This window comes from Pongo abelii, chromosome 3 (assembly GCF_028885655.2).
Source record: "Pongo abelii isolate AG06213 chromosome 3, NHGRI_mPonAbe1-v2.0_pri, whole genome shotgun sequence".
NCBI classification, from domain to species: domain Eukaryota; kingdom Metazoa; phylum Chordata; class Mammalia; order Primates; family Hominidae; genus Pongo; species Pongo abelii.
Window position 1 is genome coordinate 148,034,794 of NC_071988.2, and position 144,179 is coordinate 148,178,972.

A 144,179-nucleotide genomic window follows, 5' to 3' on the forward strand; every position below is an offset into this window, starting at 1 on the left:
GTATTTGTCTTTAAAGTAATTTAATAAATGGTTTTCTTTTTATTTAAATATACAGTTGTATTTTTTTAGCTAAGGAGAGAAAACTAAGTAAACAAATAAAATGCAAAAAAAGTTTTTATTATGTTCTGAATATACTAATTTTTACAAATATAATTCTCTAAGTGTAAACCAAAATTTTAAACCTACATATAGTTCTCTGATTCAATACTAAAACAAATATTTGAGACTAAACCTAAAAAACCTCTTTAAAAAGGGAGAAAGACGCAACTCTTTTACAATCCAGAACACTCCCAAAGACAGGTGGAAAGAAAGAAAAGCCGAGTGGATCACCTGAGGTCAGGAGTTCGAGACCAGCCTGGTCAACATGGAGAAACCCTGTCTCTACTAAAGATACACAAATTAGCCGGGCATGGTGGTGCACACCTGTAATCCCAGCTACTGGGGAGGCTGAGGCAGGAGAATCATTTGAACCCGGGAGGTGGAGGTTGCAGTGAGCCGAGATCATGCCATTGCACTCCAGCCTGGGCAACGGGAGTGAAACTTCATCTCAAATACATAAATAAATAAATAAATAAAAGCTTAAATGCTTATGTGCGAATGGAGTGCAAACCACATTTCTGCCCAGTAACATTCTTGGGGCTCAGAGCCTTTTCTGCCTATACATGTATACCCAGTAACCTGTGTGTTACTGATAGATGGAAAATAAAAAACAGTGACTAAAACAAATAAGAAATCAAAAGTTATCCATGGGGTAAGAAAGGATTACTAACAAACGGGTACCGAGAAAAGTCAAGAGTCACACAAATATAAACTTACAACAACAACAAAAAACTAATTTTTATAAACGTTCTTCACCTGAGCTGAAGGAATTGAAACAACCTTTGCAAAATTCTGACAGTAACAGAAATCTGACATAGTTGACTCCATCTTGCTTCTGACCTCCAAATTGTTCTTGATCCTTCCTGGATGTAGGCCAAGTTAACACTGGGAGCAATTTAGTTCATAGTATAATTTGAAAGCGAGGATGATAATAGTCCTTCCCTAAAACTAATCTTTTTGCTCAGGGACCAAAAACCACTTTGTAAGACTAATGAAAGGCCACAAGAATAGGATGATGGGAGGAATGTGAACTTGACTAAAATGTCTGTGTAGTTTCTATAATTCCGTACTGCTCAGGAGTCTTGTGGCTAGAAGTCATAAGATTTGTGACTGTTTCAATTGCTCCTATAGATAGCATCACTATTGTAAAACCTAAGATTGGCTTTTGAGATATTTTTCAGCCTGATCCCACCTAGACCGGTGACTCATGACTCAGCTTCTCCTGTGGCCCCACCCAGCAGCAGATTCATTGCACAAGCACTGTTTTCCACACCTCTATGATTTTATCCCCAACCAATCAACAGCACCCATTCCCTAGCTCCCTGCCCACCAAATTGACCATAAAAACCTTAACCTCCAAGCCTTTGGGAAGATTGATTTGAGAGAGAACTCCAGTTCTCTATCATGGGCCAGCCTCAAGTCAATTAAACTCTTTCTCTACTGCAATGCTGTGGTCTTAGTGGATTGATTTTGTCTTTGCAGAGGGCAGCAAGAACCTGTCAGGTGATTACAGAATTTACTTAATGAAATGGAGCTGGACTCAAGAGAGGGAAGTTTTAAATCAAGGGTTTAGAGATCTAAAAGATCTTCTGGTTTAAAGAATCCTGAATTTGTTTTAAATCTGATTTATGCCTTTTAATCTTCTCAAAAAGAGTCTATAAGCCTAGTCATCATTTCCTTTGTATCTTTTTTTAGGTGCCAATAAGATAGCTGTTTAAGATGAGAGCTCTCTAAAATAGCTTTTTAATATAGTAAATTTATTTACCAACTCATGCCAATAAGCCTTTTAAAATAAAAAGTCCTAGATGTAACTTTCTAGGTTTAGAATACCTTGGACATAAGTGGCATTTTAAAAATGAACACAGAAGATGCAACCCTCTCATCTCCCCACAAATTTACTCCCAGAGTTTGGCTAAGATAGCAGAACATCTTTGTTGCCATGGTCAGTTAAGGATATTATTTGTATGAATTCTATCTTTGCCCCCCCACCCCCCACAAACATATGGATGGATACATGAACATGTGGACACATGGGATGCCTTTGTTATCTGTGGAAGTTATCCAAGTTATTGGCGGCAAATCCATATAGTCTGCAGCAACTCAATTATTGCCTCCTCAGTAGAAAGAATTCAACTGAGAGGCATAAAGCAGAAGAGACCAAGGCAAGTTTTAGAGCAGGAGTAGATGTTTATTAAAAAGCTTTAGAGATTCAACATGGAGAAACCCTGTCTCTACTAAAAACACAATAATTAGCTGGGCATTGTGGTGGGTGCCTATAATCCCAGCTACCTGGGAGGCTGAGGCAGGAGAATCACTTGAACCTGGGAGGCGGAGGTTGCATTGAGCCGAGTTTGCGCTGTGCCACTGCACTTTAGCCTGGGCAACAGAGCAAGAATCCATCAAAAAAAAAAAAAAAAAAAAAAAGCTTTAGAGCAGGAATGAACAGAAAGTAAAGTACACTTGAAAAGAGGCCAAGCAGGCAGCTTGGAGGTCAAGTGCCCCGTTTGAACATGAACTTCAGGTTTTATACGTTTGCCTACTTCTGGCATCTTGAGTCCCATTTCCCTTAATTCTTCCCTTAGGGTGGGCTGCCTGCATCTCAGTGGTCTGTTAGTACCTGGGAGGTGAGCGTGTGCAGTGTGTTTACTGGAGCTGTACACATGCTCACCTGAGGCATTCTTCCCTTTGCTGTGGAATGCTTTTGTAAGGTCATATACCAGTTAAACTCTGCCATTTTGCCTCTTAGTGTGCATGTGTGAGCCCACTTGCCCAACTCCTGAGATCTTATTGGGAAACTGCCAATCATCAGTTTCAGGTGTTTCTCTAGAATGGGAAACTGCCTTTCCCTGGTGCTGGTGGTGACCAATTATTATTTTAGAGTGGCATTGTGACAACTGCCTGACCATCACCCAGTGGTCGCCTGACATTCCCGATGGGGTTGGAGGAGCCCTCTCCTGCTCCGCTCATGCCTGACTAGCTATGACTTTACACATTCAGTCACAGACCCATGAACCTGTGACACCAGGCAGGCACTTCTGGGACTGGACTTTCCCAGCACTAACAACGCAGATAAAAGATAGAGATGATACCTTTGAAACAAAGAGAGTGCTACTTAATAATCTTACATGTCTCAGGTTCCCAATCTTTTCAGACTTATTACTAGATGTGACCTTTAAGATTTGCACTGGAACTACACTACCAACTTTCTGGGTCTGCAGCTTGCACATGGCAGAATGTGGGACTTCCCAGCCTCCATAATTCTGGGAGCCAATCTCTCTTAATAAATCTATTCCTATTTTTGTAGTTAATTTTTTATTTACCAAAATTTTTTAATTACCAAATTTTTTATTTTTTAATTATCAAAATTTTTGTATGTTTATCATGTACAACATGATGTTTTGGAACATGTATATACTGTGGAATGGCTGTGTGAAGCTAATTAACATATGTACTTATCACATAATTATCATTTTTTTGTGCTTAAGACACTTGAAATCTACTCTCTTAGTGATACAGACAGGAGGCAGGGAAATACTAGGTAGGAAAGGGTGAAGTCCCTGGCAAGTGTTCCATCCTCAAGCCTGAACCTGCAGCCCTAAATGAGAACTTCATATCCCTGTTTTCTCACCTGAATGTTGCCTTTTGGCCTGCCACACCCCCTATCCTGTGCCCATAAGAACCCCAGACCCTAGACTAAAAACACACACAGAAAAGAGAAGCATCTAAACATTGAGAGGAGAAGAAGCAGCTGGACATCAGAGACTACCATCAAGGAGGAGTTTGGCTGGAGACAGTTGGAAAAGACCGCCTTCCCACTCCATCTTCTTTCCAGCTCCCCATCCCACTGAGAGCCACTTCCATTACTCAGAAAATCCCCACATTCACCAACCTTCAAGTCCGTGTGACCTCTTTCCTCTTGGGCACCGGACAAGGACCCAGGTGCAGGCACAGGAGGCTGTCACACTGACTCTCCACTGAGTGGTTTAACACTTAAGCCATCTGCAGACAGCAAAGCTAAAAGAGCACGCTGTAACACACCCCCTCTGGGGCCCCAGAGGTCATGGGCAACCCCTAGATGCTGCCATGGGCCGGTACAGGGTTTGCTCCTGCCAGCACCCAAAGACACCTCTCCCAGCCCCTGCACCTGCTCACCCGTGTGTTCCCCCTCTTGCAAGGGGTTTGACTGCTGCAGGCTAAGTGAGCTACCCTTTCACAAGTTCCATGAAGGGGTCAAGGAAATTATCCCATGTCAACTGGGGACTCACCCAGGATTCATCAGATGGGTGAGTAACATGCAGATCTGTCTCTCCTTGTCCTCAGACTTTCCTCTGAGCTATGCCACTTGCAGGGAACAGGATGCAACCATGCCATTTCTCTTTCTTTGAGTGAAAGGAATGTTGGCTCTGTTTCCCTTCATGGAGGTTTAGCCATCGTGTGGGACCAGGACAAAGTCCTGGGGCAGCTGAAGGCACCTGGCTGAGGCCACTCCTCGGTGTTACCGGAAGGCCCCTGGACTGGCCCCCAGTCTCTGACCACAGGTGCCAGCCAAGACCTCCAGGCTTTTCTATGGCATCTTTTATTTTTCACAATTTGAAATGGCTCCTATCTTTTCTTTTATAATGTGAAGGGTTTTGCCACAGACTGCAGCAATGATATTAGGCAGAATGTAACTTTGGCCCAGCCATCAGAGGTGCAATTCAGAACAATGTGATTTCTGTTTACTCTTAAAAGTGCGACCCGGAACCCTACCCCAATGGCCGCAGGCGCATTTGTGAAATGGGCAGGCATGCAGTGGCTCCCCTTCTTACTACCTCCCCACCTAGCTTGGGTGCTTGGATGTGTCTGCAGTATGCAGGAGCCACACCCAATGGCTACAAGGGGTGGGAGAAAACCACTGCCCAGGGCTGCTGGGGGCCCAGGGCTGCCGCTGGGGCCCCGCTCAGCAGACAGGCTGGAATCTTCCACCCATCATTCCCTCCTGCCACATGCTGGTGCCCACAGAGCCTTTTCTTCTATGGCTGAGGGGTCCTTATCGGTCTGAGCTGGGAGAGGAATACATTAATTGAAGGAGCCCATTTGCATAGAATGGAAAGTTCTCTCCCCATCTCTTTTTTGTACTTTAAGCTGTTTCTTTTTTCTTTTCTAAGTGAGAGGATTCTTTTCCCCAGGACTCTGCTTATGATAGGGAAAACAACGGAGGAGTGGCCCCTGCTGGCAATATCTGCAAATTTGGCAGGACCCCTTTGGGACTTAAGGTAAATACTTCCATGCACTGCCATGAAATACCTTTTTTGCCCCAAACTCAATTCCAAGTTTCAGGTTGAAGCCTTAGAATGGAAAACCAGATCTGAGGGATTCAAAGCCAGACAACAGACACAGAGTAAATGGACAGGAGCAATTCCTGCTGATTAAACCCCCACTTCATGAAAGGAGGCCATGCTCCATGGCACAGATGAGGCCCAGAGAACTCAAGTGTTGTTGACAGTAGAAGGGATAGAGGCATAGATTAGTGTGGATAATTCCTGTCCTCTAGATCTTCCTTGCTTTATGAGTGCAAGCCGCATTGGCATCCATGGACGGCACATGCCAAGGTCCCTGGGATTCAGGGACAAAAAGATGGTGGAGAAAGGGAAGATGCCCACTTTCCCTATCCCTCACAGCCCAGGTTATTGCGGAAAGAAGGAAGGGAAATGAGGGATGCCTATTTCCCTTTCAGGATGGCAACCAGCTATCTTCATCACTCCCAGTTTATACTCCTCTGGACTGTATCCTGAATCACTGGGACTGCTTTGACCTTCAGACTCTAAAGGAAAACTGTCTCATAGCCCTCTGCACAAAGGTTTGGCCAAATTATAATTTACAGGAAGGAGTGGCTTGGCCTCAGAAAGGAACCATTTATTTCAGTACCATCCTGCAGTGGGACTTTTTCTGCAAACATGAGGAAAAATGGTCTGAGGCCCCATATGTGCAGGCTTGCTATACCTGGCAGGACAATCCAGACCTTTGCTGACAGTGTAGGATTGATTCAGCCCTCAGTTTACTATCTCAGGAAAGGCTGCCAGGGGCAATCCTAGGGAACTAAAGAAATGAAACCCAGAGGCACCCCCAGCAGTGCAGCCAGCTCCCTCCAGCCCTCTTGCTCAGGGTCTGCCCCGTCCTCCCTATTCAGCTTCTCTCTCTTGCTTGCCTCCTCCTAGAATTCCTCACCCTAGACAAGCTCCAGTCTCACTCTTGCCCCTTCAACAGATGCCTGGTGAATTTGGCCCCAGTAAGGTCCAGGTCCCCTTCTTTCCATAAGACTTAAAGCAAATTAAGGGGGATCTTGGCAAGTTTTTAGATGACCCTGACAGATTTATAGAGGCTTTTCAGAATTTAAACCAAGTATTTGAACTCTCCTAGAAAGACATTATGTTACTTTCGAATTAGACCTTGACAAACACTGAGAAACAGCCACCTCTGCAAGCAGCAGAGAGATTTGGGGATGAGCTTTTTATTACATATGGTGTCAGGGAAGGGGCCAAACTGTACCCAACTGGAGGAAATGCAGTACCAGTGGATGACCTTAAATGGGATCCCAATGATGAGATGGGGGAATGAAAGAGGAGACACTTTCAGATGTGCATAATAGAGGGCTTAAGTAGGACTAGAACTAAATCTCTCAATTATACGAAGCTACTCATCATAGACCAGGGATTTAATGAAAATCTCACTGCCTTCTTGGAGAGGCTAAGAGGGGCCTTGGTAAAGCACACCTCTCTATCTCTTGATTTCATTGAGGGACAACAAATCCTAAATTACTGCCTAAATTACTCAGGCAGCCCCTGATATCAGGAGGAAGCTGCAGAAATGGAACAGGCCCTGGGGCCAGATAGTATTTTAGAGGACCTCTTTAAAGTGGCCACCTTGGTCTTTTTCAATAGAAATAGAGAGGCACAAGAAAGAGGCAGGATCTTTAATGGCTACCATGCAAGCTCACAAACCTCAGAATAACCAAGGTGCACATTTTAACAGATACAGATGTAGCAAGAGCAGTAATCTTTCTTCTAAAGTTTAACCACTCCCATACAAGGTTTAATTTCTTTCACCAGGGTGAAAGAGCTCAGGGTACAATTTGTTAGTATATTTCACTTATTTCTGTAATCTTTGGCACTAGATTCTTTTGTTGTATAATACACATTTGACCCATGCATACTTAACCTTGTAAACTTGTTTTTTCCTTTTTCACCTAGAGGCCATCAAACTCCAAACAGGCAACTGGGAGCCTCAGATGATGGCTACCTTTTGCTAGGGACACATAGTTAGACCTCTGGGAGGAATCTGACTTCCACTTTCCCAAAACAATGCCCCTTGGGCAAGAAGTAGCTAAGATTGGTTGTCATCCATATTCTAATGGCAGTTGTATGTGCTTCTTTAAAGTGGATAAGTAATATGGACAGGATGCAGGGAAATACTAGGTAGAAAAGGGCGGGGCCCCAGCAAGGGTTCCACCCTCAAGCCTGGATCCCTGGCTCTAAATGAGAACTTCACATCCCCATTTTCCTGCCCAAATGTTGCCTTTTGGCCCACCATGCCCCTATCCTGTGCCCATAAGGACCCTGGAACCCAGACTCAACATACACACACAGAAGAGAGAAGGTTCTGAACGTTAAGAGGAGAAGAAGCAGTTAAACATTGGCGACTACAGTAGCAGAGGAGTTTGGCGGGGAAGACTGCCTTCCCACTCCATCCCCTTTCCAGCTCCCCATCCCGCTGAGAGCCTCTTCCACCACTCAGTAAAATCTCCACATTAATCATCCTTCGAGTCTGTGTGACCTCATTCCTCTTGGGTACTGGTTAAGGACCCAGGTGCTGGTGCAACACACTGTGGCACTGACTGAGCTGTTTGACACTTAAGCTGCCCATGGATGGCAAAGCTAAAAGAACATGCTGTAACACATGCCCTCTGGGGCTCCAGAGGTCACAGGCAACCCCTAGCTGCTGCCACGGGCAGGTACAGGATTGGCTCCGTACTTGCCCTGGCCCCTGCAACCACTCACCTGCATGCTCCCCCTCCTGCAAGAGGTTTGAGCTCTGTGAGCTGAGTAAGCAAGCTACCCCTTCATAAGTCCTGCAAAGTTCCCTCAAGGGAACTATCCTGTCTCATTAATGATTTTCAGAAATACAATATATTGTTATAAACTATAGTCAACATGTTGTACAAGAGATCTAATACAATTAAGAAACAGAACAAAAACGTTAAGTGCTGTGTTTCAGGTTTTACTGTCAGAAAATGGCAGAGCAAAGCATCCAAGATCAAGATGAAGGCTTCCTTGATATATTGTTTGTATGAAATTCTTTATTTAGTGTTTTATAATTGCAATTTAAAGATTTTTTTTCTCTTTTAAATAAAAAAAAAAGATCACTCTAAAGCCAATTATAATTTACAGAGCAACTTCAAAGTCAACTCGGTTTGTTAACACGATATATTATCAAAATGGACACAGGAAGGGGACATCACCCACCCGGGCCTGTTGTAGGGTGGGGGAAGCGGGGAGGGAAAGTATTAGGGGATATACCTAATGTAAATGACAAGTTAATGGCTGCAGCACACCAACACGGCACATGTACACATATGTAACAAACCTGCATGTTGTGCACATGTACCCTAGAACTTAAAGTATAATTTAAAAAAGACTCTTTAAATGCTGTATGTACCAGCATTTCCATTTTATTTGTAACATGACATCCTTTGTATATGACACTTGACATTTTACATGCAAATACACATAATTTTTCAGAGGTATAGATATCCTTGCATCTGAAGAAAGTGTATCGCCCCAAAGCCAGTTTGTTTATAAACTTTCTATTTTTTTTTAACGGGAGAAAAAAAGCCAACTCTGCCTCTATCAGAAATTAAAACTATGTTTGCACAGAAAATCTAGAGTAAACGTATTTTTAAATAAACTAGTCATCATATTTTATATAGAATTGTATTATATGCTTTGTAGTTAGCATTTCTCCTTTTTGCAGTAGTAATTTTTCAGATATATTTTTTGAAAATTTACAAAATCTCTATTAACCTTTCATGAAAAGGTTAATTGAAAGAAGAATCTCTGCTCATAATAATATTCACTTGAGTCAAGAAGTTTGAAGAAGAAAATGACATAATGAATAATGTGCTTTGAAGCAGAATACTTCATAAAGTCTATGATGTATTTGATCCCAATTGGATTAATTGGGACTTAGCAGTGATTTGCCTGAGTTCAAACATAGCTCAAAATTCTAAGGAGTCTGCTGCTTGACTAATCTAATATTTTAAAAAATCATTTTCTGTCAGTTCTCAGGAATGGAAAGGAGAAGGGGAGGAGAAAACATAAAAGGATGATTCCAGTTTATACTGGTGAGACTTGAGCTGTGTTTAGGAATATAAATTTAGACACGCAGAATATCTTGGATTTAGAATCATGGTTTGCACATAGTGTGAAGGCCAATGAGTTGACATATAAAATGTATTTAAAATGTTTTTGAGAATTTGATTATTTGTTATATAACTTAACATTATTACAACAACAGAGTATCAATATATGACTATGTGAAATTGTTTTACCTGTACTTACCTACGTTGAAAAGACGGATGGATAGATAGATCAAACAACCAGTTTTTAAATGGTCTGAGTAATGTAAATTAGATGGCACAATGAAAATGTAAAAAAATAGAAACAAGAAACCAATGGAAAGAAAGCAACCCCAAAATATTACTTGGTATATATACCAAGCAATCTGTTTGAAGGTATTCAATTTTTTAATCATTCAAAACACATAATCAAGTAGAATAAAGAGCTACTAGAGATTTTTCAATTTTCTGTGTTGATCAGTTGAATTATTGCCATACTGAAGTTTTTAAAATAAAATATTATAATAACAATTCTTGTTTACTCTGTACTATGTATCAGACTTTAAATACCATTCAGTTATTTTACTCTCAAAATAAATCTAAAAAATATATAATTTTATTATCCAATTTTAAAGATGAGTGAACTGCAATTCACAGAAGGTATATGCAGTTTTCTTAAGGATGCACAGCTATTAAAATTTGGGACCAACATATAAATCTTGCAATCTGACTACATTTCCATTCTTTTATCTACTGCTGCATACAACTGTCTTGATTGTCAATAGTTTTGGTTCATCTGATATTTTATTTCATTAATGCTAAATGTTCAAACATGACCTGTTAGTGAGAAACTACAAAGAGTTAATTTGAGATACTATCATCTACCTGAGTGATCTTTAGCATATATGGAGTCAGAATGATAATGCCGGTATTGTGTAAAATGTATTTCAAATATTACCACAAATATACAATTTTTAAAAATCAGGCGGCATAAAGAATAGTTTATCTGATTTTTCTTTGCTAGATTTTCATACAAAAAACAGGGACCCTAAATAAAAATACATAAGAACATGTATTTCAGTTGCGCTAGGGACGTTAAAAAATATATGCATACAGCATTAGATATTTCCTGGAGAGACCTGGAGTGCTCTGACAACTCAGAGAAAAAAATAAAATCATTATTGTGATCCTCCTGTCTCAGCCTCCTGGATAGCTGGGCCTGCAGGCGTGTGCCACCATGCCCCGCTACTTTTTGTATTTTTTGTAGAGATGGGGTTTCACCTTGTTGCCCAGGCTGGTCTCAAACCCCTGGGCTAATGCGATCTGCCTGCCTGCCTCGGCCTCCCAAAGTGCTGGGACTACAGGAATGGACCACTGCGCCTGGCTACAAAAATAATTGATTCTTAAAAAAAGAGTTCAGGGATTTGAAAGACAGGAAGGAATAATATATTTGCCAACAATTTCTTATCTAGGATGTGTCCCAGAATCCCCAAGTGCAGTGCCGTATTTTCCTCTGACAGAATTTTACAAATATTTTCTGTATCTTTAGTTCTTTATTGCAGATGTTCCAGAATGGTGAGAGCAATATTGAAGAAAGAGAACCAGTAAGAGAGAATTTATGAAATAACACTTTTGTGTGCAAACTTGGAACAACCAGATGAGTGAAAAGGGTTCTTCAAACAAGGGATCAAGGCATAGCCTGAGATAAAACCAGGTTGTGTCAGCAGTTGTGAAAGTTGCAAAGCAAATGTTAGTGGCAATGCTGAAAACAAATGCCACTTTTCCTTCAAAACAAACAAAACAAGGGAAGGAAAAAAGGAAATATTCAAAACTGAGTTACACATTAATTGTGAACATATAACATTGTTTTTTAGTTTCAGACCATGCTCCTATATATTTATGACTTGAGGTTTCATTTACCTTCACAGTGGGGAAGAATTAAGAAACCTGCCTCTTTAGGCATTACTTTTCCTGGCAGGGAGATGGCGGGGTAGGTCTAGGACAAGATATTTCCAAAAGAGAGCATCTAAATGTAGGACAGGCATGACAAATCATGGTAATTCAGATATTTTATGAAGTGATGCTGGGAACTAATAAATTTATAGACACAAAATAATAGAATTATATATGAAGAGTTTCTCAGAAGTTATTACACAGACTTGTCACCTCCTCTTTACCACCATTCCTACACATACATAGTTCTCCAATAAAGTAAATGAAGCAAATAGAATTTGGGAAAATTGTCTAAGATCACACAAATGATCAGCTGCTCATCTGCACTGGAATTCATTCTCCTGGTGGCCGTAGCAGTTCCCTAAAATACTTCAGAACTCCAAAAAGAACTGTAGGAGTTCTATCCATTTGGGAATTTATTTTCAGGCCTTGAAATCGACCCAAGTCTGAATGGTTTTCAAAGAAATTGCCAATCAGCAGATTCCCCAGCAGCCTGAAAGGCACCTGGGAAAATCAGGATTGTCACAAAGCCATGTAAGTATTTTGGAAATATATTTTAATGAGGTGCTTTTCTTTGGGAAAAAGTTTGATTCTAATTAAAGAAGAAGCCAAGATAATTCTTGCAGTTTCTTAAATATGATTTTGGGAGGTTCTTTTAGTTATGAAACATATAAAAATTTGACTCTGGACAAGCTTTAGGCAGAGTTTGTATTATTAATATGTACCCAAGCAAGTATTATATAGAAAATTTATGCTTTAATTTGTAAAGAGAGTGTTCTTAAATGGAAAGTTTCAATTTTCATGGACGCTTCTGGATTCTAAATTTATCAGATTACTGGACTTCGGAGTTTAAAAAAATGGAGACCACTGCATTGTTATACTAGCTTATAAATTATAGCTGAAGAGGTCATTTTAGAATGTCTCTTCCATCAAAGTGGAAGCATAAGCTGTGCAAATGTGCAAAAATATTTATTGGAATCTCTTGCCCTGCTTCTAAATTTACCAAAGAAATGTTTTGTATAAAGTTATATTGTCCTAGAGCTAATGGTGATTTTAAGATAATGAGTTCAAAAGTTTCAAGCTCATATCTAACTTTAGCTCTTACAGTTAGCAAAGTGTTTTTCTCTAGAAAAAGTGGCCCTGCTTTCATATTGTTGTTAACATTAGTAATTATTGAAATGTATCATATTCTAGCAAATATCAAGGAAATGCAGATTTTTAGTTACTTCCCCTTTATATCATGAAATACATTTTCAATTTTTTACTATTAAAAATAGGATTACAGAATTAAGAAATAACTCAGGAGAGTATCTAATTATCATGCAGATAATTTTCCTAGATTAATATGAATCCCATGCCAGTTCTGTGATCCTTAACTCTATAAAGTATCTTCATCAATTTTAACACTTCTTGTGGTGCCACTACTAATCTATACAGAATAAATGGGCATATATATGTATATATACATATATATAAAGACTTTGCAAAACAATAGTCAGAATCTGTCAATAATTCATTACAAAATTGTAGCACAGGTGATGCTGATTGGATATTTATTGAGCATTAAGCAGCAGAAACTGTGCTAGCCACTGGAAATATAACAGTTTCTATGACTTGGCTCCTCTCCTCAAGGAATTTAAAGCCTAGTAGGGAAGACAGGCTTGTACACAAATAATTATAATATTTCAATAAGTTATTTATTATAATCCTAGAAGGTCACAACAGAATGTTTATAAATTATAATAAAGGAGATTAGGGAAAGTCTCTTGGGATAGATGATATATTAAGCAAAAAATTAGTAGGATTTTCCAGAAAGACAAATACAGAAAAGCAGAACAGCAAATAATTGCATGTTAAAAAATAAGCAGGTGAGAAAAAGCCAGACACAGTAAAGTAGGTCATTTCTTCTGACTTGTTAATTCATTGTGTATGGGGATAGAGGTTGGCAGCAGATTAAATTAATTCAATGTGTATGGGTGTGGTGGGAGTAAGATCATACAAATAAATGTACTTCATGCTGTGAGCGGGAAGACATTTAAAATATCACAGTCAAAAAATCAGATTTCCCTTTGTAGAAAGATCAACCCTGGGATAAGAAGATCATTTCTGATGTTTGGTGTAAGTCTGGGAAAGAGAATTAATGTAGAGGTCACCAAGATGGAAAGGATGAGAAGATTTGAGCTTGGCTTGTCAAACTTGGCTTCACAAGTTTGATGAGTTCCACATGGTAAGGTACATACATGGAATTACTTTATTTTTTTTCTCATAACTGTCACCAAACTTTTGTTAAACACCCTATCTTTCTGAGTAGCAAGGATACTTAGGCTTACCAGTCAGTAACATCTCAGTCTAATTTAATAACTTTTCACTAGATTCTTGCTTAAAACCAAGTTTAGGACAATTCAAAACATCCTCTCAAAGAGCTCATGTAGAAATTCCTACAAATACAATAAGCTGTTACCTGCAGGAAAATCTGGGGGTGGGAAAAATTTCATATAAGATCTTGGTAACTGTAGAGTTGGCTTTCTTGGTTAGAGTACACAACTATTCTTTCTGATGACCCATTAGATGGCAACTGCTTACATACTGATGGCTTTAGAAAAGAGGATTTTCAGATAATACAAGTATATGCATTTAGAACCATAAATTACAAATTATTAATAATAAAGGGATAAAATAATTTTTAAAGACAAGGCAGATTTATTTAAAGATTGCAAAATTAACTAGAAATAAAAATATTGTCACTGAATATATTGGTTAAGGTTTAATTGGGAAAGAAGAGCCACTATGACCAATGATAACTAGAAATGTATTTTTGGAAGTATACATTATGTAAATAAGGAAGATACTAGGGAATTAAAAATCTGGAAGTTGATGCTGTATAATGAGAGATGGAATTACTAACCAAATGTCCTGAATAACTAGCATACTTGGAAAAGTCAGAGTTTGCAGGCAAACCCAACGGTCCAAGCACATGCGGGCACCAGATTGATGATGCAGATTGGGAGAAGATGGAGCAGTTTATAGCAAACTGCTGCTTTTGTGTACCACTGCTTCTGCATCTGGTGGTGGGTCTTGGGCCAGTGTTAGTCAGCAAGGACAGCATTCAGAAAGAAAAACGAGCAGAAGACAAGCTGGGAGCCACTGAGGGCTTACATATGCCTGAGACTTACCCGTCCATGCAACCTTCTGAGTAACGGTCACCACTTTATTTTCACCTTTCAATTTTTATGCAAGATTCTCATTTGGCCAATCTAGCGGTGGTGACGTGGCCTCTTATAATCATCTATTTACCATTTTTAACCTCCAAATACAGAGATTACCAAAGTTGTTATTCTATTTACCTTTATGCTATTCTCTGCTTTATGAAAATATGCTAACACTTAGCTAAAAAAGAAATACATAAAATCCCACTTATCAATCTTACGTTAAGTCCATTCTCATATTTGTCACACTCCCCCTTAGATATTCTGTAGCCTAAATATTAACATATAAGGTTATCTTCTCTTAACATATTATGTACATGGTGGAGGAATAAGAAATTTTTAAAAGAAAAATAATTGGTAATACATACCTGCATACACATATTCACATCAAAGCAAAGAAGAAATAGAATTATGAAAGTCTTCGTTCCTACTGCTCACACAGTCATAGCTGCTGTTTAAAATATTCTTCCCTTTGTCCTCACAAGCAGCTTATCTGCTTATGGTTTGTTACTTGGTACGTTGATCCAATCCTTTATTCATGAAGCATCTCTGGCAGTAAAAGTCTTATCTTTATCAAGTTATGTTTTATTTTTCTATTGAAATTTATCACATGATACACGTGTGCTAGATCTCCCAGAAGGCTCTTGCATTCCAGACATACTCTTCTCTATCACCAGAAATTAAAGTGCATGTATTAACAACCCAATTTTCCCTTGATAGAATCAACTCTTCCAACCAGTCAATTTCTTTTTTATCTATTGGTCCAGTAGCATGATAAACTCAAAGTGGCCAGGAAGCAGTTTCAACATCCTATTTCATAGACCAGCACTTTGTTCCATGGTAAATGTAGTCTTCCCTTGAAAACTAAAACCTGCAAACTAGCAGAAGCCTAAGGTACAGACATACCAAGCAAAAATTTTGTTAGAGAATATTTCAGGGTAATTGTAAGAGATGTACTCTGTTTGTCATGCCATGACCCTTGAGCCCATGATTAGTGACTTTATCAAAAGAGCACCATTTATTGATTGCTTATTCAGTGCAATATACAGAAGGCCGTTAGATTGGACTATCAGGGCAGCTACTCTAGGTGATAAGGAATTTAAACCAGTGAATTACAGGAGCATGAGCCCATTTCTAAATTCGACTTGCTCTAAAATGAATTCCCTGATCAGAATTAATGCTCTGTGGATTATCCTGATAAATAAGGCATTCAATAAATACATAATTGGCAATTTTGGCAGAAACATTGTGAGAAAGACATATTCATATCTATAGTGTCTATTTCAGTGAGAACAAAGAACTGTTTTTTTCTTTTTTTCTGGAAGTGTTCCAACATAAGCAACCTACCGTATCATGAGATTACTATTGGCCTCTCTTCTTGGCAAATGGGTACTCAGCAATGTGCTCATGTTTAACTTTTAGTCTTATCGTTATTGCCACTTTGTTCATTAGCCTATTAAGCAAGAACAAGGGCAGCTGAAGCAACAGGCAGACTGACATGCAAGTAATAAGTCATTTTGTCTACCCAATTAGTAAGATTCTCTCCAGCCAAGTTGGCTCTTTCGAGAGCATTTTGCTTATGGAACAATAATACCTCTACACTCTTTGCTCATTTAAAGAGAATCATTCATAGTCATCTTTCTCAGATCACCATTCACCAGTTTACCAAATATGTTCTTTTTATGCCTCTATCATCCACGCAAATAATTATCTACTACCATTAAATAATTGAAGATCTGTGTCTCCAGCCACCTCTCATTCCAGTAAAACAGACAACAGATGCACTGCACTATTCAAAGCTCTGCCATTTTGAGGCTTTTCTTTCATCACTTCTTTCAGGGCCACCCTTCAGGCAGTCATGCTGGATTTATCCACTTTTGAGTGGTGCTAGGATAACAATGCAGAACCATTACTAAACTGAGCCTAGTGTTTTTTTCTTTCTTAGACATATAGTCATAGGGAAGATGCTATGAAGCTATACATGGAAAGAAAGGGAGGCAATGTGGCAGTGAGAAGTGACAGCGTGCTGGCAGCCCTCACTCACTCTCGGTGCCTCCTCAGCCTCAGCGCCCACTCTGGCCACGCTTGAGGTGCTCTTCAGCCCACCACTGCACTGTGAGAGCCCCTCTCTGGGCTGGCTGAGGCCGGAGCTGGCTCCCTCGGCTTGTGGGGAGGTGTGGAGGGAGGGGCGCAGGCGGGAACCAGGGACACTTCCAGGCCAGCGTGAATTCCAGGTGGGCCCGCACTCGGAGTGGCCAGCCGGTGCCACCAGCCCTGGGCAGTGAGGGGCTGAGCACCCAGGCCAGCAGCTTCAGAGGGTGTGCCGGGTCCCCTGGCACTGCTGGCCCGCCTGCGCCACGCTTGAATTCTCAGCCGCCTCCTCCCAGGGCAGGGCTGGGGACCTGCAGCCCACCATGTGCGAACACCCCATCCCCCCCAACCCGCCTGCCCCTGTGGGCTCCCGCATGGCCCAAGCCTCTCCAACAGGTGCCACCCTGGTGCTGGATCCACTTGGGGAAGCCAGCTGGGATCCTGAGTTGGGTGGAGACTTGGAGAACTTTTATGTCTAGCTGGAGGATTGTAAATGCACCAATCAGTGCTCTGTGTCTAGCTCTGGGTTTGTGGATGCACCAATCAGCACTCTGTATCTAGCTAATCTGGTGGGGACTTGGAGAACTTTTATGTCTAGCTAGAGGATTGTAAATGCACCAATCAGCACTCTGTGTCTAGCTTGGGGTTTGTGGATGCACCAATCAGCACTCTGTATCTAGCTAATCTGGTGAGGACTTGGAGAACTTTTATGTCTAGCTAGAGGATTGTAAATGCACCAATCAGCACTCTGTGTCTAGCTTGGGGTTTGTGGATGCACCAATCAGCACTCTGTATCTAGCTAATCTGGTGAGGACTTGGAGAACTTTTATGTCTAGCTAGAGGATTGTAAATGCACCAGTCAGCACTCTGTGTCTAGCTCAAGGTTTGTAAACACGCCAATCAGCATCCTGTCAAAACAGACAAATCAGCTCTCTGTAAAACGGACCAATCAGCAGGATGCGGGTGGGGTCAGATAAGGGAATAAAAGCAGGCTGCCCTGAGCCAGCAGTGGCAACCCACTTGGGTCCCCTTCCACACTGTGGAAGCTTTGTTCTTTCGCTCTTTGTAATAAATCTTGCTACTCCTCACTCTTTGGGTCCGCACTGCCTTTATGAGCTATAACACTCACCGTGAAGGTCTGCAGCTTCACTCCTGAAGCCAGTGAGACCACAAACCCACCAGAAGAAAGAAACTCTGAACACGTCCAAACATCAGAAGGAACAAACTCCAGACACACCATCTTTAAGAACTGTAACACTCACCGCGAACACGCGGCTTCATTCTTGAAGTCAGTGAGACCAAGAACCCACCAATTCCAGACACAGCAGGATGAGGATAGATGGAAGGAAACATTTCTTCATAGCAATGCAAGAATGGACTAACACAATCTTCAAACAGATTTGAGAAGATTTTTCAATCAATTAATCAAAAGCAGAATACTATTTTAAAGAGGTTTCACCCTAGATAATGTTAGAGTAGTTTGTTTAAGACTAGCCATTTGCCAATAATCATTATAAACTCTGGTGGAGAGGTATAGAGGAGAAGATAAACAAACAAACTGAAGTCTCAAAAAAATCACCAAAAGCAAACAGGAACTAATGGGGCATACAACAATTTTTCAAGAGGTTGTGTAACACATGAGATCAACATCTAAGCAGAATTTTCCCTCAGTGAATTTCCCACTTTACAGCAGACACTAGGGATAAGGCTCAAGCAGCAAATGTTAGCATTAAAAGGCTACAAAGTCAGGAGTCAGAGTTCTGAACTACTTAGAGCAGTGTTTTCCAACCTTTTGGGCACCAGGGACTGGTTTCATGGAGGACAATTTTTCCACAGATAAAGTAGGGGTGAGCATTAGATTCTCATAAGAAGCATGCAACCTACATCTTTTGCATGCACAGTTCACAAGAGGATTCACACTCCTATGAGAATCTTTTGCCACACTAATTTGATAGAAGGCGGAGCTCAGGCATAATGCTCACTTGACTGCTGCTCACCTCCTGCTGTGTGGCCTGGTTCCTAACAGTCCATGGACTGGTACTAGTCTGTGGCCTGGGAATTGGGGACCTCTGACTTAAAGGCTATAGAGCAGAGTGTCCAATATTTTGGCTTCTCTAGGCCAAACGAAGAGAAGAATTGTTTTGGGCCACACATAAAAAACACTAACACTAACGATAGCTGAAGAGCTTAAAAAAAACTCAAGAAAAAATCTCATAATGTTTTAAGAAAGTTTATGAATTTGTGTTGGGCAGCATTCGAAACTGTACTGGGCCGCATGTGGCCTGTGAGCCATGGGTTGGACAAACCTGCCATAGAGAATCACAGAGAGGAGAACTTAAAAATCCCCTTGTAATTTTCCTTGAATCCTTGGTTGGTTCCTAAAATGTTTATGCACAAGAGAAGATTTCAAGGAACTCTATAGAAAGCAAGGAACTCTATAGATTGCAAAGACAAATCAACTGAGCAGAGAATTTTACAACCACCAGGTGCTACGTAGACAGTTTGGAGTCTTGCTGAGTTAGAACATATCACATTTTCCACTGAAACTCAAGAAGGAGTGAGCCTTAGAAATAAGAAACATGATTTATGACTAAATGATATGCTCTAGAATTAAGGGAAGAGCTAAAATCACCTACCCCCTCAAAACAGTTGAAAATGAAGCAAGCACAAAATAATGGTGATCAGTAACTTCCTTCCCTGCAAGGGCAAAACTAAACACTATTTGGACAAAGATAAGCAAATTCTAGAGTCTCGATAATGTATCAATGTATGACATAAAGGCTATATCAAATATATATGTATATAAAATAAAACAGTATACAATGGCAAGTAGGGAAAAAGTGCAATCCACAAACAACAGCAAAACCAGACAATATAAGGAGACCCTTAGACCACATAGCAGATCAGAAGTTTAAAATAACAGTAAATATTTTTTAAAAATTATAAAAAAGGTTTATTATAATGGGTAGCTAATCAGTAATCTTAGAACAAGCATAAGCCATTACCTTACCTGTATCCCAGCCTTTCAATAATGGAGACACTAGAATTTAAAAATATAATAATAAAATGATCATGTGGGCTCAAAAACAGACTGACACTACAAAAGAAAAATGATCAGTAAATCTGCAGAAATGTTACAAAAATTCAAACTGAAGCACAAGAGGAAATATATAAGAAAAAATAGAGAAAGCCTCAATAACTAATAAGGCAGTAAAGAATATGCTAATATATGTACAATTTCAAGAAGAAAAAGAAAAAATTCTAAATTTTTATAAAAAGAAACAGAACATTAAATTAACTGTACAAAATTATGTATTTGTATACTTCTTATATTTTCTAAATAGTTGTATTATTGAGATTTGGGGCCAGATAGTTGTTTGTTGTTGGAGGGCTGTCCTGTGCATTGTGGATGTTTAGCTGAATCTCTAGCGTCTACCCACTGTAAGCCCTACCACCCCCCAATATGGCAAATTAAAATGACTCCAAACCTTGTCAAATGCTTCATGGGAGTGGGTGGGGGATAAAATAATTTTCAGTTGAGAACACACAATATTAGCTTTCGATATTAATTTTCCATTGCCAGTGTAAGAGGTCTCCACAATTTTAATGACTTAAAACACTACACACTTATCACATTAGAGTTTTTCTAGTTCATAAATCCAGGTACAGTGTGGCTTAAGTAAGTCCTATGTCTAGAGACTCACAAGGCTCAACTCAAGGTATCAGCACACTTTTCTGGAGGAAATTGATAAGCCAGTTTCCAAGCATTTTCAGTTTGTTGGCCAAATTCAGTTCCATACTGTTGTGAGACTGAGGTTCCCATTTCCTTGCTTGCTATAAGCTGGGAAATATTCTCCACTTCTGGAGGTCACCAGCATTTTCTGTTTTGTAGCCTGTTTCATCTTCAATGCCAGGAATAGCAAGCAAAATTGTTCTCATGTTTCAAGTCCCTCTGCCTTGCCTTCTGTCACATCACTCAGCCTTCACTTGGAATAAATCATGCAGATGTTTACCACTATATTCATAGTTCCAAACTTAAAAATTCTAAAAAAAAGATCAAAATAGAATATTTTGTTCTTCATTTAGGAGAATAAAGCTTCAAAATCAGTTTAATCTAATTTTTTCTTTATAGTTCATTTGACCTTGTTTCCACTGTAAAAATAAAAATGCCTCTCACTAAATGTACGAATGTACATGCAATCTGAAGGTGCTGTATGGAAATTCTATGACTTATCTTACTACCTGATATTTAAAATGACAGTTTAAATCTGCTGCAATAACTTGGCTACCTACTATAGCAAAATAGAAAAGTAAAAGCAGAACTGATAAGTTGTTCTCTCTCAGTTGAGAAATTCTATGATTCTACAGTGAAATTACAAAGTTCTGAGGAAAACAGAGAGCAGTAAAAATTGAAGTTTTGGCTTATATTTTTGATAAAGGTAGAATAATGTTTTTCCCCATTGATTATATGAGAACGCATTTTAGTTTAGGCAATGGTTAACAGGCTCAAGCTAAAATAATAATTTACTTTTTCATGTTTAGTACTCAGTAGCTCTTTGGGGATAAGTGAATATTTTATTACTGTAGAATGCTTTAGCGATTGAATTGACAGCTGGAGAAACAATGATTGCTAATTACAGGAGATAAAGGCATGAATAACATAGAAGTAGCATGTGAAAACATAACATTATTCTTATAGAATATATTTTGTATATTTAGTGTCCCAGATAGAATATAAGAAAAATTCCAAGCTTCCATCATATGGGATTGTTTTTCTGTGTGTTTAGATTTTCTGTGAAAGAAAGTAGTAGTATATACATTACTTCATTACAATTAGCTCATAGTCTTCAGTTCCTCAAGGGAAGCTATCAATATTATGCCATAATCAGTGTTCCAGAATTTTGATGTGTGGAAGTTAATAAAGAGAGAAGAATCAAATAGACACAATAAAAAATGATAAAGGTGATATCACCACTGATCCCACAGAAGTACAAACTACCATCAGAGAATACTAGAAACACCTCTATACAAATAAACTAGAAAATGTAGAAGAAATGAATAAATTCCTGGACACATACACCCTCCCAAGACTAAACCAGGAAGAGGTCGAATCTCTGAATAGACCAATAACAAGTTTTGAAATTGAGGCAGTAATTAATAGTCTACCAACCAAAAAAAGCCCAGGACCAGGCGGATTCACAGCTGAATTCTACCAGAAGTACAAAGAGGAGCTGGTGCCATTCCTTCTGAAACTACTGCAAACCATAGAAAAAGAGGGACTCCTCCTTAACTCATTTGATGAGGCCAGCATCATCCTGATACCAAAATCTGGCAGAGACACAACAAAAAAAGAAAGTTTCAAGCCAATAAACCTGATGAACATGAATGCAAAAATCCTCATTAAATATTGGCAAACTGAATACAGCAGCACATCAAAAAGCTTATCCACCAAAATCAAGTCGGCATCATATCTGGGATGCAACACTGGCTCAACATTTGCAAATCAATAAACATAATTCATCACATAAACAGAACCAATGATAAAAACCACCTGATTATCTCAATAGATGCAGAAAAGGCCTTCGATAAAATTCAACATCCCTTTATGCTAAAAACACTCAATAAAGTAAGTATAGATGGAACATATCTCAAAATAATAAGAGCTATCTATGACAAACCCATAGCCAATATCATATTGAATGGGAAAAAGTTGGAAGCATTTCGTTTGAAAATGGGCACAAGACAGGATGCCCTCTCTCACCACTCCTAATCAACATAGTATTGGAAGTTCTGGCCGGGACAATCAGGCAAGAGAAATAAATAAAGGATATTCGAATAGGAAAAGAGGAAGTCAAATTGTCTCTGTTTGCAGATGATATGATTGTATATTTAGAAAACCCCATCATCTCAGCCCAAAATCTCCTTAAGGTGATAAGCAACTTCAGCAAAGTCTCAGGATACAAAATCAATGTGCAAAAATCACAAGCATTTTTATACACCAATAATAGACAAGCAGAGAGCCAAATTATGAGTGAACTCCCATTGACAACTGCTACAAAGAGAATAAAATACCTAGGAATACAACTTACCAGGGACTTGAAGGACCTCTTCAAGGAGAAATACCAACCACCGCTCAAGGAAATAAGAGAGGACACAAACAAATGGAAAAACATTCCATCCTCATGGATAGGAAGAATAAATATTGTGAAAATGGCAATACTGTTTAAAGTAATTTATAGATTTAATGCTATTTCCTTTAAGCTACCATTGAATTTCTTCACCAAATTAGAAAAATCTACTTTAAATTTTATATGGAACCAAAAAAGAGCCCGTGTAGCCAAGACAATCCTAAGCAAGAAGAACAAAGCTGGAGGCATCATGCTACCTGATTTCAAACTATACTACAAGGTTACAGTAACCAAAGCAGCATGGTACTGGTACCAAAATAGATATATAGATTAATGAAACAGAACAGAGACCTCACAACATATCTACAACCATCTGATCTTCAACAAACCTGACAAAAACAAGCAACGGGGGAAAGGATTCCCTATTTAATAAATTGTGCTGGGAAAACTGGCTAACCATATGCAGAAAACAGAAACTGGAACCCTTCCTTACACCTTATACAAAAATTAACTAAGATGGATTAAGGACTTAAATGTAAAACCCAAAACCATAAAAACCCTAGAAGAAAAGCTAGGTAATGTCATTCAGGACATACGCATGGATAAAGACTTCATGACTAAAACACCAAAAGCTATAGCAACAAAAGTCAAAATTGACAAATAGGAAGGGTTATAAATCATTCTACTATAAAGACACATGTACATGTATGTTTATTATACCACTATTTACAATAGCGAAGACTTGGAACCAACCCAAATGCTCATCAGTGATAGACTGGATAAAGAAAATTGGCACATATACACCATGGAATATTATGCAGCTATAAAAAAATGAGTTCATGTCCTTTGCAGGGACACGGATGAAGCTAGAAACCGTTATTCTCAGCTAACTAACAAAGGAACAGAAAACCAAACACCACATGTTCTCACTCATAAGTGGGAGTTGAACAATGAGAACACATGGACACAGGGAGGGGAACATCACACACCGGGGCCTGTTGGTGGGTCGGGGGGAAAAGGAGGGAGAGCATTAGGACAAACACCTAATGCATGTGGGGCTTAAAACCTAGATGACAGGTTGATAGGTGCAGCAAATCACCATGGCACATATACAGCTATGTAACAAACCTGCAGGTTCTGCACATGTATCCCAGAACTTAAAGTAAAATAATTATTTTTTTAAAAAAATCTTACTAGCTAGAGAGTTTAACTTTCAGAGAAAAAAATATCAAAATTTTATGATAACCCCACATATGTTTCATATAAATGAAAGCAACAAAGTACCTTTTATTAGTATTCTAATTTTTTCTACTTTGCTGTATTTTCATAAAGATTCAATTTTAAGTGCTATCCATGTTATAATATTACATAGCTTTCAAAACAATCTACACCCTGAAGATGGTTTGCCATAACTTCCACAAGTGTATAAAGCATGTTTGAGGGAAAACCAAAAATTACCTATACCATAAAATAGCATTTTAAGAATAAAAAGAAACGAACAAAGCCTCCAAGAAATATGAGACTATGTGAAAAGACCAAATCTACGTCTGATTGGTGTACTTGAAAGTGAGGGGAGAATGGAACCAAGTTGGAAAACACTCTGCAAGATATTATCCAGGAGAACTTCCCCAACCTAGCAAGGCAGGCCAACATTCAAATTCAGAAAATACAGAGAAAGACACAAAGATACTCCTCAAGAAGAGCAACTCCAAGACACATAATTGTCAGATTCACCAAAGTTGAAATGAAGGAAAAAATGTTAAGGGCAGCCAGAGAGAAAGGTCGGGTTACCCACAAAGGGAAGCCCATCAGACTAACAGCTGATCTCTCGGCAGAAACTCTACAAGCCAGAAGAGAGTGGGGGGGCCAATATTCAACATTCTTAAAGAAAAGAATTTTCAACCCAGAATTTCATATCCAGCCAAACTAAGCTTCATAAGTGAAGGAGAAATAAAATCCTTTACAGAGAAGAAAATGCTGAGAGATTTTGTCACCACCAGGCCTGTCCTACAAGAGCTCCTGAAGGAAGCACTAAACATGGAAAGGAAAAACCGGTGCCAGCCACTGCAAAAACATGCCAAATTGTGAAGACCATCGATGCTAGGAAGAAACTGCATCAACTAACGAGCAAAATAACCAGCTAACATCATAATGTCAGGATCAAATTCACACATAACAATATTAACTTTAAGTGTAAATGGGCTAAATGCTCCAATTAAAAGACACAGACTGGCAAATTGGATACAGAGTCAAGAGCCATCAGTGTGCTGTATTCAGGAAACTCATCCCATGTGCAGAGACACACATAGGCTCAAAATAAAGGGATGGAGGAAGATCTACGAAGCAAATGGAAAACAAAAAAAGGCAGGGGTTGCAATCCTAGTCTCTGATAAAACAGACTTTAAACCAACAGAGATCAAAAGAGACAAGAAGGCCATTACCCAATGGGAAAGGGATCAATTAAACAAGAAGAGCTAACTATCCTAAATATATATGCACCCAATACAGGACCACCCAGATTCATAAAGCAAGTCCTTAGAGACCTACAAAGAGACTTAGACTCCAACACAATAATAATGGGAGACTTTAACACCCCACTGTCAACATCAGACTGATCCACGAGACAGAAAGTTAACAAGGATATCTAGGAATTGAATTCAGCTCTGCACCAAGCAGACATAACAGACATCCACAGAACTCTCCACCCCAAATCAACAGAATATACACTCTTCTCAGCACCACACCACACCTATTCCAAAATTGAGCACATACTTGGAAGTAAAGCACTCCTCAGCAAATGTAAAAGATCAGAAATCATAACAAACTGTCTCTCAGACCACAGTGCAGTCAAACTAGAACTCAGGATTAAGAAACTCACTCAAAACTGCTCAACTACGTGGAAACTGAACAACCTGCTCCTGAATGACTACTGGGTAAATAACGAAATGAAGGCAGAAATAAAGATGTTCTTTGAAACCAACGAGAACAAAGACACAACATACCAGAATCTCTGGGACACATTCAAAGCAGTGTGTACAGGGAAATTTATAGCACTAAATGCCCACAAGAGAAAGCAGGAAAGATCTAAAATTGACACCCTAACATCACAATTAAAAGAACTAGAGAAGCAAGAGCAAACACATTCGAAAGCTAGCAGAAGGCAAGAAATAAGATCAGAGAAGAACTGAGGGAGATAGAGACACAAAAATCCCTTTAAAAAATCAATGAATCCACGAGCTGGCTTTTGGAAAAGATCAACAAAATTGATAGACCGCTAGCAAGACTAATAAAGAAGAAAAGAGAGAAGAATCAAATAGATGCAATAAAAAATGATAAAGGGGATATCACCACCGATCCCACAGAAATACAAACTACCATCGGAGAATACTATAAACATCTCTATGCAAATAAACTAGAAAATTTAGAAGCAATGGATAAATTCCTCGACACATACACCCTCCCAAGACTAAAACAGGAAGAAGCTGAATGCCTGAATAGACCAATAACAGGCCCTGAAATTGAGGCAATAATTAATAACTCACCAACCAAAAATGTCCAGGACCAGATGGATTCACAACCAAAATCTACCAGAGGTAAAAAGAGGAGCTGGTACCTTTCCTTCTGAAACTATTCCAATAAATAGAAAAAGAAGGAATCCTCCCTAACTCATTTTGTGAGGCCAGCATCATCCTGATACCAAAGCCTGGCAGAGACACAGCAAAAAAAGAGAATATTAGACCAATATCCCTGATGAACATCGATGCAAAAATCCTCAATAAAATACAGGCAAACCAAATCCAGCAGCACATCAGAAAGCTTATCCACCATGATCAAGTGGGCTTCATCCCTGGGATGCAAGGCTGGTTCAACATATGCAAATCAATAAATGTAATCCAGCATATAAACAGAACCAAAGACAAAAACCACATGATTATCTCAATAGATGCAGAAAAGGCCTTTGACAAAATTCAAGAGCCCATCATATTTAAAACTCTCAATAAATTAGGTATTGATGGGACGTATCTCAAAATAATAAGAGCTACTTATGACAAACCCACAGCCAATATCATACTGAATGGGCAAAAACTTGAAGCATTCCCTTTGAAAACTGGCACAAGAGAGGGATGCCCTTTCTCACCACTCCTATTCAACATAGTGTTGGAAGTTCTGGCCAGGGAAATCAGGCAGGAGAAGGAAATAAAGGGTATTCAATTAGGAAAAGAGGAAGTCAAATTGTCCCTGTTTGCAGATGACATGACTGTATATCTAGAAAACCCCATTGTCTCAGCCCAAAATCTCCTTAAGCTGATAAGCAACTTCAGCAAAGTCTCAGGATACAAAATCAATGTGCAAAATTCACAAGCATTCTTATACACCAATAACAGACAAACAGAGAGCCAAATCATGAGTGAACTCCCATTCACAATTGCTTCAAAGAGAATAAAATACCTAGGAATCCAACTTACAAGGGATGTGAAGGACCTCTTCAAGAACTACAAAACACTCCTCAACGAAATAAAAGAGGACACAAACAAATGGAAGAAAATTCCATGCTCATGGATAGGAAGAATCAATATTGTGAAAATGGCCATACTGCCCAAGGTAATTTACAGATTCAATGCCATCCCCATCAAGCTACCAATGACTTTCTTCACAGAATTGGAAAAAACTACTTTAAAGTTCATATGGAACCAAAAAAGAGCCTGCATTGCCAAGTCAATCCTAAGCCAAAAGAACAAAGCTGGAGGCATCACGCTACCTGACTTCAAACTATGCTACAAGGCTACAGTAACCAAAACAGCATGGTACTGGTACCAAAACAGAGATATAGACCAATGGAACAGAACAGAGCCCTCAGAAATTATACCACACATCTACAACTATCTGATCTTTGACAAACCTGACAAAAACAAGAAATTGGGAAAGGATTCCCTATTTAACAAATGGTGCTGGGAAAACTGGCTAGCCATATGTAGAAAGCTGAAACTGGATCCCTTCCTTACACCTTATACAAAAATTAATTCAAGATGAATTAAAGACTTACATGTTAGATCTAAAACCATAAAAACCCTAGAAGAAAACCTAGGCAATACCATTCAGGACATATGCATGGGCAAGGACTTCATGTCTAAAATACCAAAAGCAATGGCAACGAAAGCCAAAATTGACAAATGGAATCTCATTAAACTAAAGAGCTTCTGCACAGCAAAAGAAACTACCATCAGAGTGAACAGGCAACCTACAAAATGGGAGAAAATTGTTGCAATCCACTCATCTGACAAAGGGCTAATATCCAGAATCTACAAAGAACTCAAACAAATTTACAAGAAAAAAAAAAACCATCAAAAAGTGGGTGAAGGATATGAACAGACACTTCTCAAAAGAAGACATTTATGCAGCCAAAAGACACATGAAAAAATGCTCACCATCACTGGCTATCAGAGAAATGCAAATCAAAACCACAATGATATATCATCTCACACCAGTTAGAATGGCGATCATTAAAAAGTCAGGGAACAAGGGGTGCTGGAGAGGATGTGGAGAAATAGGAACACTTTTATACTGTTGGTGGGACCATAGTAGTTCAACCATTGTGGAAGACAGTGTGGCGATTCCTCAGGGATTTAGAACTAGAAATACCATTTGACCCAGCCATCCCATTACTGGGTACATACCCAAAGGAATACAAATCATGCTGCTATAAAGACACATGCACATGTATGTTTATTGCGGCACTACTCACAATAGCAAAGACTTGGAACCAACCCAAATGTCCAACAATGATAGACTGGATTAAGAAAATGTGGCACATATACACCATGGAATACTATGCAGCCATAAAAAATGATGAGTTCATGTCCTTCGTAGGGACATGGATTAAGCTGGAAACCATCAGTCTCAGCAAAATATTGCAAGGACAAAAAGCCAAACACCACATGTTCTCACTCATAGGTGGGAATTGAACAATGAGAACACATGGACACAGGAAGGGGAACATCACACACTGGGGCCTGTTGTGGGGTGGGAGGAGGGGGGAGGGATAGCATTAGGAGATATACCTAAGGTAAATGACGAGTTAATGGGTGCAGCACACCAACATGGCACATGTATACATATGTAACAAACCTGCACGTTGTGCACATGTACCCTAGAACCTAAAGTATAATAATAATAAATAAATATATATATATATAAACTGTTACCACTTCCTTACCTCCCTTCCAGCTATCGTATTATTTGGTATGCTCATCAAAGACAGATTTTAATGTATATTTTAAGTTTCTTAAAATGTTTGTATCAAGAACTCTAAGAATAAGGTTGTTTTCTGCTGGAAAGTGGTAGAAAAATCAGAAATTAGTTAAACAATGCAACGATTTTCAGAGAGTTGTTCAATGTTAATATATAAATTATTTTGTCCCTGTTTCTGAAAGCAGGAAAACACCTGAGAACATATTAAAGAACTAGCCCAAATGGGTTCATTTTGAACAAATGGTGAGAGAAGGAGAGAGTGAATGAAAGCAGTGAGCCAAGCTCTTTGTGTGATTCCTACTTCCAGTGAGGACCAGAAAGGAGAATCAAAAAGAAAGAGAACAAGCCCAATGCAAGAAATCATGCACTGGAATTGTTTCTTTCAGATTTAAGTGTTAGTTGACTATAGCTTGTGTGTACTACATGGACTTTGTTGGCCTTCTGTTTTCCTTAATCAAGAAAACCCTAAGTTTTGGGCTCTGTTTATACAACAGATATCTTTTGGCTATTAATAAAAATGTAAAATACTTGGTAAAATAAAATAAAATAGGATTTTATACAAATTAATAATGGGAAGGGATATTAATCACAGTCTGAATACTGAGAACATTCTACTATTTGCTCACTTTGACTAACTGTAGTTGTCGAATTTTAGCAACTCTAAGAAATGTTTCCTTGTAGCTCTACAACCTAATTTGAAACCTAACATACTAATACCATGACATTCTGATAAGATTCCTTTCAGAATTGTCATTTATAACACTAAGATTGACAAGATAAATTCAAACAAAGAACTAAATGAATTAGTGAAATAGCTTAAAAAGATACATGGAAATTTCATTAATAAGTAAAGCTAAATATCACCCTTATTTATCAACGATTTGCAAAGTAAAAAATTTTGAAAAAAACAGGTTTTCATTAGCAATAGCAAATATTAATCTTCGATTTAATACTAAATTTAATGAGAACTGGGTTAAAACCAATGAGAAAGTTACAATTTCTAATGGAAAATTTTAAAATAGAAACGAATCAATGGTAAATATACTATGTTCTTAGATGAAAATACTAAGTGCTATAGAAAGATCTGTTCTCACCAAGTTAATTTATAGATTTAACATATTTCAAATTAAAAATTCAACCACATTTTAAAAGGAATTACCTAAAATTATTATAAAATGTATAAGGATACATAAGCAGTCAAGAACATTGGTTTTTTTTTTATTATACTTTAAATTTTAGGGTACATGTGCACAAAGTGCAGGTTTGTTACATATGTATACATGTGCCATGTTGGTGTGCTGCACCCATTAACTCGTCATTTAACATTAGGTATATCTCCTAATGCTATCCCTCCCCCCTCCCCCCACCCCACAACAGGCCCCAGTGTGTGATGTTCCCCTTCCTGTGTCCATGTGTTCTCATTGTTCAATTCCCACCTATGAGTGAGAACAAGCGGTGTTTGGTTTTTTGTCCTTGCGATAGTTTGCTGAGAATGATGGTTTCCCATTCAGTTTTATTCTTAAAAAAATACATTGTTGGGTTGCAGGAAAGATGTAAGAATTATGAAGTCAGGAAGATCTACCTCATATAATAATGTGTCTTAAACATCTTAAACAAAACATACCATGTAAACACAGAAATACAGATCAATGGATAAAAGTTGTGAATTCATGAACTAACCCCTTTTTTGATAAATTTTACCAAGTCATAAGTAAATTTTTAAGAGAAAAACAAAGCTGTAAAAGAAAGAGGGAAGTTTATTAAATCCTACTAGAAAATCTTGAGTTATATTAAGGGAAAATATACATTGTATTGTAAAGACTTGTAAGGAAGAAATAAACTTAAAACAAGTTTAAAACTCAAATGACAGGCCAATGAAAATAAGTTATATTTCTTACCTTGCTTAAGAAACAAAATTTCTCTTGTTTTATGTAGTCAAGAAAAAAATAACAATTGATTGGAGACTATCCAATATATATTTTTGAACTTCTGTACAATAAAAAATATATCAATCAACTAGACCAGTCTTTGAAGGATATAGATGTATATATTCATATATGAGATATACATTCATGTTATATAATAGTGAAACCTGCAATTACTTTTGTTAATATTAAATTTTATATTATATATATTATATACATATGTATAACATTGTATATGATACTAATTCATTCAGAAAAAAGAAAGTTACACTAAACATCTTACAGTAAGGATTGTCAAGAACAAGTAAACTACAAAATCTTAATAAAAAGCTTTTGAAAGAATATTCTTGTTTTAATTAAATATTACACTTTTTAATGTCTAAAACCTTTTTGAGAGAAAAATAACTACGGCAAAGTCCTCCATGAAACATACTATGACATAATAATGAACAGATGGCTTGATAAAGCTAGCCAAAGCTGAGTGTAAGTTAAATCCTCTGTGTGGGTGAGGTCTTATGTAATGATTAGATGATTTATGAGAAATTAATATTGGAAGGCAAGTGAAAAAATATCTCTAAATCAGGGAATATAGTATGTGAAAACCATGTAGGTGTATGACAGTGAGTGCAAGATGTGGAAATATTTTTACTCTTTACTTTGCAAAGTATAATCACTGTAAAATTGTGAAGTGTGTATAATATTTAGTGCCACACAGTATATCTTTAATGGTACAAATGGGAACACACTGTATAAAAATCTCTCTGTAAAGGTACCCATCAAGGACTTTTAATTCTACATCTTTGTAATGTAGATGAAATAACATAACTGTGGGAATTTTGACTTTGGAATTCCTGACTCTTGCATTGTTAATTTCTCAACCTTAATGTTCTAATATCAGATCCGAATGACTACACATGGTGGATATTTCTATCAGCTCAAGATGTTTCTAGAATGTAGCATTTACACTTAAAAAAATCATTTGAGAGGGAAGAAAAAAGCAAAAACAATCAGAGTCTGTTCTGTTGATTAGCAGCAGATCTCTTTATTAGTTGGAAGAGAATGTGAAAATGAATAAATACCCACAGTAGTGACAGAAGGTGGAAAAGTGACAGAAAAATAATGATTATTTATACATGTAAAATGTGTGAAATAAACCTCAGATTTTGGAGGAAAATGTCTAAAGGATAAAAAATAAAGAACTATATTTATAAGTGTTTACTGACTTAAAGTAAAGCAAAAACTACCTTTAAAGATAATGTACATACACACAAAAATAGTTGCCAGAATAAGATATCCAGGGAAACTTTTGAAATATTACTGTGTTACCTCATGAAGGATATAGCATAAGCAACAACACAGCGAAGGTGTTTCCTTGCATATTCTCCAATACTGCCTGTTTTCTGCTTCATTGCTTAGGTTAGGAAAAGCGGTAGAAAAGATTGGGTAATTATATTTTTTTCATTTTTATAAGAGAACATCATGATTGGAGATTGTGGTGTCTAATTAGAAACATTGCATTTTTAACAACTGATGCTCATAAATCTTTACGTTAACAGCAATCAGGAGCTTGAAAGGAATCTTAAAACAGATGTACTTGAACATGACTCCATGTTTAGAGTTTGATGAACCAGAGGGGCTTCCTGATTCTCTCATGGACAGTTTCTTATCTATTACACATCATTCCTCTATCCCTACAGTGTTATACATTAAAGACATACATGTAATTTCTGTCTTGCAGTCATCACTCAAGTAATTGGGAAGGTTAAATAGGAATCTCAAAGCTTGGAAAATGTGTTAGGTTTCAGTATTCCAGTGTTGTTGGTTTACTAGAAAAATATTCATTCTTAAAATTTATTTATAATTAAATTATTGATAAAATTTATTCAAATTTTAATGAAAGACAAAAGTAGGGGGGGGTGTGTGTGTGTGTGTTGTGCATTCCAGAGAATAAAAATCGGTTTTAAATGCTGAAAAACTTTTGACAGAAAGTTCTAGTAAGGGATTTTAGAATCCAATTTGTTCAAATAGTACAGATAAATGTTAGTATTATCATCAAATCTGCTGTAGTAACCAAATGAGAAGTGCTTTGTTTCAAATAATATTATTTTCATAATTATCACCATATAAACATTTATCAATGCTTGCAGAATAGACATACAGATTGACATCCTTTGTTGCTATAGATACAGATTACCCAAATAAAAAGACTATTGAATGCATAACACATTTTGGTGATTGAATATCAATTTATTCTGTGTATGAAAAATAATGAAGTAAGCAATGAATTAGGCCACAAATGTATCTCTCCCCTATTCTTCTTGGATGCCCCTTCTCCCTTCATATATGATGACTCTTATTTGCCTAGTGATTTGCTCTTTCTCTCAGATGCTAAGTCTTCCCTCTTTGCTTCAGTGGTATTATAGCCAATGCTTTGGCCTTTGCACTGTTCACTTCTCCTTCTATTATACTCAAATAATCAAATGTAAATCAAATACCCTACTCTTTATTGCATGACTGAGATAGATTTGGAAATGTTTTTAAAAAGACATAAGAATTGTTCCCAGATATTTAAATCCAGTAGAAGAGAAAATATATGTATGCAAATAATTTTAATAAATTATAGAATGTGATCAAAAGACATTGCTGGACACTGGAGGATAAAGAGGTATGAACAAAGCAGAGATGAGAAAAAATATGCTAAAAGCAGAAAAAAAAGTAAAAAATATGGGGAGATAAAAATTCTAGGTATACGTGGAAAATAACAATTATAATTGGCTAGAATGGTGGTTGAGGGGAAATGATCGAAGTTCATCTTTCATAGTACTTTGTAGTACTTTGGTTATAAATCATAAAAGTCTCTGGGTGAAGAATGCAAGCTTCATTCTTTGGCAAATGTAGGCAAAGGTTTTTGAGAAAGGAATGGACATGATTAAATTTATGATTTAGGTAAAACTGTTCTGGAAAACAGTGGGAATCAACTTCACAAGTAAACACAAAATAATATTTTTAAAGTTTTAATTTTGGTAACAGTTAAAATGAATGTATAAAGTTACTAGTGATGAAAAGGAATTCATGAAATAAAATTGAGGGAAACTCAAAAGGCAAACAAAGATAGACATGGAAGACTTTAATGTGCTTCAAAATGTACCATTAAATCCCTTTTTAATTTAGGCTAAAATTTGTGAGGGCAGGAGTTTCAAAAATTTTGTTATCATCACTGAATCCTCATTGTCTAGAAGAGCACCTGGCACACAGTAGTTCATCAATACCAATTGTGTAATGAATCTAACTTATCTGATATTAATCAAAATCTTAGGCTAAAAAATCTAATTATCTTCCATACTCAGATTTATATTAATTATGAACTTATTTTCTAGTTCCCTGTGAATTAATTCAAATAAATAAGTCACTGTCAAAAACTGTTGTCACTCCCATCTCTCACCATATATAAAAATCAATTCAAAATGGATTAAACACTTAAATCTAAGACCTCAAACAATGAAACTACTATAAGAAAACATTGGAGAAACCCTCCAGAACATTAATCTGGGCAAAAATACCTTGAGCAATACCCCTCAAGCATGGGCAACCAAAGCTAAAATGGACAAATGAGATCACATCAAGTTAAGAAGCTTATGCACAGCAAAGAAAACAGTCAACGAAGTGAAGAGACGACCTACACTATAGAAGAAAATATTTGCAAACTATCTATCTGACAGAAGATTCATAACTAGAATATACAAGATGATCAAAAACTCAACAGGGAAAAATCTAATAGTCTGATTTAAAAATGAGCAAAATAACTAAATAGACATTTCTGAAAACATACACAAATGGCAAACAGGTATATGAAAAGGTGATCAATATCATTGATCAAATCAATGCTATCAAAATGCAAATCAAAACTATAATAAAATATCATTTCACTGCAGTTAAAATGGCTTTTATCCAAAAGGCAGGCAAGAACAAATACTGGTGAGGATGTGGAGAAAAGATAAGTCTCATACACTGTTGGCGGGGACATAAATTAGTATAACCGCTATGAAGAACAGGTTGGAAGTTCCTCAAGAAACTTAAAATAGAGCTCACATATGATTCAGAACTCTTTCTGCCAGGTATATACCTGAAAGAAAGGAAATCAGTATACCGAAGGGATATCTGCACTCCCATGTTTATTGTAACACCATTGACAATAGCCAAGATTTGGAAGCAACCTAAGTGTCCATCAACAGATGAATAAAGAAAGAAAATGGAGTATTTACTATTCAGTCATAAAAGAACAAGATCTTGCTATTTGCAACAACATGGATGGAACTGGAGGTCATTATGTTAAGTGAAATAAGCCAGGCATAGAAAGACAAATATTGCCTACTTATTTATTTGTGGGTGCTAAAAATTAAAACAGTTGAACTCATAGAGGTAGAGAGTAGAATGATAGTTACTAGAGGCTGGGAAGCATAGTGGGAGAAAGGAAAAGGGGATGTTTAATAGGTACAAAAATATAGTTAGACAGAAAAAATAAGACCTAGTATTTGATGGCACAGTAAGTAGAGTCACTACAATCAATAATAATTTATTGTACATGTTAAAATAACTAAAAGAGCATAATTGGATTTTTTGTAACACAAAGAAAGAATCAAGACTTCAATTGATGGATGCCTCATTTACCTTGATGTAATTATTATTCATTGTATGCAATATTAAACATTTGATGTACCCCATAAATATATACACCTACTATGTACCCACAAAAATTAAAATAAAACAAAATTTTTAAAAAACAATAAAATCAATACCAAAAGGCAAAAATAAACTCTATTTTTGCGTATGAGTACAGGGCACTATTTTAGGTACTGTAGCATGAAGACACATAAGGTTTCAACCTATTTATTAGTTGTGGTTGTTTAGCCTGCCAGAAATTTACATTTTATTTCATGAGGCAAGTAAAGCATCTGTATTTAAAGCAGTTTATAAAGTCAAAAGCTTAAGGATAAACTTTATCACTAAATATGGACAGCAACACATCATGAGTCCCATGAGGCAGACAGTTTAAATTAGGTGTATTTGCATCATACAGACACAACTAGATGTCTTTCTCTATTTTCCAGGATATATTTTCTTAATAGTGATCATGAATCAATCAACTCTCCTCCCAAAAGTAAACCTAGATCTTATAAAACTGTTTTCTTCTATTTAAATTGTCTTTTATTAAAGGCCTAACTTATGAGTGTTTTTTTAAAAAAATTAAGAGACACAAAATGTCAAAAGAGTCATAAGAAGTTAGAAACTTAATGTCTTTTTTTCTTTTTAGTTGGCACATAATAATTATACATAATTATGGAGTGCAGATTGGTATTTTGATATGTGTATACAATGTGTAGATCCAATCAGGTTTATTGGCATATCCATTACCTCAAATATATATTATTTATGTTAGGAATACTCAAAATCCTCTCTTCTAGCTTTTTGAAAAGATACAATAAATTATTATTAACTATATTCAACAAACAGAAGACTAGAACTTATTCCTCTTATATAGTTGTAATTTTGTACCTGTTAACCAACTCTTCCCCTCCCTTTTCCCTTCCCAGACTGTAATTATCACAATTCTACTCATTGCTTCTATGAGTTCAACTTTTTTTTAGCTCCCATGTATGACTGAGAACATGCGGCATTTGTCTTTCTGGGCCTGGCTTATTTTACTTAATATCCTCTAGGCTTTTTCATGTTGCTGCAAATGACAGACTTACATTTTTTTTTTATGGCTGAATACTATCCCAGTGTGTATACATACCACATTATCTTTATCCATTAATCTGTTTTCTTTATCTTTTACTCTTCGGCAAGTCAACATAAAAAAATCATAGCATATCTTACAATGTGGTAGTCTTGACATCAAATAATGATAGAAATAATTGTCTATTCAAGGTTTCTTTTATGGAGTTTGAATTGTTTCAGTCCATCACAATACAATAGAATAATTCACAGAACCTTAGAGTGATACACCATCCGGCCGGGCGCGGTGGCTCACACTTGTAATCCCAGCACTTTGAGAGGTCAGTGCGGGTGAATCACGAGGTCAGAAGTTCGGGACCAGCCTGGCCAACATGGTGAAATCCCGTCTCTCTCTACCAAAAATACAAAAATTAGCTGGGCGTGGTGGCAGGCGCCTGAATCCCAGCTACTTGGGAGGCTGAGGCAGGAGAATCGCTTGAATCCGGGAGGCAGACTTTGCAGTGAGCTGAGATCGCACCACTGCACTTCAGCCCAGGTGACAGTGCGAGACTCTGTCTCAAAAAGAAAGACAAAAATAGATTGATACACCATCCAAAGCTATCAAAGATATTCTATGATATCAGGGCTTGTTCCTCTCCATCTCCATCCTTCCAACCAAGCACCCATTCTTCATGTGTCAGGTATAGTGCCTTCATGAGTCACTCTGGTGATATACAGTGTTAAATAAAGCAGAATCCCTGTGTTCAAAAAGGTTTAGAGTTCATGGAAAAGTTTCTCCAGAGACTTTTCTGTGTAACATTCAATCCTAGAGAATATACAGATGGTCAAAATCAACATGATTTCAGAATTTCTCACAACCAGTCCTTTTAAAACAAAAGTGCAGTCTCTGAGATCAGGGCATTCTAAATAGAAGTCCTGGTTCCACACTACTGAAATAGTAGTCCAAATGGTTCTACTAACTTCTGAAACTATAGTGGTTGAAGCAGTATTTTCATAGGAAAATACATTAAAATTAAGCAAATTTGTAAAAAAAAAATCAATCAAAGCAGAATGATCTGAAAATTTTTAGCATAATTCCATAACTCAAATAGCATTTTAGCCCATCATATAAAATTAAGTATGAAATTATATAGTATAGAAGGTAACTAGAGTACCAGTAGATTCAAAACTTCTAGCTTAGATCTAAGCTGTTTTAAACTGACAAATAAAAAATTCAAAAATTGTGTATCTTATCAAATTACCAAATAGTTGTCATAGCAGTCGCTAAAATATTGTATACATTATCAGGAGATAAATATATAGAGTGGGCTTTCAGAGAGTGTGTCACAAGCAACACAAGAGACAATACAGTGTAATTCTAGCCTGTATTTTCCATAATTACACTGTGGAGAATTTTGCTCTACTGACGGTCTGCTTTGCAATGTTTCTGAACTTTCTCAAAAGAAGCTCAGCAAAACTCTCCATACTGTGCACACGCAGTAAAGCAATTCTTTGCATTTTTATTTGTTGTCGTTTCCAGGATACAAATTGACAAGTTTCTTACTTGAGAAGATACCTAGTATATCTCTGGGTAACTATCTTCAGATGTGTGTGAAGATCTGTATCTTGGAAAAGAATTCCAAGTGCTATGGAAATAGAAAAGGTCCAGAAATACAAACAGGCAAAGCTTATAATAGGCTTTGAAATGCAATGAAAGACAGAATTTGCATTGACTGTAACCACTCTCTAGTCATTTTAAACACATCCTCACAGTCTAATCTACAAAGGGCGACCTGCAAATTTTTGGCTATTACATCATTCTATAATTATGTTTTATGTCTTGGTTCACTAAAAGATGCCTGAATTTACATTTTATTTAGTTGGAAAATCTCCTGGACCTTATATATTATTTGCTAATATCTGGCAAAGTTCTAGAATATTTCTCTTTTTCTACTGCTACCCTGTACCCCTTATTTTGTGGTCTCAAGGGTAATTTCTGGTGTTTCACCATGAACAACACTAGCTACTGGCAATCTGGTTCTCTTTATTTCTTTAAATTTCTCCGATACTTCAGCACTTTGTTTGCTATCCACAGGCTGGCTGATCTCACATGTTAACTGATATGTTAATTTCCCTGCTCAGGAAAAGGAATTAAATTCAGGAAGTTAAGACTGACAAGGAAATGAAGCAAAGCATTCCTGATGGTACATACTCCTCTGCCTAGGAGAATCTATAAGCATGTCTCAAATTGTGGTTTTGCAAATAAAAAAATGTACTGGTACGTAAGAATGTAGGTTGTGGGTCACCACTATGCTTGTATAGCTACTGCTTTATGATGAAGTCATCCATTGAAATGCTCGAAATAACACTGGAAGAAATATAAGTAAATGACCACACAAATTCCAAGCTTTCGTAAAGTTTACTGTTACCTTTTAGATATGAGATCCATAATGACACCATTATTTTTCTAATCTCTATTTGCAATCACTGTAACTATTCGTTAAGTTTCACCTAGAATCCAAACTAAAAAGTGTTCTTCAATGATCAGACTGAAAATTGAGCTAATACAGTACAGTTTTAATTTAGTAATGTCTTTGACAAGAGCATAGTGATAATATTAATGATCCAGAAGGCAGTTCACAAAGTACTAAGGCATAAAATATGAATGTGATAAAATCTTAGAAATTGTTGTAAACTGATGTTGAAACTTTGAAGAAACACATTACACTAAGAGTGGCAAGGGCATTAAAGCTCAGATGCATGTAAATTATGGAATGTGGAAAAAAATGAGATAAAATTTGCAAAGGCTTCATCAGTATTCTTACTTGAATATGATTTATAATGGAAAATATTTGACTTAATTAGGAAAGTCTCAACAGCTAAAGAACAAAAACAAAAATAAATTAATAGGAAGGATAAATAAATAGAGAAATACTGACATGCATAGGGCATCTTGTGAATGACAGAAACAGTGACAGGTAATTATTAACTTTATGAAACATGTACACTGGTGTTTCAGCATAGTGCAATATGTTATATAAAAACTAGAAGTGTGCCAAACCTCAACATAAATTCCATATATCACAGTCATTTTGTAATTTAACCCACACACCACCACAAAGTGGCTTTACTTCCTGTCTCTTCAGATGAGTAAATTGGCAGTGTATATGAAAGCACTGGTAATAAATCACAGTAAAATCTGACTTTCTTTTTTTTTAAAAGTTTAATCTGATTTTTTAAATTATAATATTAATATATGGTATGGTCAAAACATAAATTTGAATACAAATATAAAATCAAAGGATAACATGAACCTGAAAATAAAAATAAATTTTAACTCTTAGTTCCATAAATAACTACATTTAACATATCAATATATGTACTTCTAGTATGTATATCTGTCTTCCTAACACACATGGTAGTACTGAATATTTACAATTTGTAGCATGTTCTCTCAATATATCAGAGGCATTATCTATTTTCATTACATACTATTTAAATCTTGAGTGCAATGTTTTACAATACTCTATCTCAAAGCTATCCTTTACTGCCTTTTTTGTTGGTATTTAAACTGTTTGTAATAATTGTCATTATAAACTTTTCTAAATTAGTATATTTATGTATACATATTTTGTCTCTATCATTTTTTATTGTCTTAGGTCTGACTTCTAAGAATTTGAATTCTAGGATAGATTATATGATTTTTAGGACTCTAAGCAATATAACTTTTGTAAATATTTTATTTGAAATTATTTTAGCTATACAGAAAACTTTCAAAGACAGTACACAGAATTTTCATATACCCTCACCTAACTTCCCCTGAAGTTACATTTTACATAATCACTGTATATTTGTCAAAACTAAGAAATTAACATGGGTGTAACGTCATTAATTAACCTACAGATTTAGTTTGGATTCACAGCTTTTTCACTAATGTCCTTTCTCTATGTAAGAATTCAGCCCAGGAGATGACATTGTGTTTAGCCATCATGTCTCCTCAGCCTCCACCAGCCTGGGTGGTTTTCTTGTTTTTCTGTTTTTCATGACCCTGACACTTTTGAAGAAGACCAATAAAGGAATGTTAACATAATTCTAGAGATATTATGAGCTTTAATAATAAAATTTTGAAACAATCCATCAGTTTAAAAAGAATGAATATTAAGGGGCACGATATAGTTTAGATGTTTGTTCCCTCCAAATTTCTTGTTGAAATGTGTTCCTAGTGCTGGAGGTGGGGCCAGGTGGGAGTTATCTGGGTCATCGGGGGGTGGATCCCTTATGAATGGCTAGAGGCCCTCTCCTTTGGAATTAGTTCACAAGAGGTCTGGAACCTCCCACTTCTCTCTCTTGCTCCCTCTTTCACCATGTGACATGCTTGCTTCCAATTCACTTTCTATCATGAGTAAAAGCCTCCTGAGGTCTCGCCAGAAGAAGAAGCCAGCACTATGGTTCTTGTATAGTCTGCAAAGCATGGGCCAAAATAAACTGCTTTTCTTTATAAATTATCCAGTTTCAGGCATTTCTTTATAACAATGCAAAATGAACTAATAAAGGGCACTTGATTTTATAAAACATACAATATTTGTTGTTTTACATATATTTACATACAATACAATATATATTGTATAAAACATACAATAAATTAAATACTTTTGTGTAAGTATAAGAGTCAATATGCTTATCAGCAAAGATTACAAAGGTAGGAAATAATTACAACCACAAGTCAAAAACATGTTATAACTGATATATAATTAAAAGAAGCATCAAAAAACTATAGAGAAGAGTTTCCTAAACAAATGCTGCTTAGGAAAATGGATATTTTAACAAAATGGGGTATTTAAAGTTTGGCGGAGTTTTAAAATTATGGCAAAAAGATAGAAGAAATAGTCTCTATTCTCATTCCAGAATTCTGGTTAATTTATTTTTATATTGTATAAATTATATATTTATATTTTATATATTTTCATGTTATATATATTAATATATTTCATATAAATATATAATAATATATAAATATATAATATATTATGATATATTTATATAATATATAATATATAAATATATAATATATTATATATTTATATCTATATTTCTATATAAATATATTTCTATATTATATATTTACATATATTTATATATTCATATATATTTTTATATTTATATATATTTATATATTATACATTATATATTATAAATATATATTATATATTCTATATTATATATAATATATAATATTCTATATTATATATTATATATTCTATTATATATTATATATATTATATATTCTATTATATATTATATATATTATATATTCTATTATATATTATATATATTATATATTATATTATATATTATATATTATATTATATATTATATATTATATTATATATTATATATTATATATTATATTATATATTATATATTATATATTATATTATATATTATATATTATATATTATATTATATATTATATATTATATATTATATTATATATTATAGATAATATATATTCTATTATATATTATATATTAGAAATATATATTAATTACATATTATATATTATAAATATATAATATATACTATATATTATATATTTGTATATATTTCTATATATGATTTATATATATTATATAATATAATATATATTTCATAAAATTATATATTATATTATATATAATATAATATATATTACATAAATTATATATTATATATAATATAATATATAATATGAAATTATATATTATATATAATATCATATATAATATAAAATTATATATTATATATAATATCATATATAATATAAAATTATATTTTACATATAATATAATATATATTATATAAAATTATATTCTATATAATATAATATATATTATATAGAATTATATTCTATATAATAGAATATATATTATATAGAATTATATTCTATATAATATAATATATATTATATAGAATTATATTCTATATAATATAATATATATTATATAAAATTATATTCTATATAATATAATATATATTATATAAAATTATATTCTATATAATATAATATATATTATATAAAATTATATTCTATATAATATAATTATATATTATATAATATTATATTATATATAATATTATTATATATGATATAAAATTATATTATATAATATTATATATAATATAAAACTATATTATATATAATGTAAGATATGTAATATAAAATTATATTGTATATAATATTATATATAATATAAAATTATATTATATATAATGTAATATATCTTATATAAAATTATATTATATATAATGTAATATATCTTATATAAAATTATATTATATATAATGTAATATATATTATATAAAATTATATTATAAATAATGTAATCTATATTATATAAAATTATCTTATATACAATGCAATATATATTGTATAAAATTATCTTATATACAATGCAATATATATTGTATAAAATTATCTTATATACAATGCGATATATATTGTATAAAATTATATTAGATACAATATGATATATGTTATATAAAATTATGTTATATACAATATGATATATGTTATATAAAATTATGTTATATACAATATGATCTATGTTATATAAAATTATATTATATACAATATGATCTATGTTATATAAAATTATATTATATACAATATGATATATGTTATATAAAATTATATTATATAATATGATATATGTTATATAAAATTATATTATATATAATATGATATGTTATATAAAATTATATTATATATTATATATTCTATAATGTATATTTTATAAAATTATATATTATATATTATATAATGTATATTATATAAAATTATATTATACATTATATATAATATAATTGTATATTATATAAAATTATATTATACATTATATATAATATAATTGTACATTATATAAAATTATATTATATATTATATATAATATAAGTGTACATTATATAAAATTATATTATATATTATATATAATATAACGTATATTATATAAAATTATATTATACATTATATATAATATAACATATATTATATAAAATTATATTATACATTATATATTATATAACATATATTATATAAAATTATATTATACATTATATAGAATATAACATATGTTAGATAAAATTATATTATATATTATATAGAATATAACATATATTATATAAAAATATATTATATATTATATATTATATAAAAATATATTACATATATTATATATAATATATTATATAAAATTATATTATATATTATATATAATATAAGATATATTATATAAAATCATATTATATATTATATATAACATATTATATAAAATCATATTATATATTATATATAATATAATATATATTATATAAAATCATATTATATATTATATTATAATATAACACATATTATACAAAATTATATTATACATTATACATAATATAATATATATTATATAAAATTATATTATATATTATATAAAATTATATCATATATCATATATAATATATAAATTATATTATATATATCATATATAATATATAAATTATATTATATATCATATAGAATATATAAATTATATTATATATCATATAGAATATATAAATTATATTATATATCATATAGAATATATAAATTATATTATATATCATATATAATATATAAATTATATTATATATATCATATATAACATATAAATTATATTATATATATCATATATAATATATAAATTATATTATATATATCATATATAATATATAAATTATATTATATATATCATATATAATATATAAATTATATTATATATATCATATATTTTTATATATTTTATATTTTAAAGTGTTTCCTTCCAATGTATATTTAAGTAAATTTTTAACAACATTATTCTTATTTTTAACAGACTCTAAGATAATTTGCCATTTTATTTTTTGCTTATGTCGCTTTTCTTTTCCAAATCATTGATTGACCATCAACTTTTAGAGGTTAGATAGTTTAAAAATTTGTTAGTTTCATATTTCTGGGATAACTTTTTCTTGAGAGAGATTTGCAGAAAGCTAGATAAAGGATATAACCCATTTAGTTTAGAGTTACTTTTAAATCTCAGGAACTATATCCAGTCATTTTTAGCTTTAATATGAGGGCTTATTGAATAATTTTCATTTAAGACTCTACAACAGGCACTTTCACTATTGATCTATGTTATCTTCTCATTTTCTCAATTTCACTCATTTCTCTCTGTCTCTGTCTTTGTCTCCCTCTTTCTCTAATTTCCTCTTCATTCACATTTATTAATTGATGCTAATATGGGGAAAATGGTAAAAATATTACATGATATATATTTCTTAAGTTATCAAATTTAAAAATTGGAAGAAATCTTAAATATTGTTTAATCAACCTCTTCGTTTTACAGATTAACAGACTAGGGTTCAAATAAGATAAATAACTTCAGAAACTTCCATTTCCACCTGTTAACTGTTGGAACAATGTTTTCTCATGTTATATTCTTGTAGCAGGACTTAGGTTCTGTGGATATCTTCACAATTATTTGTGGGCGTTCATTCTTCTGGTCTCAATTTTATGAAAACAAGTTAATCAAATTTAAATAATTACATAAAGGAAATGTTCATATTAAGTTTTAATGACTGATTGTGTGAGGACACTATCCCAAAATATGACACAACCCTCAGTGAGAAAACTTTATGTCAACTGTCTTTGCTTTAGGCCATAAATCACTTGTAGAATTTCCAGATAATATACATGAGAATAAATAAGTAGCAAAAATGTCTTAAGAATAAAAAAAAAAGTCAAAATAGAGGAACTAAAAAAGATAGTTTCAATAAAGAATTTTGAATGTATGCAACTGTTTAAGATGTTCTTTGAAATACAGCAAAATGTTGTAATCATTGCATTTTGAAGAAATGAGAAGAAATTACCAAAAGAAGAACCAGGTCATACATAGAAGTGACACTTGGCTGGGCACGGTGGCTTGCGCTTCTAATCCCAGCACTTTGGGAGGCTGAGGAGGGCGGATAACGAGGTCAGGAGATCAAGACCATCCTATCCTGGCCAACATGGTGAAACCCCGTCTCTACTAAAAATACAAAAACTAGCTGGGCTTGGTGGTGTGTACTTGTAGTCTCAGCTACTCAGGAGGCTGAGGCAGGAGAATCACTTGAACCTGAGAGGTGGTGGTTGCAGTGAGCCGAGATCACGCCACTGCACACCAGCCAGGCCACAGAGCGAGACTCTGTCAAAAAAAAAAAAAAAAAAAAAAGAAGTGACACTCGGACACGCACAGGTTTCAAGATAAGGCTGATATTTCCATAGATGTGAACCTCCCCTCCTCACAGCGAATCATTCATCAGATGTCTGTATATTGCAATGATATATAGATCATTAAGAATCTGTAATATACGAGAGAATATATGGGAGAATAAAGATTTGAGTTCTATTATTGAATAAATTAACCATGAGGTAAGAAGTAAGAGTTATCTCAATGTGTCTAAAGATTGAACTGGAAATTAACTGCTGCATTTATTAATCCTCTGACCAGAACTGTAAGTAAAGTGTGGATAGAAATAAAGAAAAAATTTCTGGTGATGAGAATTTCATTTCTACTCAATAAATAGTAATAATCAAATACTTTAATATATTATTCTGAGCCAGTTATAAAAGACTAGTTTGGGGATTCACATGTCTTACTTACAAGTGACTACGTCAGTTAGCGTGAAGTTAATTTGAATCTAGGTAGTCACGCCCTAATTTCTGGACCATAAATGAAACTCAGACAAAGATAAAGAATACAATGAAAGCTGCATATTAGTGTTATATCCTCTAATATGTGAGAATTCTGCTGAGTATGAAGACTTGATAGCATTTATAAAATTGTCTTAGTTGTTTCTGCTGAAGAGAAGCCGAGGATCCATGTTTAAAAGTCAAGCAGATGATATCCCACTTCTAGGATCCTCCTGTCTAATTATTTTACTAATATCCTATGGCCCTAGTTGTTTGAATAAAAAGGTAGATTCAGCTCAGCCAAGATTTTACTGTATTAAGGATCACAGGCCTGGCTCTTTGCAAGTTTGCTTTAGTAGAGCTTGCTCTCTGTAACATCAGCTTCTTCCTTGTGATGAAAGCGCCAGTGAGCCAGATCACTTGTGAAGGTCAGAAGCTTGCATAACCTCCAGCCATGGAAATCTTGCCTCTATGAACTACTGATTAATAAACTGTTATCTAGTGTAAACAATTAAAAATTGGAAAAAATATAATTAACAATTTTCATATATTTGACAACAGGCAAAGTAGGACTTGGCACAGAAGGGATGGGAAAATAACACAAATCCTATGATCCTCAAAATTTTTATCTGAAGGCACTTTCTGGACAGCAGCAAAAGGAGAGGAGACCCAGTGAAGGAATAGTGGTCTGACTGAGTTAAGGAGACAGAGCTTGGAACATATTATTTGGAGATACGCTGTGAAAATTTGTAAATGCATATTGTAAATACCTGAACAACAATACAAAATGAAGATATAAGTAATAAGAGGAAATAAGTGGAATACTAATAAACAAAATTAGTTCAAAAGAATGCAAATTAATCTAAAAAAGAACACAGGAGAAAATAAAAACCAGTGGATGATCATAAAACACAATATCGATAATTATGCTCAATGTTGAAAATTTAAACACTCCAAATGAAAGGCAGAGACTGAATAAAAAAGGAAGACTCACATAACTATAGGAAATTGACAAGAAACACACTTTAAAGAAAGACGGCTTAAAATCAAGGATAGAAAAAGATGAACATAATTTTCTATTAATGATAGTGAAACTGGAAGGACTATATTAATATCAATGAGGTTAATATCAAATTTAATGAAATGTATTTCATGTGCTTATCAAGAAAACATAGCAATCAAAAATGTATATGCACTTAATCTCAAAGCTTCAAAATATGTAAAGAAAAACTGAAAGAAGTAAAAGAGAAAAATAGACAACTTCACAACTATAGTAATAACTTCCAACAATCCTCTCTTAGTTAATAGACAAGTAGAATATTGGTGGAGCTACAGAAGAATTAGGACAGCAATCAAATTTATGTAACAAAATTACAGAGTGCATTTTTTTTCCAAAGTCATGCAGCATTCACTGAGTTTGGCCATAATTTGGGCTATAATTTGGGCTATAAAACCATTCTTAATAAATTTTAACAGGATTGAAATTTTATATGGCATTTCTCTGACCAAAGTGGAATTAAATTAGAAAATACTAACAGAAGTATGCCTAGAAAAATTCCCAAATTTTTGGAAAATAAATAGTCACAAACAGATCCATGGGTCAAAGAAGAAATTACAGAGAAGTTAGAAAATAATTTGAACTAAATGCAAGTTAAACACATACTGCCAAAATTTTTGGAAAGCAACCAAGCCAAGCTTAGACAAAATTTAAAATGTTCAAATGTTTGTTTTAGAAAAAAAACATTGTGACCTAAGATTCCTTCTTAAAAAACTAGAAATATAAAAAACAAATTAAACTTTAAATAAACAGAACTGATTTTAAAAACTTACATTAAACAAATGGAAAATAGACAATACAGAAATAAGTCTATAGATTGTTCTTTGAAAAGATAAATATGATTGATAAATTTCTTCCTATATATAGATCAACTGAAAAAGAGGAGAAACAGATTCATAATATCAATTAGGTAAGAGTACATATGTACATTTATTATTTGTCAACTAAAATAATATAAAAGGGTACATAGCACATGAAAGATTAAAAATTGTTTGAATAAATGGCTTGAAAATAAATCAGTCTTAGTCTAATGTTATTTCTTATTTTCAAAATCAAAAGGTGCTTTCTTCTAGAAAAGCAATTGTCTTCAATGCTGTTTGAATATTTTACTTGAAAAATTTGAAAATATGTCACTCTTTTCTTTGATAGTTATAGGTACTTACAGTACCTGGATCCTTGTGGAAAAAAAAAATTCTATTACAATAGTTCCCCCTTATCTGCAGGGGAATTCAAGGCTCTTATTCTATGCCTGAAACTGCAGATACTACTGAACCCTATACAGACTATGATTCTTCCTATACATACATACCTATGATAAAGTTTAATATATAAATCAGGTTCATTGAGATAATAACAACAATAACTAATAATAAAATAAAACAGTTATAACAATATGCCAGCATCACTACTCTTATGTTTTGGGGCCATTATTAAGTACAATAAGGGTTACTTGTCCATAAGTGCTGGATACTGCAGTAAGTTTGATAACTGAGGTAACAACTCAGTACTAATTGGTAGGTACTACAAATAGCGTGGTTTCACGAGACAAAGGGATGATCCACCGCCAGGCAGGATGGAGCAGGATGGTGGGGGATTTCATCATGCTATTCAGATTGGCAGTAATTTCAAATCTATGAATTGGGTATTTCTAGAATTTTACACATAATATTTTTGAAACACAGGGTAACTGAAACCACAGAACGTGAATTCTTGGATAAGAGGGAGGGGAAATACCATATAGTATTTTTAATAGTACTGTCATTGAAATGAAAGACCACTGGATTTTTTCAACTCTTCATTGATGCTAAATATATTGTCGTAGGACTAGAGCCTTTCTCAGAATAATTTAAATATTGCTTAACTCAAGACATAGAATACTTTGTTGGATAGATAGTAAACATCTTCTTTTTCCTAGAGGAAAGAGAATTAAATAACATTGGCAAAATCCTATGAGGTACCATCCATCAGGAAATGTGTATCAGTACCTATTATCCTATCTCTTGTCCAAACTGGAACTACTTCTAGATGATTTTCTTTGATATTTGGCTGCTGGGAAGTGTCGTTTCAAAATCACTGAAACGATGCAATTATAAGTTGAGACAAATTGCTAATACACTTTCAAAATGTGTGTGTACACATTCTTTGCGTTAAATCAAATTCATGTCCTTCATATACATATATGTAAAAAATATACTCAAAATTCAAAACTGTTTCCATTTTACATAAATTCTGACATTCTGAAAATGCAAATTAATTCTAATATTTTGAAACAATAGTAAATGAATGTGAAAATATTAATTTTTCACAGATTAATAAAGTACAATCTATAAACACATTTGTATTCACAATAATACATGTTTACTAAAGCATTTTTTAGAATTTTATATGTTATTTGGAAATAACATGAACTTAGTAGTTTTGCCAAGTTAGCCTTGTAGAAGAAACTGATATTCAGTTAAAGGAAACTGATATTCAAGTGGAACTCAAAAAATACAGATTATGAAATCATTATTTCACTTAACAAGGAATGTTGGTCTTATAAGAAAAATCTTTACTTAATTCCATTAAATCTGAAGTTCAATTGAACTTACAAGTTTCATGTTCAAAGGCTAACATCTGTTCATTAAGTAATAGAAAAATGCTCAGAGGAGGTGTTCCGTAGCCATGCTTTATTACTAGTCACCATGTTGTTTCAGGCAAAGGTACATACTGGCCATTATTTTTATATCTTACTTATTTCAGTTGGAATTAACAAAAATCTTGTGTCCTTTACGCTCAGTGGTAGACTTGTACTTACTTGCTGAAGAATAAACACTACAGCCCAGACCAAGTACCAGAAAGCAATATTCTAGATACAATCAAATAGAAAAAGGCAAAAAGAAAAAAGCTTTGGTTCTAAAAACCATAACAAAAATAATATTAAATTTTTGTAAATATGAGAAATAGCAGAGGATTATTTCTTAAGGATCATCATGTGAAGCAAGCCATTTATTTTTGTAAGGCATTTATTTTTAACTTAGTGATCACTGATGCCCCTAGCATGCATTGCTATGCACAATTCATTTCAGATATGTATAAATTGTCATAGTTTGTAGTTTAACTTTAAAGGTAAACTAATTTGAAGTTAATTGTAGTTTAACTTCAAAGGTAAACTAATTTGAAGCTTCCTGACCAGTACTGATGGCCAGTACTGATTTCTTTCCAAGTGAGGTTTGCCTTCTTTTTTATGATAGTAGGCTGATTTAAAAATATTTCTCAGAAATAAATCATTTTCTTATTCTTATGCCAGAGAAATTAAAAGCATGCTAGAAGATATAATTCAATATGCGCTTATGAATCATTCATAATTTGATAAGCCTGTTTGAGGCTGTAGATGGAATCTAACTGGGAAAAGGGGGAGAAAAGTATCTGCAAAGCAATGTTCACTCTTAATTTAGGTTGGGACTTGCCTGAGCATTATGTTTCCAATATTGCTTCTGTTATTTCATATGTATCAAATATCTAGAAATGTTTGTATCAGATCCAGATACTTAGAAGAACAAAATTTTGATTGATTTTTTTCCTAGATTGTAATAATTATCAGATTATGAATGGATATAACAAAGTTACTTATTGATGTTCTTCCTTTGATATCTATGATGTATCTCTAGGAAGCATTCATTATTATACCATAATAATAGCTCACATTTATATAACTATGTATGAATATTTTACTACAAATTTTTAATATAAGAATGCATTTAATCCTCACAATTACATTTCAGGAATGCATAGACCAGAAGCTGATAAAGAGGAAGAATACAAAGCTTGTCCAAGTTCATACAGGAAGTAATTATTATGGCCATTATTTGGAAGAAGGTCAACTGCTTGAAAGTCTACATTCTTACCTTAATAAGATATCTTGTGGTTAGAAGAAGTAGTCTGATACAGTGTAGTGATTTAAAAGCATGTCAGAAAATTCTATGACATCCTCATATTGAAAGATTGTATCAACGTTTTCCGGTTCAAATTGACCATGCTCATGAAGATTTTAACCAATAGTGTAGAGTGAAAGTGATACTGTATGACTTTCTATGCTAGGTCATAAGAGACAATGCATCTTATACCTAATTGGGATATGTAGATTTGGAGCTTTGATCTACCAAATAAGAAGTCTGAATACCTTGAGTTCCTTCATACAGCAAGGAAGCAAAGCCATCTGGAGAGGTTACACATAGAGATTCTAATTGAGAATAAGATATCTGTGCCTATGTACCAGGCATGTGAATTAATGAACCTTTGGATTATTCCAGCACCCACCTTTCAACTCATCACCAGCATTCAAGTCTCTCATTCTGCCACTGGCCCCTCCAAATCTCATGTCCTCACATTTCAAAACCAATTATGCCTTCCTAACAGTCCCCCAAACTCTTAACTCATTTCAGCATTAACCCGAAAGTCCACAGCCCAAAGTCTCATCTGGCACAAGGAAAGTCCCTTCCACCTATGAGCCTGAAAAATCAAAATCAAGCTAGTTATTTCTTAGATACAATAGGGGCACAGGCATTGGGTAAACAAAGCTGTTCCAGATAACAGAAATTGGCCAAAACAAAGGGGTTACAGGGCCCATGCATGTCTGAAATCTAGCAGGGCAGTCAAATTTTAAAGCTCCAAAATGATCTGCTTTGACCCCAGGTCTCACATCCAGGTCACGCTGATGCAAGAGGTGGGTGCCCATGGTCTTGAGCAACTCCACCTCTGTGGCTTTGCAAGGTACAGCCTCCCTCCTGGCTGCTTTCATGGGCCAGCACTGAGTGTCTGTGGCTTTTCCAGGCGCATGGTGCAAGCTGTCAGTAGATCTACCATTCTGAGGTCTGGAGGATGGTGGCTGTCTTCTCACAGCTCCACTAGGCAGTACCCCAGTAGGGACTCTCTGTGGGCTCCGACCTCACATTTCCCTTCCTCACTGCCCTAGAAGAGGATCTTCTTGAGGGCCTCACCCCTGCAGCAAACTTTTGCTTGGGCATCTGAGCATTTCCATACATCTTCTGAAATCTAGGCAGAGGTTCTCAAACCTCAACTCCTGACTTCTGTGCACCCACAGGCTCAACACCACATGAAAGCTTCCAAGGCTTGGGGCTTCCACCCTCTGAAGCCACAGCCTGAACTCTATATTGGCCTCTTTCAGCCATGGCTGGAGTGGCTGGGATGCAGGGCACAAAGTCCCTAGGCTGCACACAGCATGGAGACCCTGGGCCCGGCCCACAGAACCACTTTTCCTCCTGGGCTTCTGAGCCTGTGATGGGAGGGCCTGCCATGAAGTTCTCTGCCATGGCCTGGAGACATTTTCCCCATTGTCTTGAAGATTAACATAAGGCTCCTTGCTACTTATACAAATTTCTGCAGTCGGCTTGAATTTCTCCTAAAACAGAAAAAATGGGTTTCTCTTTTCTACTGCATTGTCAGGCTGAAAATTTTCTGAACTTTTATGCTCTGTTTCCCTTGTAAAATAGAATGCTTTTAACAGCACCCAAGTCACCTTTTGAATCCTTTGCTGCTTAGAAATTTCTTCCAACAGATACCCTAAACTATCTCTCAAGTTCAAAGTTCCACAAATCTCTGGGGCAGGGGCAAAATGCCACCAATCTCTTTGCTAAAACAGCAAGAGTCACCTTTGCTCCAGTTCCCAGCCAGTTCCTCATCTCTGTTTGCGACCACCTCAGCCTGGACCTTATTGTTCATATCACTATCAACATTTTTGTCAAAGCCATTCAACAAGTCTCTAGGAGGTTCCAAACCTTCCCACATTTTTCTATCTTCTTCTGAGCCCTATCAAACTGTTCCCACCTCTGCCTGTTACCCAGTTCCAAAGTCACTTCCACATTTTCAGGTATCTTTTCAGCAACACCCCACTCCTGGTACCCATTTACTGTATTAGTCTGTTTTCATGCTGCTTATAAAGGCATATTTGAGACTGAGAAGAAAAGGAAGTTTAACTGGACTTACAGTTCCACATGGCTCGAGTGGCCTCAGAATCACAGTGGGAAGCAAAAGGTACTTCTTACATGGTGATGGCAAGAGAAAAATGAGGAAAAAGCAAAAGCGGAAACTCCTGAGAAACCCATCAGTTCTTGTGAAACTTAATTCACTATCATGAGAATAGCATGGGAAAGACCGACCCCCTTAATTCAATTACCTCCTCCTTGGTCCCTCCCACAACACGTGGGAATTCTGGGAGGTACAATTAAAGTTGAGATTTGGGTGGGGACACAGCCAAACCATATCACCTGCATCACCACAAACATAAATAATATGCTGCACTACAACATTAAGACTGCTATGACATCACTGGGCAGTTTTTCAGCTCCCTGATAATCTTATGGGACCACTGTTGTATAAATAGTCTGCTGTGGACCACAACGTCACTATATGGTGCATGACCATACACAAAAGCCTCTGAGATCTTAAGGAAATGAATGAGAAAAGTCTCCAGCAATAGAATTTCTAAGAACCTTAAAGGGCATTGTCCCACAGCAACTAAAAGAAAGCCTAGCATAAAAAAGGGCTACTTTCAGGAGACTTATGAGTGTGGCTTTTGTCTAGTGAAGTAGATTGTAAATTGATATATGAGAAATCCACAAGGCTTTTAAAGGAATTATAACATCTTGGACTAATATGATAAAAGTCAAGGGCAAACGTTGTACTCCTTCAATGCTACAATTAGGAAACAAGCTGAGAAAAGCACTCAGCTGCAAATGTGGACCATTTTTTAACGGAAAAGGAAGGATAACTCAGAGGGTGAAACTGAGATCTCAGAAGCTGAAACCAAAAGCCATATAAAAAGCAACTCTCAGAGTACGTAAAGCTGAGTCCTACTCAAGAAACTGGCAACATGTTCCCAGCTGCAATTAAGAATTGCTACAGCACAGTGACTATCATATACCTCCCATTTTCTTGCCTTTTTAATGGAATAGTCTATAGTCATGATCCTATGCTTGTCCTACCAATATATGTATAGGGATTGGGAGGCAAGTAACTTGTCCACATCGTTCATAGGTCTTCAGATGCAGACAAACCAAACCACTCCTGAAGATATGAGAATCAGAAGGAGCTCATCCATGCCTGGACCTGGTCTAGGTGAAAAGTTTCTAGAATTTGACACCTACACTGTTACTATAAAATAGAGAATTTCGAAAAGTCTTAGAGATGAGTATATCATAAAAAGTTGTAGGAACACAAATGGTTTATAGCCAAAGGTCAGAAGTGGAGATTTACAAATTATGTCCACAAATGTTTGACACTTCTGCAATTGAGAGGCAGGTTTTATTTCTCGTGTCCTTGAATTTAGGCATGCGTGTAACTGCTTCAATTAACAGAGTTCAGTGAAATTGGCACAGTGTGATATGCAAGGCTAGGTCATAACAAGAATGAAACTTTGGCTCAAATTTGCCTGTGGAGCCCTGAGCCATTATGTATGATGAGTCTGACTGCCCTGTGGTCACCATGCTTGCAAAAAGCCATGTTAGTGGCTGAGTGCGGTAGCTCATGCCTATAATCTCAGCACTTTGGAAGGCAGAGGCAGGTGGATCACCTGTGGTCAGGAGTTTGAGACCAAACTGGCCAACATGGTGAAACACCGTCTCCACTAAAAGTTCAAAAAAATTAGCTGGGCATGGTGGTGCATGCCTGTAATCCCAGCTACTAGGGAGGCTGAGGAAGGAGAATCTCTTAAACCCGGGAGATGCAGTGAGCCAAGGTTGCGCCATTGCACTCCAGCCTGGGTGACAGAGTCTCAAAAAAAAAAAAAAAAAAGCCATGTCAAATAGGTTACTAGAATCTTCTTTTTCTTCTGTAATTACACAGCTACATGATAGTCATTAATATTTAACAGTTTTGTTTATTAATAGGTTTTTTTTGACATGAGTCTCACTCTGTTGCCCAGGTTATAGTGCAGTGGCATGATCTTGGCTCACTGCAACCTCCACTTCCCAGGTTCAAGCAATTCTGTTTCAGACTCCCGAGTAGCTGGAACTACAGGTGCCCACCACCACACCCTGCTAATTTTTGTATTTTAGTAGAGACAGGGTTTCACCATATTGGCCAGGCTGGTCTCGAACTCCTGACCTCAAATGATCCACCCATCTCAGCCTCCCAAAGTGTTGGGATTACAGGTGTGAGCCACCATGCCCGTCTATTAATAGATTTAAGCAGTCAATAGAAAAGGCTTAACTGAAAAGAAGATATTAGTCTAGAGAGAGGAAAAATATCTAAGGGGAACTGTCATTATTTAATTCCGAAACTTTTCTCTAATACTCTGGAATTAAATCTCTCCCAAATGAGCAAAATTCTGGGCCTCTACATTCAGGTTTGACTCTATTGAATATGACATTAGGAGAAGTTGTCTTCCTAAATTTCCTCATGTGCTCCCAAGTTACGTACATACTCCCCCTTCACCCTTCAATAAATGCTTCCATAGTCTTTTAGTCCGTTTTCATGCTGCTGATAAAGACATACATGAGACTGGGTAATTCATTTTTTAAAAAGACGTTTAATGAACTCACAGTTCCATCTGGCTGGGGAGCTGGGGAGGCCTCACAATCATGGTGGAAGGTGAAATACATGTCTTACATGGCGGCAGACAAGAGAGAAATAGGACCAAATGAAAGAGGTTTCCCCTTATAAAACCACCAGATTTCATGATACTTATTCACTACCATGAGAACAGTATGGGGGAGACTGTCCCTATGACTCGATTATCTCCTACTGAGTCCTTCCCACAACACGTGGGGATTATGGGAGCTACAATTCAAGATGAGATTTGGGTGAGGACACAGCCAAACTGTATCACATAGCATTTTGTTTTAAGTTCTAGACAACTCCCAGAGATCACAGCTTCAACCAACAATGAACGAACATATTTAATGGGTAAAATGAAACATTCAAAAAAGCAAAAATAATTTTTTAATTTTTAAAAAGTTAGTTATTTTACACAAGATAATTGAAAATCATATACAAAACTGGGAAATACAACTTATCAGCAATCTCTCTCTCTTTCTCTCTCTCTCTATATGTACGTATACATATATATACACACACACAACTATATATATGTGTGTGTGTTTGTGAGTGTGTATATATACAGTTGACCCATAAACAACATAAATTTGAACTGTGTGGGTTCACTTACATGTGAATTTTCTTTCACCTCTGCCATCCCTGAGACAGCAAGACCAACCCCTCCTCCTCTTCCTCTTCCTCCTCAGCCTACTCAATGTGAAGAGGACCTTTATGACAATCCACTTCCTCTTAATGAATGGTAAATATATTTCTCTTACTTTTGATTTTTGTAATAACATTTTTCCTCTAGCTTACTTCATTATAAGCATATAGAATATCATCTATAGAGAAAATATGTTTAACTAATCCTTAGGTTATTGGTAAGGCTTCCATTCAATAGTAGGCTATGAGTAGTTAAATTTGAGGGGAGTCAAAAATTATATGTAGGATTTCTACTGTTGGGGGGCAATGCCCTAACCTAATGTTGTTCAAAGGTAAATTGTATATATGTGTATATATCCCCAAAACATAAAATAGTTGCTGACTTAGTATTTTTATAACTTAATAAACAATTATCACCACCTAAGGAACTGGTGTGTTCTGAACATGAAGAATAAAGCATTCCAACAAAATTATTTTAAGCCTTCTTGAAACTATTTTAAACTGATAAATGGTAAAATTCAGTTTAATAATTAACCGACATAATTTTAAACTAATCCAGTATCAGTTTCTTCTCAGAACATTTTTGAGGCTATTATTAAAAAACATTTATTAATTCTGAGTTACAAAAGTCAAGCATAAATACATAACCACTATGTAAAATTAGTTTTGCATTTATTAGCTTCTAATATAAAACAGTGCTGAAAATAAGTGAATAATAACTGAACGTGCTATTAACAAAATAGCCAACAGTTGATGTGGTATCAAATAAATGCTATAAATTGATTAAGGTGGTGAGATTATTATGATATGTAAAGTGATGTTTTTCTGTTTTTTTCACTAGCTAGGAGGATTTCTTGGACACCTACTACATGTCAAAACTCTTCACTGGTCTCTGTCTTGAGAAGATTGTAGTCAAGTAACTTTAAAAACACTGCAAAGAAATTTTAAAAAGCATTTTAAAAGCATGGAGAGTGGGGGTTTTCCATTTAAATTTTAAAATTTAAATTTTCCAATTTAAAAGCATTATATTTTGTGTAGATCTTTGGGTCTGTTTAGTTTGGTGAAAATACAAATCACAATGTGTCCTACTGGAAACCATCTGTAGACCTGTGCTAAATATTATCCATCAGCTATGTAGAAGGTGGATTGCATTCTTCAACTGTTAATTCACAACTCAATTTGAGAAACACTATTGAAAAGGTTCAGAGGAAGCTGACCTCACACCCTTGAACTGAGGAAACAAGGCCTGCATTCAGCAAAGTGGAGACTCGTGTACATCAAATTACAGAGTTTTGGTTGAAGTTAGAAGAATTGTTATGTGTAATATGCTAACTTGGCATATGGAGAAATATCATTTCAAAGTCATTTAGTGAATGCTTCAGATATTTGCAAATATTTGCATTTTCATTTGACATTTTTAACACTCTGTAAAAACACAACATAGTTGAACTCGACTTGCTTAGTGCACATTTCAAGTCATGAAAAAAGATTGAAAACTACTAGTTTTATATTAAGATGATGAAAATGAACCTACAATGATTAAATGCTTAAATAAGTTTGGAACGAGTTTAACAAAAGCTTTCCAAACATTTGTGAAACTTTTTATAATCTTCCTTACATGTGGGATTGGTAGTAAAATCTGATACGAGGGTTAGCTTTTCAAATACATTTCAAAAATAATAAGACCTGTCGGTATTCCATTTGAATCATTAACTGTATACGGTCCCTTCCCATATGTACCAATGGCTTCCTCGCACACTTGTGGTTACAACATTACCTCCTACTGCTAAATGCATTCCCACCCCAATATACCTGCCTGCCTATTGTATAGTTTGAGTTTCCTAGAAAATAAATTTAAAAGAATAAATGTAGTTTAAGGACTTTTTTTTTTTGCCTTTTATTAGTATTCTATTTTTGTTCACACATGATTATTTTCCCCCCAGATACTGGAAGAGAAAGAATACTAAATTCAGAGTTAGAAAACTGTAGATATGATTATAGATAATTTTGTGACATGGGAAGATTCAAATAAAAGTCTCAGGCTTTCAATATGTTTGTCAACAGAGAGACGGACTGAAACTCAGGGAGGGATAGACTGAAACTCAGGGAGGGTTTCATCTTGGTGGCAACTTTAATCAATTTGGTAGTGGATGTCTGAGAGCTGTTCTGAGATAGATTCTGAAAACAAGCCCATTCAGACTAAGAATCCCAACTCCCAATGTGGATGAATGCCATGAACATGGATGGGCTCATGATACTTGTGACAATGTTGCCATGTAGTTACCATATCTGCCCAAGATAATGTGCTAGGTTGTTTCCAGCTCTAACAGCCTATGATTCACTTATTCCACTCCCCAAAATTATTTCTATCACCAGAGGAAATAAGTCAATTCTTATTTTCACAGCTGGGGAAATTACTGTCAAAGTAAAATTTGAAAGTTATATAAGTACCCTTTGTACCCTTTCTTAACTTTACTTTTACTGATAACGCTTATACTCAAATAGAAGAGTGGACTAGTCATTAAAAAAATAAAACAACAGAGGACTAAAAGGCTTTACCAATACATGTGCTCAGATATTATTTCCAATTTCCATAATACAATTTCAGTTTCTTACACAACAATTAAAACATGACGGTGCTCACCAAAACTACTTTCATCTTGCTATAGTGTACTGCTTTGCCTAGGTAAGAAAAGCATGGTAGGGTTGCAGAAAATAGCTCAATGTGAAAACCATTGAATCTTTTCCTAAAGTCTTAATCTTGACTCATTGTGAATATTTATTAAAGGATAATTATTTGGCAGACTTCTAATAATACGGAATCCTCAGATCTAACTTTGAAGTGTTGATATAAGAAGCAAAAATTTATTCCATGACAATAACACTAATACTGCCATTAATCCTGATTCTAATGTAATAGTAACGCTAGTAATAGATAATATTTACCATTTACTTTATGCCACTGTGCTAATGGGTATACAAGTATGAATCCATTAAATCCTCACAATAGCCTCCCTTATGTATTATCATAATTTGAGATAAATATGCAGTCCATAATTTGTCTAAGATTATTTACATGGTTGAGTCCATGATTCAAACACAAGCATTCTAGTCCTACGGTGTCTTTAATTGGAAATTGTCACAGCAGAATAAAGTTCTTCAATTTATAGCTAACAAGATATTTATTAGATTGCCATTGGAATAAAAAAACTTCAAGAGCTTGTAGGTCTTGGTTTATTTTGTCACTCAACAAATATTTCTTGAGTGCTTACATGTACCAGGTAAATGCAATGATGAGAAGATACAAGTTTCTTCATTTCACAGTATCTGGAGTCTAGCCTACTTCTGGACATAGAGGTCAAACCAACACCTGTGCTATGCAGGTAAGGAACATTATAATAACTATAACATAGAAGAGGCTACTGAAGTAACCTGATATATAATAAATTACACACAGTCTTACCTGAACCTACAAAAATTCCAGTTTAAAGACTTTGTACATTAATAGAAAGAAGAATGCACAGAAACTCTCAAGAGCTTCCTCTGCAGGACTAGCCAACATTTTTTCATTGCTAGATATGTCAGACTTAGAAAGGAGCAACTGGAATTCCATTTAACAAAATAGACATAAAAGGCAAAAAAATAGAGATGGCAGACTCACAGTCTGGTTTGTCCGCTAGTCAGTAATGTGCTGCCCTCATTCAATGCCTGAATTGAGCAATGTTCCCATTGTAAGCTAAGGTTCTTTCAGAGCTGTTGAGGTCTTAATCTTTCACTCCATTAAATCCTATTGTAAATAATAACAATAAAGCTACCTCATTGCAATACATGGTGTATTCGGCTCTCCTGAATCATCCCTGGGTAGGGAGTTTCCTGTATACACCTAATTCAATCATGAATAGCAATTACTGCAGATAATAAAATGGGGTTTCTGTTGCTGCAGCTTAAATAACATGGTTGGGGTGTATTAAGCAGATATTTGTATATTAAGGGTTTTGCAGTCTTGGTTGTAATATTGTGATATTACTAACACTTTGCAAATATTTACTTTAGCAATGTCACTCATTTTGAAGTAGAAATACCTATGTAATTTCTCAAACAATGTAAATCATCATAGTTTTCATTTATGAATGCGTTTTCACCGTGTAGCCCCTAAAAATGGTGGTAATACAAATGTGCTTCAGTGCCTCTGTATATATCTTTCTCTTAGATATAAAATTTAAGTTAGAAAAAAGTATATTGCAAGCATTAGAAACAGATGTTTTTATGCATACTGATTAGACCATTAATTGGTTTTCTTTTCAGTTCTTCCATAATTACTCATGACATGTCATTCACTAGCACAGTGCTACCCTGCCACTTTCAGTGACCCAAAACTAACCTTTTCCAAAGAAGTGCAGAAAACTCTACTTTTTCCTTTGGGAAAGTTGGAGGTCAACTGAGAGGTTGCTTTGGTAGAAAAGGGTTAAAATTCCACTAGCTAAAATCTCCGGAGGGATTACATAACTCAAAACAAAGGAAGTTAAATACTCAGCTTACCAAAGTATGCAGAATGACAGAAAAAGCATCTGTCTAGAGAGAACTTCATCCTCATGACTATAATCTACCTCTTTTTTGCTGGCTGGTGCACTGAATGCCTTCTTGTAGCCTTTAACCCACCGGGGCTAAGAGTGGCCTTGCTAAGAGCCCAGACTGCACAAAGGTACCTTGAAAGTTGGCTGAGACAGAGTGTAAATCTCCACGTTAGCCCACCAAGATGACACCATACCTTCTTCCAAGTCTCGGAATCCCAAGCCAACATAGGAGATGAGTAGGAATATAAATAAAACTCCTTCATGCTTAAACTCTTTCCTTTATAGTTCTTATTCCCACATATGGATTAAATTTTTACTTTTGCAGAAGGGCATTCTTTTCTAGAAACATGCTCATGTAACAAAGTTCAAGTCCCATTTATCTTTCATTTGAGCTTCAGGGTCTCTACTGAATGTCCACTGCTCTCTATTAATGTGACTTTAGCAACTAGTTTGTCCACTTGAGTAAATTTGGGTTCCAGGAACACCAGGGGGCTCTTTGTCCTTGTGTTTACCTTCAAGGTCAAAGCCATGGAAAGCCTGTCACACAGCTTTTTTCTGAACATGTTGGCTCATTTATTTCAAGGGTTCCATATTCCCTGGGAAGTTGTTCTTTCCAAAGTCAATTTTAAGGTTAAGCAAATATTAGTGCATCTAGCAGTGTGTCCCAGTGCTTCCTTCTTTGATTTCATTTACATGCAAAATTCTAAGACAGTGTCATGAGTTCTTTAGAGAAAAGTTTCTCTGCACTTCTAACAGGTCAATTTTTCTTTTAGACATATTTTTCCATGTGCCACAGTGAATGGATATTAAAGATGCCTTTAGAAACCTATAATTGATGAAAACAGAATCCCAGGTTTGTGATATCTCTCATAATAACATAAAGATGGAAAGCTCTGTATCTCTCATTTTCTATTAAACACATACACACAGAAATGGTTATGAAGTGTTCATAAAAATAGAAGACTATGGAAAACTTTCTGCCCAGCATTAGCTCCATTGGAATATCTATGAAACTTCATTCTATAAACTTGGTTTGTCTGGCCTCTTATCTGCATTTTGGGCTTTTCAGTTGACAATAAAGGCAAATTAACTTGCATACAAAAAGGGATTTTCTTTACTAAAACGTGGTTAATACTTTATTTTAAAATGTGTCATAGATCACTGCATTTTGAAATTAAGGTCTCCAAAGAAAACCAGTTGAGATGTTAATGTCTTTGTCCATTTAATTGTCTGAAATGATAATATCTAGAATAGTATTTAGTAATTCTAAAACATAAAGAATGCTGCTTGCAACAGTAAATATTTTACTTCTTCAGGTCAACAACTTTCACACTAGAAGAACATATATACATATATATGTGCATAGAATATATAGATATATATATCCATATGCCTGTACCTATATATTATTGAAGCACATGTTTCAATTTAATTGATAGTTTAATAAACATGTTTATTCCATTTGATGAATTTATGGTGAATATCACCTTACTAAATATTTTTCCTTATGTAATTTTACACATATAAGATTGCATTCAAAATTGAAATGCTTTCAATATTGAAAGTGAGATGACCAAAGTTGAAATCTTCGTACTGCTATTTATCAGTTTTTCCCTCGGCATTCCTGAGCCTCATTTACCAGCATCACATTTTGAAATGTTGTCACTGTTTACCTCCAATACATTAAAAAGGTGCCTACTGTACATGGTTGCTCAAAGCCCCAAATAAGATACCACTTGGAAAAAGAATTAGTAAACTATAACGTTTACAATAACCTCAAGAAAATTAATTAATATACAACATTTGGCAAGCATATTTCATATTTAATTATACTATTGGTGGGAATGTAAATTAGTACAGCCGCTCTGGGAAACAGTATGCAGGTTCTTCAAAAAACTAAAAATACAACTACATATTACCTAGCAAGCCTACTGCTGGGTATATATCCAAAAGAAAGAAAATCAACATATTGAAGAGAGATGGGCACTCTGATATTTATTGCAGCACCATTCACAACAGCCAAGATATGGAATCAATGTAGGTGTCCATCAGGAGACAAAAGGATTAAAAACGTGATATATTTACTCATACAATGAAATGAAATCCTGTCATTTGCAGCAACACAGATAGAACTGAAGGACATTATGTTAAAGGAAATAAGGCAGGCACAGAAAGATAAATATTGCATGTTCTCATTCATATATGGAAGCTATTTATAAGGAAGCAGTGAATAGAATGGTGGTTACCCAAGGCTGGAAAGGGAAGTGGGGAGACGGAGATGCAGAAGGGTTGGTTAATAGGAACATATACACAGTTAGAGGAGAAGAAATAAATTGTAGTGTTCAATAGCACAATAGAGTGACTATAGTTAAAAATAATTCATTGTATATTCCAAAATGGCTAGAAGGTAAGATTTGAAATGTACCCAACATAAAGAAATGCTAAATGTTTGAGGTTATAGATTTTTCAGTTACACAGATTTGATCATTACATATTGTATCCTTGCATCAAAATATTACATGTACCCCACAGATATGTGCAACTATCATGTATAAATAAAAATAACAAAAATAAAATAATATAAATAAATTATGTGCACTTGTGATGTGTGTAATATTTGTGTCCCCCTCCAACAGATACATCTGTTGAAATCTTAACTCTCAATGTGATGGTATTAGGTGGTGGGATCTTTGTGAGGTGAAAAGGTAATATAAATGGGGCCCTCATTAATGAGATTTGTGCCCTTATAGAAGGGGCCCCAGAGAGCTCTCTCACTCTCTTTTTTTATTTTTATTTTTTTGAAACAGAGTCTCACTGTATTGCCCAGGCTGGAGTGCAGTGGTATAATCTTGGCTCACTGCAACCTCCGCCTCCCGGGTTCATTCTTCTGCCTCAGCCTTCCAAGTAGCTAGAATTGCAGGCATGCACCACCATGAACGGCTAATTTTTGTGTTTTTGTAGAGACGGGGTTTCTCCATGTTAGCCAGGCTGGTCTCGAAGCCTGACCTCGAATGAACCACCCTCCTCAGCCTCCCAAAGTGCTGGGATTACAGGCATGAGCCATGGCGCTCAGCCTTACCTTCTTTTTTGTCATGTGAGAGCACAGCAAGAAAATGGCCATCCATGAACCAGGTGGCAGGTCCTCTTCTGGTGCCTTGATCTTGGAGTTCCCATCATCCAGAATTATGAGAAACAAGTCTTTGTTGTTTAAACCTCCTAGTCTATGGTATCCTGTTGTAGCAAAGTGAACGAAGACACTGACATTTTTTGCATTACTTGTTGAACCTCTCTACTTTGATAGCAGTTCCTGAAGCATTGAAACATTTGTAAAACAACATTTCTCTGAGTACTTTTATAGCCAAAATGTTAGCTAACCATATTTTTATACAAAGGAACAAAATGCAGTTATTAATACCAGTAAACAAATTGGATGTGTTTTGAGGATCTTGAAGGAAAATTAACTAAAAATGATAGAAGGCTTATTGATCCATTGACCCAAGTACATTCTTTTCAGGGAACCCACTGGAAGAGACTGCTTCCAGGTCCTATAGGCTTGTCCACTGAATAAGTATTATGTATCTTAGATAAACCTACTTTTCTTACTATTGGCCTTTTAGTTCCACACAGCAGTAGGAAGCCATGGGCAATCTAGAAGGTAGAATGGCATATGAAATTCATCTATTAGTAAAGGAGTTTGGAGTACAGAATCAAGCTAGACATTGGTTATGGTATATGAACTAATATAAATAAAATTCCTCTGTTACTGGAAGCAGTAAACCACGGGTCAGCTTTCCTTTTACTTTCTCTAGTATTCCTCAGGCCAGTTCATTTTTTTTACCATTTCCTTCTGCAGTAAGCATTGCTATATTATGCCTAAGCATAAAAATGAGAATCAAACTAATTAATTTGCTTAACTTTCTTCAAGTTTTCTCCCAAGTCAATGACTCAACTTAGTTCTCTGCACAATGGCTAGCCAGTCAAGTCTCATTTTGTTTTTACCTTTTTCTGTTGCATTAACAAATGGTAAGGTTTTTACATGAGTATAGTATTATTTTGAAATTTTATGTGACCATATGTGAGGAAATTCAAATTTATGATTCCCTCATCAGTAAGCACAAGCTGACTATATTCTAACAATCCATATATACCATAACAGCTTCTGTAAAAAGAGACTTCAGAGACTCACATTTTTATACTTCAGAAAATTCCAGAACCAACTCTTGTGCTAAAATGGTAGCTATTATTTTTATTTGTTTTAATCATCATCATCAACAAAATATTGTTCACTCTCCAAAATATTTGGAATGTGACCCATTGCAGACTTACGGTCAAGTTTAAGGGCCATAATGACGAAAGGAACTACTTATTGGTATTAGATCATTTCATCTGGGTTGGTGATTAGTGTGCTAACCCGGATCTGTCATTGCCTGAACAAATCTCAAAAACAGAGAACCAACATGAGGGCTTTGCTTATGAAGAATCACTACGCTCTTGTGTTCCGGTCATGGATTTATAGCCTCACAAACTGTCTACCCTCTACTGACTTTTGATGAGATACACAGAATAAATGTTTTTTTCAGATTCCTTCCTTCTTCCTCAAATCCATTAATTATTTTTGGAGTTTGTATCCTGCATGGAAGTCCATTTCAGTACTTCTTATTTTTGATACTGATTGCTGCACATGATGCCAACTTGACCTGCTGTATCCCATATATTCCAGATTCGCAGTTGTGAATGGCTGGTTTTCAGATTAGGTCTTACAAAGTTCCTAACCTTGGTATCTCTGTCACTCTGTACGTGACCTTATCATGCAGAGTAAACACATAAATATGAGGTTTTCATGAGTTTATAAAGCCTTTTCTGAGAGGTCTTAGTTCAACCCTCCCCCTTTCTTCTCTTGTGCTCATACACTTCTCCCTTCAGCACTCTGCCCTATCAAAACACTTCACGAAAATATCTGGTTAGCCCATCACTCTGTGATTTATAAAGCTTGGTGTATTGTCATTCCCAGGTGCATTTGAACTTTAACCCCAGACAAGGAGGCTTAAATCAAAAAAATGGCTCTGTAATTAACTTTAATAATTTATGGTCTCTGTGAGCAAGTGAAAGATGGACTTGGGAAGTTAGGAAGTGGGTTTCTATTTACCCCTGAAACCATATATTAATTGATATGCCATCTCTGTGATAAGGACCATTTAGAGATTAAATCATTTACACATTCTTCTATCTGTTATGGAAATATAGAAATCTTTGCCTGAGAATTCATAACAGGTGATGAAAGGAATACAAAAGTTTTATATAATGGTCAAGTCAGAGTGAATCAAAGAGCCAGTTCCCAAATTTGAATATATTCTTGAAACCTCAGAGTCTTAAAGCTCACATGCTCCACTTCACAAAATCCTAGGTGACTATGTTTCTTATTCTACAATTTCCCCCACTAATAATAGAAAGACATGGAACTAAAGGTGACTATCTTAATACCCATTCCCAGGGAGGCTCCCTGCTGGATCTGTTTTCTGCATGGATGACTAAGTAGAATAACACATAAGGGGAGCTCTTTAAACTGGTTGTTGTGGAGAGTTAGAGAGTCTGGATATAATTTCTTAGTCTTTGAATGTGTCTATCTCGGATATCTGAATAAAGAGGTTATGGATACTTCACTATAATTTGTTTATAAATCTATGACTGACGTTGCTTCCGTAGATTTGACTCTCTAGAGTTGTATGAAGCAATAGTGTTGCCTGTGGCAAAAAGCGATGAAACAGAACATTACAAATTAGGAGGAGCCCTTGGATAGCTGTCATTAGTCCATTCTTGCCTAAAAGCCTCCATTCCAGAGGCAGAAATGTGGTCCAATTTCCATAGAAGGAAACTGAGTTGTCTAATTAGGAAAAGACCAGAATTCTCAGTTTAGCGAAGTTGTCAAGTGGAGGGACTTTCAAATAAATAGCATCTTGGCCCCAAATAAACTATGTTAAAATCAGTCATCACCATTTACTGCTTCTGTGACCATGAAGTAGTTATGTAACAGTCTAAAGACTCAGTTTTGTCCGCTATACAATGGGGATAATAATGATATCACCTACCTTAAAAGATGGTTGTGAAAATAAAATGAGGCAATACTTGAAAATTTCCTGACACATTTTAAATGTTCAACATTATTCTGTTTCTGTTGTTGCCATTTTATAATCCTTATCTCCAAGGATAATATATTGGCAAAGCATCACTTATCAACAACAGCCTTGAAGGAGAGAGTTGAAGAGAGTAATTTTTTTTTTACATCACAAGGGTAAATATAAAGCTGTGTCATTAGTTCAAGTTTAAGCTAAGACTGCTCCAAATTTCCACACATTGAATGTTGAAACCATACTTGACTTTGGCATCAGGCAATGTCATTTAATATGTTCATATGGCTTTGCATGCCGTTAAGCATGCACTGTGTATTATTTTATGATGTTTGAGTTGGACTGATACTTTTTGGGTGCACGTATTTGTGTTTTTTCAGATTCTTGTGAAAACCTGGAGAAACCTGTTTCCAATTTCATGACTGTTTATCACTAATCTAAAATGACTACAGCATTACCTACAGACCTACAGACAGGAAGCTCTAAGAATTGGATCCATCATGTATTTGCACAGAAGCTCTGTTAAACCAGTTTTATGCTTACGTAGATGAAAGTGACAGTCTGATGGGAAAGAGGACAAAGTATTGTACTTAGCTACAGAATGAAAAAATAATAATTTATGTAATTCAACAAAAGGTAAAGGAACAATGATATTGGTGCTTTCAGTAATTGCTTGATCACTGGAAACTTACTGTCTCTTGAAGTTTCTAATATTCTCTATAGAATCACCCTCACCTGGAGTTTTCATTCACGAACAAATTTAAGAGAAAGAAAGCCAAATCATGGTTTTCCACTTGGGATGGTATCCTTAATCAGGCATAAAGTGCACTTTTCCTGGAAAATCTTCAAACAAGTTTGGAAATATTGCAGCTGTGAAGTAATTAAGGTACTTGGAGCCTGTAAAGCAATTTGTGTGACTATAATCACAAATGTCATCCTGTTAGGGTACACTTAATGCTCAAAAACAGCTTGTGCTATCCCTTAAAGATTCCTCCTTCTAAACAAATGATCTGTGGTAGTAATGCAAACTTTCTTACTTCAATGATATTTTCATACGCTTGGTCTTTCACAAAGATATTTTATACAAATCTATAAAAATGATGTTATATTTAAAGCAACTCATTTAAGAAAATGATTATATTTACTGTATGTTTAAAGATGTTCTTCATATAGTTTTACAAAGCATTTTTGCCTTTAAATTCTTAAGGTCTACAATATGATATTTTTAACAACTTAGCGTTTTAGACATAAAAAAGGCTTTTGTGCAAAGATGTTCATAGTATCATTATGTTAACTTGCTAATATAGAGAAAGTCAAATAAAACTTTAGAAAATAGTTGAAAAATTTACAGAGGATACACTCATTGGAATACTATGTAACTGAAAAAAATGTTTATAAATATTAGATAGGAAAAATAATTATAATGGCAATGAGAAATACAGTCACAAATTTTACTCTACATGATAATAAAATTTAGCATTAAAAATTTAGAAATGAGGCAATTAAATGCTATTTTTTGTGGTGGAACTGTAAGTCATACAAAATAATTCTCCTATATAAATTGTTTCAATAGCACTCTATTTCTCTTAAAAAAATTCCATATTACTAACCATTCTTCCCTTAGTCTCTAAACTCCAGTCATACTGGCCTTTCAAAAGTTTCTTCTTGCTTGATGATTTCCATTTCAACTCTTTCTTCTGCTTGGTATGCTTTCTCCACTCCAACCGACCTTGACTTCCTTGAGTATTTAACTTGTGATAACTTTAAAATATTAGTTAATATTTCATTCTCCTGGAAGCCTCTAATTCAACATGGGAAGTAAGGTTGCCCTGGTATGTATTTGCATGTCCCCTTGAAATTCACTTTCTTATCTCTTCTGGCAATTGCAATTAATTATTTGGGTGATTATTTAATGTCTCTCTCCCACGTGGAATATATCTATATCTATATCTATATCTGTATCTATATCTATATCTATATCTATCTTCTATGAGATCAGAGACCATATCTATTATTACCACTTAGCAGAGTATATGACACACAGTAGATACTCAAAAATTATTTTTTGTCTGTTTGAATAAAAGTTGTGGTTCTCTTATGTACATTAACTTATATCAGACAAACTCTCCTGCAGAAAAGTTGTAAACATTAGACAAGCTTGGACAAAATATATGCATACATATGTACACACACACACACACACAAACACACATCTCTGAAGGCAAATGAGAAGCAAGCAGAAACTGGTGAGTAGTGAACAAGTTGGCAGAAAAGAACCACACTTGTCTACTTTCCTTGGTTTATAATTTTTTTTTTTCCTGAGGGAAGTTTCAGTCCCCACTGTGAAGGCCAAATCTTTCATAGAAATCCGATCTCTTACCAGCTTGAGGAATCAGAGGAAAAAATTTCTGGGCTCCCACAGCAGCAGGAGAGTAAAGAGGAAAATCCTAGGAGAGAGCAACAGAGGCTGAGCCTAAGTTTCTGGCTGTTCTCTGAACCACGCAATTATAGGGCAGACTTGAAACAGTACAGCTAAGGTTAAAGAAGGGAACGTAAGTTTAGCTGCTGCACACTGCAGAGGCGTACAACTTGGAGTTCAAGTTCAGCTAAGTTAATTGCCTGCTAACACAAAAAATCAACACTATTTTGGCCTGGGATTTAAATTCACACAAAAATGTCTCTGAAGAGGCAGTATTTCTGTTCATAAGTGAGAGATTTGTAGGAATTAGGAGGAAAATAGAATAAAAATATTTTTGTCAGAGAGAAGCAAAGCATGTGTGAATGTCCAATATTGGAAAAGGTGGCACATTTTGAGACACAATGAAGACCAATGTGGCTGATGCATAAAAGTAACAGGGAGAGAGAGCGGTATGAGAAGGCTCTGGTATGAGGCAGAAGGAGAGTAATTTGAAGTCTTATATGTTAGGTTACTTATTCTTCCTTTGTTCTAAGCACTCTCAGAAGACTTCAAAGGGTTTTAAACAGTGTAATGATATAGTCAGATTTTGTTTTTAAAGGTCATTCTGGTTATACAATACAAAAGCAGCTGAGGGCAGAAGTGGATAGAGAAAAAAACAATCTCTTGATATTTTCCAGCTATAATATGTGATGTGGGAGTTGGTTAGGCAGAGGAGAATGTAAAGATTGACACCCAGGTTTCTGTTACAAGCCCTGGTAGTTCTACTTACCAAGATACATAAGATTAGAGTTGAAGAAAATGTGGAGAAAAGATTAAGAATTGAATATGTATCATGTTGATGATGTCACTTGAATATAACTGGTCTGGAGTTCAGAAAGGAATTATAGTTTAACAATATAAATTTGGAAGTCTTCAACCTAGAAATGGCATTTGAAGCTATAAAAGTGGAAGAGAGTGTAATGAGAAAGGGCACAATGAGACATAAAGTGGACTGTGAACAATCCCTTAGGAATTTCACTATTTAAAGTTTAGGTAGAGAAGAGCCAATAAGGAAACTGAGAATTAGGAGCTTACAGGGAAAAGAGAATAGAGCCAGCAGGATGTGGTGTCATAAAACCCAGGAAAAGACCCGCTTTCATGAAAGAGGAAGGAATGAGGGCAGAGTAAGTGGTGAACTAACCCTTCTGGAGATGGTGATTATAAAATCTTGAAACAATTTTTTTTGCAAATTTGAAGGCACAGACAGTAATGCAAGGGTTCAACCCATTAAGGGTGGGAACTGAACCTGTTGAAGCTGGGTGAGAGGTTCCAGGTTGTCTATTATACTTTCTGTATATCTGAAATATTTAGTAATATTCGTGTATATTTATATATTATTTTTAAAGATAAAATTATCTCAAACACGTTTTAAAGCTGATCAAATCAAGCCCTAGAGTACTGAGTTCAAGATAGGGGATGAAGAATGAATAACAGAGATTCTCTGAATCCAATGCTAACTAACTAAATTTTACCATGCAATGATTACATAATACTTATTAAACCACTATATTTCTAGTTATATTAAGATTTCAAACTATAGACGCAACATATCAGCTCAGTATCCAAACAGAGACCATAAAATAGAGTTAAGATAATAATAGCAAGACCATAGGCCAGTTTGCTGAAGTGTACAATGCAAATGATCAAGATTTCAAAGATTTTCCATATTCCTTTAAATAAATGTTTATTGAAGATCATCAAAGTTCTTAAAAGCACAGACTCCAAACTTAGACTCTAATAGTTCCATCCTTTAGTGTCACTTGGACAAATTTATTTAATCTCTTTAAGACTGAATTTACTTGTCTCTAAAATGGTGATAATACTACTGCTTATCCTATCTAAATTCCTGACCACAGTGCTTCATACATATTTCAACAATGATGAAGATAGTCAATAATCGTAGTTCCGAAATAAAATTCAGAAACTAAGAAGAATACATTTCAAAAAATGTACAGATACACACATGTACACACATATTCACAGAAAGATTGGGAGTAGCAATGTAGTAATAAATAACACTGAAATAAAGAACAGTTAAAGAACCCATTATTTCCCTGATGAGTTTTTAAAAGTATATAATCTTGTCTTGCAGATAAAAGTATTTTATGAATTAGGTGACATTTAATTTGAACAGTATGTTCATAAAAATTAGAAATTTGACCTCTGAAGACAATTTCACTGGCTTTATTTCTCAGCTCTACCTTTTACTCCTCATGAAACCTTGTTATATTTACGAAACTCTTCATGCCTCAGCTCGCTTATCTGCAAAATGGGGATAATAAAGTCCCTATGTTGTGAGAATTAAACAAATATATATGAATGTGGCACAGGCTAGTAAAATCTTCACCAGTCCCATTGTTTCTTCTCAGTCTTGGAAGATTGCATCTCCTTGTTTCCCTTTCAGTGAGCTTGAGGCAACACCACTGTGTTCCTGCTGGAGGAGTATGGTTTGAAGCGATGTATGCCCCTTCCATGTCTGCCCACATAATATTTGGCAGGGTCTTTGTTCTCTCAATTTGCTTGTCGGCCATTTGAAGTAGAATTGGAAAGAATCAGCGTCCTTGATTAACACGTGGAAGGCTGCCTCTTGGAAATCCAATTAAATGAGACATGGATCAGAAATAGACCTTCATTGTCTTAAGCCACTGGTTTTTGGAGAGTGCTTTATACAGCACTAGCTATGTTTTTCCTGAGTACTACCACAGCACTTAGAGCAGTGGCTGGCTAGCTAGCTAGTATTCAGTAATTGCTAGCATTTAAAAATATTGCCAGACCACCATGAGGCCCAATTTCAGAAAATATATTGAGTATGGAAAAAGACTCCAAATATCACAAATAAGATTTCTTAATTATAAAAACAAAACTTGAACTTAAAACCTAGCATGGAAAATATTACATTCTGTGTTAACATCTAATATCAGTAGCAGATTATATTTATTGAAACAGGGTTCCCACGAAATTTAGAGAGGTAAGCTAACAAGCTAGCATTGTTAGATAAATGGTGTTATTGCCTCTAGCTATTTGATCTCTGCTGAGTACCATATTACCTACTGTGTGGATTGTCCTTAATTCAGTGGCACTCTAGATACTGTTCCCAATTCATTAACTAATTTTCTTTTTCTCCAGATAGATAGAATATGGTTTTCATATTTTTACAAGTGCTGTAAATTGTATTGACTACATGTATAAGTTAGAAAAATATGAAAATATATCAAAAGCACAGAAAAATGTGCTTCTTTGTGTAACATTTAAACAATATATACCTTGGTGGAACATCAGATATTTAAAAATAAAAATAATTACTCCATTTGGTATCATGCAATATCTTTCAAAGCACCATATAAATTTTAAATAAACAGCTGAGCTGAAATTTTCAACCAGCACAGGAATACACAAATACTTATATTTTTTCCATATGGGAAGAAATTATCTACATTACAGTCATTTTATTGTTCATTGCAGAGGGTTATGTGAAGCAGATTGAATTGAACTTTTTTATTTCCTTTAGAAAACCAAACCTGGAATTTTTTTTTTTTCTGCAATAAATTGCATATAGATTTAGCACATTCACTGAACCCTATTACAGGCATTTTTTTAACTAGAGCCAACAACTGCGAACTTCTGTTAATCGCTCACTGACTACAGGGTGTGTGTTAACAGGAGACATACAGAAGCCATAAAGGAAATCACCCCCAGCTGTCTATGACCTTAATATTCAGATATCCATGTTTCCATATCCTTTCCCAAAGCGGGGGTGCATGAAAAAGCTTCTAGTTCTCATGTGTTTTTATTCTTATTCATGGAAGCACCTAAAGTAGTAACAGAATCTTATAGTGATGTTCAGGTAATCACCAGCTTCCTCATTAAAAGGGATCCCTCCTAGTGTTATAAGCATTTCCATTCCCTTTCAGGACTTTTTCTTCTTAGTTGAACATGTTAGAAGTACTCTAAGCACACAGGAAAAACTATTCTGGGTAATTCTACTTCAAAATCTGAGTAAGGCTTTTTTTTTTTTTTAAATGAAATCCCTTTACCTCAATATGATTTTTTCCAATTCTAAAACAAAAGTTAACAACAATGATAGAACAAAAAACGAAACTCAAGATCAGAACCGAATCTCCTTTATCTTTTTATCAAATATGTACTTTGTGCACTGTATAAAACTTGAGTTATTAAGGGAGGAGACCACCCCTCATATTGTCTTATGCCCAATTTCTGCCCCCAAAGAAAGAAGAAGTAAAAACTAAAAGGCAGAAATGAAATCCACAGGCAGACAGCCCGGCGCCATGCCCTGGGCCTGGTTAAAGATCGACCCCTGACCTAACTGGTTATCTATGGATTCCAGACATTGTATGGAAAAGCACTGTGAAAATCCCTGTCCTGTTCTGTTCCATTCTGATTACCAGCAAATGCAGCCCCCAGTCACGTACCCCCTGCTTGCTCAATCGATCACAACCCTCTCACGTGGACCCCCTTAGAGTTGTAAGCCCTTAAAAGGGACAGGAATTGCTCACTCGGAGAGCTCAGTTTTTGGAGACGTGAGTCTTGCCAAAGCTCCCGGCCGAATAAAGCCCTTCCTTCTTTAACTCGGTGTCTGAGGGGTTTTGTCTGCGGCTTGTACTGCTACAGTATTAGTTGTTTAACTTCCTCTCTTATTGAGATTGAATGGCTTTTATATTTGGGCACAGTGGCAGGTTCAAAATACACAAATATGAAGACAGAGTCTGGCCCTTCATGGAGCTCACAACTGAATTAGTAAGAAAACCAGTGAGGAAATACATGATTAACAGTATTTTGATTAATCATCAGTGATAAATAATATTGTTTGATGAGAATTATAATGAATATACAGACACATAGATGTATTTTACCTTCTGGGAAGAGGAAATAGGAGGTCAGACAATACTATGAATCTTGAGACCTTGAGATTAAAGTTGGAGAACAGAAAGGCATTATAGCTAGAGGTAAAAAAGCATGTACAAATGTACGGTAATGCAAACAGGATGACCCTCAGAATCCTGAATTCAGGATGGTTGGGTTAGAGTAAACAATGGGTATAGCACATACAAAAGGAGATACACAGGGGGTTTTATATGACCTATATGTATTCAAATTTATATAAAAGATATTCTCCCAAATGATTCACATCCATTTCAGTTTTATATGAAACAAAACAAAAAAACAAAATAAACAAACAAAAGCACGCCAAAACCAGCAGGAATGAAACAGAAAAGCAACTGTATTTGATGAAATAATTCAGAGAGGAAACATTGGAGCAAATATCTGAAAAATGGCACCCATTTCTGAGAATAAGTGAGAGAGGCAGCCAATATCTTTAATTTTTTTCTATTCCTCTATTTCTCTGGGATTATGATACCATAGAGAGAGAATTTGTGTAAGTTGCTTTCAATTTCTAATCAATGGGTTGCAGTTAGGGTTTGTTTTCATAAGTAACTTCCACTACTTAGAGTGCAATTGTGGAGCTATACCTCCTTGAATTTACAAAACAGCTGAACCATTCCTATCCTCATCCAAGTCCTCCTTTGGACCCCAAAATCCAAAGAAGTCCAAAGTTCAAAGAAATATGACCAGTATCTTTTCCCACATGGTCAGTTTGTTAACTTTAGTCTTTGTAAAATAAAGCAGCCTCAGGATAAAATGGTATTCTCAAATTAGCTTTACTATTTCTAGATGAATATATTACTTTGAGTTTATTTTGTAATGAAAAAGAATACAGATTTAATTATGGTCATAGTCAAATGTGTTCTCTGAGAAAGATACGGCAGTGTCCTTGCACATATTTGCTTATAAAGTTGCCCAAGCTGACTTCATTTACAGTCACTCAGCAGCTTCCTTCTAACAGTCAAGTCAAAAATCATGAGGCTCAGTTGCTGTGGCAGTCTGCAGAACAAGTATGGTAGCAGTACGACTGTAGAAACCACAAAGTATGCTGATAAAACAAGTTATTTGCTCAGTAATCTTTCAGCAGATAAATCTAGAACAGAAGATGTGATACTCTACAAATATTATTTCTTTTCTCCCATTGTATAAGGTCTCAATCTTTAGAAAATTTTTAAAAGGTTTTACTAAAGATGTCTCGTGAAATAGGTATTGTTATATCCATTTTGAGAGAGGGCAAAGCATGCATCCCAAATACATTTAGAGAACTGTAAGTTTGGAAAGGATATGAGATACATCGGGCTCAACTCTTTTCTATGCACAAAAAAAACTAGCTGTGAGAGATAAAGTGGCTTTCTCAAAGTCACGTAGTGAATAAGCAGAGATGATCAGAGAATGCAGGTTCTTCTTCCATGCTCTTTCCTATAGCTTGCAGCTGCATTGTGCTACTAAATATTCAGAAGAAAATTAAAATAATTTTAGAAAACTTATACCTTGGCCAATTTGAATGGCCTCCCACAGAGATAAAGCAACCCCCTAGGTCATACACAGTATCCTCTTAGGCATATACTTGCCCGCATATATGCAGTTCTCACAGTAGAGTGCACTGCACAGATGAAGAAATAATTATACCTGTATATGATTTATCCATGAATAGAAGAGTATTATCTCTAAAATTTTTAAACAAAGACTTTCATTTCTTTTCTACCACAAAAGCATTCTAAAATTTAGATTCCGGTATCAGAGCATGGGACTGAAAAGAATATTTCAGAGTGCACATAGCCAAGTCATCTCACTTTATATATGAAAAAAAAGGCTGAGGTCATAAAAATAGAAGTGACTTGCATATGATCACACTCAGCCAAATTATGCCTGACAAATAATCTTTACAATGTATTCATGTAATATAGGTCTCTTGGATCCTAGTCCAGAGATTTATTCCTCCATGGAGTTTTAAATTGTGTTTTCCCTTGCAGAGAATACATAAATATAAAATAAATAAAATTATTCAAGTGGAATTTAATCAAACCTAAATCAATTTTCTAGGTGAAGAAAATTAGTTCCAAACATTTGACCCTTGAAGCTCATTAGACCATGGCTTCTCTGCATGTTACATTTTCTAGACTCAGCATATTTTTATGACAATCAACAGCACTTCTAGAGTTTCCAACATATATGACATTTTAAGAATGCAAAATAAACACACATACACACAAAGCAATTTCAAGAATGGAATTCAATTTTCTTCTAGTTGATAAATAAATTAATCTTTCTGAAATGAAAGTTCTGTAAGAGACAATATTGTAATATCTTAATATGAATTAATATTAATAATATTAATAATTAATAATATAAATAATATTTCTATTTTTATTTCTGTCATATACACAGTGTCTAGAACAGTGTCTGGCACAAAGTAGTATTCTTAAAAATGATTATTGAATAAAGAATAGAATTACTGGAACAAAATTGCTGTTATTACACAGGAAGATCACATAAAAAAAATCATAGAGTAGGGAGGTTTGATTTATATTAGTTTTCTCAAAATGCATTGAGAAAAACATAAGATCTACTTATAATATTAATTACTTAACACAATCCTTAAAAAAGTATATGGCAAACATGCTCCACATTTGATAAACTGTTCTGGACACTCACAATGAATTTGCCTATCTGGGAACCCATATTGATAATAATGATGAGGAAAAAAACTTGTTGAAATTATTTTAACTAATAATTTTCCTAAACTCATTTTACCACAGAATGCTCTTCTTCCCTAAACCTGGTATGAGACACCAATTGTGCTGCGGAAATTGTGATTGATGGAGTACATGGAAATGCCACAGAAAGAAAATGTAATACATTGGAAATTATACAACTGTCAAAAACTATGAACAATTTAATTTTGTAAAAAATATTTTTCAACCCTCTTTAACTTTTCTCAAATTCTTAAAATATGTATAGAGAAGTTTTAACCATAGTTAATCAAATGCCTGAAAGATAAAGTTCTTAATTCACATGAAATGTAAAATAAACTTCCTCAACTTGAAAATTCAGAAAAAGAGTCAATGAAATAGCTGAAGGTGTACGTTTGTTAATATTTGATTTGATTTGAACATTAAGTTATTATTTGAATGATGGCAAACAAACCACTTTTAAACAGAAGTTATTAAATAAAATTTGAAGTGGCATATGGCAAAATTCTATACTTCAGGGAGAATTTCAGGTGTGGATCTCATTTAAATTTTAACTATTTTAACTGAATTTGTTATACAGATTTAGATCCAAGTAAAAGACCTAATTTCTTAATGAGACAATTTTCTCTTTAATATAACTGTTCTAAATTTCACTATTATTATAAAGACATAACTGTAAAGAATCAAAGTTTCAAAGACATCCAGTTCACTAAATATTGACAAAGAAAAACTATGCATTAACTAGAGTTATATATAAAAAAAAGAACCCAGTAAATTGCAAGTCTCTCAGTTCTTCTACGGTAAAAGCAGAAGAAGGATTTGAGGAACAGCATCTTAAACATGGCAATGGTAATGCAGTATCTTCTTTACAAACAAGTTTTTAAAAATTACACTTTCCCCTAACACAGATTATTCCTAAACAGGATTGTTTATCAGTACTTATTCTGAGCAATACAGAAAGAAAGACACAAAGATGAAAAAGACAGCATTTGACATAATTATCTAGTTGACAAGTTAAAAAAAAAAAAGGAAAAAATACACTATAAAATGAAATGTAATGGAATAGTTTAAAAGAATAGCAGGTGTACACAGAGGTAGGAGTTACTAATTTGGACTAGGAAGACAGGGAAGCTGCATAGGCACTGATACTTGAAATGAGTGTTGAAGGAAGAAGCTCCAAGCTCCCAAGTGGAGAAATAATAGAAAGGAATTCAATGTAAAGATAATATAATTCCAGGAAAGATTGAAATATAAAATACAAGACAAATAGAGAAAACAGAAAATGATGTGTGTTGCTGGATTCAGGATTACAAAAGTCGAGTACCAGAGGACAAAGCTGCAAACATAGGTTCAAGTCAGATAAGACAGAATCTTACATGCCAAGCTAAGGGGATATATATTGAGAAGCTAAGGATGCACTTTATTTATAACCAGTTAATTTGTCCTTCTCTAATTACTTAAGTATATTAGAGACATGGGGAATTCAGTTAGGTTGATGTTCCTTTCCTAAAATTTCTTACATTCTTCTTTCCCTCCTGGCACCACTCAAAGTCTATTATCAGTAGGATGGGAGAGGTGCTATATCCTTGCTGTGCTTCTTAGGCATCAGAAAGTCAGAATACCACTCTGAATAGTGTACTGAACTTTTACCTCCCATAAAACATTAGAAAATCAGAATCCTTTTTTTGAAGAAACATAACAATTAAGTAATCAAAATTTAGTACTTTGGTATTAATAATATTAATAGTTAATAGATTGAGAAAAAAGATAATGCCTTCCTTCTAGAAAAGCAAAATGTTATAAAGCTAAAAATAGCTTTAGATTTAGAATTTAGAATTCAATTATTGAGTTTCAGAAGTGGAAAAGTTATGATATTTTATCAATATTATTTAAAGACCTTGGAAAAGCTGCAAATGTCTTTAATTCCTCTTGAAATTTCCTCTTTAGCTGCAATAATATAGAGCCCTGAATTTTCCCATTTTAACTATTGCCAGGTCTCCAATCAATTCTTCTGTGCTACTTTAAATTTTACCAAATCTTTTGGGGCTAGATCTGGCTAGAGTCTTGTAAAATGTCTTTATGTGCATTGCATTACTCTTTCATAGCTTTATATTAAGTTAATTTCCTTTAAGTCTGGGCAAGGAGACTGAATTCTTTGAATCATGGGGACAACTGTATAAATCTGGCATTGTATTAACAACAGTGCTGAGCTAGTTCCAATTCTGTAAGTAGCAACATCTCTTCAGCTCAATGGCACAGGGCCTAGGTCTTCAGCCCCAGAATCTTTTCCAGTATATTAATAACTCAGATATTCATAAATCTACTTATTTTAATAAACAGATTGAATTAGAGGTAAAAACCCTGACAGCCTTTCAATAAAAGATCTCACAAAGTACCCTAATTGTGGCATGTAATTATTGGTAATAAGATGTAGATTCTATTTCATAGGGTATCTGACCATATATACATCAGGAAACTAAAAAGTTTGTTCATTCTTTACAAAGACAGTGTACAGTTACTTGATGGCCTTTGCTTAACTTGAATTAAATTGAATATTATATTTAACATTTTAAAGAGAAAATGAAAAATTCAAAGCAAATAAAACTAGTTTTTCTACTATTGCAATTAGGTATTTACTGCAATGGATAACTCATGTCTCATGAACTATTCTAAAAGTAAAACTGTACAACTCTTTTGTTGTTTCCCTGAATATTAAAATTTTTCCAGTGTTGGAAAGATAATTGGGTTAATGTTTTTGAGAAAACTTTGAATATTATAATATAACTATTCAGTTACTCAATTTTGATGACTAATTATACTATTCTGCTATAGTAGTAGCTATGCTTCAGGAAATTGTAGCTATTTCCCAGTGAGTGATGAAGTGAGATTTTAACAGCAATGAACTCTGTGTGGACGTCACACAGAGATTTATAATGCTTGTAGATTCTTAAGTTTGCTTTTCTGCATCTCTGTTTTTGTTTTACAAAGTTCTTTTACCTCCTGTCACTGAAGGTTGATAATATCTACCACAGTCTCCATGGTGCAGGACAGTTCTCTCGGTGGCCTTGGACTGAACCAGTTCTTTCCATTTGTTTTGCTTGTAGTTCTAAAGAATAAGTGTAGAATATGCTGAGAACATGACATCCAGCGATACAGAGGGGCTGGTCAGGAAAGCCCAGGTTCTGTTCCTGTACCCCCCCTAGAAACAGGATGTCCTTCAGTGCTTTAGCCAAGAGAGTAGTGTGTCCTTTGTGTATAAAACTATGGCAGGCTGCGTTTCAGGTTACCTGAGCTGCAGTGCAAATGGAGCATTCACAGATTAGACTGTGGACAAAATACATGAAGAAAGGTGGAACTGTCACATTTATATTCAAAGAATAATATAATAAAATGACTCTGTGCTCTCTCTCCAAGCCTGCTAATAAAGACTATAAGAAAAGTTACAACCAAAAGTACCAACTCTTCTCTCACCTCCAGCATGTATGAAAGGAACAGAGGGCTTTACACTAATCTTCAGAGAGCCACATTTACGCATACCATGGACCTGATTATTGAGCAATTGATCACAACTTTATTGGATCCTTCTTTTAATTTCTAGCACAGCAGAAACTGCATAGACTTCTGTCAGGTTTTTCCGGTGAGCAAGTTTATAGAAAAATATTGTGTTTCATGACCTGAAATAAGTATATTGGCACATTTATTAAGTACATAATTCCTTATGCCTTTAGAGAGAGTCTAGATTGAAACAAAAGGCCTTCAGATGAACAATGGAAAACATATATCTTGTAGGTGAATGCCAATGAATAAAATAAAAATTTCTACTAATTTCCCAAAGCAGGCATAAACAATGATTACGTCCTGTCTTTCAAAAGACCTATATTGAAATAGCAACATTACAAATGGATTTACTATTGTTTTTTGCTGCTGGTGCTTAAATTTGCAGAAGAACAAAATAGTGTTTTATGAAAATTGAACTTAAAGAAACCCCTCAGCATTTAGTGCTATAAATTTCCCTCTACACACTACTTTAAATGTGTCCCAGAGATTCTGGTACGTTGCATCTTTGTTCTCACTGGTTTCAAAGAATATTTTTATTTCTTCCTTAATTTCATTATTTCCCCAGTAGTCATTCAGGAGCAGGTTGTTCAGTTTTCATGTAGTTGTATGGTTTTGAGTTTCTTAATCCTGAGTTCTAATTTGATGGCACTGTGGTCTGAGAGACAGTTTGTTGTGATTTCTGTTCTTTTACATTTGCTGAGGAGTGTTTTACTTCAAATTATGTGGTCAATTTTAGAATAAGTGCAATGTGGTGCTGAGAAGAATGTATATTCTGTTGATTTGGGGTGGAGAGTTCTGTAGATGTCCCCACAAGAGAAAGCAAGAAAGATCTAAAATTGACACCCTAACATCACAATTAAAAGAACTGGAGAAGCAAGAACAAACAAATTCAAAAGCTAGCAGAAGGCAAGAAATAACTAAGATCAGAGCAGAACTGAAGGAGAAAGAGACACAAAAACCTTTCAAAAAAATCCGTGAATCCAGGAGCCGCTATTTTGAAAAGATCGACAAAATTGATAGACCACTAGCAAGACTAACAAAGAAGAAAAGAGAGAAGAATCAAATAGATGCAATAAAAAATGATAAAGGTGATATCACCACTGATTCCCACAGAAATACAAACTACCATCTGAGAATACTATAAACACCTCTACTCAAATAAACTAGAAAATCTAGAGGAAATGGATAAATTCCTAGACACATACAACCTCCCAATACTAAACCAGGAAGAAATTGAATCTCTGAATAGACCAATAACAGGTTCTGAAATTGAGGCAATAATTAATAGCCTACCAACCAAAAAAAGTCCAGGACAAGACGGATTCATAGCCGAATTCTACCAGAGGTACAAAGAGGAGCTGGTACCATTCCTTCTGAAACTACTCCAATCAATAGAAAAAGAGGGAATCCTCCATAACTAACTTTATGAGGCCAGCATCGTCCTGATACCAAAGCCTGGCAGAGACACAACAAAAAAAGAGAATTTTAGACCAATATCCCTGATGAACATCGATGCAAAAATCCTCAATAAAATACTGGCAAACTGAATCCAGCAGCAAATCAAAAAGCTTACCCACCACGATAAAGTTGGCTTCATCCCTGGGATGCAAGGCTGCTTCAACATTCGCAAATTAATAAACATAATCCAACACTTAAACAGAATCAACAACAAAAACCACATGATTATCTCAATAGATACAGAAAAGGCCTTTGACAAAATTCAACAGCGCTTCATGCTAAAAACTCTCAATAAACTAGGTATTGATGGAACATATATCAAAATAATAAGAGCTATTTATGACAAACTCACAGCCAATATCATACTGAATGGGCAAAAACTGGAAGCATTCCCTTTGAAAACCGGCACAAGACAAGGATGCCCTCTCTCACCACTCCTATTCAACATAGTGTTGGAAGTTCTAGCCAGGGCAATCAAGCAAGAGAAAGAAATAAAGGGTATTCAATTAGCAAAAGAGGAAGTCAAATTGTCCCTGTTTGCAGATGACATGATTGTATATTTAGAAAACCCCATCGTCTCAGCCCAAAATCTCCTTAAGCTGATAAGCAACTTCAGCAAAGTCTCAGGATACAAAATCAATGTGCAAAAATCATAAGCATTCCTATACACCAATAACAGACAGAGAGCCAAATCATGAGGAAACTCCCATTCACAATTGCTACAAAGAGAATAAAATACCTAGGAATCCAACTTACAAGGGATGTGAAGGACCTCTTCAAGGAGAACTACAAAACTGCTCAACGAAATAAAAGAGGATACAAACAAATGGAAGACCATTCCATGCTCATGGATAGAAAGAATCAATATTGTGAATATGGCCATACTGCCCAAGGTAATTTATAGATTCAATGCCATCCCCTTCAAGCTACCAATGACGTTCTTCACAGAATTGGAAAAAAATACTCTAAATTTCACATGGAACCAAAAAGGAGCCCACATAGCCAAGACAATCCTAAGCCAAAAGAAGAAAGCTGGAGGCATCATGCTACCTGACTTCAAACTATACTACAAGGCTACAGTAACCAAAACAGCATAGTACTGGCACCAAAACAGAGATATAGACCAATGGAACAGAACAGAGGCCTCAGAAATAACACCATACATCTGCAACCATCTGATCTTTGACAAACCTGACAAAAACAAGAAATGGGAAAAGGATTCCCTATTTAATAAATAGTGCTGGGAAAACTGGCTAGCCATATGTAGAAAGCTGAAGCTGGATCCCTTCCTTACTCCTTATACAAAAATTAATTCAAGATGGATTAAAGACTGAAATTTAAGACCCTAGAAGAAAATAAAAACCCTAGAAGAAAACCTAGGTAATACCATTCAAAACAGGCATGGGCAAAGACTTCATGACTAAAACACCAAAAGCAATGGCAACAAAACCCAAAATAGACAAATGGGATCTAATTAAACTAAAGAGCTTCTGCACAGCAAAAGAAACTATCATCAGCGTGAACAGGCAGCCTACAGGATGGGATAAAATTTTTGCAATCTACCCATCTGACAAACAGCTAATATCCAGAATCTACAAAGAACTTAAACAAATTTACAGGAAAAAAACAAACAATCCCATCAAAAAGTAGGCAAAGGATGTGAACAGACACTTCTCAAAAGAAGACAATTATGCAGCCAACAGAAACATGGAAAAATGGCTCATCATCACTGGTCTTCAGAGAAATGCATGTCAAAACCACAATGAGATACCATCTCATGCCAGTTAGAATTAAAATCATTAAAAAGTCAGGAAACAACAGATGCTGGAGAGGATGTGGTGGAATAGGAACACTTTTACACTGTTGGTGTGAGTGTAAATTAGTTCAACCATTGTGGAAGACAGTGTGGCGATTCCTCAAGGATCTAGAACTAGAAATGCCATTTGACCCAGCGATCCCATTACTGGGTATATACCCAAATGATTATAAATTATGCTACTATAAAGACACATGCAGACATATATTTATTGTGGCACTATTCACAATAGCAAAGACATGGAACCAACCCAAATGTCCATCAGTGACAGACTGGATTAAGAAAATGTGACACATTACACCATGGAATACTATGGTGGCAGCCATAAAAAAGGATGAATTCTTGTCCTTTGCAGAGACATGGATGAGTCTGGAGACCATCATTCTCAGCAAACTGTCACAAGGACAGAAAACCAAACACCACATGTTCTCAGTCATAGGTGGGAACTGAACAATGAGAACACATGGACACAGGGTGGGGAACATCACACACCAGGACCTGTCACGGAGTGGAGGGCTAGGGGAGGGATAGCATTAGGAGAAATATCTAATGTAAATGACGAGTTGATGGGCGCAGCAAGCTAACATGGCACATGTATACCTATGTCACAAAGCTGCACATTGTGCTCATGTATCCTAGAACTTAAAGTATAATTAAAGAAAAGAAAAGAAAAGAAACACCTCAGCATTATGCATTTAACATGAATATCATGGAAAACAGAACAAGTAGGAGAGGGAAGAAGATAAGAAAAAATAAAGAATTATTGCTGCCCAGATGGTTTATTCCAACCACAGATAGGCTTAAAGAAATATAGGACAGGAATTTTAATTCTTATCAGACTCAAAATACAATAGAGAAAGGTTTTTGTTTTTTTTTTTCTTTTTTTTCTTTTTTTCTTTTTTTATTTTTTTATTATTATTATTATTATTATTATTATACTTTAGGCTCTATGGTACATGTGCACAACGTGCAGGTAAGTTACATATGTATTAAAAGTATTAGTTTGGTGCAAAAGTAATTGCGGTTTTTGCCATTACTTTTAACGAAAAAAAAAACACAATTACTTTTGTATCAACCTAAACCATATAAAGCACATAAGAAAGTGCCAGTTATTTTTTGTGCTAAAATGTTTAATGATGTATTGTCAAGAAATAAATATACACACACAGATAAATTATAATGCTTTCACAATCTTTTGGAATAAGCTGTCGGATCAAAACAGACTTTAAGTAGAAACAACAAGAAATGTAATTATCAGCATTAGCATATTGTCAGGTATAAGGCTAGTTGAACCAACTATTACCAGTGAGAGTTACAGTCAGTCTAGCTGAATTATCAGCAAAACCAGATCTTACAGTATAATCATTGATTTAAAAGCAAAGTTCATCGGGGATCAAACCTACAGGTCCTGTATGTGTATCCCAGAACTTAAAACTAAATTAAATTAAAACAACAACAACTACAACAAAGAGACAGTGTTACAAACAGGGCCTGAAAATGAGATCGATTCCAGAGGGAACGTTCTGAAAAGGAAACTATTGCCTTGATAACACATGCAGAGCACAATGGAAGGTAACTGCTATGGTCCGAATGCTTGTGATCCCTTGTAATTTGTATATTGAAACCTAATCCTTAACGTACTGATGTTAAGAGGTGTGGCATCTGGGTAGTGATTAGGTCATGAGGATGGAGCCCACATAAATGGGATTAGTACCTTTATAAAAGAGGCCTGAGGTAGCTTCTTTGCCCCTTCCACCATATGAGGACACAGGGATAAGATACCATCTGTGAACCAGAAGAGTGAGCCCTCACCAAACACAGAATCTGCTAGTGCCTTGATCTTGGACTTCCCACCATCTAGAACGGTAAGAATAAAGATCTGCTGTTTGTCAACCACCCAGTTTATGGTAACTTGTTAGAGCAGCCCAAGGAAATTAATCCCAGCAGATTGTGGTAGACCAAAAGCCAGACACCAAGGAAAATCAGTAGAATAAGTAGCAGTTTTAGAACAAGACTACTTTTTGGTATAAATAAATAAATCTATACTAAACTATGGGATGCTAAGAAAATTCAGAGTTGGTTTGAAAACGTACATTCTGCCCTCAGAGATAAAATAACTTCTGGTACCCAAAAGAAAAGAGGCATTTGCAATATGAGGATGAAACAACAACTGGAAAAAATAAACATAACCAAACACATGATCAAAGAGGCCATCGAGTATTGAGTTGTCTCTTAATGTTGAGAGACAGAGGATTAACAGTTTTATACTTTAATTACCCCATATGTGCCCAACTCAATTGTTAAACACACACACACATACACAAACTCACACAAAGTATTGTTTTAACTCAATTCATTTTTTATCAAGTTTGATATTAAGAGGAGGTTGATATTGTTAATTATACATGTCTAAATTATGCTTGTTAAATGATTAGATGATCTAGTATTTTGTTTAAAAAGAGCCTCTGAGAGTCAGAATAAATCATGAGTGCACACCTCCAAAAAGTTTCTTGTTGAGACACATTCAATGCACCAACTTTCTCTTATATCACCTTTAATTTTTCAACTCTTATCAGACTATTTTCCTCAGATCCCTAAATTTACCATCTGGGATTGAGAAACAGATATACTACAGTTAGCTGACCTCAATATCATCCTTTAGATATTATCCTGATAGACTATTTAGTTATAGGGGAGGAGAAGCAGGAAAAACAGATAAAACTCTCAATCCCAAGCCAGTTAGTTAGTAATTTTTTATGTTTCAAAAAGACATTTCAAAAGAATCAACAAATGGTAATATATCCCCTAAATAATGCCTCCTAATTGTAGACTTAAAATTGCAATAGAATCTTATACAGTAAAATGTTGGAAACATAAAAAATGAAAAGGCAAGAAACACAGTGCACTGCTTTGGAGATGTTAATGCACTTTTTTTTTATCTCTGATAATGATATCATCCAGAAGTATCAAGGATTATACATATAGCCAACTTTTTAAAATGCTATGCCCTAGTGCAAAGGAAATGTGTTTTCCATACAAAACCACTACATCCAGATATGTTGAGCCATATTTCCAGATACCCTTTACCAGCACTCTACTTTGGCTTTGCATTAAAACAAAATTTACTTAGAGGCCTCACAAATAATAGCTCTCTAGTGTCCAATTATTGCTTGCAATTCAAGGAAATGTCTACTTATGGAAAGGCATAAGGCCAGTCACAAATTCAAGCAATAGCCTTTGTAACTCAGTCCTACATTTTGATCATTTTCCTATAAGAACTTTTAGCAGGATACTATACATGGGTTAAAAAGTCACACCATTTTGTGCCAAAATAGTAAGCCAGGACAGTATGTTATATATGTAAAAATCAATGTCAATGCTTCTATATATACAGAAATATCTATACATGTATACATATATATGTGTATATATATATGTGTGTGTGTGTAATATATATTTGTAAATATAACTAATTGATAATGAGTTATTAGGAGATGTCTAAAAACAAACCTTCTTGGCTTCTGGTTCCTGACAAATAGAGAACTAGCTTAAGTTGCTGCTTTTCCCCTTGAAACAAATTATAGAGAAATGCCAATAACTTAAAACTATGAAGGCAGCCTAGACTTTAGGGACTAATAGGAAAAACTGTGAATGACTACTTGAAAATGAAAGTCTAATTTTGAGCTTATGAGAGCTAAATGCATCCATTAAGTAGATTGCCCAAAAATGAAGTGCCAAAGGAGAAATAAAGCAATATATAATCATAAACAAATATACAATCATAGACATTTAATAAACCACTCATTAAATGGTAGCACAAGCAGGCATCAAATCATTAGGTATATAAAATAGTTAAATAACGTAATTCACATATCTGACCTAGTTGATAGACAATGCAATACTGAAAAGTATGTGTTCCTTTCAAATGCATAGAGGATGTACAAAATGATTGAATACATGCTGAGTCATAATGTAAATCTCAAAAAATATTATACTGAAGTTACACAGAAAATGTTTTCTAACCCCAAAGGAATTCTACTAGGAAACAACAACAACAAAAAAGATAATCACAAAATCCCCAGACATTTGGAAACTAAGCAAGGCAGTTCTTAAGGCAGAAGCATACTGATCTCAACTCTTCATCGACTTTTAACTGCATCCCCAAAATTTTGATATATTGCATTTTCCTTTTATTTAGTTGTCTCTCTCTCTCTCTCTCCATATATATGTTTATATATGTATTTTTATATATATTAAATATATATATAATATATATTTTTTCCCTTGAGGCTTCCTCTTGACCCATGTGTTAGTTAGAAGTACATTACTTAAACTCCAAATATTGGTGATTGTTTAGGTATTTCTGTTCATCATTTCTAATTTAATTTGGTTATTAGCTGTGAACATACTTTGTATACTTTTCATTCCTTTAAATTTTAGGTTTGTTTTATGATTCAGAATATGATGTATCTTGGCAAAAGTTCTCTGTGTTAAAGAATATTACATATTTTTGTTTTTGTTGGGTATAGTGATCTATAAATGTTATTAGTTCAGTTCGTTGATAGTATTGTTTAAGTCTTTTACATGCTTAGCAATTTTCTGTACACTTTGTTCTATCCATCAATATTGAGATTAAAGTACCAAAGTCTTCAAATAGAATTGTGCATTTTTCCATTTTTTTCAGTTCCTTTTTTTTTTTTTTTTTTTTTTTTTGAGATGGAGCCTCGCTCTGTCACCCAGGCTGGAGTGCAATGGTGCAATCTTGGCTCACTGCAATCTCTGCCTCCTGGGTTCAAACAATTGTCCTGCCTCAGCCTCCAGAATAGCTGGAACTACAGGTGTGCACCACCACGCCCAGCTAATTTTTGTATTTTTAGTAGAGACGAGGTTTCACCATGTTGGCCTGGCTGGTCTCAAACCCTGACCTCAGGTGATCCACCTGCCTTGGCCTCCCAAAGTGCTGGGATTTCAGTTCTTTTTTATAAATGTATTTTGAAACTCTGTTTTTTGGTGCAAAATGCTTAAAATTGTCACATCTTGGAAAATTGACTGCTTTTTCATTATATAATAACCCTATTTATCTCTGATAATATTCTTTGTTCTGAAATTTATCTGATATTAATATAGCTACTTAAGTTTTTAGGGTTAAGGTTTGTATGGTGACTTAGTCTGCCCAGACTGCCACAACAAAATATCATAGACTGGATGTCTAAAGCACAGAAATTTATTTTCTCATAGTTCTGGAGGCTAGAAATCTGATATGTTGGCAGGTTTGAATTCTGATGAGAGCCCTCTTCCTGGCTTACAGATGACCATTTTCTCACCGTGTGCTCGCATGGCCTTTCCATGCGCATGTGCATGGAAAGGGAAAAAGAGATCTCTCTCTCTTCCTGTAAGTCCACCAATCCCACAGTATTAGGACCCTATCCTTATGGCCTCACTTGATCTTATTTACCTCTTAACAGCCCTATCTCCAAATACAGTCATATTGGGAATTAGGGTCTCAACATACATAATTTTGAGAGACACAATTCAGGTATAACACATACAGTATCTTTTGCCTTCCTTTTTGCTTGCATCCTTTCCTTAACTTCATATTTGAAAAAGGTTTCTTGTAGATAGCACATAGTTTAATTTGTTTTTATTTTAATTCAATCTAACAATCTCCATCTTTTAATTGGGGTACTTAGGCCATTCACATTTAATATTATTGGTGGTTGGTCAAAATTTACCATCGTGACAGTTGTTTTCTATTTCTTCCATGTGTTCTTTAAAAAATATTGTTCTCCTCTCTTTTTTCTGTTTTTCTTTTAGATTAATTGGGCAATACTTATGAGACCCTTTTATTACCTATATTGACTTCATTATTTTTAAGAAAATTTCGTGGTTGACTTAAGGCTTACAATATACATATTTAATTAATCATAGTCTACATTTAAATAATATTTACACTGTTTCACATACAAAATATTCAAATAAATGTTAAATCTTGGGAGGCTGAGGAACAAGAATCACTTGAACCCAGGAGGCAGAGGTTGCAGTGAGTTGAAATCATGCCACTGCACTCCAGCCTTGGTGAGAGAGTGAGACCTTGTCTCAACAAAAAAAAGAAAGAAATGTTAAATCTTTCTTATAGAGTATGCCTCACGCAGTAAAGCCCCTTAGTATCTCTCTGAAAAATATATATTCACAACACACATATTTTTTCCAGCACTTTATAAATGTCACTTCATTGCCTTCTAGCTTGCTTGTTTTCTGAAAAGAAGATCATGTATTTAAATAGTACATGGATCAATGTGCCAAAAACTGAATATTTAGTTGATGATGTATGAATACTGGCTCACTTTATGGAGAAAATAAAACTGGATTTCTATCTTATGCCATACAAAAAGGTACACTTCAAAAAAAGTTCTCGTTGTAAAAGATAAGTCTATAAGGTTAACAGAGGGAGGATCAAAGCAGGCAAGATTAGCTTCGAGCAGTGGTGAACTAGTGAGTTTATTTGACCACCACGTCCAGAGGGCAGTATGCAACACGTGGGCCAAATATCGGGAGGGACGATGGCCTCTTGCTGTCAAGGTATAGACAATCAATTTGGAATCTCAGTACTTATTAATACAAGGAGTTCCTGCTGTAGGAGCCATGAAGGAAATAGTTGAGCAATTCGCTTTGTATGGTGCAACTGAACAGTACAATGCTCTAGATGAATACCCAGCAGAAGACTTTACTGAAGTCTATCTTATTAAATTTATAAACTTACAAAGTGCAAGGACAGCCAAGAGAAAAATGGATGAACAGAGCTTCCTCAGTGGATTGCTTCATGTGTGCTATGCTCCAGAATTTGAAACAGTTGAAGAAACTAGAAAAAAACCAGAAGTGCAGAAGGCATATGTAGTAAGAACTACTGAAAATAAAGATTTTAAGTCACGTGAATATATTCCCTTCTCAAGGAATAAATTTTTGGAGTAGAATTTGTTAACATTTTTAAGTGATTTTTTAAATTATATGATTCTGAATGATGAAAACAATAAATAAGCCACTTCTGTTTTCCTTTCCCTCACCATTTAAATTGCAATATAAAGACCATTACGTGACAAAGAAATTGGTTACAGAGCATAAAGACACAGAGAATTTTAGACAAGACTTCCACTCAGAGATGTCTGGATTTTGTACAGCTGCTGTGAACACTACTGCAGGGAACTCAAATCCTTATCTTCCATATTCCTGTGAATTGCCTTTATTTCTTCTCAAAATGTATGTGTTCATCTGCGGGGCATGTAGAGAGAGCATCAGACTCTTCTAAGGATCGTAGAAACCATGGTAAAACAATGGGGCATTATAACCACAATGATTCTTTGCAGAAAACACAAATAAACACTTTTAAAAACTCAGTGGCCTACCCTGGTGCACAAAAGGCTATTACTCCTTCAGAGGCAGTTGACAGATTTATGCCTAGGACAACACAACTGCAGGAGCGCCAAAGAAGAAGAGAAGATGATCGTAAACTTGGAACTTTTCTTGAAACAAACTCAAGTAGTAATGAGGTTATGACTGGACCTCTGTTACCAGACATATCTAAAGTGGATATGCACAATGACTCATTGAATACAACAGCAAATTTAATTCAGAATAAACTTAAACAGGTAATTTCATCTGCCAAAGCCTCCAGGGGACAAGCCGGCAGAGGTACATACAAGTCATCCATTAAAACAAAGAAGAAGAATATAGAGTGCCAGCAGCAAATTAGTATTTTCTAAAAAAAAAAAAAAAATTATTTTTAGCCTGTCATTTTAATTATTCAAGAGATTTTACTGCTGGTATTTTTTAATGCACTCCTCTTTGTAATTTTATTCAAGCTACTTGTCTAAAGTCATTTCTTCTTTTTTTGATCTATACTTAATGTTGCAGAAACTATTCTTATCATTATAACATTACCTCTCGTGTACGATAATTATATGTAAATTAATTAAAGCAAGTATGGAAACTTTACAATATAAATCAAGATAGGCAACCAGGAAAAAATGTAATAAAATAATAATAATAAAGTTAACAGAGGTTAATAAATGTTAACAAAGATAAATTGCTCATAGATTCTATAGCATCTAATATAGGCTTTCTGTCAACAAAAGGACACAAAGTTAAGAAACCAGTTTATTATTTCCAGAAATTATTTGCAATATCTAAAACCACAAATGTCTAATATCAGAATATACAAAGAATTCTTGCTAATCCATAATAAAATGATAGCAAATCAAAATAGGAAAAAATGAGCAAAAGTTGTGAACCATTATTTCACAGAAGTGAAGACTCAAAAGAAGGTTATTATGAAAAAGACATATTAATTTGCAATTATTACAGTGGCAACAATGAGAAAGTTATATAATGCAAGTGCTGCCTGGGAAGTAGGGATATGAAAAATTGTAGACATCGCTGGTGGGAGTTTAAATTGGCCTAGGTATTCTGAAGAGTAATGTGAAAGTATTAAATTAATTAAACATAGATATATGTTATGACTAGATACAGTCATATTCTGGATGTGTATTCTAGAGCAATTCTTGCACCAGTATGAGAAAACACACAAATGTTCATTATGGTGCCATCTTTAGTAGCAGTGATGTGGATGCAACCCAGGTGTTCATCATTGGAAGGAAGGGACAAAATGTAGTGTACGAACACTATGTAAACTGCATAGCAGTTAGTGAAAAACAGACCAACACAGGACATGAACAGACCTTTAAAACATGGTGCTGAGTGGAAAAAAAATAGTTTAAAACATAACAGCACTTGTGTAAATTAAAGTTATACACACATAAAAGAAAAGCACAGGCAAATAAATTATAGATATCCAATGTGTCAGAATTATTACTTCTGTTGGGAGAAAAATATAAGTGGAGAGAGGTTAAACAATAAGAAATGCAGGAAAGAAAAAAGGATGGATTGAAGAAAGGCTGAACAAGAGAGGTGCCCTGCGTAAACACTTAATAACAGTGTTCTAGAAATTTGGGATTATGATTAATCCAACATTTCATCTCGAGAAAAAAATAGATCAAGTGATAGATAAATATTTAAATAGGTATGCAAATGAATGAGAGATAGATTAATAAATATATTGGTAGGTAGGTAGGTGGATAGATAGATGAAAAGAGTGGGAAGAGAGAAGAGGGAGATATGGTAGGTAGACGGATACATGAGAGATAGATGACGGATAGAGAGAAAGATAGAAGATAGGTAGATAGATCAGACATAAAGACAAGTAGATAAAAAGCACACAACATACTCCTTGTAACCTAATGCCCAAGTAAAAGGCAGAATGGGAAAGCTTGACGAACTGTAGCATTTCTTACAATGTAATGGAAAATTTATTTTAAATATATGTTTATTTAGAAAACTATTGGCAAATTTCTCCTGCAAAGACCCAAGAATATGTGTGTCCAATAAGAAGGCAAATTTTGTCTTTTATAAATTTCCTATATTTGACCCTATATTCAACAGAGTAACTCTAGAGCAACTGGCAACAACTTTTATCTATAAATTGCTAGCATAAACTCCCGAGACAAATGCCAGTGTATTTAAGAATGGCCTGGCAATGTGCATTTTTAAACATAGAAAAATAATAAATAATCTAATATCTTGAATCTATGTATGTTATCGCATATGATACCTTATATATCCCACTGAACTAGAAAGGCTGTATTTTTTCATTATGAATACACTGTGTGTAACCAATTGATTTATTGATATGAAGATAGATTATTGTGATATTTATAAGAAATTATGTTTTAATTCTTTATTATTCTTTACCTTTGTCATGTTGTACATATATATAATTATCAAATATAAGCACTATGAGTACATTATAAATTTTTATCATGTGTATACATAATATTATTTATAGGGATGATGTGGAAAATCCAAATTCACAAATCAAATTCCTATTAATCTTAATTCAAAAGTCCCAAGTTGACCAAAAGTGTTCTTGGAATAGTCTGGTGGGATTGTTTTAACAGTGACTGTTCCAATTAATGCTATTTGTATGTTCTTTCAATGTATTTTGTTCCTATCTCTTCTGTGGTGGAAAAAAAAAACAAAACAGAATGATCCAATTTGAGCTGCATGCCTGTTTTTCTAAATGAGATTATTCAGTGGTTTAGTTAATCTTGAGTTGCCACAGGGCCTCAAATAGAATGAGGTAATATATTCTATCCTCACTAGCTCAGCCTCTTTTATTTTAATTTTTTAAAAGAAAAAAGATTTATGTTGTGGGAGAGGCAGAGGGTCTTAGATGATAACCATGAAGCATTAGGATCACAGGGGAGACAGCCTGTCTATATGTATGAATGTGAAATCCTATCTGTGCAGGTCACTGCCAGCATTGAAGGAGACAGGGGCACGGAGCTTGTCCAGGAACTTCACTTTTTACTCCATCCAAGTGGGGAAAAAAGCAGTAGCCATTATGACCAATGCTACACATGAAATCTTTGGTATTTTATGGATCTTTCTCCTGTGTGGAGGCACTTTTCTGGACCAGCCGACAGGCTTTCAATAGTCATGTCACTTCCCTTCTAATCTCTTTCAAACGGTTAAGACACAGCCAGCATCCTGCCTCCTATCATCCTCCCACCCCCTTCCCATACCTTTATTCTTGATGAAAGCTACTCTAAGGCTGTCCCTAGTCAAGGGACAGTGCTTTCAGGGAAAGCACATTGGACTGTATACGCATTTGATCAAAAACATTTGAAATGTGCACAAAAGCAGCCAAGTCAGAAAAAGAAAAGGACAGCTGCATAAAGATGTCATAGCTATAAAAGAGCTGGTTGTAAAAGCTCTGGCTAACCAAATGGCTAAGCTAAACAAAGCACAATTAAGGCCATCCTGTCCATTTTTCCCATTCCATTCTCTCTATCTGTGCATATTAAACTCACTAATTAGTGCTGCATTGTTTTTCCAAATTCTAATTTCATTTCCATTTTCTTACGGTCCTGCTTTCATGTTTGCTAACACAGGCAAAAATATGTCTTTGTATATTCTACTCTCCAATATATTTTACCCACTATTCTTCTAAAGGTATGCATTTTTACTAGGAATAAATATAGGAAAAATTGAATGTCTTGATGATTGACATTTTTATAAACTTGAAATTAAATGTAAGCCTATGATGCTAAGGCAGCATTGTTCAACATTTTCCGGGATTATAACAAGCAAACCAAACAAAACAATAAAAGCTTAGCTAATGTGTCCATGAAATACCCTAAGGTTTTGTTAGGTTTCCTATGAGTATGTTCTGATCACTGATACACTCAGGAGAAAGTGGCATTGGGTTATGTAGCCTGTCAGCTCCAAGGCAACTGAAAAAACAAAAGTCTGAGTAGAATATCAGCAATCAAATAAGATAAAATTTAACAAGGCAAATAGCAGTGTACAAAGTAAGATGTGATACAATAAGATAATACAAACATTCATCAACAAGGAAAATCCCTGCACCTCCTATTAGGCCAAACGAAAGCACAACAGCAGCTACGTGGAATTACCTTGAGATTCAGTCTCAAAGGTGATTGACAAATTACCTGAGTCTCAAAGGTAAGTCTCAAATTGACAAATCCAGTCAATTTGTCCTCTAAATTCAAAACAATGTTAGACCCTTTACCCTCTGGGCAAAAACCAATTCTGAATGACTGTGGCCTTAAGCGTCTATGAGACTAAAGAGAGATGATTGATAAAACAATAGGTTTGGAAAGGTCTGCAGAGGAATTCCTCTAAAAGGGAAATTCATATGCTAGTATCATCTCCAATCTTGAAATTTGAGAAACTAGAGGGCATAGAGTTTCCCTGACATTTGGAGATAAAGCATAACTGTAAAAATACTGAGAATAAAATAATAATATATCTATTTGTCAATCTATCAGCTATCACTAAAATGACTGCTAATTGAGATATTTTATTTAAAAAATACTAAATTAATGGAAAAATAGCTCAAGAACATAAAATAACTTGACTTTTATTTTATGTTGTGATGTTATTCCTATCATTAGCTCATATTATTTAAGAGCTAAAAGAAACATGTTCATGTGAACAGACAAGTTACTATTTTTCTACCATTTTTATTCATGAATATTTTATGGTGTGTTCAGTAAGTCAGCATGCAAAATACACATCTGTAATTATTTTTCTGTAGTTTTCATTATTCTTTTAAATATATTTTAACCGACACTCTAACCAAGTGCATTGTGAAAATACGTTAATATAAATGTTTATGTAATTCTTTTTTATACTTGGTAATATTGATTCTCCCTTTTTTATTCAATTTTTTATAGATACTTTTATTTTGCTTTCAGAGTATACATTAACATAAATGAGCTCTTCTACATTTTATTTCATTATTAAGCATAAAATAGCTTGACAATTGGTTAATTACCATAAACATAAAAATATTTTGTTTCTAACAGTTTGATTAGAAAATAAATCTTTATTTTGTAATTGAGGAGAAACGGTGTCAATATTTTAGTAATATTTAATGAAGTCTACAATTAAAAATTCAGAAGGACTTGGATCATATAAATTGTTCCAGGAATTAGGTATTTGGATTAACCACTTGTAACTTAAAATATTTTTATTAAAATATTTAAAATCACAGTTGCATTTTCTTCTACTTGAGAAAGCATACTCCAGTAATTGCAGCTGGCTGGTTTTTCAAATTGTAGCTGTTTTTTTAATTCCCTTTGGAGTCGTGGTCTTAAAATGCCTCAGGATTATCAATTGTCACATTTTACAATCTTACTTAAGAATATGAGGCTGAGTGCATACTCACCCCTGAACAACATACCAAAAAATCTCTTTGGTACTCTTTCATTTTTCCAAAGTTGTTTCTCTTTCATAAAGAGGAAAGTGTCTGTGTATGTATTAACATACACATAGCCATCCTTATCCATATTAACAGACAAAGATTGTTTCTATTCTTGTTAGTTTTTAGATAACAAAGGATTTATTGTTAGACATATTTTCATTGCATGTTATATCGCCTAATATCTTTTACTCCTTCTGATACTCATACTAATAATCAGATCATTCTTAATTATGCACTAGAGGTCTAATTCTTAGCACTCACTATAATAGACTTTATAGACACCAGTTGCTTTCATTCCAGAACCATAAAATGTTCCCAGTGAATTAATATTGATCAAATTAATGCAACAAAACATCTCATTATTCATTGTATATTCTAAATACTGCATGGTTAAAAATTTCTGTCCAGTCTTCATTGATGGTTACTTCTCTGATGAATACAGGCCTGATTAACTAATCACCCTATTTGAATTTTTTCATTCTTTTGTAATCTATATTTTGAAGTATTTGTGGCTTAAACTGTTGAGCTTAGTACCCAATTTTATTTAATGATCTGACTTGCTTTCAATCAAATTGAAAAAAATTGTGAACACATGTATCTACATTTCTATAAGGTCCATTATGTTATTCATAATTGTTATTTTTAATGACTTCTTATGCATTTCTTTAACAAGGAAAATAATACTCTTGTATTCACTATTCAGGTGATAATTAAAATCTTTAACAGCTTGCTAAATAGCACTAAGGGATGAAAGTCAGAACTACATTGCAAAACCTCTGAATCCTAGGCAAATACTTGGCAGACCTGTTGCTCCTACCCAATGGGCACCTTTGATAGCTATCAACAAGCATTTGCTACAGTCTCCACTGAGCACATACTCTGCCTACCAATCTGTCTCCACGGTTTGCTGCAGAAAGCTGCAATCAACTGAAAGCAGCTGGCATGTAAGATAAAACTCGATGGCCATCCAAGATAGCATATTACAATTGCTGTGATGTGACCCCTTCCTGGCTTTACAAAAGTATCTCTTTTAACATATTTCCATATTTGTTTCCACTATACCAATTGTCTCATGGTTTTCTATCAGCCCACCTCATTTTTAATACTCCATCGTAAAAATGAAATATTACTTACAAAGCCTTTAAAGGTAAAGTGGGGCATTTATTGCATTTCTTTATTAATAAGTCAGCCATTTGTTTATCTCAGCAACTACACAATGAGACTTGAAAATATGGATAATATTCTATTCACTTGTCAATCATAGGCCAAGAAATCAATAACAGGAGTGCAGGAGGCACATATTAGAGAATTATTCAATATATTAAAAAGTTAATGACTCAGTGACATCTAATTCTCTTAAATTTATATAGGGGCACCAGATTTATAATTTCCTATTAATTAAATTATGATAATCTGAACTGTGCTTGGCTAATTAATTGCATATTAATACATTATAATATAACTATTATAAAATAATAATGTATACATAAATACTTTTATCCTTTGTTACTAATAAAAAAGTTATATTTTTATTACAAAAGTAGTAAATGCAAGCTGTACCAGTTCGAACTGGCAAAAGGTAATGTAAAAGTCAACATTCTCCACTCCTATCTTACTCTGCCTAAAGTAACCATCATTAACATTTTGGTATGTATGATTCCATGCATATATAATATCTTCTTATTCGCCTTACTGTTTTAAAATACAGTATATATTTTTTATTATATTGTAGTTCTATTTCCAGACAGCAAATACATGTAGAGAATTTTCCTTCTTTTTAATGGGTACCCTATGAAGAAGTGTCACAATGACTTCAATCAATACTCAACTGAATATTTTGGTAGGTTATTTTAAGTTATCTTATTTTGTTTTGTTATTATTACAAACAAAGCTTCAATGATACATTCAAATATTTCTTTTATTTCTACCAAATAGATCCTTAGAAGTGAATTTGATCCACCAAAGTTGACATGCATACTGATATTTTCATAATTACTGACAGATCATGGCAATTTATACTCACACTAAAACTTTATGGCTTTAATTCTGAAACCCTAACATTTCCTGAATGCATCAATATTTTTTGTGTGTAGAGGGTATTTTTAAGTTACTAAGCATTTATCTTATAATGGTTTTAGGTTTACAGAATTATTACAAAGATAGTGCAGAGATTTACCATATACCCCACACCCAGTTTTTTCTAATATTAACTTCTTACATTAATATTGTACATTTTTTACAATTAATGAGCCAATATTAATACATTCTTATTACCTAAAGTCCTCTTTGTAACATTTCCTTAGGTTTTTTTTTTTCTTTTCTAATTTGCTCTTTCTAGTCTGAAATACTACAAGGCATTTAGTCATTTTATTCCTTAGGTCTCTCTTGGCTGTAAGAATTGTTCAGACTTTCCTTGTCATGAGTCCACACTGATATAAATAAATGATTGAATAAATGATAAATAGAGATGAATAGTCAAATTTCCTTTACAGAAAAATTCCAAATACTTTTTGTAGATAAGTTGACCTCAGGTAGGGGGAGTATAACTCCTTACCCCTCCAACATGGGTTGTGCATAGACACCTTCTTTCAAAAATTATTATGAAAAGGGAGAAAGCAAAAGAGTAACTTTACAATGGATAAATTTGACAGACGCTACCCCAAACTATGTGATCAGTTAATTATGTAAACAGTGGTACATTATATTGATAGTGATATGATATGATGAAAATGGCACTTTACCTCTGTAGACTCCCTTTCCCAAAAACCCATCATAATCATGAGAAAAATATCAGAAAATTACAATTGAGGATCTTTGTATAAAATACCTGACCTGTAATTCTCAAACTGTTAAGTTTTTAAATGTTTATGAATCTGATTAATTTAAAAAAACAAATAGTGTTGTTTCACTAATTCTATTTCGTAAAGTGCATAAGATCTGAAAATTGAATTATTAATTCCCACAGTATATTGTGCATCTTAGGACTTAAAAACAGTTCAATGCATGAATGAATCAGCTCTTCCTTAGTCCTTGTTAACGACACTAATCTAATAATTTCAATTTGTTGTTTTTTTTTCCATGTCCTACTTAACCATTCCTAGACTCTTGAAGAAACACAGTGCGTGGGGAGGTAGGAGATGCTCTGCATTGTAATATTGTAAATTTGATTCCCTTTGAATAGTGGCTGTGATGTTTGGAACGCTTTTTTTGTAAACTTCATAATTTTTATATCTATTTGGATATTTACAGACTGTTCTAAGTACTAGAATGCAAAATACTTTGCTTAAAATCATGCACACACATTACAAAATCCCATAAACAATGTTTTTTTTCCAGTTTTAAGCATAAAAGACACAAACAATATCACATATGGGGGAGCAAATGGAAAGAGCATTTGCCAACGCCTAGGGTGTTTGGCAATATTAATGCTTGGTGCAATCTTTTGAAGAATTCCAAAGCGTGTGGCAAACTGTTCCCATGCACGTGTTATAGCCAGGGACACAGCTGTACTGTAATAATGGGTCACTTGTAGTATATGTAACACTGAACTAAAATCTGGAAAGACTGGATTCTCCTCCTTACTCTTCTGATTTGCTAAGCAACTTGCATTCTTCCTTTATATCTTCACTCAAATATCCCCTTATTAAAAAGAGTGTTATAAGATTAGTAAAATCTATTCTGCAAAGTACTTGGAGATCCTGAGAAACAAGCTTTGGGTAAATACTATGTGTATTGTGACCAAAATCACCAATAATTTCCCTGATAATTTTCACAAATTCTCTTTGGTATAACCCTCATACCACACTTCCTACTAGCATAAACATAAAATAACATCTTTTTCTTGAAAAAATACAAGTATTCAGGATTTGGCACTAACATTTAGTGTTTGTTATTTGTGTTTTTGCATGTGTATGTGTTTCCCCTGAACACTTTTTGTCTATTTTTTTAACCTTTCCGAATGCCATGGGAAATATATAACAGTGAAAACAACACAACTTTTCTAGGTCAATGAAAACCTGTCATATACAATAATGTAAAAATGAAAAACTTATTTCAAACAAATGCAATAATGTGTTGCCAAACTGACCTTCTCTTCAGGAAGAATATTATAAAAATTGTACCAGTAGTTAGATACACATGATATGGGTCATATCTGTCTCAGATATGGAGAAATTTGGCCAAAGGGAAAAATGTTAGGAAAGCATATCCAGCTATATATTAAATAAAGTTGGTTTAGAAAATCGTGCATGAATGGAGAAGTCAGCTATTAATATTATTTAAAAACCAGAGGCATATTAGCACATTAGTAAGAATGGGATAGATTGGCAATAAATTGTGCAATAAATTTCTTTATTGCAGATATCTATGGCTAGCATGACTATTTCATTTGCCATATACTAAATGACATTTCATTAATCCTTGGCTTTTTTTATATATGAACACTACTAACTTACTAACCTTTCATAGACTGATATGAACACTGATATTTTATACCTCAGTACAGTCTCATGTTATCACAAGTTAATGTCTAGTAATATAATGAAAAAATTTATCTAACATCATAAGCAAACTCCTCTTACAATTACTATTTGTTTGTAAGAATACAATACAGCCCTATAAAGAAAATCGATCAGCCAACATCAACGGTCAAGGACTCACGGAATATATAACAATCTTTTTAAATGTTATGAATTCAAGCTTGAACTCTGTACTAATTTTTATATGTTCATGAGAACATATCAGGCTTTTTCATAAAACATATCCTAAAGAACTCTGATTGTCACTTTGACAGTTTCCAAGAGTTGCAGGTGGCTAACTTTCACTAGAACTTAATTGAAAACCTACTCGTTGATCAAGCATTGTATGAAACATACACACACACACACACACACACACACACACACACAAAACAAACAAATATAAAATGTTTAAACATGCTGCAGAGAGGAATTTTAAGGGAAAAAAGATGTTTCAAGCATTTTCAAGAGTTAAGTTAAAAATTATCTGCTTTAACTTGATGAAAACTTCATTAATGGTTTTATAGTTGCAATAAAAACATATCCTACATAGCTGCTTCTCTTTTTTTTCTTTTTCAGTTTGAGGAAAGGCCAAAGAAAACCTAGAAGCAGGGAACTAATTATAAGACTTTATTTTTTCTCTTTCTCCAGTTTTTGGATATAATTTAGAAAGAGAGATACTAGAAAATGAAAGCCACGGGCTTCCCAGAAACTTAAGAGTGTTCATCAGTTAAATTTAGTGTAAAGTAAGTGGCAGACATTGTTTTAGGGAGACCAGAAATGTAGAATATATCCAGTTCTTGGACTAGCTGACAATATAAAGGTATTGATGTGAAGTCTAGAATACTTTATGCAAATTCACCATGAAATTGGAGAAGCTTTTGCAAGTCTTCTTCACACCTTTCCCAGAGTACATTTTCAATTCGGAATGATATGGAATATATAAAACATTCATTAATCTATTACTCTTAAGTCCATATGTCTCCCACTGAGTAGTTTAAAAACACCCAGATTGTCTTGAAATTGTCCCCATGGCATCTGCAATTAAAGGCAGTAAGGCATGGATTTCAGTATCTTTTTTTAGTAGGTTTTCTTTTCAGAGCAGTTTAAATTTCCAGATAAAATGCATAGAAACCACAAAGAGCTGCTCAATAATTGCCTCCAACCCCCCACACACAGTTTCCCTCATTATCATTAATGTATTGCATGAATGTAGCACATCTGTTACAACTGATAAACCAACCTTGATATATTATTATTAAGTAAAGTTCACAGTTTACATTGGGCTTCACTCTTTTTGTTGTATGGTTGCATGGGTTTTGACAAATGCATAATTCCATGTATCCACCATTAGAATATCATATCAAATAGTTTTGATTACCCCAAAATACCCTATACTTCACCTCTTCACCCCTTCTCCACCTCTTCCTGAATCCCTAGCAATCCTTAATCTTTTCACTGTCTCTCTGGTTTCCCTTTTTTAGAAAACCATGTTTTCTAGAAAATTGGTTGTGATCATACAGTGGGGAGCCTCTCCACATTGGCTTCTTCCACTTTGCAGTATGCATTTAAGCTTCCTCTATGTCCTTTTGTGGTTCACTAGTTCATTTTGTTTTATCCCTGAATAAAATTCCACTTTGTAAATGTACCATAATTTGTTTATTCATTCACTTACAGAAAGACATCTTGGCTGCTTCCAAATAAGTGGCAATCAGCAGTCAACATCCATGTGCAGGTTTTGTGTAGACCTAAGTTTTCAACTCCTTCGGGTAAATGTCAAGGAGCACAATTGCTGGATTATATGATAAAAGTGTGTTTAGTTTCATAAGAAACTGACAAACTGTTTCCCAGAGTGATTGTACCATTTTGCATTCCCACCAGCAATTCATGAAAACCCCTGGTGCTTTACATGCTCCTCAGCATTTGGTATTTTCAGTATTTTAGATTTTAGCTATTCTAGTAGGTGCGTAGGCATATCTCATATTGTTTTAATTTGCAATTCTCGAATGATAGAAGATGTTAAATATTTGCCATCTGTTTATCTCCTTTCTTAAGGTGTCTAGATCATTTGCCCATTTTTAAATTGGGTTTTTCATTTTATTGTTGAGTTTTAAGAGTTCCCTGTATATTTCAGATACAACTCTTAATCAGATATGCTTTTTTCCCAATATTTTCTCCCAGTCTTTGACTTGGGTTTTCATTCCCTTGGCAGCATCTTTTTTGCAGGACAGAACTTTTAAATTTTAGTGTAGTTATCTTATCATTTTCTACTATATTATCTTCTACAAATTATATGGTTTTACACTTTAGATGTAGGTATGTCATCTTTTGAGTTAATTTATTTGAAAGGTGTAATGCTGTATCTAGATTCGTTTTTTTGTGTATCTAAATGTCCAGTTGTTTCAGCAGCAATTGTTTAAAAACACTGTCCTTTCTCCATTGATTGTTTTTACGTTATTATCAAATTTTGCTTGATTATATTTTCATGAGTATATTTCTGAGATCTTTATACATTTCCACTGATATATTTGTCTGTTGTTTTACCAATGTCACACTGTCTTGATTGCTACAGCTTTATGGTAAATCTTGAAGTCAGGCAATATTAATCCTCTGACTCTTTTCTGCTACAATTACGTATTAGCTGTCTTAAGTCTTTTGCCTTTCTATATAAACTTTAAAATGATTATTAAATGACTATTCTTATGATACTATAATGGGATAGAATAGTCTTTTCTCTCCTTAATATCTATTTTCTCTGGGTCATGTCTGTTCTATTTGTTTATCTTGATCATTTTCTTTTAAGTTCTTCCTTTCTTCAAATGGTGGTTTTTCTGGGTTGTTGATTTGTACTTGATAATGAAGCAATGAAAATACTTTGCTGCATCTATATGTGTGTGGCTTATTTGCTGGTGAGCATCTATACTTCTGTGTATATGTATGTGTAGGAGCTGAACTTTAATTTTTTCAATGCCCCAAATAAGAGAACACTGAACATTTATTTTTAGACCTCAAACTTTCACACTACATCCCATCAAAGTGTTCATTAAATTTTTCAGAAGCGTCTCTGTCTGTATTTGTTTTCATTAAGTTTAGCTTCACTTTGGTTTTGCCTGAGGGGTAGCTGAAAGCAGATGTGGTTGTCACTTATTTTTCATATAGATTTTCCAGTGACCTAATGCCTGTCTCATGCATCGTTTCTACTTTTCGTCACAACTAATAGCTCTAATATTTGAAGGGTCTCTGTGTTCTTCAGAAGAAGCTACCTCCCTCCATGACCATATGCATTGTGACTGGGCCATTCACAGCTGCAGATTCCTCAGTCCTGCTCCACCACTAACAACTCATCCATCCATGTTCTTTTCTGCAGATATTACCCTAAATCGCTCTAGTATTTTTGTTGTTTGTGAATTTTGCCATTCTAGATATTTTTATATATCCTAAATTAATGTTCCCAAAGCCTAAAATTTTTAACCACTGACCCTATCCATCGTTAGACTGTGTCTGAGAGGTGATTAAATGAAGCGAAATATCATTGTACAATATATATGTCATAATTGCAGCTTACACAATACAGATAGAATGGTCCTGGTTTTACCAAGGGAAATGCTCTCTTACTGTTATTGTATTTTCTGGGATCCGATGGTTTGTCTGGTATAGGAGACTGCCCCTTCCTGCTATCACTCTATAGGGACTATAAAAAAATTAGCAAATATGTATGAGGGCATGCCACTCTGCTTCATTTCTCAATGGACTACATGATTAAGCCATGTGGTTTTTCTTTTTTTTTTTCAGACGGAGTCTCGCTTTGTCGCCCAGGCTGGAGTGCAGTGGCGCGATCTCGGCTCACTGCAAGCTCCGCCTCCCGGGTTCATGCCATTCTCCTGCCTCAGCCTTCCGAGTACTTGGGACTACAGGTGCCCGCCACCACGCCCAGCTCATTTTTTTGTATTTTTTAGTAGACACAGGGTTTCACCGCGTTAGCTAGGATGGTCTCGATCTCCTGACCTCGTGATGCGCCCGCCTCGGCCTCCCAAAGTGCTGGGATGTGGTTTTTCTTAATGGTATTCTTACATTCTGTGTTGACATCTCTGGTTATTATCACCCACTGAATACAATTTAGCCTATTTTGCTCAAATATCTTTCCCTTGTCTAAGATTTCAAAATCATATTTTGTTGTACCAACATCAACTGCTTTTTAATCCTATTGTTTACCATTAGTTATGTAATATTTTACACTAACTCATTAACTAGAGCTAGTTTCTATTATGCTTGTAGTAAACAAACACAGCATTGAAGTATTGTGCTTTGGGAGGAAATTTTATCTTCACTACTTGCAAGGATTCCTTTTTCTTCATTAACAACCTCAGGTTCAAATAACCTATGTTCCAGAGAATATTTTTCACCCACTCTTTGGTCAGTAAACAAGAAATTAGGGTTACATAATTTTTGGACACTGTGGGTACAGCCTCCAGAGATACTTCAGGTTCTCAGTCACGTTAGCTCCTTTTTTTAAGAGGGTCTGGGTATGTATGTTTCATCCCACATGTCTAACATCCCTAGTAATATGTCAATGCCAGGTGAGGTGAGATTTCCAGGAAAGCTTTTCAGATACTTAATCTCAGTCAACAAATACTAGAATTTTAGAACTAAAGAGATGTTTAAGTCATCCCTTTGGTTTTTCTTAGGATATAGTGAGATTTTTAAAATTAGTCTACACACTCTCCTTGCATTTAATTCATTACTTTCACAAGGATGTATTGAGCTTCTGCCATATAGGCACTTTTTTAAGTTCTAGTGATCCAAAGGAAAAATCAAAGCCCCTGCTCTCTGAAGCTTATAGTCTTGTGATGCAGAAGCAAATTGAAAACAATAAAAAATAATAAAATGTCTTGTTGTGTTATGTGTTGTTTAAAAGTAAAATAAGGTAACGTATAGAGAATGATGGGAAAAATTGTTAAAATGGTTGGTTAGTAAAGGAGATGTTTAAGAAAAATTTTAGATGGAATGAAAAGTGAACAGTATGTAGATCTTTGGATCAAGAATGCCAGGCAAAGAGCAGGAAGAGCAAAATTCTGAAGTGAGAACAAACTTAGTATTTGTGAGATGAGCATAAAGGTAATGGTAGCTTGAGCTGAGTGAGAATAAAAGTCATGAGATGATTGTGGTAAGATACACATGAGAACATCATAGGCCTGATTGGATCTTACTCTGAATGAGCTATTCCACTAATTAGAAGTTTATGCTCCAAGGGAATGACATATCTAGCTTATGGTTTGTTTTTTTCTTTTTTAAATCAACTTTTAAGTTCCAAAGTACAAGTGCAGGATGTGCAGGTTTTCTACATAGGTAAACGTGTGCCATGGTAGCTTGCTGCACAGATCAACCCAACACCTAGGTATTAAGCTCAGCATCCATTAGCTATGTTTTCTGATGATCTCCTTCCCTCCACTCCCACTTCCACTCTTGTCCTACATCTACAATTTTTTCTCAAGGGAGTCAAATGGATTTTTATGTGCTTAGGCACATGGATTTTTATCCATTTGACTGCCTTGAGCAAAATTGTACATGTAGGGCAAGAGTGGAAGTAGCAAAATCATTAAAAGTTTTTCTTAGAACTAGAAGAGAAATTATGGTGACTTATACAAGGGTGCTATTGATTTGAAGATGATAAAAGTGGCCGTATATGGAACACATTTTGAAGACAGCAATGATAGAAGTTATTGATACATTTTATATGGTTATAATAGAAGGAGAGGAAGCAAGGATGGTTTCTTTTGCCCAAGGCAGCAGGTGGTGCCACAATTTGCTAAATGCAAAAGATTAGAGGTGTAATAGATTTATCAGAGGAGTATAAAGAGTTCCAGTTTGGATGTGTTGGTTTTTTATTAGCCATCTAAATGGACATTTAGAGTAGAAAATGGGCTATGTGAGTGAATCTGTAGTTCAAAGGAGTGGTCAGGGCTAGGTGATACATTTGAAAGTCATCAACATATAGATATGACATAAAGACTTACCTCCATTAAAATCATGTGTATAAACAGAGAATTATAAAAGGCCAATATTTTTTCTTTCTTATTTTTAATATGACTGACTAGAGGCATTGAACACCAGTTCTCCTCAGAAAGAAGAACCGAAGTTACAGGTGAATAATCATAACTCAAACACAATATTAAAGGGAGAGTGCTGGAACCTATGGAAGAACTCAAGAGAAGAAGCTAGGGCACAGAAAAATAAGGAAGCAAGAATCTGGCAGAGATGGAACCCCAAAGGATTTGGTGTTCCAATGAAAGGGCAGGTGGGTTTGTTTGGTTTTTTGGCTTTGTTTTTTGTTTTTGTTGCCTTCACTCCTGCAGCATACTACTGCTTTCTTAACTATCAGAGAGTTCCTCTACCCTTGCAAGATCAATCACTAATGTGGGCAGCAAACTGGGAGCTTCTTGAGGGCATTGCACCAGGCTACCATCTTGCCCAGGTTCACTCACCACTGGCCCAGAACCCAGCTACAATGACAGGGCACCATAATGAATGCGTACCCATTGTAGGATTCTTACCATGCGATGATTGTGGTAAGAGGCACATGAGAACATCATAGGCCTGATTGGATCTATCAGTCCTTGTGTCTCCACATCACTGGATCCCCCACAAACATACCCCAGCACCCACTAAGATTGCAGCAGCCACACAGAGCTTGTTGGACCAAGGGGAGCTGTGGATTCCCGGTAGTCTAGCCCTCAGGGCATGCTGCTCCCAGGGAAAGGGAGAGCTGGGAGCTCAGGGCACCTGCCTAGGGGGGTGCCAAAGGAAACCAGAGGAAACCAGAGCATGTGCTTTCTTGTGCCCAAGAGCTCCCACCTGTGGGCAGAGAGCGACTGCGGCTCTCCCAACAGAGATGTAGGTGCTGTGCTCAACTCAGTGAAGGAAGAGTGTGGTTCTGCTCCAGTGGCCAGGCAGCCACAGTGCTCTGGCACAGGCCTGAAGAGTTGGATTTCTCCTCCCCACTAGTCCACTGCTGTAGACGTAGCCATGGATGCCCTGCAAGAGGCTGGCATGGATGCACAAGAGGATGGCCATTCTGAAGGGCACTGCATCCCTACTGGTGGTGTGCCCACTGGGCCTGGGCAGCCACAAAACGTGGTTTCTTGGGCTGAGAGAAAAGATTACACACTGAAGCCATTTCAGCAGAGAGTTGAGGGACACGCATCTTCTATGGCACTCAGCTCCATTGCAGCCTGGATATAGATAACAGTGTCTGTCTGAACTGAGAATCCCAAGACCCAGGACAGGATGTGAAAGTAGATTACATTCCTACATGCACAGCTGTGGAGTTGGGGTAACCTCTTTACCCCCTGCAGGCTTCAGTGCATTTTACTAGGAGCTCCCCCCACTGCCCACATCAGTGCTTATGCTTGCCACTGGGTATGCAAGGACAAGTTTGACAGTCACCCCATCTGGAGCTGAGCTGTGAGCTCAGGGCACCAGGCATCCCACAGACTAGCCCATCACCTGAGACAATAGAGAGCTCCTCCTGGTAAACAAAGATCAAGCATATACCCTTCTGCTTCTGCTCACCCAGCTCTTACACATAAGTGCCACCTATTGGCCTGAAGGTTGACCTGCACAAACCAACACAAAACTTGCTGACAGAGCTGCACTGGAGAATGAGAAAAGCTTCCTAAGACCTCAACAATCCCAACCCTGAAGAAGACAGTGAGCCTGATCATACACCCATACATCACTACTATATCCACCATTTTAGAAAGCCACTACTCAAAAGCTACCTATTACCAAGGAACTTATACAGAGTATTTGCCATTGAAAGCACCCAGAACCAAAGCCGAATGACCATGCACAACGTACATTAGAGTCACATCTACAAAAAACAAAAAACAACAAAAAAAAACAAAAACAAAAAAAAACACATCCAAACAAAAGTAAAGTAAAAAAATAAAAAATAAAAAGAGATAGCTTATCTAGATGAGAAGGAAGCAGAGAAACTATTCTGGTGATAAGAAAAAGCAAAGTGTTACAACACTCCCAAAAGACCATACTAACTCTCCAGCAATGGATCCTAATAAAATGAAATATTTGAAATACCAGATAAATAGTTCAAAATATTGAACTGATTCAAAAGACTGATTTTAAAGCAGCTCAATGAGACCCAAGAGAAAGTTGAAAACCAACAAAAAGAAATCAGAAGAAATTCAGATTATGAATAAAAAATTCACTAAACAGACATATATATATATATATATATATATATATATAATTGAGACGAAGTCTCGCTGTTGTTGCCCAGCTGGAGTGCAATGGTGCTAATGCAGCTCACCGGAACCTCCACCTCCTGGGTTCAAGCGATTCTCCTGCCTCAGCCTCCTGAGTAGCTGGGATTACAGGCACCTGCCACCATGCCTAACTAATTTTTGTATTTTTTCTTTTTTTTTTTTTTTAGTAGAGACGGGGTTTCACCATGTTAGCCAGGCTGGTCTTGAACTCCTGACCTCAGGTGATCCGCCTGCCTCAGCCTCCCAAAGTGCTGGGATTACAGGTGTGAGCTACTGCACCCGGCCTAAATGGATACATATTTAAAGGAAAAAATTCTGGAAATGAAAAATATGTTGAAGAAATTACAAAATATAGCTAAAAGCTTTAACAAACACTAAGCCAAGTAGAAGAAAGAATTCCAGAGCTTGGAGACAGGTCTTTTGAATTAACCCAGTCAGACAAAAGTAAAGAAAAAGGAATTTTAAAAAATGATCAAAATCTTCCAGAAATATGGGATTATGTAAAATGTCCAAACCTATGAGTTACAGGTATTCCTGAGAGAGAAGATAGAAAATAACATGTTTGCAAAATCTCTTTGAGGGAATAATTAAGGAAAAGTTCTCTGATTTTGCTAGAAATTCAGATATACAAGTACAACAAGCATAAAGAAATCCAAGAAGATACATTGCTAGATGGACTTTGGCAAGGTAATACAGTCATTAGACTATCTAAAGTCAAGGTGAAGAAAAAAGTCCTAAAAGGAGCAAGAGAAAATCATTTAATCACCTATATAAAATCCAATTAGACTAACAGCAGAATTGTCAGCAGAAACCCCCAAGCTAGATGAGGGTCCTATTTTTCAGTATTCTTAAAGCAAAAAAAAAATAATAAATAACTATCAGCTAAAGATTTTTGTATCTTGCTAAACTAAATTTCATAAACAGAAGAGAAATAAAGTCTTTACCAGACAAGCAAATGCTAAGGGAATTCATGAATTCATCACTAGACCACACCTACAAGAAATATTCAAAGGACTTCTAAACATAGAGATGAGTGATCAATATTCACCCTCATAAACACATACAGAAGTATGTAACTCACATGTCATGTAAAACAATGACACAATTGAGACTCAGAAGCAAGTAGATAACAATTAACATTATGATAGGAACACAGCCTCACATATTTATAGTAACCTTGATGGTAAATGAACTGAATGCTCTACTGAAAAGATATAGATTAGTGGAATGGATTTAAAAAACAGAATTCTTTCATATGATGCTTACAGGAAATGCACCTAAGTGATAAAGACACTTACAGACTCAAGATAAAAGGATGGAGAAGGACATTTCACAAAAATGGAAACCAAAATAAAGCAGGAGTAGCTATATATATATATATATATCAGATAAAACAGATTTTAAAACAACAGTAGTAAAAAGAAAGACAAAGAAGGTAATTATATAATGATAAAGGATTCAATTCAACATGAAGATTTAATTATCCTAAGTCTATATATGCAACCAACACTAGGCATACAGATTTATAAAACAAACACTATACTACTAGACCTAAGAAAATAAAAATACAACAATAGCAAAGGACTTCAACAACCCACTGACAGCACTAGGCCAATAATCAAGGCAGAAAATCAATAAAGAAACTTTGAACTTAAACTGGGCTCTAGACCAAACGGACCTAATAGACATTTACAGAATATACACAGAATATACATTTTTCTCATCTGCACCTGGAACATTCTCCAAAATTGACCATATGCGTGGCCACAAAGCAAGTCTCAACAAATTAAAATATTTATATTTTATATATATATATTAAATATCTTCTTAGACCACAGTGGAATAAAATTAGAAATCAATACCAAAAGGAACCCCCAATAATATGCAAATACATGGAAATTAAACAACTTGCTGCTGAATGATCGTTGCATAAGTGACAAAATTAAGGCACAAATTTAAAAAAAATAGAAATGAATGACAATAGAGAGAAAACATAGCCAAACCTCTGGGACACAGAAAAAGTAATGCTAAGAGGAAAGTTTATAGCATTAAATGCTTAAATCAAAACCATAGAGAAATCTCCAATTAAAAATCTAACATCTCACCTCAAGGAACTAGAAAAGCAAGAACAAACCAAACCCAAGACTAGGAGAAGAAAAGAAATTAAACAGATCAGAACAGAACTAAATGAGATTGATAATTAAAAAACGGAAAAAATTATGAACAAAACAAAAAGCTCGTTCTATGAAAAGATTTAAAAAATGATAGATCACTAGCTAAACTAACCGAGAAGAGTCAAACACAATCAGAAATAATAAAGGTGACACAGCAACTGATACCACACAAATACAATAGATCACATGAGACTATTATGAGCAGCTCTATATGCACAAATCAGAAAACCTAGAGTAAATGGACATATCCCTGGAAACATACACTCTCCAAAGATTTAACCAGGAATACATAGAAATCCTGAACAAACCAGTACTGAGTAATGAGATTGAATCAGTAATAAAACATCTTAAAACAACAACGACAACAAAAAATGCTGGACCAAATGGATTCATAGCTGAATTCTACCAGTCATACAAAAAAGAACTGGTACCAATCCTACTGAAATTTTCAAAAAGTCAAGAAGGCTGGACACAGTGGCTCACATCTGTAATCCCAGCACTTTGGGAGGCCAAGGTAGGAGGATCACTTGAGCCAAGAGTTTGAGACAAGCCCAGGCAACACAGGGAGATCCTGTTTCTACGAAAATTGTTTTCAAAAATTATCTGGGCATGGTGGCTTGTGCCTACAGTCCAAAGTACTCAGGAGGCTGAGGTGGGAGGATCAGGTGAGCCAGTGAGGTTAAGGCTGCAGTGAGCTGTGATCATGGCACTGCACTCCAGCCTAGGCAACAGAGCAAGACACTGTCTCAGAAAAATTAAATAAATAAATAAAGTTGGGAAGAAAGAAATCCTACCTAACTCATTCCATAAAGCCAGTATCACCATAATACCAAAGCCAAGTAAGGACACAGGAGAAAAAAACATATCCCTAATGAATGTAGGTACAGAAAATACTAGAAAACCAAATCCAACAGTACATCAAAAATATAATACACCGCAATCAAGTGGGTTTTATTCCAGGGATGAAGGGATGGTTCAACATGTGGAAATTAATAAATGTGATTCAACACATAAACATAACTAAAAGCAAAATCATATGATCATCTCAATAAATGCAGGAAAGCATCTGAAAATATTCAGCATCACTTCATGATAAAAACCCTCAACAAATTAGGCATAGCAGGACATACCTCAAAATAATAAAAGCCATATATGACAAACCCACAGCCAACATCATACTGAAAGTGACTAAGTCGAAAGCATTCTCCCTAAGAACTGAAACAAGATGAGGCTTCCCACTTTCGCAATTCCTATTCAACAGAAGTCATAGCTAGAGCTATCAGGCAAGATAAAGAAATAAAAGACATCCAAATTGAAAAAGAGAAAGTTGAATGATTTATAATCCTTTGGGTATATACCCAGTAATGAGATTGCTGGGTCAAATGAAATCATTCTACTATAAAGACACATGCACACGTATGTTTATTGCAGCACTGTTCACAGTAGCAAAGACTTGGAACCAACCAAAATGCCCACCAATGATAGACTGGATAAAGAAAATGTGGCACATATACACCATGGAATACTGTGAAGCCATAAAAAGGATGAGTTCATGCCCTTTGCAGGGACATGGATGAAGCTGGAAACCATCACTCTCAGCAAACTAACACAAGGGCAGAAAATCAAACACCACATGTTCTCACTTATAAGTGTGAGTTGAATAATGAGAACATATGGACACAGGGAGGGGGAACATCACACACCCAAGCCTGTTGGGGGTTGGGAGGCTAGAGGAGGGATAGCATTAGGAAAAATACCTAATGTAGATGATGGGTTTATGGGTGCAGCAAACCACCATGGCACATGTATACCTATGTAACAAACCTGTACATTCTGCACATGTACCCCAGAACTTAAAATCTAATAATAAAATAAATAAATAAATAAATACAAAGAAAAAGAGAAAGTCAAGTTATCGCTGCTTGCTAATGACATAATGTTATACCTAGAAAACTCTAAAGACCCCTCCAAAAGAATTCCAGATTTGACAAATGACTTCAGTAAAGTTTCAAGATACAAAATTAACATACAAAAAATAAGTTGCATTTCTATACACCAATACTTATCAAGCTGAGAACCAAATCTAGAGCTCAATACTATTTACAATTGCTACAAAAAAGTAAAATACCTACGAATACATTTAACCTAGCCAAGGAGGTGAAAGATCTCTACAAGATGAACTAAAAATCACTAATGAAATAAATCATAAAAGACATAAACAAATGGAAAAACATTTCATGTTTATGGGTTGGATGAATCAATACTGATAAAATGATCATATTGTCCAAAGCCCTCTACAGATTCAGTGCAATTTTTTGTCGAATTACCAATGTCGTTTTTCACAGAATTGGAATAAACAATCCTCAAATTCCTATAGAATCAAAAAATAGTTTGAAGGGCCAAAGCAATCCTAAGCAAAAAGAACTAAGCTGGAGGTACCACATTCTCTGACTGCAAATTACACTACAAGCCTACAGTAACCAAAACAGCATGGTATAAAAATAGATACACAAATCAATGGAACATAATAGAGAACCCGGAAATAAAGCTGCAAACCTACAGTCAACTGATCTTTCACAAAGTAGACACAAATACACACTGGGGCAAGGACATTCTATTCAATAAATAGTGCTGGGAAAGTTGGACAGCCATATATAGAAGAATGAAACTGGACCCATATCTCTCACCATATATAAAAATTAACTAAGATGAAAATCACACGCACATGCACACACACACACACCATTGACTATTACTCAACTATACAAAAGAATACAATTATGTGGGAGTTTTTTTTTTTGCAGTAACATGGATGAAATTGGAGTCTATTATCTTAAGAGAAATAATTTAGAAACAAATGTCAAATGCCGCATATTCTCACTTATAAATGGGAGCTAAAAAATGTGTACACATGGACATACAGAGTGGAATAACAGATATTGAAGACTCCAAAAGGTGGGAAGTTGAAAGGGAGGCAAGGGATGAAAAATTACCCATTGGGTACAATGTACATTATTCAGCTGATATTCAAATAACAAAACTGTACTTGTACTCTCTAAATTCATTTTTAAACCTCACAATATCGACAAAGTCCAATAAAGAGAAGTGCAATCAAATGAAAAAATAAAAAATAAGGCCAGCTCAAAAGCTTGAAGCATTCTAACATTTAGAAATGAAAAAGAGAAGGTACCAGCAAACATCAAAAAGGTGTAACCAAGAAACTTATTTACTAAAGCTTACTTTCAAGACGACTCAGTATCTTAAAAATTGTCTATATTTTATCAACTCTGATATTGTCTATATTTTATCAACTCTGATATATTTATAAACTCTGATGATACAGGTCATGGATTTCTATTTCCCACAAATCGAGTATAATTACATGTCTGTTAAGACTTCCCTCTTGATATCAATGAATAATACAAAGATTTGTAAGAATTTGCAAAAATCATCACAGGTGTAATCACCAGCTGGGTCTCAAGCTTTTTTTTTAAAAAAAAGATTTATTCAAGTACAACACACATACATAAAATAAGCAAAAGTATACTAATCTTTTTTGGGACGGAGTTTTGCTCTTGTTGCCCAGGCTGGAGTGCAATGGCGTGATCTTGGCTCACTGCAACCTCCACCTCCCGGGTTCAAGCAATTCTCCTGCCTCAGCCTCCAGAGTAGCTGGGATTACAGGTGCCTGCCACCACGCCTGGCTAATGTTTTGTATTTTCAGTAGAGATGGGATTTCCCCATGTTGGCCAGGCTGGTCTCAAACTCTTGATCACCTCAGGTGATCCCCCTGCCTCGGCCTCCCAAAGTGCTGAGATTACAGGTGTGAGCCACTACGCCCGGTCAAGTGTACTAATCTTAAGTGTATATCTCAATATTTGTTTATAGATATGGAAGTGACATATCTACGTGTCAAGTGACACCACCTCTGACACCAAATTGTGTGATTTTCTGACACCAACTGCATGTCCAACAGTTCAACTGAGTTCTGAAACCAATTCCAAGAGTTTTCATAGACTGCACAGATTAATGATTTAGTCCTACAAAACTCCCCCTACTTCAGGCATCTGTCCAAATTCCAGGGCAGGACAGGTCAGTGGTTATGGCCTGAAGTTCAGAAATATGGTACTTATATTTCTGAACAACTGGCTATTAATTAGGAGTTCCACGACCCTCTCAGCAGGCTTGACAATTCACTAGAACTACTCACAGAACTCTGGAAAACACTTTACCTGCATTTACTTGTTTATTATAAAGGATACAGCTTAGGAATAGGCAAATGGAAAATATGCATAGGGCAAGGTATGGGGGAATGAGACTGTAGACCATGCGTGCAAAGTCGAGGCATGGCACCCTTGATGTGTTCACTGATGTGAAAACTCCCTGAATCCTATATTTATGGTTTTTACGGAAGTCCCATTATGTAGGTATGATTGATTAAGTCATCGCCCATTGGTGATTAAACTCAATTTTTGGTCCTTTTCCCCACTCTGGAGGTTGGGAGATAGCCCTAAAAATTCCAATTCTTTAAACATGTATTGGTCTTTTTGATGACCAGCCCATATCCTGAAGCTATCATGGGCCCCAGCCATCAGTCATCTGATCAATCAGGATAAAAGACATTCTTATCAATCAGGACATCACAAGAGTTTTAGATTTGTGTCAGAAATAGGTGAAACAGAACAAATATTTCTTTCTTGTTGCACCAGAACTTATATACACCCTTGAAGCAAAAGTCAGATCATAATACAGAATATTTTGGAAATTTGCTTCCTGGATGACTTGATAATTCTTTGAAGTCCACTTCATTCATAGCTCCAACCTCAACAATCCTAGTGGTCCTGACAAAGCCAGACTGAGATTCTAGTGACATCTCAGAAACTAGAGTGTGAGAGGTTTGATCTATGGGACATTCTATAATACATATTGAATCCCAAAAAGTGTTCAGTTGTCTGCAGTTGGTAGGCTAGGGAGAGTGATGGGAGAGATTTCTAAATAGAGTCTACCAGTTGTTGGAAAATAATCTATTCTACATAAATATAACAGCAATGCAAAAGAACATCTTTCCACCAAAGACAACAAGTTATCTCTTTTTAAAATTTTTTTCAAAAGACATTTTAATGTTTTTCTGACGTGCTCTAGAATATTTTCTAAATATGCCAAGATTTCCCCATATATCAGATTTCCTAAGCACTTTATTAGTCACTAGAAAAATATGGAAATCCAATAATGCACTGAGGCATTCTTTCTCTCCAACAGGTCAAATCTAGAGGTCAAAAGACTATTTTCTACTTAGGGTTATCTGGTAATAGTCCCTCCACAGTTTCCAATGTGACTTTTAACATTAAGGGTTATTAAGCCAGGAAACTCTCAGTTTCCAGTTCAGTACATGAGAAACTGGAAGGAGCCACTCTGTCCTAACTCACAAGAAGCTGAGCAAACTGAAAAAATCAACAACTCTTCTTAGATCCATCAGAGAGGTGAATTCAACAGTGCAAATTATTGCCCCAAATGCAAAGGTGAATGCAGAGACTCTCAGCTTGCCAAAGCAGAAACCTCCAGGAGAACGAGTGCTGGGTTAGGAAAATCTGAACTGTAATTGATGAATTGCTAGAGACTCAACATAAACAAGTCTGACATAAAATCTCCAGGGAGACCTAGTTATCAGTGGCCCCCACACTTTTATGAGTTTTACCTCCAGGAGCTTAACCAGATCCTTATAGTAAATATGGGGAAAAAAATTCCTCATGCTTCCAGCAGAGGGAGGGGAAAAGGAACCATTTTTAAATATACTGGAGCACGCTCTTCTTCTTAACAAGATCTGCACTCAGGAAAAACTATTTAACAAGAGCATAACTTAATGGAGTTTTAGCAGAAATTAAACTACCTGGAGGAAAGGAAATACACAAATTCAGTCCCCTCTAGTCTTCCATGGAAGAAGGAAAATATTCAACTACAAACCACTCTAAATGTACCAATTAAAAAACAAAGATGGTCAGAGTGGATTAAAAAAATAAACAAAATCAACTATATATTGCCTAAAAGAAATCCACTTTAAATGTTTTTTAAAAATATAGATTAAAAGTAAGTGTATGGAGAAAGAAATATGCTAACACTGATCAAAAACAAGCAGTCATAGCTGTATAAATTTCAGACAGCTCAGACTTCAGACCAAGAAAAGTTATCCGGGATAAAGAAGGGCATTACATAATGGTAATTGCATCAGTTTTCCAAAACACATAACTGTTTTTAATGTGTACGTGCCCAACAACAGAGTGTCAAACTATGTAAGGTAAAAACTGATATAACTGCAAGGAGAAATAGATGAAGCCACTACAGGACTACAGGTTGTAGGCCTATATAGGGAATCTCCATTATAATCTTAAGGAACCAGTATTTATGTGGTCTGTCATTGACTGAACATCATTTTATGCGGCACATGAATTCACTGTCAACTGATTTTTGACGTAGAAGTAAAAACAATACAATGGAGAAAAAATTGTCTTTTCAACAAATGGTGCTGGAAAAATTGGACATGCACATGGAAAAAAATTATATCTAGACATAGACCTTACATCCTTCATCAAAGTTAACTCAAACTGGATCACAGACCTACATGTAAAACAGAAAATTATAAAACTTTTAGAAGGTAACATGGAAGAAAACATAAATGTCCTTAGGTATAGTGGTGACATTTTAGATACAATACCAAAGGCACAATCCAGGAAATAAATGTGATAAACTTGACTTCATTATAATTACAAACTACTGTTCTGTGAAAGACAGTACCAAGAGAATAAAAAAAAAAAAGCCACAGATTGGGAGAAAATATTTGCAAAAGACACATAAAAATATGCATCACATAATATGACATCCATCAGGGAAATGTAAATCAAACAACAATGAAATAGCCCTATGCACACATTAAAATGGCCAAAATCCAGAACCCTGACAATGCCAAGTGTGGGAATGAACGTTCAGTAACAGGAACTCTCATTCTTATTTGAAATACAAAATGGTACAACCATTTTTGAAGACATTTTGGCAGTTTCTCCCAGAACTAAACACACTCTTACATTATGATCCAGTCATCATGCTCCTAGACATTTACTCAAAAGACTAGAAAACATAGGTCCACATTAAAACTTCACAGAGATGTTTATAGCAGCTTTTTTCATAATTTCCAGAACCTGGAAGTAACCAAGATGTCCTTTAGTAGGTGAATGGATAAATAAATGGTGGTACATCCAGAAAATGGAATATTACTTAGTGCTAAAAAGAAATATGCTATCAAGCCATGAAAATACACACGGAAACTTAAAGGCATATTACTGTGTGAAAGGAGTCAATCTGAAATGGCTACATACTATATTACTTCAACTATATGACATTCTTGAAAATATAAAGCCATGGAGAAAGTAAAAACAATCAGTGTTTTCCAGTGGTTAGGAAGAGGAAAGAGTAAACAAGAGGAGCACAGATAAGTTTCTGGGCAATGAAACTATCTGTATATACTTTAATGGTTGAGATATGCCATTATAAATTTGTCCAAATCCATAAAAGGTACAATACAATACCAAGAGTGAACCCTAACGTAAACTATGGACTTTGTGTGACGCTGTGTCGAGGTTAGGTCACCGGTTGTATCAAATGTACCACTTTGTTGAGAGATGTTGATAATGGAGAAAGCTCTGGATGAGTGAGAGCAGAGGGTATATGGGAAATCTCTATAACTTCCACTCAATTTTGTTGTGAAGCCAATACTTCTCTAGAAAAATAAAGCCAATTTAAAAAAAATCACATAAAAAACAAATATTAGTCCACTTGAGGATCATAGAATTTGGAAGAAAATATCTTCCTCAATTTTAATCCTTTTTATTCTCTATTATTATAATATTTATTCTTCAGTTTCTCCCCTGCTTCATTCTCCATCCTACATGAGTTTGTCCTGCTCTGTGACTTGAGATGGGGCAAGAAATACAAACTTATTTAGACAGTATCTCCCCAGTTTCACTTAACCTCTGCCTTCCAGTTGGCCTCAGCCAATAAAGATTTTGGCAGCACATGAGAGAACAGGTAGTAAGAGGTCAGGAGGGTCCCCTTAAATAGTTTGAGCTTTTATTGGCTTTTATAACCCTCTTTCCTTGTATTGTCACTTTAGTCCTTGTCGTAATAATGTTTTCCTATTGTAATTTCCTTGGTGTCTCAACCTTCTATATTGGTTCCTATAACCATGCCTACCCCTCTTTAATTAAGGCTAGCTGTGCCTTCTGTATTCTGTCAAGACTTTGACTAATAAAATTGTTTAGCATATATTTGATTTTATTCATTTTTCTAATATACTAACATAACCAGAAATGTTAATGAATCTGGAGCCCAAGATAAAATGTCATTGATTAAGCATTTCTTAATATGTTCCCTTATTTCATTGGCTTACAGTGTTCCCTATAGAATTGTTCCCAAATGCTCATTGGTCCTGAAACTCTATCTGCTTCTCATTCTCAAAATCCACATTATACTGATCACTAGAGAACACTTTCCTCCCTCCTGTGGCTTCTTCTGTAATGTATCTTTCCTTAGTGTGCTGTATCTACTTATTATGGCTCTGTTGAACAGGGGAAGTCTGTGGCGACTTCCTAGGCATCCTGGTTTCCACCCCATGGGAAGCATAAACATAGAGAACGTTGCTTTCAATTAGTGAAAGCACCCTGGGCAGAATCCCCTGGATCCTGCACATGCTCACAACAGCAACTATTATTTTTCTTATCCTGACAATTGCCTTTGACAAGCTGGATTTTGTGTATTCAATTAACTGTTTTACTTTTTCGTCCCTCTCACAGATTCTACACACTTGCATAATATTTGAGTTCTTGGTATGTAAACAATGAGCCCCAGGTTGACTTCTTATCCAATAAATACAACACACCTTGTGTAGGTGCATTTGATTAGCATGTTGAAAGAAATATACCCATCAATTAGAAATATTTCTCATAGACTTTCGAAAATTGTAGAAATCTAACTTTATGTTAAAATTCCAGATTATTTAATGCACATATAAGAACTTTTCTTCATAGATAATAGTGCCTGGATAAATTCAGCTAGAAAATATTGTGGGTCGCATTATTATAGACTCAAAAAGTAAAGTATCGTCCAAACTCTGAGTCAAGCATGTATTTTTGGCTTTAGCTCATATTCACTTATCCCACTACTTCAAGGGCTCTAGTGTGTTTAATACATCCATCTCTACAGTTTTTTTCCTCCCTGTGATAATTAATTTATTCCTTCTACCATACTTGCTTATCTTGGACTGACTCCTAGACCTGGACATCATTCCAATGACAGTTTGGTGATATGACGCAGGGTATCTAGCTTGTTTCTCCAGTGTTTGTTGATTTAAGCATGCCAGACAATATCCTAATGTTCAAAACCCTGAAAGGTAGCCTTCACAAATATTGCACATCCATTATGCACTATAAGTTCTGGAACGATATACAGGTATAGTTCCTTTCCAGGAAAGAAACAGAAAAGCAATCTTAATATAAGTGGATCACAAACACACAGAGCCAAAGATCTAAACTTTTCCTTCCTGTACATATTGAGTTGCCTTTTATACATTAATAAAACATTTCAGCCGGGCACAGTGTCTCACGCCTGTAATCCCAACACTTTAGACAGCTAAGACGGGTGGATTGCTTGAGCCCAGGGGTACAAGACCAGCCTGGGCAATACGATGAAACCCTGTCTCTACAAAAAAAGTACAATAATTAGCCAGGCATGGTGACATGTGCCTGCAGTCCCAGCTACTAGGGAGGCTGAAGTGGGAGAATCACTTGAGCCCAGGAGGCAGAGGTTGCAGCACGCCGTGATTGCACTCCAGCCTGGCCAATGGAGCAAGACCCTGTCTCAATAAATGAATGAATGAATAAGTGAACGAAACCTTTGAACTGATATACAGAAGCCTGCTTCTCCTTGCACAGAGTACAAGTCCAGGCAGACTTGAAACAGGATCCATTCTCAGAAGCAATTAATAGAGAGCTTTTACTGTTTGTAGACACAGAAGAGAGATGGTGTTTCCCATTTTATGTGGTTAAGACTAATAGTAATACTCTTTGTCATACTCATACTAATGTAATTTTAAAAGAACGTGATGAGAAAGCAGTCCTAGATATTCAGCAATTTCTTAGCTAATTTAATATTTGCATATAAACATTTTGTAAACTAGAAGTGTAAATATTTTTAACTTTTAAATGGAATTTACTCTTATGTTTTTACTTATTTTTAAAACTATAGTATGATTCCTTTGATAATTTATATTTAATTTTTTCTTAAATATATCACCAACATCAAAGTATTTGTTTCCATTTATTTTATGGTATGTTTCTAATTTTCAGAGAGAGAAATATACATTCTCGTTTTGTCTTCTTATAAACAATACCATGAATTTGCTCTGTACCTAGGCATAGAAGTCAAGTATGTGGTCTCTTTGCAGATTTGGTCATTCAATACGTAAAATCAACTGATCCAGTAAAAGTTTCCTTTCATGACCTTGGGCTCATTGGTATTATTTTCTAATCTACATAACTAATTTTATAACTTTTAGACTATCAATGTATAGTATTATAAAATTACTTAGATGCATTTGACATGATTGGACATATTTTGTGTATTATTTCTGTATGTATGATCTGAAGTTTGATTATCTATTTATCCATCTATCTATCTGTTTAAAGTTGGAGATCCACCAGGACAGTTAAAATTTAAAGGGCTGTGATCTTGAAGAGGAATTCAGTGCGTAAGTGTTAACCTTACATTCAGCATGTCTTTTCCATATATACACACACACCTTACATACATATATGTGTGTATAAGGGGTGTGTGAAGGGGTGCCTGTGTGGGGGGGGTTTTATATATATATATATATATGTTATATATATGTTATATATATGTAAAGTATAATATATATTACACACACACATCTTTGATCTCTTTTACTTATCATGGAAAAATGGAAAAATTTGGAAATAAAGCTACTTAAGAAAATAGCAGTTTATTTTATATGCACTCTTTCCAAGGATAAAAAAATAAAAATATACTTTAGGAGCCATATACTGGCTCTTGAAGCTTCTACTCAGAAGTGACATATATCACTTCTAATCACCATTACTGAGCAAAGCAAGTCAATGACTAAATCTTACCTTAGTGTGGTGAGAAAAATGTTCCTTTTCCTGGGAGTAGCATCAGCATATGTAGCAAACTGTAATATACCCTAAATCAGATTACTGCCATTGAGGTTATCACTTAAAATATCATAGTTGCTTAAATTTAAGGCAAATGATTCTTCAGTTATTTTTTTCTATAAATTCAATGTAATAAGTTATGAATCGTATTTTTATTTTTTTATCCCTGGAAAAAAAATTCGTATGTGTGGAAAAACAACCACAAAATTAGTGCTTTCAAGATGGGATATGCCTAAGTTTTCCCATTAATGAGCTAAATGATTTTTTTAACAGACACACTTGGAGGCTGAAGTAGCTGGGGACTGATGGATACAGATGGATGGTGAGTTAGGGAATTGGAGCTGTTCTAATTTGCACAGAAGCTAAGTATGAATGAATCTTTTTGTGGCATATTTTTCTAGGGTTCATTTGAATGATAAATATAAATGAGTGAAAATATGTTTCCGATATAACACTTAGCTTTCTTCCTCTCCCCATGAAAATTTACTTAGATGATTAGTAATGTACCCAAGAACTACAAGAACTTTGTCTTTCCTGCTACACTTACATTCTAAAGCAGAAGTTCCTGTCAAGAGCAAAAAAAAAAAAACAACAACAAAAACAAAACCTTCTTACAACTTAAACTGATATTTCTTAGGTATCCAAAATGATAAGACCCAATAGAAGGAGAAAAAAACAGAACTACAGTGTAAATATAACTAACAAGTAAATAAAACAGCCACCAACCATATTAGCTTTCTTTGTTAAAATTCTTCGAATGATTGTCCACACAAATCGAGTCTGAAGTTCCAGTCCAAAGGACATACTGAAGGACAACTCTGGGCATTTGTGGCTCAGATAAATTAAAGAGGCTGTTGGGTCAATGCTGGGTTTCTCCAAAGAAAGGTGAAAGTCAGCTGTCCATTTATCTATATAAAATGAGTATGGATTACTCTTGCTAACAAATATAACATGCAATAGTATTTTGTACACATGGTACCCATTAGTGAGAAGAGTAATATTGAGAGAACTTACCATGAGGACAAGAATTCTGCCTCAGAAAGTGTACTCATAATTTATAGAATTTAATAGGTGGGATAAACCTGTGTTTTAATGACATTTTATTTTTCCATAAAGAATCAAAATAATATTGACATATTTTTAAGAGCATAAAATGCAATATATATGCATTTTAGAAAAACATAATCTATTTTCATACCAAAGTGAACTCTAATAATTTTTAATTCACTCATTAGTTCATATTAGTTATTTCCTCTTTCAGAAAATCATTTCGTTTTTCTCCACATAATTTTCCTACAGATTGCCTCAGAGTGAGGGAAACTAAAGGTGGTAAAAGACACAGTGAAATTAAAGCTCTGTTCCAAAGGGGTGACCAACAACACCACGGATAGGTGTTGGAATTATTTTTGAAAGCTGTGTACTATCACTCCTTTATGAATCTTTGAAGCAACCTGAAACCAAATTAGCTTTTATTTATTAATTTTCTTAGATCTTCTGGATCCTGTCTTAACACAGTAGTTGCTATAGTTAGACTAGGCATCAGATTCAGAATTCTGGGTCTTTTTCATGTCCTGATGATCTTTGAATGTGTGAAAAGCTTATCATATCAATTTTTTTTCCAGCTGTAAGCCTGGGTTTAATAATACTAGCTAACATTTGTTGAGTACTCACTATATGTCTGGCTCTATTATAAATGCTTATTTAACCCTAAAAAACAACTCTGGGAAACTAGTACCATTATCATTCACATTTTACAGATTTAGAAAAACTAAAGCTGTAGAAATGTTCTTAGCTAGGAAATGTATAGCCAGGACTCAAGCAGGCCATTTTGTCCCGGGGCCCTTAACTATGACCATCTCTACTTACATAAGATTCTATAAGAACAAAAATGTTCATCATAGCTAAGTTTTTCTAGGCTATTCAAACAAAAGTAATAAATATGAAAAGATAAGGTTTATATTTTATTGTTATTTCTGACAAAATATGAGTCATTTCTTTTAGTCATCTCTTTATATTACATAATTCCAGATGGAAAAGTATGTATTACACTGTACTAACACATTCAGAAATACAGTAAGTAGAATTATTTAACCACATTATGTTCAGGAGAGACTAAAGCATTTATGCACCAAGAATTTTTCTTCATACAGTTTGGTTTATACTAGCTTTTGGAAGCTGTCTTGTCCATTGAAAAAGTATTTGTGAATAGTACATAGTGAATAGAAAATATTTTTGCAGATGTTCAGTGGTATTCATGAGTTCCTGCAAACACCCACAAACACCCACAAATTTTCCCCTGAGTCTTGGCTAATTTTCACTTCATAGATCTGTGAAATATTTTAAAATAAAAGAAGCATGTCAGGAAATCTTTGGTTGTCTGGTTCTTTCTTTCTTGGTTCCTGGTGTTTTATCTCCTACCCTGTTTTTCCACCAGGTTTCTTTTTCTATGCAAGAAACATGTGTGTATCTGATCAATTTATTAAACACTTCCTGATGAAAAAATTTTCAACCTACAAGAAACGTAAAGAAATTTTAGAATAAGTATTCTTGGATTCATCACCAATGTTGTGCCATTAAAATTTACTGTATTTGTTTCATCACATATCTTTTCATGTCTCTGATAGAGCCTTATTTCTTACACATTTCAAAGTAGGCTGCAAATATCTCTAGCTTGCCCGTAAATATTTCTGCGTGCATATTATTAACTATAGTTAATCTTGTTAAGAGTGTTGTTTTTATTTTATGTAAAATTTACATGCAATAAATGAAGAAGTCTAAATTGCACATTTGCAGAGTTTTGATATTGGAGTTGAGTATATCTTATCCAAAATGATTTGGAGCAGAAGTGTTTTGGATTTTAATTTCATCAGATTTTGAAATATTTGCATATTCATAATGAGATATTTTGGGGATGGGACACAAGTCTAAACACAACATACTTTAAGTTATTACACATATACCTATACCTAAGGCGTATATACCTTATACATATAGTCAGAAGGAAATTTTATACAATATTTTTAATAATTTTGTATATTAAAAAATTTTTATATACACTGAACCATCAGAAAGCAAAGGTATGACTATACCTCAGTCGTCCATGTAGACAATCTGTGGTTATCTGGCATCACCATCATTTCTGACTCTGAATGTATATGCTACCTATAAGAAATCATTTTCTTCTACTTATTCAAATGTAAGTACTTGAAACTAAAATATATGATATAGCATAAATGCAGTGAAACAATAATGTATTCAGGATAACTAAGCAATACAGTAGCATCACCAGAATCTCTGCATCATCTGTTTAACAGCAGCAGTAAGAAACAATGGTAGGCTTTCAGTCTCCACCTATGATACTGTGCTTGATTAAAAGGTTACTGTATACTGCATTTTTTTTTTAGGTGAGGAGAAGCATCAGAATGAGCTGAAGGACAAGGAAGTGAGGTCCTTTAGGGGTAAGAAGGCATTCTGCTTGGTGGCTTTTGAAAAATGTTTTTTCCAAAGCCATCTGCCTCATTAACAATGCTTTTTGTCTTAGAAGCCTTTCTTTGATTTTATAAGATTTCATCTCATATGTTTAAATATATTTAAACATAATGTATTGTTTGGTATAAAATTAATGAATTCATTATTGTGTAGTTTTTAACACATGAGATGTAAAATCTCTTAACAATAATAGTACAAAGGACATGAAGGGAAAAAAGGAAGGATACAGTTGTAAGTTTCTTAGACCATGTGTGAGGTGGCATCATATTATTTGAAGGTAGATTCTGATAAGTTAAAAATACATTGTGAAGTTAAAATAACCAGTCATATAAAACTATATGACACGAAATAAAATGAAGGGAAAGAAAATGAATTGGAATGGGAAGCTGTCAGCATAGCGATGGTATTAAAGCCGTGGGGCTGGGTAAAAACACAAGTCCATGGATGGAGCTATGGGAAACTCCAACATTGATAGTTTAGGAAGGGAAGCAAAAGCTTTTCATAGAGAAAAAAAAAGAACAAGTCAGGGAAAAAGAAAAGAGTGATTAGGGCAAGACTGGCTTCTTTTCAACTACTGGACTTTAAACATTTTGTTGATGCAGGTGAGGCAATTTTATAGAAACTCTCCCACAAATGGAAGTTATGTGCTCTTCTTGAAGCAGATGTTTTTTTCTGATGTTCTTAGAAGCATATATAAGTTTATTTTATACATATTAATATGTATATCTAATATTTTACATGTCTGATGTATAATACACTCGCATGAGTAAAAATTATTCTTAAAATATAAAAATGCTTGTAAAGACAAGTATGTCCTTATTTCTATTGACATGTCAATTTCTATTATATGTATAGTAATCTTGGCAACATCTCTCATAATGATGGGTGGATTTTTTTTTTTTTTTTTTTGAGATGGAGTCTCTCTCTCTCACCCAGGCTGGAGTGCAATGGTGCGATCTCGGCTCACTGCAACCTCTGCCTCCCCAGTTCAAGCGATTCTCCTGCCTCAGCCTCCTGAGTAGCTGGGATTACAGGCACCTACCACCACGCCCAGCTAATTTTTGTATTTTTTTATTTTTATAGAGACAGAGTTTCACCATGTTGGCCAGCCTGGTCTTGAACTCCTGACCTCAGGTGATCCATCAGCCCCAGCATCCCAAAGTGCTGGGATTACAGGGGTGAGCCACAACGTCTGGCTGATGGACTGATTTTTAACAAAGCACCAAAGTAATTCAAAATGGGAGAAGTGTTTTTTTTTTCAAAAAGCCCATTTTTCTGGAAAACTTCGGAGAGAAAACATAAAAGAATATCCTTTTGTGTGGATGAGGCAAATATTTCTTAGACAGATATAGAAAGCAATAATCATAAAATCATAAAAAGGAACACAAGACTATCAAATTATAACTGAGATTAGACAGACAGTCCAGAATAATTTTAATAATTCATGTAAATGATTCATGTATTTTCCATGCTCAATCTTACCTAACAATCAACTATATTTTCAGTTGTTTCTTAAGTATGAATATTTCTCTTGATAAGTAGATGGTACACTATCCATAAAGTTATTGAAACAATTTTATATATGTATTTTTCTTTTTCTTCTATTGATAGTATGTAATCCAGCATATAAACAGAACCAAAGACAAAAACCACATGATTATCTCAACAGATGCAGAAAAGGCCTATGACAAAATTCAACAGCCCTTCATGCTAAAAACTCTCAATAAATCAGGTATTGATGGGACGTATCTCAAAATAATAAGAGCTATCTATGACAAACCCACAGCCAATATCATACTGAATGGGCAAAAACTGGAAGTATTCCCTTTGAAAACTGGCACAAGACAGGGATGCCCTCTCTCACCACTCCTATTCAACATAGTGTGTGAAGTTCTGACCAGGGCAATTAGGCAGGAGAAGGAAATAAAGGGTATTCAATTACGAAAAGAGGAATTCAAATTGTCCCTGTTTGCAGATGACATGATTGTATATCTAGAAAACCCCATTGTCTCAGCCCAAAATCTCCTTAAGCTGATAAGCAACTTCAGCAAAATCTCAGGATACAAAATCAATGTACAAAAATCACAAGCATTCTTATACACCAATAACAGACAAACAGAGAGCCAAATCATGAGTGAACTCCTATTGATAGTATATTCATAAGTCATGTCCACCACATTATCTGACATTGTACTCCTTAATTTGTCCAGCTTTTCAAATTTCTTTATTAATAAATAATTTTCAAGGACATTTTTTCACAGGAACCATATGCATTATGATTTTGAAAGTCACAGAAAAAATTAATTAATTAAATTAGTAAACAATGCTGGCAGCCCTAAAATGGCCCCCAGTGATTCTTGCCTTCTGGTGCAAATGGCATATGGCTTTCCTTTGAGTATAGCTTGCACCCGTTGACTCTCTTCTAAGGAAAATAATACAGCACGAGTGATGCGATGCCACTTCTAAAATTAGTTTATAAAATGACTGGGACTTCTGCCTTGTCCTTCTCTCTTGTTCTCTAATCTCTTAGAATCCTCTTTCTGGGGAAAGCTTCTACATTGTAAGTAGCCCTACTAAGAACTCACAGAGACATCTCTGGCCAGTACACATATGGATGTCTGCAGCCCCTGCCAACACCTTGGTTGCAGCCTGAGACCTCCTGAGTCAGAGGCAGCCAGCTAAGCTATGCCCAATGTCCTGATCCATAGAAATGTTAATGTAATGTTTATTGCTTTTAAGCAGCTAAGTTTTAGGGTAATTTTTTTATGCAGCAGTAGATAATTAACATAAAGAACAAGAGAGTTATGTTGATATGCTGATGGTAGCAAGTCAACGAGGCTCAGTCACTGGCTGGGTGATTAAGGTCTAATGCTAGCCCCATAGTATCTCATACTGAAAAATAATTTTGAGAAAATTTATGAATTACCTAAATTATTAACCTTTAGAAGACACAGGAACAATACTATTAAAAGGACTAATAATAAATATTTGAATATCAAATGTCTACCTTATTCAAAAAGTATAAATCTTCACATTTATTGCATTGTTCTTAGAATACTAAATTTGAACAATATAAAAGAGTCACAAATAACCTTTTCATATTTATACATAGCTCCTCAACTTCAGCTATGGTACAGTCTCTAACTGCAATGCTATATGCTGGGAAGAAAATCTTTGTATCTAGATTTATTGGGTGTTAGAACTGCATTATGACATTCTGTTCCACCCCACCTCTCTGTACTTTCCTCAGTCATGGATACTGGTGATCAGGCATTGCTAGCACCCTGCTCTAAGCACCATGGATTTCTCGGGTGCTTGCCTGTAAAGCAGAGCAGCCCCATCACAAGTAAATGTACCATGATTAATAAGGAAAAGATCTTCAATGTTTGCTTTTCTCATACTTTCTTTATCCCTAGAAATTTTACCACATGCAATATTTCATACAAGTGACCTGAACATGAGAGATGTACTATTTTCTAGGAGGACTATAATCTTGTAATTGTCAACATTACTTTTAAAAATCAAAAAAACGGACATACTACCAAACAATATAAAAGTCTCAGGAGTTTTAATTTTAAGACATTTATTTTAAGGATTGTTGTTGTTGTTGTTGTAAAACAACAACAGGTTTTGGCATAAATGTAGTTTTATCTGAGAGATTCTACCCAGCAAACGTCAAAGACTTTTCTGTATGGGACTGCCATCTAGTGGACAGTCTAGTGGGGCTAGCTAAGTAGGAAACGGTTTGGTATTGGTAAGCAGAACCATTTTGTTACACAAATATTTATTGAGCACCTGCTACATGCGAAGTCCTTCCTTATAAGCTGTGGGATATTTTTAAAATGATTAAAAATTTAGACCCTAAGTTCAAACGTTTTTTCATTCTTTTCACTGGAATTTTAAAACTACAACCTGCTACACAGTTTAATTTCATGACTTTAAATTATTTAACAGTACTGTGATATTTAAAAAGCCTCCATTGTCTTCTACACACTGTCCCTCCCTCCTATCCCCTGGCCGATTATGAATTTAAAATAAATTATGGTAGGATAAATAGAAAGTGGTTTTGAATCAAACCAGAGTTTTGAAGAATCAAGATGTAATGAAAATGCTATTAATATTGGAATTTCTCCTGCTAGCTTAGTCAATGACAAATTTCCTCAAGAAAATTTAGGCCAGGCACAGTGGCTCATGCCTGTAATCCCAGCACTTTGGAAGGCCAAGGTGGGTGGATCATGAAGTCAAGCGTTTAAGACCAGCCTGGCCAACATAGTGAAACCCTGTCTCTACTAAAAATATAAAAAATTAGCCGGGCGTTTTGATTTGCATTTCTCTGACGGCCTGTGATGATGAGCATTTTTTTCATGTGTCTTTTGGCTGCATAAACGTCTTCTTTTGAGAAGTGTCTGTTCATGTCCTTCGCCCACTTTTTGATGGGGTTGTTTGTTTTTTTCTTGTAAATTTGTTGGAGTTCATTGTAGATTCTGGATATTAGCCCTTTGTCAGATGAGTAGGTTGCGAAAATTTTCTCCCATTTTGTAGGTTGCCTGTTCACTCTGATGGTAGTTTCTTTTGCTGTGCAGAAGCTCTTTAGTTTAATTAGATCCCATTTGTCAATTTTGGCTTTTCTTGCCATTGCTTTTGGTGTTTTAGACATGAAGTCCTTGCCCATGCCTATGTCCTGAATGGTAATGCCTAGGTTTTCTTCTAGGTTTTTATGGTTTTAGGTCTAACGTTTAAGTCTTTAATCCATCTTGAATTAATTTTTGTATAAGGTGTAAGGAAGGGATCCAGTTTCAGCTTTCTACATATTGCTAGCCAGTTTTCCCAGCACCATTTATTAAATAGGGAATCCTTTCCCCATTTCTTGTTTTTGTCAGGTTTGTCAAAGATCAGATAGTTGTAGATATGCAGCGTTATTTCTGAGGGCTCTGTTCTGTTCCATTGATCTATATCTCTGTTTTGGTACCAGTACCACGCTATTTTGGTTACTGTAGCCTTGTAGAATAGTTTGAAGTCAGGTAGAGTGATGCCTCCAGCTTTGTTCTCTTGGCTTAGGATTGACTTGGCAATGCGGGCTCTTTTTTGGTTCCATATGAACTTTAAAGTAGTTTTTTCCAATTCTGTGAAGAAAGTCATTGGTAGCTTGATGGGGATGGCATTGAATCTATAAATTACCTTGGGCAGTATGGCCATTTTCATGATATTGATTCTTCCTACCCATGAGCATGGAATATTCTTCCATTTCTTTGTATCCTCTTTTATTTCATTGAGCAGTGGTTTGTAGTTCTCCTTGAAGAGGTCCTTCACATCCCTTGTAAGTTGGATTCCTAAGTATTTTATTCTCTTTGAAGCAATTGTGAATGGGAGCTCACTCATGATTTGGCTCTCTGTCTGTTATTGGTGTATAAGAATGCTTGTGATTTTTGTACAATGAGATACCATCTCACACCAGTTAGAATGGCAATCATTAAAAAGCCAGGAAACAACAGGTGCTGGAGAGGATGTGGAGAAATAGGAACACTTTTACACTGTTAGTGGGACTGTAAACTAGTTCAACCCTTGTGGAAGTCAGTGTGGCGATTCCTCAGGGATCTACAACTAGAAATACCATTTGACCCAGCCATCCCATTACTGGGTATATACCCAAAGGACTATAAATCATGCTGCCATAAAGACACATGCACACGTATGTTTATTGCAGCACTATTCACAATAGCAAAGACTTGGAACCAACCCAAATGTCCAACAATGATAGACTGGATTAAGAAAATGTGGCACATATACACCATGGAATACTATGCAGCCATAAAAAATGATGAGTTCATGTCCTTTGTAGGGACATGGATGAAATTGGAAATCATCATTCTCAGTAAACTATTGCAAGGACAAAAAAAAAAACACCACATGTTCTCACTCATAGATGGGAATTGAACAATGAGAACACATGGACAGAGGAAGGGGAACATCACACTCTGGGGACTGTTGTGGGGTGGGGGGAGGGGGGAGGGATAGCTGTAGGAGATATACCTAATGCTAAATGATGAGTTAATGGGTGCAGCACACCAGCATGGCACATGTATACATATGTAACTAACCTGCACATTGTGCACATGTACCCTAAAACTTAAAGTATAATAATAATTTAAAAAAAAAAAGAGCTCATCCCTCCAAAAAAAAAAATTAGCCAGGCGTGGTGGTGGGTGCCTGTAATACCAGCTACTTGGGAGGAGAATCGCTTGAACCCGGGAGGTGGAGCTTGCAGTGAGCCGAGATCGCGCCACTGAACTCCAGCCCGGAGGATAGTGCAAGACTCCTTCTCAAGGAAAAAAAAAAAAAGAAAAAGGAAATTTAGTTTTCCCTAAACAACAAGATCAGGTGTGACATTTATTGTGAAGGCTCACTATTTATTTTACCTACTGAGTTTTAAATGATGTTTTATTTAAAAAAATGCCAATAAATCACTCTTTATAAAAAAGTATAAACCTTGTCAATTTAATGAAAGCTAAAAAGTGAATTAAATGTATAAATGAATTCAGTGTCTACAATAATAATGCAGAAGAACGTTTCAAATGCTCATATTTAAGCTAAAATTTTCAAGAAAGCAATATCACCAGTGGTTTCAGTAACAGCCTGCTAAATTTAAAAAAAAAGAGAGAGAAACATAGACATTTATGAAGAGAAAGTAGTAACATAATTATGAAAAGAGTATAACAAAATTTTTTTCATTTTAGTTATACTTTTCCCAGACATTTTGGACTGGCAACTGCAAAAAACGTATCTTAAAGACCAAAAACAAGTACACCCAGCCGACTCAGAATGAATACACGGCAGCTTTATAATTATTCATGAGATTATAATGATTTATTTGGGAAGGTCATTAGAAAAACTTTATTTCTAATATATTTCCATATCACAGTTCACTAAAAATAATAGTTGTCATTTGTATAGTGCTTTGAAGTTCATACAATGCTTTTACAAACTGTATTTTATTCACACGTGTGGGCAGATACTCATTTCCAGTCTAACACATGAGGTATTTAGATTTCACACAGCTGGCAGACCAGTGCTTCTCCTTTAAGTCAATTTGGGCTATTATCTGGAAAAATGTGAGATTTTTCACAGGTAGTAGAAGATGTGATTACTTCTCTTTTTCTAGTGTAGTGAATGGACTTAAGAATTGAGGGGAAAACTTAAATTCAAATTTAAGTGTATTTTTCCACTATATAATTTACTTGGTAGAAAACCATTTTACTGTTTAAAATTGTAAATATTTCACAGAAGATAGCTAGTTTAGGGATTATTTACTTTCTTATTGCAAATTCTTTTTCATCTATCTCTACTTAGCTCAAGGCAAATGTGTTACCCCAAAAATTACAAATTCATTTCACCTGGATTTCCTGAAATTATTTTGTGATCCTACACTTACTGTCTTTCATTTGAAACACTTTATGCTCATCATTCAAATGCACACACAGTTAAATCCAACTCATTACTTAGTATCAATTTTCTAACATACGTTAAATTTGTTTTGTTTGTTTAGGTTTTGATTTATTTTTTCTTGTTGGTTTTTTGTTTTGTCTTGATTTTTAGTTCTCTGCATGTTTCAACAGCCATCGTAGGCAGCACATGATCCTGTAGTGTTTTTCTAGTATATTACCAGTCAGATTTTCTTCAGCATTATCATTACCACGAGAAGCATTACCAGTTCTGTAAAAACATCATAAAAGACTGTGTTTAGTGTTAAACACTTTTCAATACTGATATTGTGATAATAATGCAGTGCCTTCTTTGTGATTTAAAGCACCATCAAATAATTTACTCAAGTTCGATAAATTTGGTGTCTGGAGACTTTTGTACTTACTTTCTGTGTGGCTCTGGTAAGTCATTCCTTTGCTTTTCTAGTCTGAGATTCCTCATTTATGAATAGAGGATAATAAGACAACATAGGATTTATATGAGATAAAATTGAAACCATTTTTAAACTCACACAGTAAAGCATAAAACAGTATTTAAAATGTGCCCTTAAAAAAAAAGTTTATCTAAGATGTACCATATATATTTTAGATAACTTTACTATTTATGCCAGAGACACACACACACACACACACACACACACACACACAAATCATCTTTTATTACCTTTCAAGGAGAAATTTTTAAACAAAAACAAGAAACACTATATACTTTAAAAAAAAATTTGCTACACTTATATTGGGATTTGGGGAGGAAATTGGGAGTTTTATGCTTATTGTTACGTAGCCATTTTCCTGGTTCTTTTGAATTGTTCTTAAGGTGTAATGTTTTCTTCATAATGGTCAAGCATTTTCTTTTTCTTGCTTAAAAATGATAGTTCACTTTGAAAGCAAAGATCCACATAACACACTCTTCGTTTAAATCTATGTAATGAAATAAAATCTTTATGTCCACACATTTTGAGCTCCTACCTTCATGCATTTATAGTGTGTTACATTTCCCAGTTTTCTCATATTTAATGTTCTATTGCCTGTTCTCCAGATTCAGGTAGTAAAATGTTAGAAGGTATATTTAAATAGACAGAAAGGCTGCAGAAATGTATTTAATTACAGACAGCTTAGAATAAAAACCTTTGCCCAGTTTCAAAATAGGTTGCACCAAAAACTAATGAGCAAATGAAAAATCTGATATGTTCTCTAACAAAGCCTCGTGAACTATGCATGTGCTGTTGGATATTGACCTAAAAATGGCTGCTTGGTATTCAGCCAAATTTAACCAAGGCCTTTTAATCACTGGTTAGCAGTTTTTCATTTGCATAAATACTAGGTATTTAAATGCCCCTGCCCCATACCCATATACCACTCATTTGCATAATGGAAAATAACAGAGGCAAAATATAATTCAAGCCAGTATGTTTGGAAGAAAAAAGGATGACTGAACATTGAAAAACAATTTACGAAAAAAATCTTTATCAGAAATTATGTACTGAATTAGCCAACTCTCTTCTTTAATATTCAAATCTTCTGTACTCAACTATCTTGTGGCAAGTTTCACAGATGATTGCACAAACAAATTAGAAATATATCTCAGAATGATTATAGGGCCAGATAGCTTATGTACCCTGGCCTACATTTACCTGTATTAGGTGTTTAAAGACCAAAACACTAGGTACATAAATGTCCCAGCCACATACCTATATACCATTCATCCACTGATAAAATATAGTAAGAAGGAGGCTGTAAGCTCAAAATAACCATTTAGGAGTCTCTAGTATATGAAAACACATTTAGGTATGAACTGTGCCACAGTTGGGTGATTAGAAGTAACTCCCCAGAAGACTTAATTCTGTCCTGAAAGATGGGTTGATGACTCACTCATGGAAGAGTCAATAGCTGGCAAGTTCAGGAAGGATATCTAAGGGGAAGACATTTGAATGGTGGAGATATACAGACTCAGAATTTATGGGCAGCCAGTTTCTGCCATGTGAACCAAGTAACGGAAAGCTCATCTCAGAAACATTAATCGCCAATGAGAGACAGAGGAGAGTTGGAGGGTTTACATTTTACATTTCACATGATTCTTTTTGTTCCTGTTTGTTGCTTCTCTTTCTCTCAATGATGCCCACTTAAATTTCTGCCTCAAATTTCGTTTTAAAAACGACAGATAAAACTTAGTCTACATACAGTCAATTTGTTTGTTGGATTGTCTATATGTTTAGGCTGGCTCGAGTTGATTTCTTATATTCACAACAAAAAAACCTTCATACACCAAATCATGAGATAAAACTGTGAGGGATTAGAGAATGAAATAGGTTATATTAGATTTTAAAGTGATCTTGTAAAAGTAAATCATCTACAACATAAGGAATTTTAGAAAAACAATATTTTCTAAGCAAGTCAATATAAGTTTTAGAGATCTTCCTTCCAACGATTGTATTTTTTTACCCTACTTTAAAAAGGATCCACTTTCCTCTTGTCCTTATTCCTCCGAAAACCCCTTTAACACTTCCACTTTATAATGAATACATTGTAAATTGTTAAAGATGACCAATAGTTCAATAAATTAGTATTTGGGTTAAACAGAGCAAATTATCCACTTACTCTACTGCTAACATTAGCAACATTTTGGGTAACAATAGGTGTGGCCTGTTATTAGCTAGATGAGCTATCAGTTCTTAAAAATCTAGGAATACGATCTGACAATATTGCATATTGCAATCATTTGTGAAATAATATTGAAAAGTAATGGGGTTTATTTGAACTTAATGCTCAGCTGAGACTAAACACTGAATGTACTCTACTATTTACATTTTATTTTAATCTGAATGAACATCAATTATACATGTGTCTTATGCAGTGTCCAACTTAATTGAAGAGTGTGCATAATTTATTAGCATAACCTTTATATTTCTCAAATGACAAAATATTCCCAATAATATAATTCACACTAAGAAATATAAGGATTTTTATATCTAGTGAGTATAAACTCAGTCCTGTTCTTTATGTAGAATAAATATATATATGTATTTATTTAATAATCAAGAATTCTAGAAATATCCTAGAAAACAGTTCTATTGCTTAATTTTACTTTCTACTATGCAAGTTTTCTTTATTCTTATCTTTAAATATTTTAATTTTGTCTTCTCAAATTTTCCTATTTTACTGTTAAATCTACACTTGGGAAGTTCAGGTTTAAAATATGTATTTAGTAATACATACTAAGATTTTCACAATGGGGTATTTAGTAATGTGCTTCTGTGTATAGAAACACATACAGATACAAACATGTATATTCTTTATTATTGAAATAAATGTTTTTGTTTTCATTAAACTGTACGCTTCTGAGCAATTACTAATATTAGAAAAATACGTTCTATAGTCAATAACAAATGCTTTAAGACTGGAACAAAAAATAAGTCTAACATTTTGAGTTAAAAAGTTACTCTATTTTATTTTATTTTTATTTATTTATTTTTTTTGAGATGGAGTCTCACTCTGTCGGCAGACTGTAATGCAGTGGCACAATCTCAGCTCACTGCAACCTCTGCCTTCCAGGTTCAAGCGATTCTCCTGCTTCAGCCTCCCGAGTAGCTGGGACTACAGGCATGCACCACCACACTCAGCTAATTTTTGTATTTCTAGTACAGATGCGGTTTCACCATGCTGGCCAGGATGGTCTCGATCTCTTGACCTCGTGATCTGCCCACCTCAGCCTCCCAAAGTGCTGGAATTACAGAAGAGAGCCACCATACCTGGCCAAAGTTATTCTATTTTCAATAAAATTTTCTCACTTAGTATAATAATTGTTAAATGCTATAACCACCACCCCGGCTCAATGATGTGGCCTGAGGAACAATAACTAAGCATGTGAAAATAGACTGAAAAAAGTGATAACATGAAATCAGATTATAGAACATCACTGAGGCATTTAAAGGGGTGCAGAATGCAAGGGCACAGCTAAGAGATTAAGGGTCTGCTGGACTATGTTGGATCATTATTCAGTACTAATAATTTGTGATGATAACTAAAGAAAAGCTTATAATAGACTGGATTTTCTAGTGCTCTTTCTTGTACTTTCTATTCCTCCATATCTCAGACCATATGACCAGTAAGTAGGAGAGCAGGAAGTGCTGTCATCTTGGAAGGAAAACTAACTGAATTTATTTTTGTTTGGTTAAATCAGTGTTGTTGTATGAAAAGCCATTAAGAATACATAAACAAAAAAGCCATGTAAAAAAACAAAAAAGGCATGTACGAAAACAAAAAATATAAAAACTATTACTTATGCCAAGCACTGGAGCTCAAGTCTGTAATCCCAGCACTTTGGGAGTCCAAGGTGGGAGGACTGCTCGAGTCCATGACTTTTGGTGCACAGCCTATATCCAGTCTACAGTCAGTCTATGCTGTAAGCCTTCACCATACTCCTACAAGAATCTGAGGGGTTTTTTTTTTCTGACAACAGATCTTTGCCTTCACATGAGGTAGGCCATGATACCTGGGAGTATCAGAGAGGAATTCTCAACCAATTACAGGAAAAAAAATCTTGTTCTATGAATACCCCAGCTTCCACAACCCCAGGAGGAACAACTCTGAATTGTACTCAGTACAGTCTCAAAGAAGGACTCAGAAGGATGGATGCCTTAATGCCCACAGTAATAATCTGCTCAGTAATGCATCCTGATTGGATTTCAGCCCTAATCTGTCTCACTTCCCCACCCCACCACCTATGGATGCCTTGTAGGGCAAACTGCCAAATAAACTTTTTCACTCAAACTCTTATCTCAAGGCTGGTTTCTGGGGAAACCAAACCTAGGACAACTGTTACCACAAGTGGTCCTAGAAAGCAGGTTCTAAGGATGGACTTGTGGAACTGGATCACTTATTGCTCACATGACCACAAGTGTCCAATGGCTGGTGATAAGTGGGGTAGTGACAATAGCTGGTGCACTGTGGCATGACAATTACTGTGTGTCTCTCTAGTGCTTGAAAATAACTGAAAGAGTGAATTTGGAATGTTTCACAATGAAATGATAAATGCTTGAGGTGATGGATTCCCAACCCCTTTGACATACATTACACATCGTATGTCTATATCAAAACATCACATGTACCCCATAAATATATACAACTATTATACACCCATAATAATTATTTTTTTAAAATATTGTGGATTAGGATGAAAGGGTTCAATGGCTTATGAAATAGTGCTAGTATTTGAAACATGTATAATTTTGTAATTACAAAGATGTTAGAGTTGGTTCATGGTATAAATTGTGACTGTTTCCCTTAACAAAGAAACCAACAAACTCTAGTCAGCTATCAACTCAGAGGGTCTCAATGATAGCATTTAAAGAGCCTTTAATCTCCTGCCACCAAGGTCTGGCTATGCTGGACATCATGTCCAAGGTTTGATTGTAAGGGTGAAGGAATTACAAAAATAGGTTGAATTTATTCCCTGGAAAATATTCTATACTAAAGTCAGCGAAATACAAAATGGCAAAAGATCAACAAAGAACTCTGTTTAAAGAGAAACAGTGTGACAATAGCTATAAAGCCTGATAACTATGCCCTCCTTCAACTAGCAGGATCTTTAGTGTGAACTTCTTATAGTAATTTGATATAACAGGTTTCCCATTTTGTGTTGTTTTGTAGAAAACCCAGAGCTCAATTTTCAAATCACTCCTATTAGTCATTGAGGATTTCACACCATGGGTTCTGTGTACAACCTTATATATTAGTCATGCTAGTTTAGATTTTGCAATAGTAACGAACAATCCCAAATCACAGCACCTTAAAACAGCAGTTTATTTTATTTTATTTTTTGAAACAGGGTCTCACTCTGTCATCCAGGCTGGCATGAAGTGGCACATTCATGGCTCACTGCAGCCTTGACCTTCCTGAACTCAGGTGATCCTCCCACCTCAGCCTCCAGAGTAGCTGGGACAACATGTGTGTAGCTGGGAAAACAGGACAAACGCCCTGCTAATTTTTGCATTTTTGTAGATACGAGGTTTCGCCATGTTGCCCAAGCTGGTCTTGAACTCCTGGGCTCAAGCAATCCAACCGCCTCAGCCTCCCGAAGTGTTGGGATTACAGGCGTGAGCCACCCTGCCCAGCCCAAAATTTATTTTCTACTCATGCTGTGCATCTACCTTAGCATATTTTTGTTTTGGAAATACAATGATAGAGCATTAAGCATCACAAACGTTGCTGGCCATCATGGCACAAGAAAAGAAAGAATGGAAAAGTATTCAGTGGCTCTCAAACTTCCTCTCAGAAATAACAAATGTCACTTGTGCTCACATTTCATTGACCTACCTAACTTCAAGGAAGCATGAAAATATAATCCTACCATGTGCCCATAGAAGAACCAAAACTAATTTTTGGATGGCACCACTGACCATCATGCCTCACTCCTGGCTTCAAGATGTGTTTATTTTACTTAATGCCTCCTTGCTCCTATTTAATCATCCAACCATTGTTTCCATCTTCAATCATTTTTAAAGTTATTAATGCATTATTTTCCATCATTTTCCAATTATAATTTAATCCTTTTAGAATAAAGCTTGGTTTTATAGGTATATATAAAATATTATACAAAGTATATATAATATATACTATATAATATTATATACTATTAATACGTAATTATATATAATATTTTAACATTATTTTATATACAATTAATATGCAATTACATGTAATATTACTATAATATATATTATTAGAGAGAGATATCAAATATGTCACTTATTCACCCAATTTTTTCATATGTTAAAAATAAACATATGATAGTCACATACTTGTGTTCTTTCTACATACATTTCCAACAACTTTTCCAAGTTCAGTGTTGAGCAGTAAATATAAGACAATTTTCCTCCTATCAATGGATGCTCCTAGTGAGAAAGTGTCAAGAAGCAATGCTGTTGCCATGGTTATCTGATTGTGGTAGGGCTTGTTCATGTAATTTCACAAATTCTTGTCATACATATTAACTAACAACTTTTTATTTACTAACTTTGCCCAATATTTAAACAAATTTTTAGATGCATGCTTACAAAAGTAGTAACACAATGGTTTGCATTCGTGTCAATAACGAATACATTACTATTAATATATCTATGAGAAAGAGAATAAACATCTCTTTATACGTTTGCTTTGTTTTCTTTTTATTGTTCACTTGGATTTCACTTTATTAATCTTTACTAAAGGAATTCGAATATGAATTTTCACTTCCAGCTATCTCTATTAAAAATGAGCTTTAGCCCATTCCTAGGTGAATAAGAAACTTGTAGTTGTAAATTTAAAAACTGGAAAAATTGCTATGATGGGTATAAGTTGATTATCTCATTTTAAAGACACATGCTGATGGCAGTGGTAAATGTTAGAACCATGATTTAAACCAATTTTATTATCCTTGTTCTTCCCAAATTCACAGCATTTTCCCTCACCCATTTATGTAGGTTTCAATGCTGTATAAAGTTTGTTGGCTGCACATTACTGGGTTAATATCATCATATAATTTTCCATTTTTTCATAAAATGTTTATAAGAATAAATAATAGAAGAAAGTGAGGCAACAGCACATTAGAGGAAAGTACAGTAGAAATTAGCATAGTTTTCTATATTCTAAGATTTACATGAAAAATTCATGGAAAACTTGTCTGCAGAGGTTTTATCATTTTATTATTGCTATATGCTAACATGCTAGTTGAAGTGACCATAGCTGTCATTTAAAGGATAGCCACATGCACACACACATTGTACGACTGAATGTATATGGCAACTTCACACACAAAAAAGTGTGCATTGGGTGGGAGTTGAGTCAAAAAGTCAGAAATAAGCAAATAAAGAACCAGTACATTAAGCTGATCATAATGGCAAGACTCTGAAGTACAAAAAGAACACAGTTGCCAGAACTTACAAATACATATAAGTACTGATGTTTATCAATCAGCTGATTAAACAATAAGTGCATGAAAACTAGTTACGGAGAAAGGCAAGCTCCTAAACTCTGGTAAGGCCCTTAGACATAAAATATATGACATTTCAGAAAACTCTTTTTAAATTATATTTTGGGTTTCATCCAGTTTTGGTCCTTTAAACACTTTCTAAACACTGTAAAAAGGATTTTCTGTTCACCAACTATTGGATACAATTATGCTCAGCTGGATTGCAGTGAAAAACAAAAGAGAAAGGTTGTTGGGATTTCACAGGCAAAGTCAAGGTCTCGAGGGATCCAGCTGTGCAAAAGGCACATCTATATCCTTAAGAGAATGAAACTCCTGCCCCTTTTAGGTGCCCAAGTAGTGTGTGTAAAATTGAAGGAAGCCGGGCACGGTGTCTCACGCCTGTAATCCAAGCACTTTGGGAGGCTGAGGCTGGTGGATCACCTGAAGTCAGGAGTTCAAGACCAGCCTGACCAACATAGTGAAACCCCATCTCTACTAAAAAATACAAAAAACTAGCCAGGCGTGGTTGTGGGCACCTGTAATCCCAGCTACTAGGGAGGCTGAGGCAGGAGAATCGCTTGAACCTGGGAGGCAGAGGTTGTGGTGAGCCAAGATCATGCCATTGCACTCTAGCCTGGGCAACAAGAGCAAAACTCTGCGTCAAAAAAAAAAAAAAAAAATTAAGAAATAACAACAAAATAACAAAAAGAAAATACGTTAAGGTTAAATTTTCAGGATATTTTATCTTGGGTTGGAGATCTCAAGAACTCCATGTCCTCAGACTAATTCCATATAATATCACTGGCAAAAATGAGTCTCCAAAAAACAAATTATTTATGTAATCATATTTATTTTAATCTCATGGCTTTTACAACATCCTATCTTCTCCTAGAGAACCAGACACACAAAAAACCGTAATGCAAGTAATTATGTAAATAACAACATATGCATTATTCATCATTGTCTTTTTAGCTATTATGCATACAATTGTTTCCTGAGCTGATTATACTTCTGCTTGTCTTTTAGACTCATACACATTTAATATCTATCTAGCAAAGTTGTTTTAAGAGATATGGCAATCTATCTACAATTATTTGAATGGTAACTGTTCTAGTTATTGCAGCTAGTGTCTTTCTCAGCCTCCACTTCAAAAACACTTTAATAATGGCATTTTAAAATTAAAATTTCTATCATAATATTCTGTAATTTTTTTAGAAAGACAGGATATCTGCTGAGTTCGTGGATACACTTCTAAAGTCTGAAGTGAGGCAATTACATAAATTCTAATAAATATCAAACAATTTCATATCTGCTCAGTCAAGCCTGTGTTTGTGTGCCTAACTTGTGAAAAATTGAGAATTTTAAATGCATGTATTGAGGACATTAACTCTACTCTGATTTCTTCAATGAATTCCTGTGTGTGCATTCCTTAAGTACCTTCAGATACTTTTAACCATGGAGTTGTGATGATAGCTTTGCTACCCACTGAAAACAGTATGGAGGTTCCCAAAAAATTAAAAATAGAACTACCATACGATCCAGCAGTCCCACTTCTGGGTACAGATCCAAAGGAAACAAAATCAGTATGTCGGAGAGATATCTGCACCCTCATGTTCATTGCAGCATTATTCATAGTAGCCAAGATATGGACACAATCTATGTGTCCATTGTGGAAAAATGGATAAAGGAAATGTTTATGCACACACACAAACACACACACACATATTCGTGTGTCTCTGTGTGTATGTGTATGCTTTTATGACTGAATAATCCACTCTGTGTGATAATATTCTCCACATAGAGTGGAATATTATTCAGCCATAAAAAGAAGGAAATATTGCCATTTGTAACAGCCTGGATGAACCTGGAAGACATTATACTAAACTAAGCCAGATGCAGAAAGACAAATACTTCATGATCTCA

At 34.9% G+C, this 144,179-nt stretch overlaps 1 pseudogene; it reads left to right on the plus strand.

The window, feature by feature from the left end:
• The first annotated feature begins 8,003 nt into the window (after window positions 1-8,003).
• Window positions 8,004-92,018, plus strand: LOC100431240 (RNA-binding protein 48-like; annotated as a pseudogene).
• The last annotated feature ends 52,161 nt before the right edge of the window (window positions 92,019-144,179 follow it).